Below are 144179 nucleotides of genomic sequence, written 5' to 3' on the forward strand. Positions count from 1 at the left end.
CGCCGGGATCTTCTTTGTTGGCAAGAAGGACGGTTCCCTGAGACCATGTATTGACTACAGAGGTTTGAATCAAATTACAATAAAGAATAAGTACCCACTTCCTCTACTCGCCTCAGCATTCGAACCTGTACAAGGGGCTACTGTTTTCACTAAACTGGACTTAAGGAATGCATATCATCTTCTTAGGATCCGAGATGGAGATGAGTGGAAAACAGCCTTCAAAACCCCCTTGGGTCAATTCGAATATTTGGTGATGCCTTTTGGTTTAACTAACGCTCCAGCCTGTTTTCAAGCCCTCGTGAACGATGTCCTCAGAGACTTTTTAAATGTGTTTGTGTTCGTCTATATTGACGACATACTCATTTACTCTAAGAACCTTTCTGAACATAAAAGACATGTCCGCCTTGTGTTGCAGAGACTACTGGAGAACAAGCTGTTCGTAAAAGCAGAGAAGTGCGAATTTCATCAGCCTTCAGTCACCTTTTTGGGGTTTGTGCTCGAGGGCGGCCAGGTTAAACCATCTGAGGACAAGATAAAAGCCGTGTTAGAATGGCCAGTTCCAGAGAACCGCAAACAGCTACAGAGATTCCTGGGCTTTGCAAACTTTTATCGTCGGTTCATCAGGAACTATAGCCAGACAGCCCTTCCCTTAACCTCTCTGACCTCTGTCAAACGCACTTTTCAATGGACTCCCGAGGCACAATCTGCATTTGAGAAATTGAAATCTTTATTTTCCAGAGCACCAGTGTTAATGCAGCCTGACCCAGCTAAACAGTTTATTCTCGAAGTGGACGCTTCAGATTCTGGTGTTGGTGCGGTCCTATCCCAGAGACTTGACACGGATCAAAAGATCCATCTATGCGCCTTTTTCTCTCGTAGACTTTCATCCGCAGAGCAGAACTACGACGTGGGAGACCGTGAGCTGTTGGCCATCAAATTGGTGCTGGAGGAATGGAGACACTGGCTGGAGGGAGCTGAGCACCCGGTTCTTGTATGGACTGATCACAAGAACCTGGCTTACATCCAGTCAACCAAGCAAGCAAATCCCCGTCAATCCAGGTGGTCCATCTTCTTCTCACGGTTTAATCTCATTATTTCCTACAGACCCGGATCCAAGAATGTCAAACCTGATTCTCTCTCTCGTCTTTACTCCGTCGATCATCCTGAGACACCTGAACCAGTCCTTCCTGCTTCCTGCACTGTAGGAGTGGTTAACTGGGAGATCACTGATCTAATCAACTCCGTCCTGGCTACAGAACCCGATCCAGGTAACGGTCCAGCTAACCGAACCTATGTGCCATCTTCTGTCAGGTCCTGTCTCATCCAATGGATGCATGCAGCCAAGTTTTCCGCCCATCCGGGGGTCAGTAGAACAGTCGCCTTGATCTCAAGACGCTTCTGGTGGCCGACCCTCCATAGAGATGCCAAGGAGTATGTATTGGCTTGCTCCACATGTGCCCGAAATAAACCCTCACATCAACCTCCTTCTGGCCTGCTACAGCCACTTCCGGTTCCCTCGCGTCCATGGTCCCATATAACGATTGACTTCGTCAACGGCCTCCCTGTTTCTCGAGGTATGTCCACAATCCTCACCATCGTTGACCGTTTTTCGAAGTCCTGTCATCTCATCCCTCTTAGGAAACTTCCCACGGCCTTCCAGACAGCCCAGCTCTTAGTTAAACACGTCTTCCGCTTACATGGCATCCCCCAGGAGATCCTCTCGGATCGGGGTCCCCAGTTCATATCCCAGGTTTGGAAGGCATTCTGTTCCGCACTCGGCTGTAAACCCTCTCTGACATCAGGCTATCATCCTCAATCCAACGGACAAACTGAGAGGATGAACCAGCAGCTAGAATCAACCCTTCGTTGCCTCACCTCCAACAATCCCGCCGACTGGAGCCAATATCTTACATGGATCGAATATGCACACAACTCCCTCAAATCGGCTTCCACTGGACAATCTCCCTTTCAGGTCAGTCTCGGTTATCAACCTCCACTTTTTCCCGCAGACGAGACAGAGATTTCGGTCCAGTCAGTCAATCACCACATCAGACGCTGTCAGAAGATTTGGAGAGATACCATCGCAACGCTCAACCGTTCATCTGAGACCAACAAACGCTTCGCTGACTCCAGGAGACGTCCCGCCCCCGAGTACTCAGAGGGCCAAGAGGTATGGCTGTCCACTCGAGACGTTCCCCTCAAGGGAATGTCTCAAACTTTCGCCCAGGTTCATAGGTCCATACAAGATTTCCCGGGTCATCAATCCATCTTCCGTCCGTCTCCAATTGCCTCAGTCTCTCCGGATCCACCCAACCTTCCATGTCTCCCAAGTAAAACCTGTCATCTCGAGTTCTCTGTTTTACTCTTTCTACCGTAAAATCTTTACTGATGACTCAGAATTTAGGCACTGACTATTGATTTATTCTCAGTCATCGAGCAACAACTAATTATTTTGTTTTGGTGGTCTATAAAATGTTTCACTAGTTGGTAGGATCTTTGCTTCAGAGCGTCGTTAAATTCTAATTAATAAAAACTAGGAAGGACCAATGCTTTGATACAAACATGGGGGAAAGTCATGTTATCTCCTGACTTGTCTCTCTCTCTCAATAAGATTCAGCTCTATCCTCCCTGCCAAGCGGTCATAGGATAAATGTTTGTTTTATTAAGTTGTTGAAATAAAAAAGTTTACGCAAGCTAATAGGAACATGTTTTCAGTCCATACAATCTGAATGAGAGTGCAACAATTTGTTTTAGAAGCATTTTTTTTTTTACATATTAAGAAAATGAACAAAATTTCATTTTAAAAGATCAGAATGCAAGACTAAATGAAGTCAGAGTAATAGCAATTGAGGCTATCATCGGAGGCAAATCTTGCCTGAGCCCACTCCAAGGCTCTTCCTGTTAGCTGAGAAAGGATGAAAGTTATCTTTTTATAATCCGTGGAAAAACTGCCTGGAGAGTTCTGAAAAATTAAACGACATTGAAACAAAAATCCTTTGCAATCTTTCATGTTACCAGAAAATCTCTCTGGAAGACTTGGGCGGAACTCGGATGTCGTCACTGCTGATGACCTCGGAGGGGGAACTGGACCCGGAAATGGTTGAAGTGCCGGTGCAGCATTAGCGCTGTTCAAATAGTTAGCAAGGTCTTGGGGAACATGATTTTGAAATTCAATGCGGGTGTTTAACTCACTGAGAGCTTGCACATGCCTATGGATTTGGGCATCCCGCTCCTCCAATATTTGACGGAGATGTTCTGCTGGGCCTTGAATTTGGACGCAGTGTTCTGTCATGATGTGTGCACGAAGAGTGACCCAAATATGCAGAACACCACTAGACGGACACAGGAGTAAAGTTTAACAAGTTTATTTGTTCACAAGCACACTGATTTGCCTGGTTCTGGTTCTGGCCTGGAAACTGGTTCACCGGAGTCTGCGTGAGAGACAGTTCAGTTAGTGTTGCACTTTGGAGCTTGCGATCTTGATTTTTACTGATTGTACCCTGAGGGTTCTTGTAGATAACTTTGAGAGGATCACTGTTCGATCTGGAGAGGAGTTGATCAGCCGAGTCCGCTAGCTGCTTCAGCGTCTTACTTCTAGTTCTGAGCAGACCTTGGCTTTGGGTTTTCCAGCTCTTGGTCCTGAGCTGCATGGAAGTTCACTGAGGTTCTTCAGGTTTGGCTCTGAGGGTCGGCTCGGCAGGTTAGCTCTTCCTGAGCTCCACAGAGGAGAAACTGGTTTCCTGGAAGGACAGAGACAAGGGTTAGAATCCAGGCAGGATTCAAAGTCACAAAGATTCACTGAGAGTCTAGGCTTAGGCGCTGACCAACTGGATCAACACTGCGGCGTTGAGGCAAGGTCTGAAGACAGCTTATGTAGTGGATCCTCTGATGATCTGATGGGCTGCAGCTGTGCAGAAGGCTCACTCAGGAGGATCCACGGCGGACTCTGCTGGAGAAAGGTGGAACTTCTCCAGCTCCCAACATTATCTCCCAAAAACATATTTTTACTCTTTCTACCGTAAAATCTTTACTGATGACTCAGAATTTAGGCACTGACTATTGATTTATTCTCAGTCATCGAGCAACAACTAATTATTTTGTTTTGGTGGTCTATAAAATGTTTTACTAGTTGGTAGGATCTTTGCTTCAGAGCGTCGTTAAATTCTAATTAATAAAAACTAGGAAGGACCAATGCTTTGATACAAACATGGGGGAAAGTCATGTTATCTCCTGACTTGTCTCTCTCTCTCAATAAGATTCAGCTCTATCCTCCCTGCCAAGCGGTCATAGGATAAATGTTTGTTTTATTAAGTTGTTGAAATAAAAAAGTTTACGCAAGCTAATAGGAACATGTTTTCAGTCCATACAATCTGAATGAGAGTGCAACAATTTGTTTTAGAAGCATTTTTTTTTTACATATTAAGAAAATGAACAAAATTTCATTTCAAAAGATCAGAATGCAAGACTAACATCTTGTTTATTCATTTAATGAATAAACAAGATTTTAGTCTTGCATTCTGATCTTTTTCTTTCTAAACAGGATCAACTCAGAAATCCATTCTTAGATGGATCTTCTCCTATCACACCACCTTTGTAAGAAGCACTTTTAGCAATGACAAGTTTGGAATTAACCTTTAACTTTATTTTTTGGACACAGAAAGATTTTAACACCAATCTTACAGAAAGTAGGGCTGGATTCTAAATCAATCCTTGGATTTCATACATGTATTAAAAAAAGAAAAAGTATTATGCTTTCCTAACAGTGTAGGGTTTCTTGTAAACTTTACCACAATAATCATTTTTAAAATCATTACCAATCATGAAACAATAAAAGTTGCTTTATCCAAATTGTGTAAATAATGATCATATGTGTTATGACACTCTTTGTTATTGTATATAATTTCCCGGAGGATACTTTGGGAATGAGAAGTTTGGTATTTTGCTCAGATTCCGAGATGCGTAGAACCGTTTTTAAATTGAAACCATCCATTACTACAATTGACAAAATACAAAACTGTTAGTTAGTATACAACTATTATTATTCAACCTATCACAGCCATAGTCTAATCTGTTAGATTTGCCTAATAAATGAATAACTAATTGGAAAAGCGCTCCCTATTCAGAGACAATACTTGACTAGATCCATATCAGGTAGAAGCTTGTTTTTCACCTTCTTGATTTTCAGAGTGAGAGAACCACAATCGGTTTCATCACAAAACAGTTTCATCAGATTGAAGTACAAACAAAACAAACAGAACAACTGCCAACCCCGCTTGGCAGGGAGGATAGAGCTGAATCTTACTGAGAGAGAGAGACAAGTCAGGAGATAACATGACTTTCCCCCATGTTTGTATCAAAGCATTGGTCCTTCCTAGTTTTTATTAATTAGAATTTAACGACGCTCTGAAGCAAAGATCCTACCAACTAGTGAAACATTTTATAGACCACCAAAACAAAATAATTAGTTGTTGCTCGATGACTGAGAATAAATCAATAGTCAGTGCCTAAATTCTGAGTCATCAGTAAAGATTTTACGCTAGAAAGAGTAAAAATATGTTTTTGGGAGATAATGTTGGGAGCTGGAGAAGTTCTACCTTTCTCCAGCAGAGTCCGCCGTGGATCCTCCTGAGTGAGCCTTCTGCACAGCTGCAGCCCATCAGATCATCAGAGGATCCACTACATAAGCTGTCTTCAGACCTTGCCTCAACGCTGCAGTGTTGATCCAGTTGGTCAGCGCCTAAGCCTAGACTCTCAGTGAATCTTTGTGACTTTGAATCCTGCCTGGATTCTAACCCTTGTCTCTGTCCTTCCAGGAAACCAGTTTCTCCTCTGTGGAGCTCAGGAAGAGCTAACCTGCCGAGCCGACCCTCAGAGCCAAACCTGAAGAACCTCAGTGAACTTCCATGCAGCTCAGGACCAAGAGCTGGAAAACCCAAAGCCAAGGTCTGCTCAGAACTAGAAGTAAGACGCTGAAGCAGCTAGCGGACTCTGCTGATCAACTCCTCTCCAGACCCAACAGTGACCCTCTCAAAGTTATCTACAAGAACCCTCAGGGTACAATCAGTAAAAATCAAGATCGCAAGCTCCAAAGTGCAACACTAACTGAACTGTCTCTCACGCAGACTCCGGTGAACCAGTTTCCAGGCCAGAACCAGAACCAGTCAAATCAGTGTGCTTGTGAACAAATAAACTTGTTAAACTTTACTCCTGTGTCCGTCTAGTGGTGTTCTGCATATTTTGGTCACTCTTCGTGCACCCATCATGACAGATAAGGAATAATGGTTAGATTTAAACAAAAGAACAAACAAAGTGTTTCATTAGTTATACACTTTAACAAATTCTAAATTATTCCTATCTTTTGTCTGACAAGACAACAAAGTTTGACTAAAATTAGAATTTGAAACTGGCCCCGATTCATCAATAGTTCTAGTTGTAATAACTATGGTTTGCCTAATGTTAGCACAAAACATTTTCTTAGGTTTTAGACAAACATTTTTGGGTAATAGGAGAAATGAAAAGGATGATTTTTTTTTTATAGACTAAAGCAGTGGAGAGGTATTTGACTAAACACTTGCATATGGTTTTATGACTGAGTAACTCGAGATGACCGTAGCCTCGTTCTTTTCTAAGCATGAAAAACAGCCACATTACCAGGAAACTAACTGTTCACCTTATAGCTCTGTGTTGCTGGTCCAACCTAAAGGGCTTTGTGAAACAGCTGATTTTCCTGCCCGTGGCTGAATAGCCCAGATTCAGGACCGGTAGGTTTAAGGTGAGCCCAAATTATTTCTATAGTAACTTTCAGTAAAAAGAAAAAGTAAAGTTTAGTACATCAACAAAACAGGAAAAACAAAAATGCAGTCAAACTTAAAGTAATGGTATTTATCCTACAGTTGAATTAACTCGGCCAAGGGCCGATCTAAAGAAAAATAGAGTTTAAACCTTAATTCAAGGCAATGTACATTCCTTGAAATACGGCCTGGATAGTTTCTCCATGTTTAGTCAGGGGGTTTGCAGATCAGTCTGGAGCCTGAAGATGAAGCAAAGTGAATAACCAGTGAGGAGATACGGTGGAGGTGGGGGGTTGGGTTTTATGAGAAACAGCACACAATGTAGGGTAAAAGTTCTTCTCAGAATTATTCTTGTTTATGAAAGGACTCTTAATGGGGGAAAAAAAGGATTTCTCGTAATACTACTGACTATTGATTGTGAGATGTAATTTTACCTAAAGGGCGTAATATCATTCTTTGTAAAATACTGTAAAATTTATCATCTAAAATGTTTACTGATCCGACACAGCTGAAATTCTGATCCTGTAGGTTTTTTGACATGGTTTTATCTTCTGCAGACCGATATAGTTCTGACTAAAGAGTCAGGCAGAGTGGTTATATCATGTTTAAGGGTTTAAAAGAGTACAAACATGATGGTTTCATTGTAAAAAAATAAATAGCCCAACTAATTCAATTAAAAACATTATATTCACATGACTATACTAGTTAGTTATACAAAGAAATGATGGTAGGATCACTAAAAGCGTAGATGTTTAAGACTACTTAGAGGTTGGTTTGAATCTTGTTGCATTCATGATATGGAATCTCTTCATAAAAAAAAAAAAAAAGATAGACAAGCAAAAACATAAAGTAGCAGATCTAAAACAACTAATTTTGATGAGGAAAAAAATAACAGCAGTATAAGCTAAGCAGTTTACATTTTAACCATACAGCGAATGTCACCCTAATCTGCTCCTGAAATGTTTTTGTAAGTTTTTACAGCTTAAATAATAGTGGGTAATGCTTTGTTTTTGTTACATGTTCAGTCAACAGATGTTTGATTTAGACACCATTGGATAATTCTGTAATCGATTACTTCTCCTTTAGATTTGCATCAGTTAAAAAAAAAAAGAAGAAAAACCTATTACCTTCCCTTGTGTAACTCTTATTTCCATGTTATACTTGTAGGTCTCCCATAGAATGAGTCAACAGAGTAATGCCTTTATCTAAAAATTTTATTTTGTGCTTGTTTGTATTGAGAAAAGTTAGGGAAATAAAAAAGTAGCTGTTTATAAAAAGTGGTAGAAAAATAGGTTCTCCGGAAAAGATATAAAAAAAAAAGATAATTTTTTTTCACGGTCAAATGATGAAAACAGAGATACTGATTATCTAAAATGCTAAATACAGTCCGTCATTTCGTAAATAGAAAGATCTTGCAAATTGCTTGATTCATCATGTCATACAGCTACAGTTATGAGCATACAATGTGGTTTTGCCTACATAAGCATTTGTAAACAAGTTCTAGGAGAAACAGTCTGTAATGTGAGTTTTTGCTTGTTTATAATTCACTATCTTTCAAGGCACAAACTTTCCTCCAAGTGTGATATTAATACCAGAATGTTTATTTGATTGTTCTTGTGTTGGGTTACAGGAGTATGGTGGAGACATAGGACAAGGATATTTGAGGATAAGGAGGCAATATTATTGACTTTTATACTGTGAATAACCTAAAATTTATACTGAATAACCTAAAATTTCTACTTAAATGGGATTTTATTAAAGACTTAAATATAAAATATATTTCTTCCAAAATAAAGCAAAGGTTTTAGACAGATTACTTTACTGCAAAATGAGGGTTGTAAACTGCAGATTTGTTTTTTAAAAAATGCAATGAAGTAGCAACTAGCACTTTCTGCTGCCTGCATTTCTTGTAATGACACATAAAGACAGGAACTCACTCTACAACAAAACTGACGGAGAAGCTGGTAGGGTATAGAAAACAGATAACTGGGTGGAAAATATTCAATACTTTAAGTTCTGCTCCTCAAAAACCTGCTTCAAAATGATGACGCTAGATAGAGCAAAAGTTCTAATTGCTAGATGGCTCCATCAAATTTGCACTTAAAATGTCCTCCTGTTTTACAGAATTCGCCATCTGACAAAGGTGCTTTAAAAAAAAAAAAAAAAAAAGATAAACAGGAATAGAAATTTTTTTTTTTAGGTTCTTTTCACATAATAACTAATAAGACAGTAGCTACATTTGGAGGTTGAGATGTGTTAAAAACTGCTTGGTCTTGTCAAACTAAAAATTATAGGCTGAATACTGTATGCAATTACTTTTTTTTAATCTATGCTATTTGAAAACCTTTCAGTAATAAAAGTGAAATTACCATATAGCTGATATATCTGTTAAATCTAAGTTAACAAGGTTCAGGTGCTATTACCTAAAGCGTTTCTCTGATTTCTGCTCAGGAAAGGGTTAACAATTTATCAGTTTGCCACAATATCAAATCTATTATTAGAATTAAAAAAAAATCAAAAATCTAGGGATAGATAAAAAAAACATTAATGATTCAGTAGAGAAATAAATGTTTGAAGAAATCAAGAGATTAATACAAAAAAAATGTTAAAAAAGAGGACAATTTTGTTTTAACAAGATATAGTTTTCCCAATCAGTTGGTTTCAAATTAAGAATATAATCAAACATATGGATAGATAAGCCTTTAGATACGAATATCACTATCCGGTTATTGATACAATTTTAGTAGAGCTGAAAAACCGCTCTGTCAAAGTTGCTCTCTGTGGACAGCAGAGAAAAGCAGAAAATCTTTCCTCAGGCAGCAGAATGCTACAAAACATTTGCAATCCATAGACTGTCATCTATCAGGTTTGTACGATAGATATTCCCATCAATGACTGAATAGTGAAAAGAAAAAAAAAGATTCTGTCTATTTAAAAAACCCAGGCAGTGAATTGAGTGAACAAAAACTAACTTTAAACATATTGTGTTTCAGACGCTTTGTGGCTCAGATCGTGACACTGTGGCTCCACCTTATCAGCTGATCGAATCAGGATTTGCCAAAGACAGATACCGCGACTTTTGAATGTATATAATGCTACGGCTGTTCCCAAATCTAATAAAGATGCTGACACATCCTCTTCCGTATGAAAATAAATCTGATTCAGACCATGGTCAGGAAATCCGCAAAGAGTCTCTCATCTTTTTCTAAGTGGTGTATTTTTTACCCCCTCCCAAGGTCCGAGCCCCTCATGGTGGACACTGTCGCCTTTGTATAGAATGCCCCGGTCAGCCATCATTAAGTCACCCATCTTAAATGTTTCCTGAGTGAGAACAGGTCTATCGAATTAGTTAAAACTGTGGCGTGGTCCGAGCTCCTCATTGGTGCAACCCCTTGGCATCAGGAGACCCTAAGACGGACACTGACGGTTTTGTATAGAATGCCCCGGTCAGGCATCACTAAGTCACCCATCCTTGCTGGAGAAAGGTTGGGTTCACACAGCAGCCTAAAGTGACCCAGATCTTTTCCACTGCAACCTGCGTCTGAGCGAGCACAGAAGCGGCTAGAAACACAACAACCATGGTGGATGATAATGTAGGGGAGCATTTTATTTATTTATTTTTTTCTAACCATCTTAAAAAGATTGTGTTTTTAAGTTTGAGAAAGACTGCTAGATGCGAGCTAAACCTTCCCTCCATATTTACTTCCGTAAACGTGGAGCAAGACAGCTTGTGACGTTATTGAAGTCTCTACTGCGCATGTGGGACGCTTAAACCGTATAAATGGACAAAATTACACATTTGGTTTTTTAATAGACCGATACATATACATGTGCATCATGATTGGTTGTATATATATCTACATATATATATAGATATATATAGATATATATATATATATATCTATATATATATATATATATATCTATATATATATATATAGATATATATATATACATATAGGATTCTAGTCAGTGAGGCAGACGGCCACATAGAAAGGCACAGGGCAGAGTGAGGGGGCCGCAGCCGCTGCAGCTAGGGGGGTTGGTGTTGGGAGCTGGAGAAATACACCTTTTCTCCAGCAGAGTCCGCCCTGGATCCTCCCTGCTGAGCTGCTCTGCACACCTGCAGCTGATGATCTCATCTGGAGGACCTGGACTACTTAAGCTGCCTTCAGACCTTGCCTCGACGCCGCAGTGTCTTAATCAGTTGGTTAGCACTTAAGCCATAGATCCCTAGTGAACCAAGTCTCCTTTGAGTCCAACCTGGATTCTAACCCTTTTTGTCTCTGCTTCCAGGTTTCCTGTTCTTTCTCCTGTGAAGCTCTGGAAGAGCTTAACCTGCCGAGCCAGCCCTCTGAGCCAAACCTGAAGACTGGATTTCCTAGCAGCTCTGGATACCGAGCTGGAAACACAAGCCAAGGTCAAAACAGCCTTTAGAAGTAAGATGCTGAAACAGCTTAAGGACTCTGCCAACCCAAGCTTTCTCCGGACCCAGCAGTTCCGCTCCCAAAGCCTCATCTACGTTCATCAAGGTACAAACCTGAACACAATCAGTCAAGTCTCAACCAAGCCTTCGCTAACCAAACTGTCTTTCTCACAGACGCCAGTGAACCGGTCCCAGCCCAGAACCATTGCATCAGTCTTTATTATATGTGTGAATTTGCCAATAAACTCTGTTAAACTTTCCATCCGTGTCGTCAGTGTTCTGCATATTGGGCCTCCCTGATACCCATCATGACAGTTGGGGGATGGCTGCACTGTGAGTGTGAGTGAGTTGAGATCACAAAGCTGCTCCAGCTGCTGCTGCAGGCAGAGGGCTGAAACGGAGTGCTAACAGTGATTATATAAGAAATCAATACAAATACTTAAAAAATAATAATTTAATCATCATATCCGTTATTAAAATAACAGTTAATTTTTGTATAAATTTTATATAAATTTTATATTAACTTTATATTAATTTTATATTAATTTCATATTAATTGAGGCGGGACTTCCGGCTGTCACTTTGGAATGTGGGCGTGGTTTTCGTGAATTGATGAAAGGTAGGGTATATTCTTTTTTATCATATTTAGTTACTTCAACACAATTGTTTTATGTCCTACCCTGTTAACATGAAGCAATTGTGTTAAACTAAATATGATAAAGTAAATGCAAAAGCAGTTGCATTATTTTTTTAGGGTTGCAAGTAAAAATCATCCAAAACTCAATATTTTAGAAAATCGTACTAGATATTCTTCCAGGATTTTCCTCTATTCATATCCAATAATACTTAAACTCTGAGCATCATGTCAGGGAAAATAGATCAGTGAAATAAAGTTAATATGTGAACTGAGGTTTAGGAGCAAAGACAGGTCTCAACCAGACCTCTAATAACCCTGCATTCTGCTAGAACTCTGCTCATTCACCCACTTCCCTTTGTAACTTTGGACCAACGACGCCCCTGTCCCCTGCTAAGGCAGCTCTTCCTCATTTATTTTCTTCTTACTCTTCTCGTCGTCCTGTTTTATCTTTTGGAGCAAGAACTGGATGTTTTTGCATCTTTACTCAGATTTTTCTTCAGACCATCTTCAAAAAATAAAAACTTTAAAACTCACTTCATAGCAGCAGAGGGAAATCATGAAAAAAAAATCTAATTTGAATAATTACTACAACCACAATGTTTTCGGGACAGAACTGTTTAGATAAACTATATTTGTGTCTGGTTTTTTTTTGTTTCGTTTTCTTAAATATTGCTGATCCCAAATGCCCATTAAAAACTCACAATTGAAAGCCGTCCACCTATTTTTAATGAAAACAAACTGACGTAAAATGTGACATCATTTTGACTTGACATGTTTTACATTTGCATATTTTTCCATTTTATAATTTTGCATTAAAAAAAACAAGTTCAGAAGAAATAAATACTGTACATATATAGACCGATAAATCTGCAGACAGAAAAAGAATTTTAGACTCTTTTTTACATTTAAGGAAGGAGAAATTCAAAGCTTAAATCTGTCAAATGCATATTATACAAGAAGTATTTTCTGTCTCTTAAAAAAAAAAAGTCACACAAGGTTTGTTCTTGCAGTTCAGGAAATTTTGCGCAGCAGTGAAATTAAAATGCTCATTTGAAAGTTTTTTTCCACCCTGGCTCCAGGGCATAGCTTACCAACAAAATTCAATCGCTGTCATCTGATCTTTGACCTCTTGCATCATTAAATAACATTTCCTATTGCCTCCAAGTTAATGAGTAAAATTAACTATTAAGAATTTCTTTCTTTACTTTTAGAATATTAAATAATTCCATCACCTTTATACAAAAAGTACACATAGACAATCTCAGTTTTGCCAGTGCATCTCTGCTAACCTCTCATCAGGTTTAGACCTTGGGTCCAGTAGCAGACCGCTGCGGGTACTAGTATTGCTGATGAGGAAGGTGAAGTAGTATAAAAGCAGCAGCTGATATACACATTATTGCATTATGACATCAACATAGTAGGAAGATGACGGCCATGAGTTCCTTTTCAGACAGTTTGTTGGTGAATCAGCATGGATTTGGCTTTTACATACATGTTCCACATGGACAAAAGGGTGCATAGATAAACACACAATAAGTCCTTCAACCTGTCAGTTCAATACTGGAAGACTGGGATGCTTCAAGTTGTTCAGGAGGAAGAAAACAAGAGAAACATTGATGATTTGAAAACATAACAGAAAACAAGACCACTCCGCTTCAAAAACATTTGCACTAATAATACAGTTTTCTTTTAAAATCTCCTGCTAATATTTTTAGTTCAGTTATACTCTGGTAGTTAAAGATGTGCATCTTTTTATCAACCTGTTTTCAGGGCAAGTAAAGAGAAAGGACACTTAAATTACATCTATAAATCCTGTACATACAAGTTTCTCTGGGGTGAGTTTTTAAAAAAAAAAAATTCAAATGTTTATGAACATAGGCAAAATATGCTTATTTTGTCTCTTAGTCAGATTTTTATAAAACATTAAATATAATGTCAAAGGATATGCAGTTTTATATGGGACACAGCTGGAACTGTTCTATTTCATTGTGTGCATATTTTCTGCTGACGTACTGATAACTCCAGGCAGATACATTCACACCTTCAGTTATTCTGAATTAGGACATTTATGTTCAGCAAACATTCGAGCTAGATCTAATAATAATAGATTTAAGTCCATTTAGTAATTTGGAGATTTTATTATAAAACAAGTCTTACATTTATATTTATTATAAATAAATATAAATTCACAGAGTATCGACTGAAAATTCCCAAAGCTGAAACAGCCTTAAATGTTTAAAATCTAAAATTATTTTAGCCCAAGAGGAATAAGTAAAACTTCAAGCGGTGTGCTAACATATTATGCTATATATATATATATATATATATATATATATATATATATATATATATATATAGTTAATATGCATGGACTTTACCTCATTGAATATTTTAATCTGATTAGATGTGTTCTTGATTAACAATCAAACAGCAAACACCCCTTATAGTTTAAATCAGGTCAAACATCAAGATAAGAACAACAATGAAGTGGGCCGAGTTGAACAAGTTTATCGAATAAGATGAATTAGCTGGGAGTCAATATGAGATGATTAAAATCTTGAAATGGTTATGGGGAAATTTATTACTTGAAGCAAAACAAGGTAAATAAATTCTATTTTATATATATATATATATATATATATATATATATATATATATATATATATATATCTCAATCAATGACACCAAGTTCACTTATAGATTGTTCCATATAATGTCTAACTTTAACCATCTGCTCTGAAATAAAAATGTGGGTCAGTGATACATAGACAGGCTTTAACCAGGAAGTTCAGTTTAAAATTAATCTACTGGATGCAAAAGCAGCAACAAAGACCACAGCTGAAACATCAGACCCATTAAGGTTCTCTGTGGTTTTAAACAAGCTGCAGGCTGATCCGACTGTCAGAACCATGAACCATTCCAAGTCATCTGACAATCAGTTTTCTCCTCAAAAAATAAAAGGTTATTTACTTCGCTTTTTCTGTAAGGTAGGGGTTCCTTCATGAATGGTGTCCAGGTTTTTCAGCACTTTTAGCCTTTATAACATTTGATCCAGTTATGCCTCCAACATCCATGAACAGATACATACACTGCAAAAAAAGATCTAAAAATAAGCAAAAACCTCTGAAATTAAGTGCATTTCCATCATGGAATGAGTATTTTTACTCTTGAAATAAGATTAGATAATATGCACCTGAAATAAGAAAATGCAATTGTTTTTTTTTATTATTTTAATTGCCAATAGTCTTGTTCCATTGGCAAACTGACTTACCTCCTCAATTCAAGAAATTAAACACAGTTGTATTAAACACAGTTGATTTGTCAAATGATGGATTCAGTTTTTGTAAAACTGTTACAGATGCAGACCAGAAAAATCCCGACGGTACCGCTTCGCAGAACATTGAAAAATAGACTTAAGTCATAAACTTCAAACTTCGGTTTCAACAACCTCTACTTTGTAACGATCCAATTTAGGCTAGACCAGATCTCGAAGGATAGATAAAGATCAAATCCAGACAGGAAGGGAAATAAGCCCTTTAGTTCAATGCAGAACCATTGAGTCATTGTGCCACTCCCAGCAGGATGCTGCCCAGGGCAGAGAACCATTTCTGCCCTTATTGAAAACCACCACTACCAGGAGAGACGCCCATCAAAGTATAGATTAGCTTGATTGCTGTTATTTGAAGATGTATGTTACTGGAGGAAAATGACTTTCACTGCTGTTGTAGTTTAAGCTAATATGACACTGGTTGGTTTTATTTGCTCCTCGCCTAACAGAACAGAAGTAAACCATCAGTTTACTTGCATTGCAAAATTAGAAAAGGTTACATCAAGGTTGGCAGAATATCAGAAAAACAAAACGATAATCGTCTTCTTCACTCTTGGTTTTAATAATGTTGGGATGATCAGTGTTAAGAAGCAAACCACCAGCAATGTCTGAGGGATAACAGAAGGACAGCAGTAGTTTTCTTTGTTGCCTTTTTGGTTTGTGACCTCAGTGGGAGGAAGAATAGTTTCTAAGTGGTTGGATTTTTTTTTTTTTATTCCACCTTTGTATAAAAACCTAAAATATGTGGATTATCAAAGTGTTTTCACTGCTTTGACATTTAGATTACTGAATTCTGTGTCTGATTCTTACCTCGATCAATACTGACTTTTGTTTTAAGAACTATAACAAATAAGCTGGGCCGACGGTTCTTTGATAAAAGGTAAAACAATTACAATATCCCCATTTATGAATGTAACTGTATGGATCTTATGGTTTGAATTTTGCCATTTGCCAGAAAACCCATCAAAGTAAATGCTCTATTTAGTATTCATTGATGGAAAATATATATATATATTTTTTTTTTAATGAGAACTCTTATGCCAATCAGCTCCAATTAATTCATAATACAAAAACATTAAATCTGATTTTCTCTACTTCTTTCCCCATTAAATGGACAGTAAACAGGAATGATCTTTTTTTTCTCTTCCAATTTCAACAACCCTTATTGCTTTCTTTAAAATGCTCAGTAGATATTTTTGAATTTTCAATAACTGCATACAGTTTTCCTTCTTCCCAGTACGTCTTTGAGCTTTTCACACTCTGGTTCAGTTCAGTTTCAAGTGAGTGGATTCATCAAAGACACAGCCTCCCCTCTCCATCAGATGGTCTCTGTCCCTGGCAGAAGTAGGACAATGTCATCCGTTCATGTTTCTGAGGGAAGATTTAGTCTGGTGAGCAAGACGAGGCAGCAGTTGAACCTGCAGCAAACAGCGGGGCAGTGGTTGCTAGTTCAACTCCCTGCTGCTTTTGCTGACATCAGTAGGGCGTGAAGAGAATGGATCCTTGGTTGGTTCTGATCGGTCCAGGAGCTGGACGCAGGAAGGAGGCAGTGAAGAGGGACGAGGAAGACGGAGGGCGAGGATGGAGGGAGATGGTTGGGGCGAGGGGTGAGGAGGTGGGTGAGAGAAGAGCAGAGGAGGAAAGAGATGATGGAGGGAGGGAGATGGAAGATGGGAGTGGGGAGGATGGGGAAGGAAAAGGAGAGGAAAGAAAGGAAGATAGGGAAGGCTTCACCAGCTCCTTCTGAGGAAAGAAGGAGAGGAGTGATGAGGTGATGGCAGGAGGAGTCAAAAAGGAAGAGGAAAGCATCAAATTAAGGAGATTAAATAAATAGAAATGGAGAAGCAAAACTCCAAACAGTAAAAATAAAAAAAATGGTCACAAAAGCATAAAAATAGGCAAAAAGGAGAATAACAAAGAAACAAAAAGGACAAAAAAGTATAAAAGAGGAACGCATGACAGGAAATGATTTGATGAAAAGACAAGCAGGTAGAGGAGAAGAGATGAAATGGAAAAACAGAGGAGGAAAATAAAGATTTACAGAGAAAGGAATATTTAAATAAAGGAGCACATCAAATGAGGACAAAAAGTAGAAAATTAGATTCAGTTTATATCTATTTTTCTTGGTGAATAAGATATTTTCAGATGAAGGAAAAGTTGCCAGAGGATACTCACAGTAAGTGAGCTGCGCTGCTGCTTGTTGTAAGGGCTGTATTTGGGTTTGCTGGGTTTTCCTGCCACTCTGTCCTTGTGTCTTCTGCTTGAAATGTGCTGCAAAGTTCCAAACAGCATAATCAGAACATGAAGCTTTACCCAAAGATTAAGTTTTTCATACTCATATATAAAGTACTTATCTATAATCAGCTCTTAGTTTATACAGTAGCTGGATTAAGAATGGAAGTTCTACAAGGACGGTTTGATTGTTTAAAAGGGTTATTTGACTAAAATAGTCATTACAGACGTTAGTGAACTAGGAAGCCATGTGAAATCTTCAGCAAATAATATCCAACGTAAATTATATACACACACAAAAAAAAAAATCAGATCTCCATTTTTTTTTTTTTTTTTTTTTTAAACATATCCAATTAATCTGTTTTATTAATTAAGCTTCATAACAAAAATGACAGGTTTCAAGCATCCTCATCTGGGAGGGGACCTTAATTTAAAATGTATGCTTTTAAACATGCTTGTAAAATAATTTCCCCAACAAACAATGAAAATATAACACTAAATGTTTGCAGCATAGTGAGTGACATCACTGATCAGTGCAAATTTAGGAACCAAAAGTTAAGAACTGATGCCACTGTCAACCATGGTAGCCAAATAATGGATTGGTAAAACCAAAAAATATGATCTTCTCAAAATTAAATCTTCATAAACAAAAATTTCAGTAATTGATTTAAACAAATAATTACCCAGCTTGGCTGTTTTAGTTTTTTTTTTGTCTTGATAATCAGATTCTTAACCATCAGCAGAATTAGACTGACAGGCAATAGCAAATATATAAATAGAGAAAGGAAAGTAAAATCGGACCAAAATGGCAAAACATGAGTAAGATCAGAGGGAGCAACAAAAATCAAGAGTCTAATCATCACATGACTTTGGCCTACCTGTTTGAGCTGTATTTCAGAGTTGACATGAACGTCACAGATCTGGCAGTGGAAGGTCTTGTTCTGCAGGCCTGAGCCCTTCAGGACTGAGCCATTGGCGTTTTTCAGCTTGGCTCCTGGTCGTGGGTAGGCTTTGATTGGGCCTGCACCACTGCGAGCCTCCAGCATTGTTTTGTGCTTTGATCCTTAGAAATAAAAAAACCCCAAAACATTAGGGTAGACTTTACACTGCGAGACAAAAAGAATAGAAGGTCAAAGAATCAAGCCAGGACAAAAGACAGAAAAAAAAAAAAAAGATTTCAAACATGCATGCACTTATTTCCTGGAATTATTTAGAGAAGAAGCTAAACTTTCTTTGAACTGTAACTGAATAAGGAAAAAACATCTTATTTATTTAGGCAGTCATGCTATTCTTGATGCCTCTCGGGCAGCTTATTTTTGGCCCATAACTTGATTGTTCTTTTGCATTCATTTTTATTAGTCATTGTCATGCAATTTATTCATGGTAGGATGTGATAGAAATACCTGCATGAATAAAGATATAAAAAAAATAAAGGTAACACTGAAATAATACATTATAGATCTGAATAAATAAAAATACTTTGTTCTATGTGTTGAATACTTTGCTGAATGTGCTGACAACAAAAATCATTGATGGAAATCCAATTTAACAACAAATGGAGGCCTTGATTTGGAGTCACACACAAAATTAAAGTGGAAAAACACTACAGTACAGCTGATCCAACTTTGATGTAATGTCTTTAAAATAGGTAAAAATGAGGCTCAGTATTGCGTTTGGCCTCCATGTACCTGCAGGACCTCCCTACAACACCTGAGCATGCTCCTGTTGAGGTGTGGATGGTCTCATGAGAAATCTCATCCCAGACCTGGACTTTGTGATTATAATGTGATGAAATGTCAAAAGAGTAAGTAGTTTGGCACATCCCTATGCAATTAAGAGATTCAAATAAGCTTAAAAATGAATGAACACAGATTGTCTGGCACTGTATTCAGAAAGGCCTAGGCAATCCTAAGAGTAGGGCGAAGTTAGGATCGACAGTACAAAGATCTCATTAAAACATGTGCACACAATGCCTTAATGTGTTCAAGCATGGGGGTGATGTGGATAATGAGATATGACCCATTTAACTCACATTTAATCTGTAATGAAACCAAACATGCAAAACTAAAATTAATAACGACACAAAATGCATCTAGTTTCTTTCCTAACCTGCATTATGAGCCTCCAGCTGAGACAGAGAGTTGACGGCAACTTTACAAAGTGAGCAGTACAGCAGCTTTTTTGCCTTCTCCTCCTCAGACTCCACCGACAGAGGAGCTTCCTGGGAGGAGGAGGTCGTCTTTAGAGAAGGAGGTGCAGCGCTGGATGGGGAGGAGATGACTGAAGATGCGGGGCAGGATTTTGAGGAGGAAGAGGATGAGGAAGAAGATGAGAGGCCAGGTGCAGGAAGAGCAGAGGGTGGACTTGATGGTGGAGGCTCACTGCCGACTCTGCTGGCAGAGGGTGAGGAGGAAAGAGGTGAGGTGGAGGAGGGGAGGCAGGATTTAGGAGAAGACAGAGAGTCTCTGGAGCTCGATAGTAGTTCTGCATAGAGAAGGAGAAATAGGAGGAGTGAATCTCATATAAATAGCTGGAGTATTCAGCTTGGAGTTAGTTATCTGAAGATAAATTGAACCTGTGCACTGACTGTTGTTGCAGTTGGAGGAAAGCGGATGGACCGAACCAGCAGGACCACAGCTGTTCCCATTGGTCTCTGGGGTGCCCGACAGCTTAGCTTTGGCCTTGTTCAGCTTCTTAGCATGGCGACTGCCTCTATAATGAGCCTCTGCCTGAGACTGAAGAGAAAAAAAAAAGAACAGAGAGCCAATTTGCTTTCCCTATTTTTTATTATTTCTTTTAATCTCATTGACCTTTGTCACCCTTTTGGATTTATTGATCTCATTACTCATTACACTCATTACTTGTAATTCACATAGAACAAGCAAGCAGAGTGTTTCATAGCAGCACTGTCAGCAAGAAAAAGTTGATCGGCGATCATGCATTTTACTGATCATCATAACATTCTACTACAGTGCAAGACTGCTGATTATAAACAAGAATCCTCAGTTTTCTTTGCTGGAAATACAGAAGATTTCTGCACCTCTACCATCAGTATCAGCCTTGCTGTGGAGGATGAGGCACCATTCTTACATCAGGTTATACCTTTTAGAGCTTAGAGAGGGTTTTCCTGACCTTTTGGTTTTGTAAGTTCTTTTATACTTGTTTAGCAACCAGCATGTATACCCTCATACATCTAGTAGGTAGAAAGCATTGACAAAACCCAACATGACAGGAGGCAAAGGGCCATTTAAAACCCAATGAGACATTTCAAAATATGAGATCCTTGCAACTGATTTACTGTACCTTTTAAAGCTGACAGAATAACTTTAGTCAGATGTATTAAAAGAAAAAACAACCAAAAATACTTGGTCTACAAACAATCTATAAAGTCCAGCCTATGTGCAGTTTAGATTTGTGTGTGCTTCTGACAAGTTCTTGACCGTTTAGAGCATTTAATGTAACAGGAACTTAAAGTGTTCTCTATCTGCTGAAATAGAGCCTAAGCAGCTTTGTAGTGTTTGGATCCAATTATTTATTTGTTAATTTAGCATCAGTTGGGTTCTCTTTTAAAATCAAAAATAATCACACTCAATAAAATTGAATAATTTTCCACATAATCGATTCAGTTTTCTGTGACAAAACATAATTTCCTTTCATCCATGTGACCCAGAATGGCTTCTTAGTAACCTTCCTGAAGGATTTCCATGCATCCAAAAGGAGAAGGGTCCTTGTATGAGATATGAGCAAGTTTTCCTTTATGGGAGAAGTTTTAAACCTCAATCTAATTTCAATAAATCATGTCTTGAAATGATTAACAGCACCTTCACAAAACCATTAAAGTCTGTTGCAAGATGTGACAGCTCAGTCACATGTCATAGCCAATTGGTGTAAGTGTAGAAGAGTGATGAATCTGACTTGAGGTCATATTCTGTGAAATATCCTCATCTTACTGCCTCTGCTGAAACGTCAATGTTCAAAGCCAAGACAAGCAGAGAGGAGCAAGCAGGACATTGAGAGAATCAATAAAAGGGAACTTCTCAAGTATGAATTAAAATATTTTTTATTTTTTAATTCAGTTTGCTAAAAGCCCAAATATCATTTTACAGCTAGAGAACAAAATTCTTTCAATCTCACGGTTATAATAGATAAAAATTAGCTTCGAACATGTCTAGAGAAGAATAATAAAGTATGATATATGGGTATGAATAAAGAAATATTTGATTTTAGTAAAAAAAAAAAACTTTCAAATATTGTGACTGAATGTGAAGCTTTTTAATGGAAACAAAACAAGGAGTACTTTTGCTTTTCACAGAGATCCTCTACATACAAACCTGTGCAAGCAGTGAGCATAAAGGATTTGTGTTCATCCATCATCCGCTCTGTTGGTAACCTTTCTGCCTAAATAGTTAGAAACCAATGAAAACAACAAGCCTGAGAGACAAAGACAAACACGTCGTGTCAAAGTTAACACGGACAGCTTTGATTCAGGAGCCTGGCCAATGATGCGTTCACAGATGGAGAAATGTAGCCTCGTGAGACCATCCTGATCTCGCGTGCTTTCAAGGTTTCACTTGCAGATCAGTCTGGAGACTTTCCGTTAAAGAAAATTTGGAGCCGTTCACCAAACGAACGTCCAATCAGCGTTGGCTTTGAGGCGGGTTGAGGTGTGACGCAACGAGAAGCTCGACAGTTCAGTCTAAAGAACATGGCGGCTTCAGCCGATGGAACTAGCGTTAGCATGGCTATCGAGCAAGTTTTATCGGAATTACAGAGTATTTCTTCACTGAAAGAAGAGCAAAACACTGCTCTGGAGGCTTTTCTCAGAGGAAAAGATGTTGTTGCTCTTCTCCCGACTGGTTTCGACAAGAGTTTGATCAATCAATTGGCTCCTCTTCGTCGTCGCTCTGTTAGGTCATATGCTTCGTTGATCTGATTGGTTTATTTGGCCCGTCTATCACCAACATAGTCCAATCAGCTAACCAGTATTTTCGCCCCTTCCCAACTTCAACGGAAGGTTTCCAGATGGATACGCTGAGCAAATCCATCTGGTGGACTCAGGTTAGGAGAAATGCTGGTTTGTCACAGATTTTTTTATTCTCGTTTGAATTCTGTCAGTAGAAACAATTACTGATGTCTGCACATCATGATAAGTAATTGTTCACTGAATGGTTTTTAACCATAATTTATATGTTGTATCAGCCAAATGCAGGAGAAAGTGTCTGGCTACAGTGGCAATATGAGTAAAGAAATTCTTAAAATAGGAGTATTTAACCTTAACATGAGTTGGTAAATAAGATAATCTAATAGTGGTACGAGTATATTTCCCCTTAAAGATAGACTGCAGTTGTTTTTTTCTTATTTTAAATGTAAATTGTCTTATGCCATTGGTAAAGTGATGCATGTAGTGCTCAATTCAATAAGAAAAGCAAGAATTTAAAGAAACAAAAAATACTTTTATAGATTTCTTAGGTTTTTGCAGCGGGGGAGGATTTAGCTCATCTTAGCTTGAAATTATTATTTTTTAAGCCAACCAGCAAGTTGTCAGAAAGCTAACTGCAGATGTATTTAAATATTTCCAGCAGAGTGAGAGAGAGGTTTGTGCTTTAAAATCTGCTGCTGTGGAGGCAAACCTTTACAGACTAAAGATCTTTTGAAAAGAAAGACTTTTTTATTGTACTACTTTTGTGGTCTTTTAAATAGCATTTGGGGGTTTCCAAAAATAAACAAAAAAGGCTTTTAAATCCCAAGATAAAAGGGCTAGACAATAATAGCATTTGCAAAAGAATCTGGATTCAAGCAGTGCCATTTCCAAATTACAGAGGCACTCAATTTTTTGTAAATGTCACTATACATTTACCAGAGAAAGACACGCATTGCTTTTCACTCCAGCCTTTTAGATGGAGGTAATACACTTGAAGTGGGTTTACTGCTGCACAAAGGGGAAGAGAAAATTACAGCTAGTGCTGAGATCCATTCATGAGAGTTAGAAGAAAGTACTAGTTCAGAAAACAGTCACTCTGGATAAGAGAGCATTGAAGGCCATGAAAACAATCACAAATGTGTCCAATAAGAATGAAATTCATCTCAACAAGCTGGATTAAAAACTTAGGAAAAAAGTTACATTTCTAATTTTAATTAGGCCTCATCTCCAAACATGCACATTTGTATAGAATGTATTTGTTGCATATTTATAGTCAGTGCAGAACAAAATCTAAAAATTACTATTAATATTTGATTTTGGCATAATTGCACAGCCTTAGCAGGGAGGGTGCTAATTTTTTAAGTCAAATTACATCTGTCAGACATTTTCCCTCACCTCTTCAACGGACATGATTCCTTAACATAGGAGCTGACGTTTGAGCCACTGTTTGTCCTTTTGTAATGTGTGGGTAATGGAGGATGCATGATGCCTGATAAGGTGTTTCGATAGCAACATAAATCATTCTTTTGGACTTTTCGTGCTGCCACCTGGATCTCATCCTACTTTTCCATCTCAAGATGAAATACATCTTGAGATGTAAAGAAATACACAAAATATGCTATATGACCAAAATATCTAAGTTTTGATCTCATTTGCCCCCCCTTTCTGTAGGTTACGCCTAACCCCAGGGTGTTGCATTCCTTAAGACACTAGAGGGCACCCAAACACAGATAGTGGAAGGGTTATTAATTCTTTTATAGTGTCCCATGTTTATTTAGTGTGTAAATGTGTAAGCTTACTCAAAAAAGAATCAAGTCTCCCTACAGAGCAGGTTATAATATAACTGAGGGGTAAACAAACCTAACCCATTTGCAATAGGTCTAAGGAATTCAAAGACCACCTTCATATTTCAATAACAGTTTTCACCAACGGTATCCCATGCACCCGAGAAAACACAACGCATCCCTAAATTTAAGCTTCTTTTACTAACCAATGAGGACTTCAGTCTGAATCAGCATTGCAGGTATAGCATGAGAAGCACATTAGGAGAGCAGGCCTTGCAGCAGCTGGAAGAGTTCAGGCGTACCACTCAGTAAGGTTTGCCAGCCCACAGCTCTCACAGCATTATCACCATTATTTTACACCTACAAAATTAGGCACTACTCCTGGAAGCATAAAGCTGCGCCTCAGGTTGTGCTTGGAGGCTTAGACCAAAAAAAAAAAACTTAAACAGTGGACTGATTAATATTGGAGTGTGTTTGCTTGAGCACACATCCGGACTGATGAAGCGGAAAGAAAATCTATTAAACAGTGAGCGGTTCAATCAGAGTGGCAAACATCAAACAAGGAGCCTGGAAATCTAGTTTGGGGTGTATATTTAATACCAACTCAGAAGATGAGATCCTGAAGAAGCCTACTGCATCTTAGAGCTGTTATATTACTAAAAGCTGCATAAGGAGGAATGGTTTACATTTAGTGTTCAATAAGAAAAAACATAAGACTGTAAATATCAAAGAAAAACAAAAAAAAAAACACCAGGATGATAAAGTGTTAATTGTCTGTCACGCATGTTATTTTAATGCCAAAAATGTTTAATTCTATTCACATAAGACCAGGGCATGCCCCCCCCCATAAGTTTTCTTTGTTTCCTACATTGCTTGTCAGAAACTCCAGGCTGCTCCTCTAATAAATAAACAGCCTACTCTTTGGATAGCCAATCAGATGACAGCCATGTCTCAGTAGATTTGCAGTTGTACTGTACTCTGCATTTTTAAAATGACAGGCTGATTAGTGTTGTGTGACAAGTTCAAAGATTGGGAAATGTTGGGATTTTCATAAATTAATTTAAATTCTGAAAATGATTCCTCACATCCTTTCTAATTATCCACCAGAATGTAGATCACTGGATTTGAAAAGATAAGGGAACCACTGAACAAATTGTTCTGTTTTTCGCTGATTTTTTCCAAGTGAATCAGCTCACTATGACTCTACTCGTGACTTTTTGGCATCCCTATTACTCAGCCTTTACTTAGCTTGTTAGAATGAGTTAATGCTCCTTGTTTATTTCCTTTTTAATCACCAGTAATACCTCTATTCATGTTCGCTCATGAATAATGCTACCATCTCGCTGAGAAGTCATGTTTGATCGACATGTTAGTAATGAGGCAGCTCATTAAGGTCTCAGCAGACATAAATAGCAGACTGCTGAGCATCATTTACACAGTGCTGTGTTAATAAAGCGCAGAGGAGTGTAGCTTACACCTGATTATCAAACAAGCAACAATTAACGAGCCTGGAGAAGCGTTCCCCCTACAGAAATGTAGACCTTTCATCATATTTCTAATCATCACCTTCAATTGGTTAAGGGCATGAGAATTTTTCATACAAGGTCAGAATGTATTTAATCCTACTTAAGTTTCCTTCTGCAACAAATATTTTCTCTTTCATTAACATTTTCCTGCATATAGTTGGTGAATTCAATTTAACAGTACTGAATTGCATTCAGAAAAGTTTTTTCTGTTAACACCAGAATTAGCAATATGTTTAGAGATGTATAATGGAACTTGTTCTGAAGGAAAAGAATCCATTGGAAAGTAAAATACATCACCTATTAAAAAAAAAAAAAAAAAGCCCAATTAGCACCCTCAAGTGAACATATTTTGACAACTTTATTCTGGTATTCTGGCTGTGAAATGGAGAGTTCCTCAATAATCCATTTTTGGGTCAGTAGCAAGAACAAGTATTTGTTATGGTGCTGATTTTGCAAAGCATGCAGAAGTCTTTCATTTTTATCACAGGGGGTCTGAAAACTCAGGAACAGAATCCATCTAGAAAAATCACAAGAAAATAGGCAAGCTGCTTGATAAGAAGGCAACAACTGGCATAATTATAAGAAATTGGAAGAAGTTCAAGAGGACTGTCAATCTCCCTTAGTGTCAGGTCTGGACACAGGCTTGCTCTTCCATGCCTGTCTGAGATCCATTAAGATCTGGATAATCGAAAGCAGGAATGGATCATGTGATCAGACAAGAATAGACTTTTTTTATCTAAAATCCAATGGTCAAACAATCCCAAGAACAGCATTCCACCTGGAAACAAAGGTGGAAAAATCAGTTGCCGGGTTTTTTTTTTTTTTTTAACCACAAATCTGACAGCACAACTGCAGGTAAGGGTGAATGGGGCCATTGTTTGGGAGATCTTAGCCAACAACCTCCTCCCCTCAGTAAGTACATTAAAGATAGAGTTATGGGTGGGGGTGGATGGGTCTTCAAGAATGACAAGGACAAGAAATGCTCAGAAAAGGAAACTAAGGAGATGCTCTGGAAGAAGGATCTACAGATTCTGGAGTAGTCTAGCCAATCTCCAAACCTCCAGAACAATTTTCAGAGGAAGCTGCCCAGCTACAGCCTCAAAACCTAAAGGATCTCGGGTTTCATTTATCAAGGATTGTTTGGAATCTGTACAAAAAAAAAAGAAAGAAAAAATAATACATTTATAAAACTGTGCATACTCACTAAAACCAGGCAATTTTCATTTATAGATCACAGCTGTACTTTAATGTCTGCATACAAGGCTGATAATGCTCTGCTCTCCACACACCAACATTACACTATAAATAGTCCATGTAAAACACTTGAATGTCATTCTATATTTAAATGAGCCAGCTTATCAAGGTTTTTGAAAATGGTTACCAATGGCAACTGTAGCCAAGAGAGCCAGAAAATGAAGTTTAACCAAGATGTTTGTTTGCGATTCTGAAAGTGAGATAAATACACTGCTCAAAAAAAAATAGAGAGAACACTCAAAAACACATCCTAGATGTGAATGAAGTATTCTCAGCGAGTACTTCGTTCTGTAAAAAGTTGGATATGCTGACAAACGCCACACAAAACCATCAATGGAAAACAAATGTATTAACCAATGGAGGCCTGGATTTGGAGTCACACACAAAATAAAAGTAGGAAAACACACTACAGGCTGAAAACTGATGTCCCTAAAACAGATGAAAATATGGCTCAGTGTTGTCTGAGGCCTCTGTGTACCTGTATGATGAGATAATGTCACAGATGGGCTTAATTTCTGATGGTAACTGGTTTCAGTTTTCGTCATCTGTGTCGCCAATTTCCCCCTCTCTCTCCAAAATGTTTGTATCAGTATGGATGGGTCAGAGTTGCTGTGAGCTCCTAAACATTTCCAAGGCAGGTTTGTTTATGACAAATCACAACATTTAGAATGTGGCATACATGAGTTTCAGGCCCTGTGTTGTGCATCTGTAAGCTTGATAAATAAGGCCTCCAGAAAAGCTCTGTATAGGAGGTCCAAAATATCTGCTACACTGTGTGCAACCTTAAAGGAAACATGCAATATCTATTTTTTCCTAATTTATCAAAAACTTTTTTCATAAAGTAAAATGCAATCTAATCAGAAAAAAAACTATGATTTTCTGCAATTTCTTTACCTAGATTATGTCACTGAAACCTCTAGAAAGCTTTGATAAATATTAAAGGCTTCCATTTTGCAGTCAAAACCTGCAAAACCTAATTTATAATTTCTTTCATATTTAATGGGAAAAAAACTGTTTATCACCAATTATCTAAGACAATTTTGGTATGCATTAAGACTTAAAAAAAGACACTTTCCTGTATGCTTTTACAGTATTTCTTACTAGATCAGATGACTAAATTACACAAAATTTTAAAACGCACCAATGAGGCAGTCGAGGCTCATTTAGAAAATTCTGCCACAGTCCTGACTGACACCAGAATAATGGAACATTCCACACAATTCCTTAATTAACCCATCGAACTAACTCACTATTGGTGAAAGTAAAGTTTTTAAATCATAATATTGGTCTTTGAAGCACTCTTTACGTAAAGCCAAGTGGTGAATATTTTAACACAAAGATTACTTAATGAAATTAGCCCTTAATGATTATCTTTATCACTACTTTTAAAGAAATACAAATTTGCCTTGCCTATTAATGGGGCTATACACAAACCTTCCTTGCCTTCAACTTAGATCAAACAAATCTGTCAATAATTTGAATGACTCCTTAATTTAAACATTGCCAGTAATTCATGAATGTAGTTTTCAAGATTAGGTATTTTGGATAATCCCAACTCTGCAATAAATCCAACACATTCTTCAGTGTGTGATCAATGAAATGTTTGACACCGTGAATCCCTCGTAGTTCAGATTTAACGTTTCTTTGTTTTAAAACATAAAAAAAACAAAACAGAATTTGAAACAAGCCCAAGATGTTTAACTTTGATCCATTGGCAGAGACTTCACTAAATTATGGCTCTCATATACCTCCATATAACAACAGTGACACAAACTTACATCAGAGTTGAATCTCAGTTGGCAAACACTACAGGAGATGACCTGTTTCTTCTTGGGTACCATGGTAACACCAAATGTGTGATTGATGACAGCCTTCTGCACTGGATCCATCTGCTCAAAACAAACAGGATATAGAGAACAGCAGCTGCAGATGATTATCTGAGCCGTGATGACAGCTTTTTTATCTCAGTCAGACTAGACAGCACACAGCTAAGACAACATGCACACGTTTATGTACCGTGTTAAAGTTTGGAAAGAGTCCGACTGGTGACGGTGTCTCCATGGGAAACGGCAGGAATGGTTTCATCATCACTGAGGGACTGGTGGCGCCAATTAGACCAGGCAATGGCCCGCCCACTGCACCGCTCCCACTTCCTGAAAATAAATTAATAATCTCTTATTTTACTGGTTCAGAAGATCAATATGAATAAGAACAATGTGAAGATGTGTAACAATATCCAATGAATACATTTATTGTCAAGTTAGAATTATAAACGATGATCAAATGTACAAATAAATACCATAAAATACCTTAAACTTTCATGAAATTAGCCCCCCAAAAAACAACATTCTCCGTCAACTTTGTGTTAAAGTTTCACTTTAGTTTCGGTAAGTATTGTCAGGTCTGCTCTGCTTGTGTAGCCTTTTTTTCCTCTTCTTTACTCTCCCTGCACAGATGGTCTTAATTTGGTAATTATCACACCTGTCTGGAAATGGGCCCTGCTTCAGGTTTCACACTACATCGCTCTATGAAGTGTGTCAAAGTGTACGTAAGGGCTTGATTGCTCAGATTACAAGCGTACAAAAGTTGGAGAATTTGGACAGAACAATTTACTCAGTACTTGAGCCTCTGTGTCATAAGTAACAGAGGCCTTAAAAATGTAATGTTTTGTTAAAGTTAGTGCTAAAAGGGATTTTAAAGCTGCAAAAAGAACTTACTTCATACTCACACATGTACAGTATAGTAAAGAGGAATTATTTCAATGATTACTCCTGTAACTCCTTTTATTGGCATGGCACTGGAGCTTGTTTTTGGAGCTTTAAAAAGTACAATTCAAAGGACAGATTTAGCAGTACAACACATGTCTTAAGTGAGGAGAAGGTAGAAGAATATACCAGAACATGGGGGGGTTAGGTGTAGCTGGAGCAAAAAGCAAGGAACGAGAACAAGAAACTGTATTAATGAAATAAATTATTTAAAAATAAGTGTTTACACATGTCGTTATATTTTTTTTTAATAATTTGATATGTTTTTCAATGTTTGATAAAGCAGGAATTATTAATGTCCTTTAAAAAAGGCCTATTTACAGGAATTAATTTGGTATTTTCACATGAAAAAGGACCATATTACCAATTCTAAATTGTGTTTTTCTAGACAGAATGTAGAGCAAATGTGTCAAATCAAAATTGATCATGTAATTGAGACTAGAATAAAAAAAATAGATGGCCAATTTATTATTATTATTTAGACAGATTTATTAAATTATTTTAATTAATTTTATTTTATTCATTTTAATAAATCTGTCTAAGTCTATTTAAGCGAAATATGGAGGAGAATAACAGAACAGATTACAAGGACGGCAGAAGTGCGAATCCTTCTGCCGTCCTTGTAATGTAGGTAGGTGTTACATATGCAGCATATAGTGTGTTGAGGAGAAAGTAGCTAGTAGAGATAAGTAAGCTTCTTCTATCTGTACAGATCCATATTCACAGCTTGTAGAAGCTCTACAGAGAAATCTTTCATAACAACGGGGCGTGGGTGGAAACACGGAGGAAAACTGAATCAGTCCTGACACTGAGTGGGAGGGAAAGGAGGGAATAAATATTAAATTTATTAGATACAATTCTCCTACTTAAGTAAACATATCCGATCCTCTTAAAACATTAAGGTGAAAGAAAAAATATTGTTGCTATTTTTACATTTATAATAACCCTTTAATAAATACATGATTTATAAGTTTTAGTTATAAAAAAGTATGAGGGAAATATGACATATTTCACCTTAAAAAATGATTTTAATCCAATAATAACTTACAAAAAAATAAATGTAGGTAATCTTAGCTGGGTTAAATGCGAACATTATTAAAATTATGGCTCACGGTCTTCTTATGTAACCTTTCAAAATATCAATCCTTTATGAAAACAGGTCAAAAATAAATAATGTTATAAAAGAAATACATGACTGAAATGTAAGAAAAATGCAGAAAACCACAGCCCCACTTATAATACTAATGAAGCAAGAATAATAATCCTAATAAAAATCATTACCATTATAAAATCTGTGACTCCGAATTTCTTCCATGAGTACATCTCACCTTAACAGCTGCTATTTTATCTTAAAAAAACATACAAAGTTAAGTCAATTTCATTACCGTTAATGGCATAAATGAAATGTTAATTATTAATTGCATCTTCTAAATTACAAAATCTAAGTCTCTATACCCTGAAAAGCACTGATATTCTTCTAATGAGATAAACACTCTGAATCGCATGTCAAAAGCAAATCAAGTGCATTCAAAATCATAAAATGTTCCTTTGGGGCATTTATAAAACTAGATCTAGTTTTATAAATGCCCTAGATACTAGATGTAGTTTTATAAATAGATAAATAGTATCTATTTTTTAGATACTAAAAAATAGATACTATAATACCATCAGTTAAATTGTTTAAACAAGAAAGGTCAATTCTAATAATATGTGCAGCCACAGACTCAATGCTTTGCAGACTTTCTGGAATATCCAGTATGAGGTGTGGCCTTTGAGGTTCAATAATAATCAAGCTAAATGGGTTAATTAGTTTTGTTTTATTTATATTTTCCTTCTAAGATGTGTGTTTATATTAAAGATGCATGTATCTGTATTAAATCTGAGAAACCTGCTCCATTCTTAGTCTATTTTCTCCCAGCACATCAGGACGTCAGTGTCTGTTTTTATGAGAATCAGTATCGGCTCCAGAAAAGCATGACTCAACACAATGCTGTAATCAAACACATGCAGCCTGCCACTCACTTCACTCAGCTGGTTGGGTGGATCAGCTGCTATGAGCTGAGATTATTCATGGTGGTAAAAGCAGATTAGCTTCTATTTTTATAGATAATGTTTTGTGCCACCTTTGCTAGACTGCCAAAAAACTAATATCTTTATAGAACTTTGTTAATATCCGAATAGGATGCTGCTTATTTATGGTTAAGCTTACTCATTCATAATGTTTTTTAAAAAGAATGCAGTAAGGTAAGAATTGATTCAACCTGAAGATGTCTAAAAATGCTAAAAAAAACAAAACAAACACCCATCATAAAGTTCTTGCGTTTTTCAACCAAATCATTATCTAAATGTAATTGTTACCATTGGTAATTGTTTACCATTATCTAAAGGTAAATGCATTAACATCTGAAAAATATGTTAATATATCCCACACACACACATATATTTTTAAGCTTCCTGAAAAAAACCTGTTAGATTTCAAGTGTTAAAACTCGCTACTTCTCCACAAAGAGAAGTCCGTTGTGTAGTTAAAGATTTTTTTTTTTTAAACAAATCTTTAAAAGTTTATCGAAATAAACTAGAAACAAGATCTTAAACATCTTTTTCTCAACTTTGCACATCTATAAACTTAAAAAAAAGGTCAAATCTTAGGTCCTGCTAATGATTTCAGAAGTGTTCTTCTCTTAAAGGTATAGTGGAGGATGCTCTTTTTCCAGGTGGATCATCAAAATAAGTGATCCTCCTAATTGTCAATCATTCTGGTGATATGTTTAGGTAAGGCTGTCCTACGTTCTTGTCCCCATTTTCACTTACCACCATAGTGGAAAAATTGCAAACATTCTTTTGGAAACTAAGCTTGTACGAGCGATGCAAACAGCAACTTTTAAACGAGCGTGCACGAGGAGAAATGGGCTTGTACATGCTCTGACACGCGTTTAATAGGCGTTCCCTCTCGGGAGCGTTTACAGGGTTGTGCATGTGCATTTTTTTTTAATGTGGAAAGGACGGGTCTTTTCAAAAAAAAAATTGTAAATACTCCACTATACCTTTACGACACACCTGAATTAGATAACTAAAGTTCAGAAAAAGCATTGTAATCACCAATGGCAACCAGGTGTGCTTAAGCAGGGAGAAATCTAAAATATACAGACACCAGCCTTTGAGGACTGGAGCTGGGAACTCCTGATCTAAAGCATTCTCTTGTACCTTTGTCAATATCCATAAGGTAATTGGCTGGTTTGAAGTGCACTTTCACCTACATTGTCTTCTATGGTTATTCTGTTTTGATTTCCATCAACTCTAATGGGTTCGACACACAGAAAGCGACGTTGTTCCTTCTCCATTAATTTCCCATGGAACTTGTGCAATGAGGCGACAATTGCTTGCCCTCCTCCAGCAAAGCGTCCGTTGAAATTATGCGTGATATCTTGAGCTCACACATGTAGACGTGCACCTACAGGCTTGCATCGCCATGCAAGAGGGTTGAGAAGTGTTCAACTTTTGTTTCTCAATCTGTTGCTTTTAACCAATCAGTAAAGAGTGTTCAATTACAGGAGAGTTAACTACTCTACCACTTACAACATGGAGGAATATGTTTTTGCCATGTATTGCATGATTTCACAGTAACAAAAAAAGTCTCCTGGGTCTTCAATCTTTGCTGCCTTGTCTGACACGCTCTGCTCTAAAAATATCAAAGTCCCTTTTTTTAATCAATAAAATAAGGATTTTGGCAACAAGAGGCATCTGTCACTGTTTTTTGTCTCTCCCAATGCATTAATACTATTACTATCCTCTTAGTCCCAGGTAAAAAAAAAAAAGTTCCCCTCAGCATGATTCTGCTGCAACCATGTTTTTAATGGTGATGGTGCGTTTAGGATAATATGGAATGCTTCATGACATGCACAGCCTTTTCCTTGTACAGTAGGTCACAATGCTAATTATTAGTATTATCTAACCAGAGCACTTTTTTCAACACCTTTACTGTTTCTTTTTCATGGTTAGTGGCGGAGTGCAAACTGGACCTCACCTTTTTTAATCAAGTCCTTCTTGCCTCTGAGTCATAAAGATTAGATTAGTTCAGGACTAATAGTCGTTTTGTGGACAGAACTTTCCTCCTGAGACGTTGATCTCTCTTTGAATGTCTCATCTCTCAAGGTTTTTCTTTTTGCAGATAATGGGTAGATGGGTCCCAAACTTTGGATATTGCGTCATATCAGTATCTCACTTTAAACTTCTCTACAACTTTATCCCTGACTCTTTACTAATTAGGTGATGTTTAAAGTGAACTGGTTAAACTGGATTTTAATTAAGGGTATTAAAAAAGCTGACTACAAACATGTAAAAAAAAAAAGTGTGAGAATCTTTTACGTTAAACTTTACAATAAGCATGAGCTTTTAGTGTGATGAGTAAACAAGTTTAAAGATTATGAATATTTACGCTATAAACTCATCACTGCCCACATTTCAATTAACATTTTATTCTGCCATATTTTCTTGGTCATCATTAAGCTTTAAAAAAATATTTTTTTCCAACTCTCAGCCCCATATTAGTTTTCACTTTTTAATTTAGTTGAAGTATTTACACAGTCAGAATGAATGGCAGGCCAAACGGTTCTAAGAACCCTTCAACATTTATCAGTGACAACTTAAACCTTTTCAAGGACCCCCAAGTACTATTTCTACTTTCTTTAATACCCTTAAGCCTTTAAAACTTCATACCACCAGCAGTTTCCTTGCTGTCACACAACCATAGACACCACATTCCTCAAAGCTAGATTGAATTGTCTGCTTTAAAGTAAAGATTTAAGCACTAAAATACATTTTTACTCCTTTTAACACATTTACTCCTCACTATTACCCCAGCCTGTGTATTATTTCCAGAAAGTGAAGCTAATTTTCATTGGGTGCGAGTGTGATGAATAGCATGGTGACAGAGTCGTCTTAATTCTGTCCTTCTGTCCTCTGCGATCTGGTTACAAACCACATGTACACAGAAAAGAGCACACACTGTGACCCTTCTCCTTTACAGTAAGTCTCTGTTCTAAGAAGCTGCTATAAATACAAACCTATACATCTAACATGTCTTCACTTGGGAACAGGCTGCATGAAAACCAGCCAGCAAAGAAGCAAAGAGCCAGTGTGCCTTTTTTGAAGTCACTGGTGTTTGGCCAGAAGATCTGTTAACAACTGCTTTGTTCTTTCAGAGAACCTCCAAATAGCTCTTATGAATCTAGAGCCAAGCATGTTATACCAAATGGTGGATGTGGCAAAGAGTCAGACAAATATAGAGCTAGCTGATGGGCAAGAAGTACTATCAGAATATCATCAAGACATCTGGCTGCAAGTTAACCAAGCTAGTTCAAAGCATCAAATCAGTCAAAAAGTGGAGATTTATTTGAAAGAAAAAAGTAAAGTCATGAGGAATTTAGGATACCATAGACTATCGTGTGCATTTTTCCTTATACATTTTGGGTATTTTTGCTGCAAACCCTGAAGACCCTAGGCCTCCTAAAGAAGAACAGTCTGCTCTGTCCCTTGTTGAAGACAGCTTCACCTTTCTGTCTCGCATCCAGTCTGTTCTTTAGGTGAACAATAAGGCATTTATACTCCCCCATAACCTCAACTTCTTTTCCCATGATAGATATAACGCTTGGAAACTTCTGTTTTGCAAGAAATATAAAATCTTCTGGGTTTTTTTCCATTGTTTTCACACCATACGCCACAACAAATTTCTCAGCCCTTTGTACACAGCTTCTTCATCATCACTTATACATCCCAAGAAAAATCAAATGATTACAAAACAACAAATTTGGACAAAAGAACCACTTTTCCCAATCAATTATTTAATGTAAACTTAAAAAAAATCAATATGTACAGAATGTTAAGCGTTTAGTTATATTACAAAAAGATAACGAACTTCCAGAAACATCATCTACAGTTTATTGTATTTCCACTCGATCTTGGCTCATGTTGGGTATTCTTAAATAGATATTTCTTATGTAAAGTACAAGTACAAAGGACTCCAAAGTACAAATACTCCCTAAAAGGGGTGAATGAATGCTGTAGAGTCAATGATACAATGCAAGCAAATGTCTTCTGTCGCCATGTGCTCATCGAACAGAAGCGTATCCTGCAAAGTCAAAGACTTGATGCAATCAGCTATTAGAAGATTTTTAACCAATCTGGATGATCAGATTCAACGTGTCTGTAAAGTATGTTCAAATGACATGTGTTGTAATTAGGCGCCTATATAAATAAACTAATTTAAATTTAATTAAAAGTATTACGTAAATGTAACCAGTTACTACCCGTCTCTGGTTATATGCACTGGAAAATTCTAAGACCACGTTCCACACTGTGATTCCCGCTTTATCCAAATGACAGTGGATTTTTTTGAAGCAGGTGTATGATGGTATCTTCGACTCGGTAATAAACAAAATGGAGAGGGTTGTGATAGTTGCTTGTTTACTTAGTGAAACAGACAGGAAAGCAGGAAACAGGAGTCTCTCCAGGAAATTCATAATGTGGGAAGTCAAGGCAAAACACTGATGGTTTCTTGGACTGCATATCTTTCACAATCTCGCCTGAGACAGACAAAAGCCAAAACGTCTTCCTAGTTCAAAAGATAAATTCTCAAGTAGTATTATGACATCAAGTGAATTGTTATTCAGCATTTTGAATGAGCTTTGCGCTGTTTAAACCTTGGATGTGTTCTGTGAGCTCCTGCCCCAGGAAAAGAGAGCAAACACCAAGGTGAGAGCAGAATAGTGGCTTGAGGCGTTCTGACAGAAGATTGTTACAGTTCATGGGTCTAGTAATGGATTTTAAAAAGTCTGGTAAAGGAAATAGTTTGCAATAGGAGAAATTCAAAATAGCTGCCAACATGTAGGGGTCTATGTTTCAAGGGCTGTTCTCACTAAGAGCAAACTGTTAAAAGAAGTCCCCATAAAACGTAGAATTTTACAAAAGAGGAAGCCTTTGCTCTAAAACCACAGAGGGCTGACCTAATTTTGTCAAAAAAAGCTTAGACAAAGATCAGAACTGCTATAATAAAGCTCATCAGAAAAATCAATCTCAAACTAATTTGTTCAGACACCACACAAGAGGACGATGTTTTTGACAATCCAAACACAGCATTCAAGATAATTAAGCTCATATCATCTGTATAGTACATATTTAGAAGTGTCATGGTTTGGGAATGATAAATCAGCCAACTCATCATTAGATATGCACCATGACTTCTACCATGAATCATAGGACACTTGATTAAAAGATGCCCTGTAAAAAAAACCAGAAAGAAATTAAAGCAGGTAAATCTGCAAGGGACTGTTTAGCTAGGAAATATGAACTCCTCAACATAGTCAAAGATCATATCTTTATCAGCTTGTGATGTGTGGTGACATGATATATATTATTTGCACCAGAAAACCAAAGATTTGTGTTATGAGTTGGATTAACCTTAAAATTCAAACCCCTCTGAGTAGCATTCTGCTTTTCAATAAGGAAGTTAAGGATAATAACCCTTCAACAAGCTAAAAATATATCTAAACAATACAACAAACACCCCAAAGAGTAGGAACACTAAATGATGGGCCAATCATGCCAATCTGATTTTTATAAGATAATTTTCGAACTTTTGCTCAAGAAAATGGTTTATGTTTTATTTCAAAATATATATTGCTTATCTAATATGAAAAAGAACCAAACAAAGCTGTAATATCCATCTCCTTCTTTATAGTCACAATTTAATGACTAATAACTAAAATGTATTCGGCTAGCATTGTTTTTTTTTTTTTTGTCTTTTCTGGGTGTGTTTCTGAGAGAAAAACGGCTAAAAGGCCCATATAGATTAGTTAGAAATAGCTGTCTCCTTAAATCATTGAAGAAAGAAGCACACAGAATCCACTCTAAACTTTTCCTTTTCCCAATCATTAATTTTCTATAAAGAAAATAGGACAAAAAGAAAAAACAAATATTCCTCCAGAGGATATTACTTCCTAAAAAAAAACTCTCTGGTAAATAAGAATTTTTAGAATACTAAATCCTTTAGGTGTATGAATAGCAGGTATAATCTCGGCTTAACGTTTTATTCTAAATCTAGTCTCAATTCATCACAGGGCCAACACAGAGGAATGGAAGATAATTCGGAATCCCACATATAAAGGGCACACTGGCTTCCAGGATGACTGAGGAAACCTAAGAGCAAGGAGAAAGTCCACAGACGCTTAGGCAGAACATGCAGACAGCAAAGGACAGCGGTGCTGACAGCTGAGCCACTGTGTTGACTTCATGCCAATATTGTACCTCATTAGTCATTAGTCAATACACATATTTTAGTTTATTTTAATCACAAAATATTCACTTCTAAAGAACTAAAGCACTACTTATCACCCATAGCAACAATAAATTAGATTTAAGGCAGCCAATTAGACGCTTTGCATTTTAACATTGTTTCTGCTACACAACTGGTTGTTAAATGTATTTTAAAAAATGCTGTGGCCTTTACAATGGTCAACTGTATCATACATTTAACTTCCTAGTTAAATATGGTCAGTTTGACTAGCCAAGCTTAAACCCCGCTGCTGGTCACTATATAAAATATATATCCTGTCATTTAACAGTCTGAATAATGGAGATTTAGGTTAAATAATTAAGTGGACAATACTTTTTCTATCTTAGGTCTCTACTTTGCTACAAGCTTCAATTTCCATATCTAAAAACATTTAGTCACAGCAAAGATCAAGTGAAATCATGGGCACTTTGCTGTGCTGTAAAATCAGTCTACATCACCGTTAGTCGCATTAATCTGATCGCAGTTTCCCTCCTGATCTGTCCTTCCTTGACTTCCACAGCTGCTGAGATTTAACGGCCAATAAAGTGATTCAGATCTTTTTCTCTTCAGTACTTTCCAGTGTCCTGCTGGTCAGATAGCAGTTTTCTCTACAGTAATCTGAGGAAACTACTATCTGCCTGATTTATAGTTCAGGCCTCTCTGGCATTAACACCTCTCTGGCTCACACACACACAGACATATTTACACCAACAGTGAGCTGGACTTGGAAGCTCACGTGAAGGAAAATGTCCTGCTGTGTTCTGCTGTACAGCGAGGGGCAGACTGAATCTGACCTAGATGGCTCTGTACAGGGGGTTTTGTTACTAGAAAATGGCTGACATCTCATGCAGCCTCAGGGTACATAAATTAAAATGGGCATACTGAGTTTGTTGCAGGGCATTTAGTTACATTGGTAGTTTTATTGGGTAATCAAAGCATTTTGTGTGTTTTAAACATGCTAAAAAATTTAAAAACAACATGCAAGAAATTAGTTTAATATCAAAATTGATTAAATCAATTTAGCTACTTTACATTTTAGTTATTTAACTATTTTCTAAACCATTACCAACATTTCCTTTATAAACACACTTCAATCAGTCAATCAAACTACTAATACAAATTACTTAAAAGTAGACTAAAAATAAGACAAAAAATTAAAAAAGCCGTAAACAGTAAAACAATAAAAACACTAAAATAAAAAATATAGGCAGTAGATGAAGATGGAGGCAGTTTCAGAACTGGGCTACTAAAAGGCTGATTATACTCTCGCAGCAGTGTGTTGCAGTGAACTTGTCGCAGGTATTATACAAATATTTTGGATTTATGCCCAATTTGGAAGCGTGGTCTGCGCTATGTTATTCCACGCCACAACACAAGGGGGACAATGATTAACTAGCTGTTGGTCTATATACGGCTGTGATAAATTGGTAAGAAAGTGGAAAAACTCGCTCTTCTAGCTGGTCCAACTTCAGAAGTCGTTTTCCACAATGGCGTTCATACAAACAAAACAAGCCGGTAAGGTACAAAACAGGAAATACGCTAATGTAGAGCGGATATAGATTTGACCAATCAGAAGCCTCCTGTCTGTGAGACTGTCTGCGGTCACCTACAATCTTGGTGAGGTGCACGAGAGTGTCTGCGGAAGGGGCGGGGCCATATCTGCGTAAACTGCGACACACAAGCAGACAACCTGGTTTCAGAGCATAAACCAGCCTTAATGCTCCCTGTTAAAAACCAGCGTAGATAAATGTGTATTTCAAAGATTTGATTCAATAAAAAGACAGAAATTTTAACATTCAAAGTCAGCCACAATTTGTACTGTTTTTGTTGCATATAGAGCACAGTGTGCTCCCATTAAACAAGATGAAGCGTATGAGCTTTCCAATGCTTTAAGCATGTGCAAAACTTCCATTGTCAGGGTGTAAAGGTCTCTTATTCCAGAATAGTCAAACTCCAGTCCTCCAGGGTCAATGTCCTGCATATTTTACGTGTGTCTCTGCTTTAACACACTTGAGTCAAATAATCAGGTCATTAACAGGACTTTGCTAAATTTGGCTCGATCCAAATACCTAAGATTGCAGCTCTTACCTCCTGTACATCCCATTACATTTTGTGGGCTCAATGGTAAGAACCCTATCCCTTAAAGGAGGGAGCTTAAGACTACTGTGCAGAATCTAGACAGCCTTTAGCCTTACAGACATCATTACAGCTGAAACTGTCTGCTAAGAAACCCAAAACATATTAAGATGCATATCATCGCATAGCTCAAACACAGTTAATGTCACAAAATAATATATTTCTGTTAAACTGTGAGGAAGGCTGTATCTATACGTTATGTCAAGCAAAGGATTGTGGGCAACCATCAAGGTCTCAGTGGTAGCTTAGAACACTAGGAGGTCTCTATGCTCAATTATTTGGCGCTAGGAGGCATCCTATTTCCTCTTCCAGGCTTCCTCCTTACTGCCAGCACTGTTTGGATGGCTCTTGTTATGGTGACTGTGGATCCACTTCCCGTTGTAGCTGAAGTGTCAGTCTAAATTCAGGCTTTGATTTAGCCTTTGACTACATGCTAAAGAGGTAATGAAGCCATTTGATTGAGGTGTATTTGGAGCAGGGAAAAATGTAGAAGTTGTAGGACGCCGGCCCACAAGTACTTGAGTTGGACACTCCTGCATTATTCCATCATGGGGGTTGCTCTATATCAGAAAAAAAAATGAACAAAACAATTTATATATTAGAATGTGTGCAGGTGCACACAGAAGAAAAAAGAAAATGGGAGGTTGGTTTTGCAGGACACGTCTTAGAAAGCCAGACCTCTTAGGTGTGAGAGCAAGATAGGATATCTTTCCTTAGTTGTTTAATTTGATCTGTTCACCACAGTTATTGTTTGCACACAGTGATTGGTATTTTAGAAAATGGGAATTTATGAGTCCAAATACTGTCTAAGTAAATCAAAGGAATACCCAAAAGGCTCCCCAATCACCATATGGACACTTTTTATGTTTTTGGAAGTTTAATACAATTCTTCTAGGATCCATTCTGGCAAATGCAATTTGACAAACTCAAATTGAAATACAATAATTTGGTAAGACTCAGAGACGATCAATAGCATTATGTGCTAAATAAATATCAAGCACAAGCATTGTAATATGATTTTCTAATACAGTACTATTTTCTGAAACTGTTTTTTTCTTTAGATTATTAAAAAAATGTAAAATAATATTTATACAAATCTCATTTTCAGGAGAATAGTAGCTCATGTTTTGTTCAAAGTAACAGGGTTTTAAGCATCACCATGAATATATCCAACAGAGAGTAAAAAGCAGCATCTGGTGCTGCTAATCAGGCTGTAAAGTGATTTGAACGGATGGAGTTAAAGTGAAACAAACGGAAACACACGCAGATCGGAGCATATGGAGGCTGAGGATGAGGACAGGATCTATGAAGCTGTTGATCTTTACGCTAAATTAAAAGTCCTACCTGGACCTCAAGTCTTTTTGTCTTTATCTTGATACTTCTCTGCTTTGTGGATCTGTTGGATCTACAACATAGCCCTGTAACAGAGCTGTCATACTTTTACAAACCAAAGAACGGGCAAACACACCCACAGTTTACACCCCATGGGTGTGTGTGTGTGTGTGTGTGTGTGTGAGAGAGAGAGAGAGAGAGAGAGAGTGAGTGAGTGAGTGAGTGAGTGAGTGAGTGAGTGAGTGAGTGAGTGAGTGAGTGAGTGAGAGAGAGAGAGAGAGAGAGAGAGAGAGAGAGAGAGAGAGAGAGAGAGAGAGAGAGAGAGAGAGAACATATCAAGTGACTGGAGCAAGAGTGGCATGTGTCATCGCTATCTGAGCCCTGAAACCTTCAACATGTGTTTTTGTGTGTGTGGGTGTGTGCTATTTCCTAATCCCCGCTGCCGTTCTTTTCCTCCAGCAAGAGGAAATTCAATCCCTGGGCAATCGAGAGCTGAGGAAAGAAAAGACAGCCACACTTACAGATTATACCGGAGGATTAAAGATTAAATTACCCTGCCGCAGACGCCGTTGTGCCTTGTGATCAGATCAGAAAGTACCTGCTGGTTCACAGGTTTCCTCTTACAGTGTCTGTGAGTCTGTTGGTGTATTAATATTTTATAACTGGTGTTGTTGGTACCTGCCTCCTTTTTAGAAAAAAAAAACTTAAACATATGTGCTGTTAAATATTTAAATAAAGGCTAATTGGATGCTTTAATTGGACTGATCCTGTCCTGCAGGTTTTACAGGTTTCCCTGCTTTAGCACAGCTGATTCTGATTATTCCAGTTCAGCACAATCCTGTTAATCAGCTATCAATGAAAATCAGCTGTGCTGCAGTAGAGAAACCTCTAAAATCTGCAGGACAGTGGCCCTCGAGGACCGACTTTGGGGATGCCTGGTTTAAGGTGAGGCAGTGGCGGCCGGCCCATAGGGGGCGCTGGGACACCGCCCTCCCTGATAAGAAGAGAGAAACGTAAAATATATTTTTAGAAATTAACTCATAAATGTCAGTTTTACTCTCTAGAGTGTGTACCTATAAGCAAAACAAATTATATAAACTACATTTCCCTATCTACTGTCATTCATTTGTGGATTTCCACAGACAGACTCCTACCGTCTCTGTTCTGGGGGCGCTGATCAGACAGACCCACATTTGCAGAGAATCTGTCAATCATGTACTATTGCTAGGTGAATTTAATGGCCAATCAGCGTCTCAGAACTTTATGGTCTTGGGGCGCTGAAAATACTGCCCTTTAACAGGCTTCTGCACCCATGTGCAGGTGCAGACAATTAGAGGGATGAGGGCGTGCGTAACGAGCGAGATGCAGCTTCCACCGAATTCGGTGAGATCCTTATTTATCTACCCGTTTGCCAGAAGAACATCCCTGTTGTAGGATATGAAAATTTCCTGTCATGGTTATTGTGACTGCGACGAATCCACCTCGTCGCTTAAAACTTTGCGTGCCACACACACATTCCTGTTATACTGTGCTTGTGAGGACCAATCCGCTCGCGCTGAGCCCAGTAGCTCCATTAACTTAAAACACACAAGCTGTTCCTGGTTACCTGCTGGTTTATTGAGGGTGCACACTTAATATTTCAGTGGGGTTAACCATGTGTGTGTGTGTGTGTGTGTGTCCTACGGGGACTTGTCATCTTCAGTCTGGCTGCGTCTTTGCTGGGTTCAAACCCAGTTTGGTGTAATTGAATAAGTCAATGAATCTGTGTAAAAGAATTAAGTTGTAAAAATTATTTGTTTGTTTTTGTACATCAATTGTTTGTGGAGGTAATATATGGACAAAACTGATTTATGAGAAGAAATCAGAAAAAAGAGAGCCCGATGGTAGGGGCTTAAACTATTTAATGAGGGCTGTGGGAAGAAGAGCGGCCATTTCTGTTTTCTGTTTCTTTGTTACATTGCTGGTAACTGGAGGGAGGCTGAGGCCCAGAGGATCTGGTATATGTTTAATTTCTTTTGCACCCTGTTTTGAGTTTTTGAGCACAATAAATCACCAACACTGGTAACCCGACTGAGCCTGGATTCCTGGAGGCCAAAGAACCCCGTCACAGTGACCAAAATCATCACTGTTACTGTCATTATATAGTAAATTAAATCATTACTGTTAAATTGTATGTATTGTGCAATTGTTTATTTGAATTCTTATTCCGGATTAGTTGGAGACATACACTAGGCTATATCAGCCCCACCAAAAATATTTTTCACCAGCCGCCACTGAGGTGAGGAAAATAAATAATTTTGTCATAAATGCCAAGCCTCTACAAGATTACTCTGAGTCCACAGTTGGTGTAAATTAAAACTTTATTATTTAATTTTTCTGTTTTCATGGGTTCCCATATATGAACCAGTTTTTCAACTGGTTTGACCAACTCTCCACTACTCTTCTTCAACGACTGACAACTTCATTTCTCCCAGCTCCAAACCTTCTGTTGGGATCCAGAGGCTTGCCCTCCAGAGGGCGCCGAGGATCCCCTCCTGTTGTATGTTTTTCTGTTGCGACTTGGGTTTCTGTTGGGATCTGGAGATCTGCCACCTGTCTCCAGCAGAGAGCGCTGTGGGTCTCCTGGGCTGGAGCCTTCAGCACACATGAGGATTGTCAGCTCATCAGGAGACCTCCTACATAAGCAGCAGTCAGACCTTCCTTCAACGCCGCAGTGTTGACCAAGTTTGGTTAGCGAACCTGAGCCTCTGTTAATCTTAAGAGAATCTTAGTTGGCTCTAGAGAGAAACTAGATTCTAACCTGCCTCTGTCTTCTTTGCTCACAGAAAACCGACTGAAGTCTGAAGCTCTGGATGAGCTTTACCTGGAAACCTGCCTGCCTGCCCAAGGAAGCCAAACCGAAGACATCAGTCTGGATTCCTCCAACAGCTCTCAAGGAAGAGCTAGGAAACCAAGTCAAGGTCTGAAACTCACGAGTCAGAAGCTAGACGCTGCTGCCGCTGAGCTCCCTGCTGAATCTACAGTCTCTGGATCCCCAACAGCTCTCAAGGAAGAGCTAGGAAACCAAGTCAAGGTCTGAAACTCACGAGTCAGAAGCTAGACACTGCTGCCGCTGAGCTCGCTGCTGAATCTACAGTCTCTGGACCCAACCGGTTCCCCCTCTCTCAAAGGATCTGCCAGAACCTCATCTAGGTACATTCTGAATTAACACACTCGACAAGCCATCTAGCTGCCTGGCTAATCAAACTATCCATCTCTGCAGATATCAGTGATTCCAGTCCCAGACCTGTACCAGAAACAGTTCATAATTACTCTGTGTGTTTTTCAATAAACTCTGTTAAACTTTTACTCAGCTTCCTGTGGTGTTCTGTATGTGGGTTAAGTCTCTTATGCCTATCATGACACCTTCATCCAAGGCACGGCAAGGCAAATTTATTTGTTTTGCACAATTTAGTACAAAAACAATGCAAAGTGCTTTACATGACTAAAATAAAGAAGATAAAACAGAATCAAAGCAAGTAGGAAAAAATAAAAAAAATAAAAAAAATATAATAAAAAATGCAGAAACAAAAAAGAATATTAAAAACAGTTGGACTAAAGAAAATATGTTTTAGTTGAACTGTTTAACTAGAACAGTAGAAGGCAATCCTAAACAAATGTGTTTTTAGTCTTGATTTAAAGGAACTCAGGCTTTCCGCACTTTTACAGTTTTCTGGAAGTCCAACCAGAGAATTCCATTACACAGCTCACCCCGTCACTTGCAATTTTGTCACTTTCAACAACACAGGTCACAGAAAGATCAAGGTGAGAAAAGCTGCAGGTCCAGAAGGCATCAGGTCCAGGCTTCTGAGATGCTGTGATGCCACACACTCCAGTTGACTGTGTGGCATCTTGTGCTACATGTTCCACTTAAGCCTGAGGTTGGGAGAAGTACCACAACTGTGGAAGACATTTTGCGTGGTACCAGTCCCAAGACAAATCATCAAAAGGACCTCAGCACCTACAGGTCAGTAGTGCTGACTTCACACCTGATGAAGACCCTCCATTGGTTGGTCTTACACTATCTACACCCCCTGGTGAAGACTTCATTGGATCCACTGCAGTGTGCCTATCGTCATGGGATTGGGGCATATGATGCCACCATCTTCCTTCTGCACCAAGCTCTGACTCACCTAGAGCAACATGGAAGCACTGAGAGGATCATGTACTTTGATTTCTCCTGTGCTTTCATAACCATCCATCCAGGACTGCTAAGGGACAAGCTGGAGCTGTCAGGAGTGGACCAGCACATGTCAAAGTGGATTCTGAACTACCTCAATGGCCACCAGCAGTATGTGAGGGCACAGGGCTATGTCTCAGATAGGTTGGCTTGCAGTATACGGGGGTCCCACCCTCTACACTGCAGACTTGTCCATCAAGTCCCCACGCTGCCACCTCCAGAAGTTCTCTGACGATTCTGCCATAGTTGGCCTCATTACAGGTGGGTACAACTCCCAGAAGCAGATCCACCCCACTGACACCGGTGAACATTCAGGGAAGGGACATTGGTGATGAGATAGTGGACTCTTATAAATACCTAGATGTTCACCTGAATAACAAACTGGACAGGACTCACAACACTGAGGCTCTGTATAAGAAAGGTCAGAGCAGATTCTTCCTGCTGAGGAGACTGAGGTCTTTTGGAGTGCATGGGGTGCTCCTAAAGACCTTCTATGACTCTGTTGTGGCTTTAGCCGTCTGCTATGGAGCTGTCTGTTGGAGCAGTGACTTAGCAGCTAAGAGAAAACGGCTGGATAAGCTGATCATGATGATCACCTATGTGATTGGATGCCCTTTGTACTCAGTGCAGAGGGTAGGAAACAAAAGGATCCAGAAATTAACATCTCTGTTGGATAATGTTTCCCACCTCATCAGACCATGTGAGTGGAGCAGAGCATGGAGTGAGTGGTGGAGCAGAGCATGGAGCAAGCGGTAAAACAGAGCGGAAGAAATATGGTGGAGCGCAGATCAGTTTTCAATTCAAAGGCTGGAGTGAGAACTTTGCTCTGCTCCAGTTCGCTCCGACTTTATTTAAATACATGTTTGTTTTAAAACCTAGGCCAATGCCTATGCTGTCTGTGCCTATAATCTGCTATATCCATGTTTCAACTTTACCACGGAATCGGCGAGATGAGGATTGAATATTGTGTGATAAAAAGTTGGATAAAATATCATAAAAACATACACTAACTAATCCTAACATTACAGAGTGGGTTTACCTAAAGTGATTCTTGTCGTAAGAGCCTGTTTTCGAAAATGGATTGGATACATACATTACATGCTGTTATCTCATTTGCAATGGGATACGAAGTGACCTTTTTTAATGTACTCTGGTAAAATAAAAGAATAATTGAATAGGAGACACGGGACAACATCAATGGAGCCAGGTGTTACGTTCACAGCTGGGAAACAGTGCGATAATTTAACAGACAGTTACATAAGACAATACACATGTATCGGTCACATCATTAAATCAAACGCCGTGTGTCCCAGGGCCCTGGCATAATTACATGAAGGAAAAATGTCAGAAAATGCCTTCTCCTAAAAATTTAAGCGAGCATGGAGCACTTTGCTCAGGTGGCAGGAAAATTAAGGTGAGTGTGGAGCAGATTTTAAGCAGAATGTTCTGGCGCAACTTTAAGCGGCGGAGCTAATGAGCGAACAATCCCCTGAGTGGGGAACGGAAATTGCACAGCGCTCCGCTCTGTTCACATGCTCTGCCCCCATTCATGAAGCTGTTGCAGAAGTGGAGAGCTCCTTCAGTGACAGACTGCTGCACCCTAAATGCACCAGGGAGCGTTATCACAGATCCTTCCTCCCAGCAGCTGGAAGACTCTATAACTATCACTGCTCCCAACAACCTCAATAAGTTGTTACATTCATCCTGATTTTGCACATGTTCTACCTTAGTCGGTCAAATAACAAGCTGCTGTCATTTTGCACATGTCCATTACAGTAAAAATGTCCATATTGGTCATTTACTCTCCAGGTGCACAGTATTTATATTGTTAAAACACTTTTACAGTACAGTATTTCATTGTTTATTTTTCAAATCTTCACTAATATTTTATTCTTATACACTTTTCAAAGGTCCACATTGTGTGACCATTTTTTCTAGAATTGTTTTGATGCTGTAAACACCAGAATTTCTCCATTATGGGATAATAAAGGGATTTTCTATTCTATTTTATTCTATTCTATATCTTCAGAAATCTGAAAGGGGAGAAGGGGATAAGGCGAGAGTTTATATGTTGTCCCCTTCACCAAGGCCTGGATATTCCTCCTAAAGGTATCTTTCCAGTAAACCTCCAAAGCAAAGCACCCAGCACACATCCTGATTAGATGTCCGGATTGCCCCTAACTGGCTGCTTTTGAAGCAGAACAGCTCCAGTCATAGAGCTTAATCTCCCATTTTTTAAGGCAAAGACCAGCCTCTATGTATGGATTTAATAAACATGCATGTATCAAAGATGCAAGACCCTGATTCACAAAAATTCTCAGAGGCCACTCAGAGAAATACTATTTTATCCTAAAAATTCCAGAAAGGTGTATTTCAAGGTGATTAAGGTTAAGAGAAATTAACGGGGGAGATAGGAACCGATAATCAAATTCATACCTTATTCATAAGAAATGTTTCAAATAATTATGCAATTTAGCAAAATTAAATAGTATTTGAAGGCACGTAATAAACTCCTCATTGTTATTTTGATTTGTTTATTGTTTACTCTCCATGTTAGTCATTATACAACTTCATCTTTTTTTTTTATAATAATGTGTTATTAAAGAGTTTTACTGTGACTACTGGTGTGTTTAATGTGGTTAAAATCAGTGATATAACCAACATGGAATTTTAAAAAAAGTTTAGAAAACTAAAGTGGACAGAGGAACAGTGCTCCATCACAGCTCTGGGAGGATAATAAAGAGGATAAAAGGTAAAGTAGACCCCCAATATTTGAAAACAGACTTTAAGGGCCTTACTGAGCAGATGTTTCTATCAGAACAAGCCCTACCTGCAGCAATCAAAAGCCAGTGAGAAGATGATATCCCACAGGTGGACTTTTAGGTGAGGTATGGATACTGACATTGGCCTGTATAATATAGTAAATGCCCCCATTTTTACATTTATGTATATTCTTTATTACTTTTTCAAATTCTTTAAAACATTTTTTATCATTAAGAGCACTTTACAGTCTGTAATACTGTTCATTTCAATTCACTACATTTTATGGATGATTAATAATGTTATTTTCTAGAATTCATCCATCCTAAACAAAAAAACATAAGCAGTTTTCCTCTAACCTGTCGGACCGCTGAAATTAACCCTCCTCTATGGGGATGATAAATTTTATCTTACAGGTATCTCTGTATAATGATTGTGCGATTTTTAAACAAGTTGGTCATCATGCATTTCACTTGTTAAGCTGTTGATCAGCCAATTAGCTCTCTATTACTGCAATCTTCTCTGCCTAAAACACTCTTAGGTTCATTAAACATCCTTCCCACTACTCCTAACATCTGTTCACTTTAGGAACTCTCTTTTGCTTTAAAAAAGAAAAGAAACTTTCAATTTGAAAGATTTAAGTAATTTTCCTGAGACCTTACTAAGAGTTTTAGGATTCTTTCTGAGTACAGGCCATGTTGTTTTGGTTTTAATCCGTTTTTGCTGATCATAGGGATGAGTTGGAGTAAAGACCAAACCGATATATATAGTGTTTCAGTGTTTTCCACTGCAGCAGAAAGGAGTAGCACACCGGAGCAGTCCTTTTGCAACAGCAGCTAAAGCCCAAATCAGTTTATTTATTTAGCTGCTGCTTCATCCTATCATGAACAAATCAAGACACTGATTCACTAATGACAAGGTACCAGTTTAAAACACGCTCACAAGAGTTAACAGTGCTGACTCTGATCCCAACTGCCTTACATTCAGCTATAAACAGGAATTAGATTTTTTTTTTTTTTACTTCTTCCCCCTCAAATATTATTAATTGTAATTAAATAAAAACTGAAGTAAGATCAAATCTGCTAAAAGTCTTAAATGGCTGCTCAGTGCTTTATGAAATTTGATGTCTGAAATTCACTACATAATTTTTCATTCCTTAAAATGATGATAAACTTTGTAAAAAAAAAAATAATAATGTTAATGATTCATGGACTTCAGCAAAAGAATATCTGGGTGCGATTCAAACTTTATTTCCTCATCCGGATATAAAAATAGATGAAACCTGAGGAGACACAGCTTTGCAAAAAAAGCTAATAAGCCTTTAAGTCTCTGTGTTCTACTTCTGGAAGAGATGGATCATCTCACCGGTGAAGATAGTGCTGCTGTCATACAGTATAAGCTCTTTCAATGGACCAAATTGAACTTGAGACTTGACAAAAATTTTAGTCACTCATCTACCTTTATTGTCAAGAAGAAAGACATTAACAGCTTAATATCTTCCCGTCCTTTAACCTCTATGTAACAAAAAGTTTAAAGTATCACTTCCACCATCCTCCACCTGCTGAAGGTTGCTTTAAAATCAAACCTGGGACTAAATGATGTATCAGTGCACCAATGATCCTGAATGGATGACAGTCAGCCGAGCTACTTTCATCTGCTTCTTAAACGTTCCTTATTCACATAGCAATGGGGTCTTATAGAAAGAGGGGTGGATTTGCTGATAGAGGCATTAGACATCACAGTGCGTTATTATTATGCAGGGAAACACACATTAGCATAATAAGCCTGGGTGTGTGTTTCTAAGTAGGTCAAATTCAGATCCTTCTTTATCCAAAACGAACATAAAGGCACGTACGCACACATACAAACATCCATCCATCCAACCGATCAGGGATATTAAAGCAGACAGGAGCGCTCCTGTGTGAGACACAGTGAGAAACAGTGGAGACAAACAGAAGCAGGACACTGCAGTGGGAAAAAAAATGGAATCTGGAAAACGTAAGCAGTTTTTAAAGATGTTGGACAGAACAAACTTAATGACTGTGCAGTGCTGCGTGAAAGGCAAGAAAACTAATCATTAATTGTATCTATATATAAACAAGCCTCAGTTGTTAATCCATTTAAAAGTGTTTCTGATATAATCTTGCATTTCAAAATTTAAACACTTCTGTTACTACAACCATCATAGCTTAACATTAAAACAATCCAAAATACATTAAAGTCTGCAGCTCCAGAGGCACAGGAGACTCATTGAACATTCCACCATGGGTCTAAGTAAATTTGACTAACAAGAGAAAAAGGACCAACTAATATCTTTGAATAAAGATGTATTAATTAATGTAGGTTTTCCTCTTGTTTTCAATAAATATTTGAAAAAATCCTATAGTTTTTCAAAAATAGAATGTTACTAAAAGCACAATTACTTTTAACTTAGACATAGATATAAACATCTCCTACAGTATATAATATTGAAACGGATGAAGATTGAAAACAAATGAACAAAAATGGCAAAACATTTCCTACAGAAAGTGTTAAAAAATTTGAATCACTCATTGCATTTTGCTATGCTGCAATCACAAACTCCATTGTATTTGATTTCAATGTAATTTGACAGAGCAACACAAATTGATGAATAATTAAGGATAAAGATGGATGGTTTTAAAACTCCTTTAAGCTTGGCATCTTCTCTTGCTCTTCTAAAGAAAAACATCATACAAACATGACAGTGCCATGACCATGTGTCACATTGAGGATGGTGGGTTCTCAGTGATGTGCACCGCTGGTTTTCTGCTATAACATTTTACAGCCAAAGAATTTAAATATGGTTCCATCTGACCAGATCACCTTCTTTCCCCTACGCTACTTATGTTAAACTTAAAGATGGACATCTTTTATTAATCTTTCAAAAAGGGCTTCTTGGTCTTACTCCAACATTAAGACCGGATTTGCGGTTTTGCAGAACTAAGCTGTAGCTGCTTCCCAAGATTGTTCTTGGCTATACTGGCTGCTTCTCTTATCAATCCTCTGCTTGCCTGGTTGTTAGTTTAGGTGGATGACTATGACTTGCAAGGCATGCTGTTGTGTCATGAGTTAATGAGGAATTCTGTGACATGTTCAAGCTTTAAAGTTTGTTTTATATTTCTATCTCCAAGTGTTCTTTATGTGTATGTGCATATTATATGTGCTTCTTGAGCCAGTGTGTCAACAAAATGTTATCATGGTTACAAATGGACATTAGAGATGCTTGATTCTTATAACATTACTCAACTAAAAGCTTCTCACATCTTTGATCCTGACTCTGTTATATGCATTCGTCTTCTTGATGGTGCTTTTTTCAAGTTCTCTGATCAGCATAATTTATGTTACAGACAGGTAGACTTTAATTACAGATTAGCTGACTTTTAAAGACAATAGGTCACATTGGATTTAATCCAAGGCTGCAAAGGGGGCCAGTTACATTTATAGTATGAATGTATAGATGGCCCTGGGGTGCAAACGCTGTGCAAATACATGAACTCACAAAAAAAAATCAAAAACCCAAAATGAGAGAAACACACAAAAGACATCAAAGATATTCGTTGTGAAGGAAAAATGCTGCAACCACTGAAAATAGAGAGGTGCGAAGTGCAAATTAACTTCAAATAGAAAACCTGCTGCAAACACATAAATGATCCTAACACACAAATCACACACAAAATGCTGCAACAAGCAAAAACAACTTTCAGTGAGGAAGAGCTGCAAAGCATAACATAAATGCTCCACACCACTAGTGGGAGGCAATCATTAAATCATTTTGGACCAGACCCTTCATTAAGACATGAACCAGATGCTCAGAGTGATAAAGTATTAAAGAAAGAGTAAAATGAAAACTTTCTTAGTTCCAAATGTCCTCTGGTCAGCATACCATTCATGTTTTAGCGAGACACCCGGTCCATAAACATTAATGTTTACGGTCTAATACAATGTGTTGATACTCGTCTCCCCCTAGTGGTCTGAAGTACCTCCGTTATGCTGAGTTAGTTTGCAGCTTCTCCTAACTTGACATTGTTTTTGCTACTTTGAACATCTTTCTTTTGTACCTGTTTTTTTTTTTTCTTTTAATGTAATAGCCTTGTTTTGGGTTGCTAGTGAAATGTTTGAGTTCTTTATTATTGTGTTTGTTTGCAAATAAAATTTTTGTTTTTGCACTACTTTTTGAATTTGCTGTAAGCTCTTGTATTTATGGAGTGTTTATGTCTCTCAGCCACCAGAGGAATATCTCATTAGAACCAATGTAAAATAGCTATCAATTAGAAAAATGCATATGTTGTTTATTGCACTTCAGTAGAAGATGACGTGACTTATTATTTTGCATGTCTAGTAATCATTGTGCGAAATCTAGATGAAAGCAAATGTTCTTAAATTTAATGTTTTATCTTTGGCAATAAGCACCAAGTATTTAAGGATAAAAGACCCTATTTAGCTCCCTCCAAAGGTTCTCTCTCAAGTCAGGATTCTTCTTGGGGCACTTCGAAATGTTATTATCTGCAGTCAGAAGAACATCTTGGTAAAAATGAAACATTTTACCCACAATTTCTCCCTAGATTTCCGTAATTTTAAGCTTTTTATAATATATGAGACATCTAAATAATGTTCTCGTGATGCAGTCTTGATCTGTGTCCTGTTCTTTGCTCAATGATAAATAACATCCATTTATATTAAAAAAACAGAACAAACAGCTGTTTCGATGAGGTATAAGGCCTTTGTGACAGTGACAAACTGTTCCAATTGCCACAGGCTAGATGTTATTTATCATTTCTTGACAAGAGATGGGGAGTCTGAAACCTATAAACATATTTTATCATAGAACCCTGTGTGTATATATATGTTTTCAAAAATTAATCAAGTTGTCTTAGGTTACAAAGATCTAAAAAGGAGAATCCTACTTAACCGCTTGCTGATGCCAACCTTTGCATTTTTCCAAGTTTAACACTCTTATATTGTAGAACCACTCTCAGTCAAAGGAATCAAAGTTCAAATTTAATATAGTTTATCATAAGTCATAAGTGTTAAACATGTCTTTACACTCCGGCATTGTGATACAAATATCCAGAGATGGCAAAAGTACTCACTTTCCGTACTTGAGCAAAAGTACAGATACTTGTGTTAAAAAATACTCTGGTAAAAGTGGAAGTACTGATTAAACTTCTTTACTCAAGTAAAAGTAACAAAGTACAGGCTTGTAAATTTACTCAAAGTATAAAAGTAAAAGTAGAAACCACTTTTTTCATGCCGTTGCCTACATTTTAAATGGATGTCTGCCAATAGGACTAGATCTCTGTTGTGTTCATTTTCAATCATCTCGTCGTCCATACTACTATGCTAACGCCACCAAGCTGCAATGATTTGCCGCCAATGAATACCGCCGAATCTGTCGATTCATCTTGTAGTGGTGCGTCAAATGCAACATAGATTCCCATCCAATTAGATTGAATTTGGTGTTGATGACGTGAAAAATAATAACGGTAAAAGTAACAAATTTTTTAAAATGTAAGGAGTAGAAAGTACAGATATTTGTGTAAAAATGTAAGAAGTAGAATTAAAAAGTCACCATAAAAATAAGTAGTAAAGTAAAGTAAAAATATCAGAAAAATCTACTTGAGTACAGTAACGAAGCATTTGTACTTTGTTACTTCCCATCTCTGCAAATATCAGAGTGGTGTTAATGCAACCGAAACAAAGAATAGAGTGATTAAAGTAATCTTTCCTCCAGAGAAGGAAACTATGGTCTATTTAAAAGGCAGGCTGAATTAATACAAGTCAAGCAAACAGTCTGTTCCCTAGAACTGATGTTATCTACATAAAACAAACCTTCTTAAAACTGCAGGCAGGTGAATTTATAATTTTACAGAATTTGCTTCAGACAGAATGAGTAATTCCCACACAATTAATAAAAAGATTGCAGAAATACAAATTAAATATAACATGCAAATAGTGTGGGCTGTGCAGTGGGTAGCACTGCTGCCACTGAGCACCTGCCTTGCAGTAAGAAGGTTCTGGGTTCGATTCCCGGCCCGGGGTCTTTCTGCATGGATTTAGTACGTTCTCCCTTTGAATGTGTGGGTTCTCTCCGGGTACTTCTGCTTCCTCCCACAGTCCAAAAACATGACTGTTAGGTTAATTGGCTTCTCTAAATTGTCCTTAGGTGTGAGTGTGTGCATGAATGGTTGTTCGCCCTGTTTGTCTGTGTTGCCCTCGGACAGACATGCGACCTGTCCAGGGTGAACCCCGCCTCTCGCCCGTAGACAGCTGGAGATAGGCACCAGCACCCATCGTGACCCCAGCTGGGATAAAGTGGATGGATGATGGATGGATGTAAACAGTGCTGCAAAATTAGATATAACAAAATTATATCTGGTTATACATACGGTTGTGTGTCATTTTAATATTTTTTGAGGGGAAATGAAGGCCTTTTTTAGAAACAGTTGTACCTAAAAATGAGAAATGAGAGACAGCTGGGAAGATCTAAAACACTAAGCTGTTGAAGAATGAATATAAGGGATATGTCTGTCTGGATTCAGCAAAGTAGTCCCGATTAAAGTATTTTTTATGTTGACACCATGAAAGGTGAAGGAACAGGAGGTAGGAGCTACAATTTGCCCAATTCAGAATCAGCTAGGTTCTCCACACTCCCGATACAGAGTGCTGCCTGATTATTTGACACAGGTGAATAAAAGCAGAAAAAAGGTGTAGAACATTGGACGCCGAAGATTGGAATTGAACATCTTTACTATGATCGCAATGAAAACAAAATGAAAAACCCAAACTTTTGCAAAAAAATAAAATAAAGAAAAACAAGTTGAGCAATGACAGTTTAGATATGATGAATATTAAAAGGTATTTTTCTTTTAAATTCAAATCTAGCTCTCAGTGACAACTGCTGTCTAAAAATAATTCAATTCTCTGAAGAGAGTTTGCAAGAACACATTTTGGTGATCCAGATTCCACTGGCGCACATGATGCAGCCAATCAGGGGCACCATTGGTTGCGCCAGGTGTGCTTACGATAGAAAGCAATGGGTAGAATCTCTAAAAAATTGTACTTAAGGAAGAGTAAGACTACTTCTTCATATATTTATTGAGGTAAAAGTAAAGAGTGGCCTTTAAAGAAATTACTCAACTAAGAGTAAAAAAAAGCATTTGGTTAAAAACACTACTCAATTACTGAGTAACAGATCTACTTACTACCCATGATCATAACAACTAATTTAATATTTCTTGAGTTACTTACTAAATCAATAGTTACAGTCCTCATAATAGATTAAATTACTGCTTACTGTTTACTGTATTTTCACTCAACCCTCCAAATACATGAGATGGAAAATAACATTCGACAAATAAGCCTTGAGTACAAAATGAAGAAAGTGTCTCTCAGTGGGGAATATTTGTTTAGAACAAGCTTGTTTTGTGTCATGATCTTGGTGCTAATGACTGATCTGATCACTCATTTCATTCACCTGCTTATCCATGCCCAGTTCTCATTACCGTTCATCTGATCCACCTGCTTTATCCTCTACTTAACCAGCCTTCAACCAGTCAACAGTGCCAGATTATTCTAGCCTTTGGTGAGGGCTCTCTAATGTATCTGAGGGTTTCTGATTACCTGATCCTGACCTGTTCTGCCTCTGGACCTCTGAGCCTGCTCCGTTCTGATCCGTTAACCTGACCTGTCTTTGGACTCCTGCCGGATTTCTGCCTGTGAACTGAACCTGGAACTGATTCCTGACATCGCTCTTGAATTCCCTTCAGTACCTCTGCAGAGCTCTAAACTTCAGTACCTCTACGGAGTATCTGACTCTAAATACTGAGCACTTCTTGAACACTGGCTTTGGTTTCACCCCTCTGCTCTGTTCTGATCTCCTGCCTGTCCTCCGACCTTTGACACATCAGCGTCTGGATCTCTCTGGGCGGCTCCCGCCATGTCTCGATGGCAGTCAACAGGCTGGAACCAACCTCATCCTCTTGGCACGGACTGAACTATAAGACCAGGTTAGTGACTCACACGTTCATTATCCTCTGCCCATATAGACGTGGTCACTAACCTGTGGTCTCCTCCTGCAGAGGTTCCTGTCTTAGACGCCGTTGTTGTTCACTTCACTGCCTTTAATAAACGTCTTGATAAATCTAACTGTCTGCCCGCCTTAAATACTGGGTCCCATTGTTCTGAGCCATCACAATAGATGGATTAGCCAGAAAGCTTACTCAAGTAAGAGTAGTGATACTATCATATTTTTACTCAAGTAAAAAGTACAACACTGTAAAACCACTCCTAAAAGTAAAAAAAAAAAAAAAAACACATTTTCATTGTTGAGAGGACACAATTTACATCTTTTTATGGCTGTGACAGGAAACCGATTATTGCTTTACGCCAATAGAACAACAAAGGAGCAAGCAGATTTTAGCAGCAGCAGATAGTCCACAAGTGTTATGTTAAAGGGCAATTGGCTGAAATTTGGTTACAACAGGAGCAGAAAGCCTGCACTCTTAATCAGGCAGGTTGTTCAATACCCTTAATGGTCTGCAAAGGACCAGCAGACTACAGAGGCCTCTGTTTTTACAGTACAGTACTGTACATCATAAACTCTAAAGGCTTCTACATCTCCAAGACAAAAAAAATAAAAAAAAATCTAACTAAATGTAACTGTATTGAATGGTAAAGAAAATACTCTCTTTCTGTGAAGTGGTATTTAAATTTCTGCTAAATGTCTTTCTGACCCCCATTTTGAAGTTAGACAAGAGTAGATTTTCTTTCTTTTATCACATTTGTTGTACATTGTTTTTTTGCTTTTTGTTAAAGAAATGAGTCAGACTTTTCCTCTCACTTTTATATAATATATGTGAACAATCCATAAAAGGTTTTAAAATTGTTGAGGATAGCCATGAAACAATCATTATTAAAGAATGATTTTATTTTAGCACCAGAACAGTAGAAATCTTACCTCAAAACTCCACAAGTTTGTCGCTTTGAGTTCACAATAATCTTGCGACATTTAAGCTAAATAAAACATAGCTGATATTTATCTAATGCACATCCAGCTGTGATCCATTGGACACAGCTGCCACAAATTAAATAAAATTAAACAGGAAATGGGACAAGGGAGTTCTCTGTGTTTGTTTTGGTGTGTCCCATGAATGCACATGTTGCACTGCGAGGATGAGCAGCAGTGTGTGAGTAATCACAGCAGTCATGCTACCCATAATCAGAGGAATTTCACAGAGACACTAAGGATGTGAGCTGCAGATTCTAGACCAAATACAGACCCTTTTCATCTAAAAGTTAAAGGGAAATACTCTAAAGGAGGGTATGACTGTAGAAATCCCATGGCATTTCTTTTTGGTGTTGCCATTACTGGAAATTCTTCCTTCTTTGAGCGAGTCCCAATTCCAGGTCAAGCATGCATAGCAGGATCATCATAGGGAGTGAGAAAGTGAAGCCTGGAATACTGCACAGTGTCTGCAGCATTTGAGAAAAGCATTTTATTTTCCATTTTGGAACTTAAAATTCAACCCGTATTGAACATATTAAAGCTGCACCAACAACATAATAAATATCGAAACAAATTATTTTAATTACAGATAAATATATATGAACAGACTCTACACAATAATCATAGTTCTGTTACTTTAACCCACTATATATGAATCATTTATATAGGAGAAGAGCTAAAAAAAAATTTATAAACCAGATGTGCTTTTAATGTAAAATCTGATAACGTGACATTGCCATTTAGGTTGCTGTCAGAAGCAGTTTTCTTCACCTGTCACGGCATCTTTTCTTCAAACAGCCGACTGGGAAACATTGCAGATATTCTAGCTTTGTGGGTGGTGTGTGGGTCTAAAATTTAAGCCTAACTTAAAAAAAACTTGCAAACTGAAAAAAGTACATAAAAAAATCATCAATAGAACATAAAGAACCTGATATGATGTTCTGTGCAAACCTTGAATCACTATAATCAACTAGTTATAAAAGTCTATACTGGTACCAGAACCACAACAGATCCAACAAGTGAGTTAATTTAATCACTAAACAACTCACTTGTTTAGTCTACGACCTCAGTTCAAGGCTCACATTATGGTTTTGGCTGCTGAGGCTTGTAATTGTTAACATTCTCTAAATGCAACACTGACAAATTGCACTCACCACCTGTCTACACACAGGGTGAAAGAAATACCCAAACCAGACAGGAAAAATAATGAATGTGAAGCACACAGAGAAAATAAACCCATGGAGGATTTCCTACCTCGACTCTGGAAACTACTCCACATCACGGACAGTAAGACAGCTGTCTCACCTTCTCCACCACCTCCACCTCCACCTTTTTTGCTCTTTCATCTGCTCCCACGGTAACTAAAACCCATGGAGGAGAGAACCCAAAACAAATTGCCGAGGCTCGTTGTCTGACTATTCAAGCATGAATATATAGACGCGTGTGGGAGGGTAGAGTAGGGTGAGCGACGGACAGCCACAGAGAGACAGTACAAGTCTACAGTGGGAGCGAATTACTGAGGTAATGCTATCCAGGGTGAGCAGTGATGACACCCCCTCCGTCTCAATGAAAATCTATTTCTCCCTCCCTCTTTGTCGGTGCAGCTCAATCACTCTCCTGCTTCATGGCTTTATAGTTTAAAAAGTCAACTCTTACCTTTTTCAGTGATTTCTATCATATTTAGGTTCTATCAACAAATTATCAATGATACAAAAAGAAAGTCTGGTAACTCGTACTATCCAAGTTTTCTTAAAGATAGTGATAACCATGAGAAGGGAGGATCTTCTGCAGCAACAGTTCCTAATGTTCCAAGTTGTATGAATAATTCTTCCTTGTAAAACCTCCAGATGTTCTATATGAGTTCATAGAACATGGTAGCATTGCTTTATTACCTTATTGAGCTTTTCTATAGTGTAACACACCCCAAAATCAACTTATTTTTTGAAGAGGAAATCGTAACTAATGTGCCAAAACATGTTATTTTATTCATAGTGTGAAAAATTGTTTAATTTTTTCAATATTTGCAGTCTAAGTGCTGTACTCTTAGGGCTGAAAGGAGGTTATTACAGTTTAAGTTTCCTATTGGTGGTTATTTCATCATAGCCCTGCATTTGAGTATAAAAGCCTCTCAGTCAGACACTCAGTACTTGAGTTGAGGGGGGATGAGGGGGGATGGCATCGTCCTTCTTAAAAAAATCATCCCCCCTTCTTAAATGACCACCCCCCATTCCATCCCTGTGACATTTTATTTTTAAATATGTAAAATTTCTACTATATATTAACAGTAATGGCAATAATAGCACCATTTCAACATTTGGCGGGCTGTGGGATTATAAGTAGCCTGAGCAAAATAAATAAAATCAAAGACGTGTCCTACCATGACTATGAAGCTGATCCCAGTGGGAAATTTATCCTCTGCATTTGTCCCTAACTATGTAGGGGCAGTGATATCCATGCCAGTCCAGGGACTAACTACAGTTCTACAGTAAGGTGCCTTGGTCAAGGTCAATGACTGGCGTACCTGACACATGTAACAAACATACCATGCATATTGCTTTAGGTTAATAGACTGTATTAATTAGGCTATGTATGCTTCCAAAAAAAACAAAAAACAATTCGACAATTCCCCTTCTTTTTTTTTTACAACCAGACTACTGCAGACACTAAACCCCTTAAAGAATAATCCTGTCCTCCACTGTCTAAGCAGTCCCGGCTTCAGGGTTCACGAAGTCAGCGCCCATAAGACCATGGCCCAATGGTCAAATGGCCCAAAAGATCCTGCACCTCACAAGATCTAACTGTGGTTTATGACAAGTATCCAACTACCGGAGTCCCCCAACTTTTCCTGTTGACTCCTCAAGTTTCTTCTGGTTGTCCTGTTTTGTGGTATGTTTCAGATCCTTAAAACATTGCTTAAAGTGCTATCAAACCACTGATCTAAGAATTAAGTTTTGAAAACATGATTGAGGGAAAGAAATTATGAGGGGAAAAGATGGCTATCCAATATCTCTTACCCCCTAAACAATGAAAGACATGGTAAAAACCAACAAATGTGCAGATTTAGCCTTAAAGCTTACTTCCATCTGTATTTCTAGCTAGTTAATGATACTTTAGGAAGGGGAGAGAGTTAAGAAGTCTTGCAAAAAGACTTTCCCAGGAGTGGATCTTAAGAGTTGCATAGGATCTTCATTGGGGGCATTAGCCCAAAACCAAAAAGTTAAATTTTTTATTAACTGTATTATATCTAAGTACTTTAAAACCTAGTAAATACAGGGCATTTACAAGTTGTCTGCAATGGCTGGGCTTGATTAAAAGTAAACACATGACTCAAAAGAGACTCAAAACAAAAATGCTTACAATAGTTTTACTTTGTTTTTATATATTTGTAGGTACAGTATAAGGTTGAAGAGAAAAAACAGGGTTTAGGATTAATGAAAAATATGTTTTCATCTCCCTAATATTTTTTTTATTTTTGTGTATGTGCAGAGACTATAAATCTAATTTCATTTTTTTAGGGGGGTATGTCATTTCCACCTATTGGGTTTACAAATGCTTAGAGTGGGTTCCTTTAAAAATAATGCCTAAAGCATTTTAACTTAAACTGTAGCTCAGGTGAATGTCCCTCACTACTCTGATAATGCTCATTGAAGTAAACATCTACCATGTATCTTGTTAGACATAACTAGCTGTATTTACCTGTAAGTTACAACAAGATCATAAGGAGTACAAAAATCCTAATCGTAATTTGCATATTAGAAAATTCCAAACCTAAGGTCAGTCCTTAGGTTAAAGGAATATCTTTTAGCATCCACACAGATCTCTAAATGTCTTCTTTAATGAAATCTGTAGCTAATTAGAAAACACTGGAGGTCAGAAAGTCCAGCTATACTAATAAATTACACCAACAATCCACAGGTGGACTTGTGGGTGTGCTTCTGATTGACCAGAAGTACTAGAACATATGGTGATGACTCCATGGCCCCACCATCTTCTTAGGATTTTCCTCCCACCAAAAAAAGCTCATGCTCATGGTTTTACCCCTGGTATAAAAGGACCCACAGCTTGTGTTACATCAGTTCACATAACTAACAACACATCCATCTTCTCCCACTCCATCCATCAGGTCAGAGTGGGGCATCTCCTGCAGTCTATGGGTGAACAGAAGGGCAAACCCTGGACAGGTCACAGTCCATCTCAGGGCAATAAAGAGACATATAACCATACACACATACACACCTAAGGACAAATTAAAGAAAAAAAATTAACCTAACAGTCATGTTTTTGGACTAAGGGTGGAAGCCGGAGTACCCAGAGAAAATCCACATATATATGGGGAGAAAATGCAACCTCCATGCAGAAAGACCCTGGACCTGGGTTCAAACCAAGGACCTTGTTTAGTTTTGAACAGACCTTTGGTTTTGGTTGGTGATTTCTGTTTTTCCATAATTTTTTGCTGAATGAGAAACTTTACAGAAAAATTATTATACTTTGAATGTTAATCCATGTCTTTGGTGATCTCCAGGTTGTGTTGTTGGAACTTTCTTGGAGGGATTTTGGTAGCTTAGCCACCCCGTGAAGGATTACCAGTTTGGTAATTCAATAAGGGGGATTCTGATTTGTTCTAGTAACTGCAAAGTTCAGATTCACCACTTAACTTTCTACTGAATTTAGTGTTACACATTGCAGATCTGACACCACATGTTGGACACATATATAAACCATGAAAGTATCACACGTCTCAGGACCCGAGAATGGAGCTGGGCTGAAGATGGTACATGAAGTATACTTCTTATATGACCAGCGAATCGCTAAGGCTCATGCTGATCATACCAGACCTCTCCTTGGTGTAGTAGTAATCAGAATTCTTGCTGTGTCTTAGTTAGCATTAGACCAAGTATGACATGTGCTTTGGTCTAGAATGTGAGTCAGGTGGGCCAAGTAAACTGTCATCCAGGTCCTTCCTCTGAGCCTGCTGTCATCGCCATATGGCCCTTATGAGTATGAAAATCCTTCGGTGAGGTCTATTCATACACTACTGAATACATCATCCAAAGACTGCACATCAACACCTGCTCAATCTCTGCATCTCTCACACACACAGAGAAAAACACACACAGCTGTGATACATCTCTATTAATATCTGTCCAGTTCACAGCTTATTATGAACAGAGAATGAACATAACAACAAAGTGACCTTTATTAGCCAAGGAGAGCTAATTAATGCATGCTTGTTCAAACACACACAGGCTTTCATAGAGAAAGAAAATGTGAGCAGACTCCTTACAGTATAAAAAAGCTAAAAACATTAGCCTCCAGTCAGAAGCTCTAAGATTTTCTGGTAAAGGGCATGAAGTTATGACAAAGGGCAAGAAAAAAAGGAATAGAAATAAAAATAACAGGCAGAGAGGGCTGGTGAAATGAGAAAATGACAGAAGCTGTGTCACTGTTAACATTATTGGTCTCATGTAAGAGAGGCTTTTTATTTGAGCTGGGCATGAGGATCATGGGAATTCACTTTTCTCATTACTGACAATCTGTGAGTGTATAAGTGTGTGCACTCAAGCCTGTTTGTGGTGTCTCTACTGCCTCCTAGTGGTTACACTGAAGTAAATAAATGTTTAGAGAAAACATCATTACAGTCCCCCACCCCATTACCCTCCAAGGCTTAGTATGAATTACCCTCTCATGCTTAATCCAGCTTTATTTACTGTGTTCATAAATTGTGCCTTTGGATAGTCAACAGCTTGGGGTTGTTTATTCCTCGTGTGACATGTGAGCACTTTTTAGATATAAACGACCTTACAGAGGTCATGTGGACATGCAATTTCATTTAACAACTATTCTCAAAAATGTCTATAACCTTTAATTTTTTTTCTTTTTTCATTTACTTATTTCCTACCAGACCTCAATATGTGCTCGCATATTAAGGCAGATTTCATTTTTGCAGGAGAAAAGTAAAAAGGAAGAACTGTCATTGCAAATTATAACTAAGTTTATTTGCATTTTGTGAATGTTTCAAGAACTCACGTTCATGATGATTTTTATGCTAGACTCAGAGATTGAATGGCAATCCATAATATATTTTAATTACTTTTCTAAAAAAGAATGAACTGTCATTTTTTATCAAGACTTTATGTATTTTGTATATAACCTCACTGTTATTCCTAACTACCAGATACATTCAGTCCTAATCATAGTTGCATCCTGTGGTGCTGTTGCAGTAATTAATTTGTTGTAATAATTATTTTATCAGATTCATTTATCAGCACCAGCAGTTTGTTGATCAATAATAGCTCACTGTTTTTATATCTAGAGGAATAAAAACAATTTAGTGAGCTAGAACAGGATGGAAAGTTTGACTTAACATTACAATTTATGACAATGAACTTTTTAGATGCAGTATGTCCTGAATCCAGTAGAGTGTAGCTGTAAACAAGATCAGAATCTAAAGGATTACAGTATGCCAACAATTTTCTAAAGCAGAATGATCATGTGGGGCAGTGTTATTTTGTGAGGCACATTCTATGCAACCCAATTCTATGTCCTTACTCCCTTTTACCTGATTTTTTTGTTTTTTTTCCTAAGATTCATTATGTTATACTGTAGAGTTAACACCTTTAATGGTTTTAATTGTAAGTAAAAGAAGCACTGTATTTGGTTTTTAGGATACAGAAAAAATATGGCTTTGGGCTGTCCATCAAACATAGTGCAAGTGAAAACATGGCTGAATCCCAAACCGCTCCCTGACCACTAACAGAATCAGCATCACGTTTATTGTGATGTAGGTTTGCACTTACAAGAAAATTGACTTGGTGTTTATGGTGCAGACAAAGTAGATATATATTCAAAATAAAACAGAATCTATAGCTATATACAACATAAAACATACAATATACTAGTTTATGCAATATATAGTATATAGCTATATAGGGCCAAATATATACACGGTAGACTGTGTGTTAATGTAACGCAGAATGTCTGGAGATGCTCCGTTAGTGTAGCTTGTAGCTCCTGAACGGTTTGAGGGAGAGAGGCTGTGTCAGTGTCACTGGGATCCCTGGGCCTTGTTGATAAGGCTGGTAGCGGATGGGAAGAAACTGTTCTTGTGGCATGAGGTTGTGGTCCTGATGGACCACAGCCTATTGAAAGAGGGAAGTGACTGAAATAGTTTGTTTCTGGGGTGTGAGGGATCAGCCAAAATCTTCCCTGCACGCCTCAGAGTCCTGGAGGCGTACAGATCCTGAAGAGATGGAAGATTGCAGCCAATCACCTTCTCTGCAGAGTGGAAGACATGCTGAAATCTGCCCTTGTCCTTGGCGGAGGCACCAGCGTACCAGATGATGATGGAGGAGGTGAGGATGGACTCAATGAAGGAGGAGTAGAAGTGCACCATTATTGTCCTTGACAGGTGGAATTTTTTCAGCCTCTGCAGGAAGTACACCCTCTCCTAGGCTTTCTTGGTGAGAGAGTTGATGTCCAGCTCCCACTTTAGGTCCTGTGAGATGATAGTTCCCAGGAGGCGGAAAGACTCCACAGTGTCAACTATGGAGTCACAGAGGCTGATGGGGTTGAGTTCATCCTGAAGTTCACAACCATCTCCACCGTTTTTAGAATGCTGAGCTCCATGTTGTTCTCCCTGCAACAGGTCGCCAGATGGTCAACCTCCAACCTCTAGGCAGGTTTTTGTGTCACCTTGTTAAATATCAGAGCTCTGTATGTCTCAGAGCACAGTACTTTATTTCGAGACTGAGACTGATTTTCTACTTTCGGCTACTTTAGATCGCTAATGAAATATAAAATAATAGCAAATATAGGTAATAATATGTTGGGACTCTAGAAGAGCTCTGATTCTTAAGAAACGGAAGCAGTACAGTTTGTCCGACTGATGTTGACATATGCTGACATTATAAGAAAGAGCAGGGCCCCCCGGCAGATCTGGTACCTACAGCTGCACTCACGCAGACTCGCTGTTTAAGGGCTTAATGGTTCACTCACCCTACCCATGACACTTCAAGAGGCGGACCCTCCAAGAGAACGTGCAAACAGAGGACTAAGACTAGGTTTAGTGTTTGTGATTCAGCCAATATCTCAAACAACAAGGCACTTGAACAGAACATTCCCATTTGTCTGAACAACTCTTTGACATGTAGTTTGTAAACTTTAACTGAGGGTCGTTTCAGCTCTGTCATTCCAGCTCTGTTGGGGGGAAGTCCTAGGCTTCCCCCCACAGAGCTGAAGGAGGTGTCTGCGGAGAGGGAAGTCTGGGAGTCTCTGCTTAGTCTGCTGCCCCCGCGACCCGGTTCCGGATAAAGCGGGAGACGACGAGTATGAGTACGAGTACGAGTTTCTATTTACCTGTTAAATAAAAGTATACACTAGTTAAGATGTTAAGTATGTGTTTATTAAAGGTTACCCCTCTTTACACAAATTGAGAACTTTGCATTAACTCATCTAAATCATTTCAGAATTTTTTTTTAAGTATAAAATTATTATTTTAATCTTTGGATTTTTCTATTCAATTAGAATTTGAAAAATCTTGATCAATCATTTCTGCTATATTGCCCATGCCTATGCTACACATCCAATGCAGAATTAGCCAAAATTGGAAAATGGTTATTTATTGGAAATAAATAGTTATAAATAAACTAAACCTAAACAGAAATTACATTCAGCTGAAGGGTTAAAATGACTGAAAAAAGAAAAAAATAATCAGTAGTAAATCATTGTGTCAGATGTGAAAAGTATTGATTGCGGAAATCAGGGGGTAACGGCCCACAGCTAAAGCATGGGTCTGTGCGTTTACAGTGATGTCATACAGTATGACCTCACTGCTGATAGGCTGCCTAGCCAGGTCTTTGTCAAACACGCACGCATGCATACACTCATAGCCACAAGGGAAAAACACTCCGACTGGCCTGGAGAAGCACTGAGTTAAGGCCAAAGAGCTTTTGGTGGCAGTGAGTGTCTCATAATGGGCAAAAAGAAAGGAAAGGATACACTCATTCAGTCTCTGTGTGTGTGCAGAGAGAGATTTAATCTTTAATCAGAGTTATTGTAGCCTGCACAATGATATGGATTACAGTATGTAATTACAGCTGCTGCACACACACTAACTAGGTGTGTGTATGTGTGTCTCAGAGTGTGATTTTCTCAGCTTTCTTCCTGTATCCTGTCTGCAACTATTATCCGACATAAAGAAATATCATTGAAGGAATATTTTTTGGGACTGCTAAGGTTGTCAATCAACCTTTTAAATTTTGATCAATATTGTGTGAAGCTGTAACTCAAACAGATTAAAAAGATGTCATGATAGATATGTATTGAGATTAACACATTAGCGGGCTAATGAAGAAATTAGCGAAATGTGGCAGAAATGTCAGTGCAGTATCAGAGCAGAGATGTGTCCCAGTTTAATGACCTGCTGCTGCCTGCTCTACTTTTACTTCTTTACATCTCAGTATGTTCTTACTCTGATGACCTGCAATCTGACTCAGAGGGACTGCGTCTGACTTTCTGATGATGCTCTGAAGCTCTTCCAATCACATCTAACTATAGAACAGAAGATGGCTGAGGAAAAGTGATGTGGTTTAGCTATATCTCTTCTGCCAGAGGATGATCAGAGTGGTTATTTCTTCAGAATGTGAATGTGTAAAAAAATCGAGGTTTCAGTAATTCTGGAAAACTTAAAAGGGTCCAAATAGACTTTTATTCTGCATTCGCATTATTTGACAATTTCAGTATTGAACTGTACTTCTGCTTTTTCTTTAGAATTTACCTTGCGATATTATTACTGATGGGTTCACGGACTTCATTTGGGGGGGGGTGTTACAGGGGAGATGCCCCGTGCACTTTTTAAATGTCAGTTTTTGTCCTCTGCACCTTTTACTGTCCAAAGAACAATGTCACGCTACAATACAGAGGTAATCGTCGAGCACTTGGACCAAGCCGAAAACTGCAGCTCAAGCTGACCCCGGAAACCTGGAAGGAAAAATATACAAACTATCTTTTTTATAAATCCAAGCTCATAATAATTGTAAAACTAGGTGTTTTTAATCTACATGGATTGCTGCACCCCAAATTGTCCAATTGTTCATGTCATGCATTCATATAATTTGTCAGGATCAGGATAGGAAAGATCCAAGAGAAAGTGGAGGAAAGCAACACAGAAGATCCACTAGAAAACAAGCTGACCTTATACAGTAGTTACATTAAAAAATACTTGTGTCCCCCCCACTTCTGAAACGAAAATTTCGACCCTGGATGGGTTGTTAGATACTATGAAAAATACAAAAAAAAGGTAAGATGGTAATAATCCATCTAAGTACTAGAGGTTGACAATAAAGGTAACTGCATCTTTTAATATGAACGGCCATTCGGTTTTATGAACTCTGGAGTTATGCATTTGGTTTTTGACACATATTCATGGCAGAATTGTTTACTATCTTGTGTAACTGAAAATCGAAGTGGCAGCATTTGAAAGATGCTTCAGTGGCCATAAAGAACTATGCTTCTGTGACACAAAAAAGGTCAAACAAAATGCATTTAAAAAAGGCAAGATGACATTAACAGTAACATTTGTGTTTTTCTTATAGAAATTGTCCTGCCTCACCATAGTAACAAGTAGTAGTACTACTAGTAGTACTAGTAGTACCATAGTATCTTAATTAATTATAGGCCAATGGCTAAAAATAGTAATCCATTTTATGTTTGAGTGTCCTGTCCGGTTTGGGGTTCCATACATATCCATATGAATGGCCTGGACAAAAATGTTGATACTTCTAGAAAAGACTGAAAATAATCCAATTAAAGTGACTGGTTAAATCAAGGTGTTTCTACTCATAAGCCACACAAGCGTCTAAAATCTTGTAAATAGTCAGTGGGCATATATATACATAATTGAAGCATATAAAGAAAAGACCACTGACCCTACTGTGAAACATGTAGGAGGCTTTGTTAGGTTTTGGGGCTGCTTTGCTTCATGTGGAACGGGGTATCTTCACTATCTGCAGAGAACATGGAAATCTCAAGAATATTAAGTGCTTCCAGAGAGAAATATGCTGTCCCGTGTCAGAAAGTCTGGTCTCAGTTGCAGGTCATTGGTGTTGCAACAGGATAATGACTAAAAACATACAGCTAAAAAAGCCAATAATGGCTAAGAGGAAAATATTGGACTAGTCTAAAGTGACCCTCCATGATCCCTGGCTTAAATCCTATGGAGCACCTTTCGTAGAAGATGAAACATGCCATCTAGAAAAGGTACCCTTCAACCCTGAGACAACTGGAGCAGTTTGCTCATGATTAGTGGGAACAAAATACTTGTTGAAAGGTGCAGAAGTCTCATTAACAATTACAGGAATAGTTTGATTGCAGGGATTACCTAAAAATGTTCACTTTAAATTTAAGGGTACCATCATTTTTGTCCAGGCCTGTTAAATGAATTATTTATTAAATCCATTGTTTTATCGAAAAGTCATGTCTGATTTCCATTTGTTCATTTTCATAGTATTTTTATACAGTAGATTGTTATTTTTGCCAGATTTACCTTGGGCTTTTCTTTCAATAAATAAGGGGCACCAACATTTTTGTCCATGTGTGTACATCCTCTGACTTTTCCAAGTTGGCAGCAGCTGTTAGCTAGAATCCAATGTCATGTTCACCCAGTAGCCATAATCCTTAATTTTGCCTTTGCTCACCATCAAAAGCTGGATGCCTTTAAAAGAAACACTAAGAAAAAAACAAAATTTCAGCAGCTTGCAGATCCCCTTTAGCAGCACTCACTGTAGCAGTTGTTTTCATTATGGTGTTTAACTCAACTCAACTTTACTCACTGGGGTTTACAGATCTTTATAATTTTCCTGCCTGTTTGGATTTTGTATGGACCGTTACATAATTATCTTCTTTTCAGACCATTTTGATGCATAACCGGTGATGTGACAGAGAATGCTGCCCTTACAACAGCCCAACTGATGTGATTCCAATTGTTAGATTACTCCATCCAACTGGAAATGCAAGCCATTTCAAACTGAGCTCTGAAAAACACAGGAAAGTTTATCCGGCTCTCGGCAGACAGAGGAAGAATAATAAGGGACCCAAAATCATGTGGGCTGGGATTGAAAAAGTTGTATCTGACGGTTTTTGCAAATTGAAAGTGGGTAAGCGATTCAAGTAAATGAACAAGATGGTATTAATCTGAAGTATGTTTTTATCACGTATATCATAGTGTGTATGAATATTTTTAGCCCATGCCAGCACACTGCTTTGGATGCAGTTTATTAAGCAAAGCATATTTTTCTGAGCTAAACACAAACTTTTACTGCCCAATAAGTGGATTTGCTTGTGTGTTCGTACCAGCAAACAACGGATAGCTTTAATGATGACTATTGTATGCGGCTGCTCATAGGGTAAGCAGACCTTCTTTAACTTTTTTTTAAACTTGTTTTCAGTTTTTGAAAATAATTAACTGTGCACACCCTTTAAATGCTTTGGGTTAAATGTATCTGAATTACATGTTCCCCATTCACAGCATTTAGCTGTTTTTTTCCTCAGTGTTTAAATGAAATCCCCATGTCCGCTATGTGTGAGTAACGGAAAAACCTGATAATCCGTCCTAGGTAAAATGGTTCCTGCTCCTGTAGGTGAGGGGTGTTGGACCTCAGGAAAGGCCTCGCTGTTGATTGGTCAGTTGCTAGAAAGCCTCCAGGATTGATTGACAGATGGTGTCATGTGAATAAGGACCTAGCATTGGCTACAGAAGGATTTTGTCACATCTGACACTATCAACCTTGTCTACCTCGATGACTCAGATGACACTAGTTTTAAGGTTTAACTGAATCCTTATGATCTCGGACAAGCTTTTTTTTTTTATACCCTTGCAAGTCCTAAAGATGCTTTATATTTCTGAAATTAGCTGTAGATTAATAAAAAACAAAAAGCAACTCTCGCCCGTACTGATCAGCTCTCTAAAACTTGTGTCTAAATTTCCAAACATAGTGCCCTGTGTTATGGCCAAACACCTCTACTTTGGTCTATTCTATCAAAAGAATATTTTCCCCCCTGAACTTTCCCTACAGTTCACGCTCCTTTGGTCTCTATTTTCTCTTGCAGAACTATAAACTTTACAGTTTTGCAGAAACCTTTTAGAATCTGATATCTGTCTTTTCGGGTAATTTGCTGAAACAAAGTCTTTTCTCTTTGGCATTTTAATGATAGACATGGAAACTCTAGTCTGGATTATTTTTACAGCAGAGTAGCTTTTATCCTACCTGCAGCTGTGTTGGAAGCACTGAGGATCCGATTCAGTCCAGTCGTCTGAGATAGTCCTGCAGGCTTAGTGTTCAATCCTGTGGCCTGAGGAACTGACCTGGTGTGAGCTCCTGCTGGAATCAAAGACAATTCGATCTGCTAAAGCTCACAAAAAGCTGACAAAATCAGGCTTCTGCTGAAGCTAAAGTTGCTACTGATACTAAAGCTGAAAATAACATTCCCTCGTGGAGATTACACTGAGACTCCTTAATTCGGTCTTCAGCATTAATGCACCTGCTGCCTGCTGCTGTGCCTCTCCAGCTTGGAGCTGTCTCACTCTCCGGAGGTGTGACCTGCCGTTGTAGTGCAGCTGGGCCTGAGCAGTCGAGGTCAGCTGCAGGTTACATACCTCACACAAGGAGAACGCCCCATGCTGACCTGGAGGAAACAGCAGGGGTGATTCTTGATTAGGGAGACACCGAAAAATGTAACATATTACTAATCCTGGATAATAACAATCACCTGGGGATGAGGTCTGCTGGATGGGATGACTGAGGGTTGAAGGTGTGGGTGCATCCATTAGATCCTGGCCCATCCCACCAAAGGCAAAGATCTGCCCACTCTCCAGGAGCAGAGACGGGCTGAGTGGAGTCTTCATCCCTAAGGAAAAACATCACAAAGATGTATTATAACACTACAGATGTGTTTGGTATTCAGTTCGAAATGGATGGGCTTAGATCTTGAGAGCACCATCAGGATGGAGACACTACATAACACTAAAATGGGCCACTCTTTAGGGGAGAATGGACAGCTAATCTGCAAAAAGACGGACAAGAATGAAGGCTGAATGACACTGGATGCAATACATCCTCAAAGGGAGAGTGATGAAGTAATGAGTAAGAGGACAGAGGAAGGGTGACATATGTGGATATATGCCTATGTGGGTAATTGTGTGTAGGTCAGTCTGTGACTGTGTCCATCTGTTGTCCCATCAGCTTTGCCAAGTCACATGGCCACTGACAAGATGCACAAATATACCTCCCCCATTCACTTAAAGGGTAAAATTCAAATTTTGAATCATATTACAGAAAAACATTTAAAAACAGTTTGGAGAAATAGGATGTGTGTGTTTTTTTTGTGTGTTTTTTTTACATCGTTTGGGTTCTGTTGGTCCTTGAAGTTTTCTTTTTTTTTATTTCTTTTTTTTTATTTAAGGATCATCACAATCAGTACATACAACAAACTCACAGTAGAAACTACATTATTAAAAAAGACAATAAAAACAAACAAAAAGAAATGCTTAGTGTCTCCTCATCTTCAACATGATGGTTGTGTTTTAATCTATGCTTATAAAAACTCATCTGCTAGAATGATCCATAATCATGAAGATCTGTTTTCTGAGATTCTTTTTTTAAGGTAAACATACAATTAAATACAGTATATACAATCTACTTGATAAACTACAAACAAGACTATCAAGATTACCTCACTGTAAAAGAGAATCAGTTCTACTTTAACATGCTTGTATTGGTCAGTCAGTGCCATTTTCACTAATTTTCCACTGCAATATAATAATAGCTTTCAGCAGATGGTATTTTCTCCCTTAACATTTCAGTGTTCATATTACGCTATCTCAGAATCCAAGCAGATCTGCTGAGGCTGCATTTTGCCTTAATGAACATGAATAAGTTTGAAATAGATGTCATCGTCAACAGCATGAATTCTGGAGCAAGTTACAAGTTGGGTTGAATATTTGCTTTGCTAATTGGTCTGTGGGAGTTTTAGAACCCAAAGAGTAAAATGCTGCAGGAAATCATCAAGATCAAGCCTAAGGATAGGTGCAGTGTCTCAGATAGCATGGCTAATAGAGGCCTTTAAGCTGTAAAGAAGTTCTGGAAACAGTTTTTTTTTCTGAATTTGCAAGAAATTTGAGCTTACCGTTTGTCAAGTTTGTCAAGTTTGTCAATTGTTAGAATAACTGTTAGCTGTTTGTTTCTGATACTTTAATTATGTGATAATTGATCAAATAATGTTGATGCAAGTGACATCTAGAATTGATTTGTATGATAGTTAGGTGCAGGAAAGTGCAGTTTCAGCCTTTGTTGAAACAGCAGAATACGTATATCTAAGGAGAAATACAATTATTTTTCCTTTATATAACACCCAGCAAACATTCAGACTATTCAGCAGTTTTGTTAGCTCAGTGAAAGCAAAATGAAAAGAAGTAGCTCACAAGAAAACTCCCAGATTCCAACATTCAAGGACAATTGACTCCCTGTGGAAATGTCCATGTTTCAATTATGGTTACAAATCATGTTCCAGGAAACCACCATATTCAAAGAGGAGTATATAACATATAAAAAAAAAAAACCCAGACAAATCATTGAAGAAGTCCACAAGGTTAGAAAAGAATAGCTGAGTATGCACAGGGGGAACTATCACACTCCCCACCGGAGAATTGTGTTGTGCATGATGTGGATGAGTAAAATATAACAGGCTTGTCAATTCAATTCAATTCAGTTTATTTATATAGCGCCAAATTCACAACACATGTCATCTCAAGGCACTTTACAGTTCAACCAGATCATACAGTCAAATTGATACAAAGTTTTCTATCTAAGGAAAACCAGTTGATTGCATTGACTCATTGACTCAAATACAATCCCCCACACTAAGCATGCTTGTAGCGACAGTGGAGAGGAAAAACTCCCTTTTAACAGGAAGAAACCTCCAGCAGAACCAGGCTCAGTGTGAGCGGCCATCTGCCGAGGCCGACTGGGGTTCAAGGAGACAGAAGCAGAGATACAAAAAGCAGCTGTAAAAGGCGGCCCCGTCCAGGAAACACACAGCCAGGCAGACGAGCTCCAAGGCAGCTCCCATGCCAGAGGACGAAGAGAGCACATCCACTCAGTCACGGTCAGAGAAACAGGACCACACTGGAAAACAGGCCGATCTCCAACATCTATTAACAAGGGTGTTGATAGAAGCAGCACAGCTGATGTTTTTTTCCAGGATGACGTCACAGCCAAACAGGAACAGACTGCTTGTCAGGAAGAAGAGAGGGATTTCCAAACATGAAGTCAGGTAAAGCCCTTCTAGGGACATCTGATACACAACGGTTTTCACAAACACACGATGGGAATGCATTCATTTTCTGGAGAGATTTCTGCAGCCTTTACTCCTGACGTCTTAACATTATTTCCTGGATTGTTGTGTTAAAAAGAAAATATATCAATTTGCTGCCACAGCAGAGGTAGCATGTTCTGCCTCCTCTCCAAACAAAACACATTACCAACTCCAGTTGGAGAGCTCATATCCTGCAGTCTTTGGATACATCCCCTGCTCCGACATACCTGATTCTAATGGCTGAAAAAACTGCTCAGCATGTCATCAGGTTCTGTGCCAGCCTGGTAATGAATCAGTCATCTGATCCAGATGTCTTAGATCAGGGAGGCATCTAAAAGCTGTTGGATAGAGACTCTTAAGGACTTGAACGGGTTGTCCCTCAGTTTTTATTCCCTTAGTAGCCCCTTCCTCTCCTCCTTTGGATAATAGGTGAAAAATAGTGCACTGTAAACTACACAAATGGTTTTTTTGCTCATATTTTATGCAGATAGCAATGCAACTTAAAGACTCTGGCTGCTCACCAGAGTCCGAGGATTTAATGTTTGATCTGTAACTGGATGACTAAAATCAAAAATGAAATATTTTTTCAGTCAGTGAACACATCACACTTGATTGCATACTAGGACATTTTAAGATAGAAGGCCTTAAACATTGCTTCCCCTTGCTACTTTCCTTTTAGGGAGAAGCACAGTATGTGGAAGAGGCTCCTAGAGCATAACCTTTTTTTTTTTTTTTTTTGTCCCAAACCAAGTCCAACCAAAGTCTCCAAAGCATTTTTCTCATCAAATGCATGCAATCTACTCTTCCAATGCCTTTAAAGTTAGTCATTAGTTCTAAATTAACACATGAACTTTAACTTTTGAAATCTTCATTAAAAAAAACATTATTCAATCTGTGTCTGATTCAAAAAGTAGTTTAAGTTGCTTTCTAATTTTTAAACTGATATAGCACAATATCTACCACATTAGAAATGCAACTCCGCGCTCATGTTCCAAAAAAAAAAAAAAATGCCCCACAGCAGAGTCATCAGGATGATTTTTCACTTTTACCTATTAGGAATATTTAACGGCACACTCAATTCTACATGCATTAAAAAAAATTTAAAAAAATAAATAAATAAAAAATTAACTGAACCTCTCTGTTGACAAATGCAAACACCAAATAGTTTAAAGCATGCCAAAAATTACAACACAGTGGCCAATTTCCAATAAGAGAAAGCCAAGAAATCAGCAAATGCCTGTCCAAATCTCAAACCCCCATCTCTCTGTCTTACAGGTGTCCCAAAATGCAGTTTGAAATCAGAGAGGGTGAACATATTACAGGAAAGATGTTTTGTTTTATTTTCCTCTGCGTGTTATTGAACATGATAGTTTTTGAAATGTTTTTAATTGGAGACTTTACAGAAAAAATAACAGTTATTAATGCCAACTATGTAAGTCCTCCATCCATCCATCCATCCATTTATTTTCTGATAGTCCTTGTCAGGTTCACGGTGGAGCCAATGCCTATCTACGGCAATCTATGGGCGAGAGTCGGGGAGCACACTGGACAGGTCGCCATTCTATCGCAGGACCATGCAGACACACACTCACACCTAAGCACAATTTAGAGAAGCCAATTAACCTAACAGTCATGATTATGGACTGTGGGAGTAAGAGCTACCCACTTCACCACCATGCAGCCTTAATTCAGCAAGTATTGATGCTAAATATAAATATATGCAAATAAAAATGCTAATCTTAAAAACTCAGGTCTTTGCCGTTTAACTGCAGATCAGTGTAACATTGACAGATCCCTTTTAGGAATTTAAAATGTACCATATTGCCTTTATATAAATAATTAGTGATTTATCAAATATAACTAAATGCTCCTACATAGTTGTCATTTTTTATTCTCTATAATAGTTAAGTAAAGCTGTTCTACTTTGAAGTGATCTTGTGAATATATGTATTTGTTGTGAAATGTTGTATTGCTTCATTATGAAATGTCAAAAAAATTACAATAGAATAAGAGAAATGTAATGATTAGCTTTCTAATTACATATTTTACTGTAGCGTTAAATTCAGACACTGCAGTTAAAAAATACAAATCATAAAAAAAGTCATAAAAAAAATCAAAAACATAAAGAAATAAATATAAAAAGAATATATACACATTAAAAAATGCAGAAAACAAAATAATTGAGACTGACAGCCATTTATGTTTTGTCTAGTCTTCGGAAATAACTTTTCAATCTTTCATTGTTGAAAGTAGTTAATCTATAAACAAAGAAGAATAAAAGGTATCCAAATGTGTAATCAGCAGATTAAAACTTTTGGAAACTGGTATTCAAAAACTCTCTTGAATTCTCTGATCAATTAATTTTCATGTCTTTAAGGAAACACATAAGAATAAAGTAATTAAAACTTTTTTTTAAAAGATCAAAAACTAAATCTTTAGGTTTAAATCAATCGAATCACAATTGAAATATAAATTATGTAAAACCTAACACTGATTAAAATGCTAAATGACAATTTTAGAAGGCCGATAACACCATGCTTATAACCTAATTAAATCAAAATTATATAGAATCATAAAACAAAAAAAAGTGTTTAGTCAGGAAACATTCTGCTTAGCTCACATCTTTAGTTATTTTGTGTTGTATCTCGTTTGTATTTCAGGTGGTCATTAGGATTCAGCGTTCTGCAGATTCTGGTTAATCTGACACTGTGATGAATTAGCTACACTCATACTGTTACCTGTAGAAATAAACACGGACATACACAGACTGTCACAGAGCCAGCTGATGCTGACATCAGCCTCAGCAGAGGAAGGATTAAATATATCTGCTGTACTGAGCAGGGAATTACTCACATACACACACGGACACACAGCCGCAGAGGTAAATACAGGAACAGAAACACTCCGCTGCACATGACATACTGGTAAGATTCCAACAAAGACTTATGGTGAAGAGAGCATTTAAGATTAAAATAAAGTGAAATGTGTGCATTTACCTTTGCCTTCGGTCTCGTATGTGAGTCTAATACAGGCTGACCAGGCAGTCAGTAATCAGGCAGGCCAGCTGTGGGTTATAATCCCCCCCCCAGAAACCCACACATAAACACACACGCACATACACAGCCGTCAAGCAACAATGTAATTCCTGCCTGTAGAGGGAAAAGAGGAGTTTTTTTTTCTCCAGTGAAGCCTCTCAATGACAGCTTCAAAGAAGCAGCAGGATGAGTTTTAGCCTCATCTCAGTTTCTTTCATGTAACGGTTAAATGGAGTTCATCATCTCTGTCCCGGCGATGATCCCAGGCCACCCTTTGACGACTAAATCCAGACGGGGAAGAACTGGGATCAGGAGCTCTATGACTGTGTCAAAGCTGACGCCTACCCATTTTAGTAAAAAACTTACATGATGCAAATTCTTTAACTTTTCATTATAAACATTGATGAGAAGGAGTCCTGGACGGTACTCTAGAAACGTGGAGTAAAATACCTAAATTAGAGCTGCGTTCCTCTAAAATTTAACACTTCCTACTGTATGTAGAATGTGTCTGCAAATAAAGTCTCATTTGCTTCTAAATACATCTACAAACAGATGTTTTAGAAGCCAAAAGGACAAAGACAACTCTGATAATCAGGTTTAAAGCTCAGAATCTTGGTTTATCCATTAATTCTTTATAGTCTGCCAGATTAAGAAAGCATATAGATTGCAGGCTGTATATTTAACAGGCCTCCCCTTACAAATTGTACATTATCTAGCATTTTAAGATAGTTTACAGATTCTACCACATCATAGATCATTTTCTGGCAATTTAAACTGAATGTGAAAACAAACCAAATAATGAATTTGAGTGCCTGTTCTTTGATCCTTAGGGTTTGATATGGTGCTCTGCTGCTTGGACAGCCTTAGCTTGCCTAAAAAAGCTTTAATCACTGTTTTATAGTGTGTTTTTTTTTATAATTCCTCTTGAAGTGCTTTTGTTGGGTCAGACACTGATGTTGGACATAAGGACATATGAGCAGGCCTCAATCTGCATTTGTCTCTCATCCATTTGTTTATGGACATCACTTTGCTTTTATATTATGCACAGCTATGTTGGAACAGCAAAAGACATCCCCATTTAGCTTAAATGTTTTGGTACGCTAAACTAAAATGTTTGGTTCAATGGAACTACTGTAACAAACCCAAATAAAAAATACTGCTCCTGTCAAAATCCCTTTGGTGTAATGATCACAGCCCTGATAGCTGATCTATTTGCTCACTTCCCTCACCTGCCATACCCTGCCTGCTCACTAATTATCATTCATCTTATCCACCTGCTCCTTCTGCTTTATATACGGTTCAGCCCAGCTATCGGGGCTAGATCATCGTATGCTGTTTGTCTGTTCGTTTGCGTTTTTTTCCCCCATAGTTCAAGTTTTCGTTCTCAGAGGCCAGGGGTTTGAGAGTGTTTTTAGTGTTTTCTCATTTTTTTGTGATCGTGTCCTGGCTCTTCTCTCCTGAGTGTGCCATGTTCCTGTTTTGTCTCAGTGGGAAAGCTAGTTTAAAGCTCTGTATTTCTAACTCTTATCCACCAAGTGTACCAGTATCCTGTTTTGGCTTATTAAAAGGAGGCAGTTTAAAGTTCCATAGTTTTCCTGGTGTCATGTCATGCTTCTAACTTCCAACTGCTGATTCTACCTGTCTGCATCCGAACTTGTCTGCCTGAACTCTCTGTTGGAATCTCTAAACCCTGAACCTGTCTGAACCCACTGTGGATTCCTAGAACCATGGATCTGTCTGTTACTGTCCACCCCGCCTTCCCCCGCAGCCGCTGCGTATCCGCAGATCCACATCCGCGTTTCCGTTTCTGTTTGTTACTCTTCTGTTTTATTTTCATTAAACGTTTTGAAACTTCCCACTTTCTGTCTCGCCTCAAAACTGGGTCCTACATTCTGTGTTCTTGACAGTTGGTTGGTTCTCCAAACAGTTCTAAGGGAACTTTCTCCTCTTGTACTTGTTAACTTCCTGTCAAATAGTTGTCTTTTTTTTTTTTTTACCTTTATTCAAAATTATTTAGGGAGTAAAATTGTACAACTGACATGGAGATGAAAAGGGAGGTGAGAAAGAAAGAGGGAATAAGAATTAAGGGGTGGGAGAAAGAGATAGAGACAGGAAAGCATGCACAAAAAGAGAAAATAAAACAAATCCCAACAGCACTTCTAATGTATCAATGTATACAAATTTGTCCCTATTGCATTACTTATGTAAAAAAAGGGAGGTGGATTTTTGCTAAAGAATAAATATACATTTTTTTCGCCAATATCAATACCTGAAGAGAATATTGCTTTTAAATTTCCTGATATATATATATATATATATATATATATATATATATATATATATATATATATTATGAACTTTTAGACACCATGCAGCAAATTACAACACTGCTGACATTACTTATCTGATAAATGTACTATTACCAGTAATAGTAATTCCTGTTACTATTACTGATACTAATCCTGAGCTTTATCTCTATCACTTTCATTTGCCCAAACTAACACCACATGGCCAGTCTCCTTCCCCTCCAAAACACACACACAACTGGTAACAAGATGGAAATAAATGTGCATCCCAAATTTTCTCTATGCAAATTTGGTTAGAGAAAAATAGGAAACATTAAAACTTATCTACCAACCTGGTCACATTCACTGTAGTGTCCTTGAAGTAGGTGACTTCAGACTAAAATCCTTTTATAGGTAGAAGGTTGACTTTTATGGTATGTGCCACAAAGTTCTGCATAGTAACAAACAATTCAATAGCTTTTCCAATTAAAAAATAAAATTAAAAGCTTTCTGTTTAGGTAACACATTTGGAATCCAAAGAACAGAAAGAAAAAAGCACTTCTCCTTGTTAGATCTCTTATCTTTTCCTATAGTGTCTTTATGTTAGAGGAGTGGGCAATCAGGACCTCAGCCAATAGGCTGGATGCTCTGGATCCTGCTGGTGTTAAAGATAAAAGGACAGAGGGCAATAATGTATGGCCAGTTCCCTGAAAGAGACTGCTGTCCACAAAAACACACACACTCGCTCACCCGCCCGCGACGTGCACACATTTCAACCTGAGGGAACGACAGGACAAAGAAACTAATGGAAATGTGACAAGACAGAGAGGGGTCTGAGAGTGGCTCTCTCTCTCCCTGAGGCCTGGAGCTGGTAATAACAGTGACCAAAGACAAACGCACGCACACACACATATACACACATTGCAAGACATCCTCACCCCTACATACACCCACTGAGAAGAGCAGGGCAAACAGCAGAGGAGATGCTGGAGCAGTCTGAGACACAGTCTGATGTCTATTCCTGCAGGATTCTGCGATGGAAAGTAGCTGAAAATGAAATTCTTTTACACCTAAGTAATTTAACCTTTTTGGAAATAACTATAATCTTGTTTTGCATGTGAAAATAATACGCCTTATTTTCTGATCTAGCCCCGATTTAAGAAGCACCTAAGAAATAGAAATAAAGGGCATTAGAAATAAATTTAAAAAATTCCAGGTGAACATTTCCCATTACCTTATAAGATAACCATCAGAGAAACGAATCAATAGCTTAATATCCAACCAACCATTCACTTCCATGTCAGCATTCACAGCTGTTCATGACCTTCAGTATGTTACATAAGGTTATATCTGAGCACAATATTTCATACAGCATCTCACCTAAATAAAAACTGGAGCAGCTCTGACCTGAAACTATAGGAGTAAGAAATGCATTTATGGAGTCTTTTCAGAAAAATAATCACTTGTAAGGGTAGATTTTATTAAAAAGCAAAAAACAAAAACGCTGCCACCCTTTAGAAAAAGACAAACAACCAGTGTGTGGGTCAAGCTCACGTTCTGGCTGGGCTGATTCCTAAGAACCTGCAGGAGGCTGAAACCTGAAGACGCTTTGAGGACACATATAGGGATCTCCATTCAGATAATTATGCCTCTTCACTCCTCCAGATAATGATACAGGAAATGAGGCTGAGTGTTTATATGCATGAGGAGTTAGGTTTTTAACCTCGTGGAAGCAACAGTAATTTATTCACATTCAAATAAAATAAAAACTACCAATAGGATATTTGAGTAATTCATCAATAAACTGCTGTTTGTATCCAAATAGTATATTTAAAATATATTTTTAAAAAGCTTTTCATTCAACTTAAAAATTTGAAACTTTTTAATCCCTAAGTTTAAGTTTATCTCAAGTGTTATAAAAACAACAAAGTTATTTAGTTTACACATCTAATATTAAATTGTTGAGATGAAGTGAGAAACTGGCTGATGAGAAGGTAGTTTTAGCTTGATCTGTAAGTAACCACCAGCTGGTTGGGAAACAGAGATCTGGGCCCATCTTCACAAAGATACACAGGCTCCCTTCAGAGAGCTCCTGTCTAGGTTTGGTTGTGGTTTTTGAGTGTCCAAATGCAGAGGCAGACATGAGTTTCTTGAAGATTTAATTGAATGATCACAAACAACTGAGGCAGGAATCCAAAAAATGCAACTTAAAATGTAACACAAACCAGAACCATGGAGACATCAGGGGAAAAGAGCACATGGAGTCAGGGAAAGGCGAGGAGAGATGAGGTAAGACCAGGAACTGCACAAGGAAAGTATTTATGGGAGACTGAACAAAGAGAGAACTAACGAGCAGATTGGGAGCAGGTGTGAAGAGAAGAGTCTAGAAAGGAGCTAGGGAAAAGGAGACAAACACAAGAGGGTATCAAATAAAAACCGAAGAACTCAAATATATCCAGAAAACACAACAAAATAGAAATTAAACCAATAAAACTAGAAAACATGGAGCAAAGTAAAACTGAATACTCAAAAGAAAACATAACAGAACCAAGACGAGACAGCTCCAAACTTAGCTTTAGGATTTCTGGCAATGAGTTTTAGCTTAAGAGGGACTCAGTAAGTTGGTGAAATTATCATAAAATGGAGAGAAAGCGATCTAGTTTAGCGAACTGGAAAGAGGACATTCACCTACTTTTGGTACAGCTCATGGAGGAGCATAGTGCAGCCCTGGAAGATCGATTTGGTTCCAACCTCATGGTGCAAACAAAGCGTCACATTTAGGAGTGCAATGTAAGAGACACAAAAGCCTGAAAGGAGACAGTAGCACTCAAGCACAGTTCTTGTTGAAAGTGGAGTGTTGCACACAGGGGCGGATTTAGGAAATTTGGGGCCCTAGGCAAAGACAGGCAGGGGGCCCCCTGAGAAGAAAACCCATAAAACAGACCCATTCTACAGATAGAGAAATGTTAATAGAATAGACATCCATTATTTGTTCTAGGTTTTGTCCCTCTCTTCTTGTCCCTTTTTCCTCTCTATTTATCAGCGTTCTGATGGCATTTTAGCCAAAGGATTTTTATCAAAAACATAATTAATGTGCACAAATAAGGATTAGTTGTATTAACCATACATGGAAACAGAGTTTTATGGGGCCCCCAGGAACTTGGGGCCCTAGGCACCTGCCTAGTATTGCCTAATGGTAAATCCCCCCCCTGGTTGCAAATGAACATTTATAAATATACAGTATATATTAATTTAGAGCTCCAATTGTTTTCTAAATGCTTATTATCGAAAGCATTTTAAAGTATTTTAATAAATTTTTTATAGTATTTTCTGTATATTTCCTTGGATCATCTGTAGTTGTTCATTATAACTACCATTATTAATTTTTCCTTCTTAAAATCTTCCACTAGAGGTGCCCTTTTAAACAACTATTCTGCTTCAAATATTTTATTTCCCCCTATGAGGATGATCATGTTTATATCTATACTTAATTGTATGATTGCTATAGAAGCTTGGATTCCATTTACTTGATACCTCAATGAGGTCGACCTCAATCATAATCCTTACATGAATAAAGTGGTAGCACCTTATTTATTCATTGTTATTTATTTTATGGAGATGATCTCTATTCCGCCTAAGAATTCCGGTCAGCAAGAAATAATCAATAGATCATTATCTATATCTAAAACTAACACGTTGGCTGTGATTTAATGAATTTTGCGTTCAGTAAAAACATAATAATAACATAAAAGTCATATTTTTTTCGTCCCAGTCAATGAGTCTGGGAAGGCCATTTTGGCCTAAATATAGTAACACCTTGCTCCTGACATCTTCAGGCAGTGACGTCACGGTGTGGTAAGACCAGTGCCATTCTCCCCGCTTTACAAGCAAAATCAATGGGAACTACTAGACACACCTGCAATCAACAGCAATTATTTAAGACTTCGAGAGGACTTCACCATTGAAATTCATGAAAGCTATAGTTAAAGTGCCAATGCCCACGTGTATGGCAGTTGGATGTTGCGATGCATTTGATATAAGTGAAAAAAATGAGTTATTTCACCTTTCCGATTCATGATTCACAACTTTGTCATTGGATTGCCAACTTGAAGAGGGAGGATTTGCAATTGTAACCTCTGGCCAGAGAAAAAACGCGTAATATGCAGCCAACATTTTGAAGAAGAATGTTATCAAGATGAATTCGATAATAGCGTGTTGTGACAAACACCAGATACAGCATTGGGACTTGCTCAACAGCCGATATCTCAGTGTGATGTCACAAACCGGTAGGTGGCATTAGTGTTCTCTGACAAACATGGATGTCTCCAGTAAAGCACATTCAAATGAAAATTACTCTTAATTAAAAACACTTATCATTTATTGAACAGTATGTAATAATTTCATATCTAAAGTTTTTTCAGAAGTTTGAATTCTAAATATGACCAAACTTCTCGTTTAACAGCGTTTCTCCTTTGGAGCTTTCTTAATTCCTAAGGTGCTTTGAGAATAACTTTTATTTTACTAAAGAGAAATTATAAAAATTACATCACTGGGAGCTACTGAGTCTTTTTCTATCAATTGAAAACTTACAAGATAAAATTTTATGTTAGCCATTTTCAGTCAGAGGAAGCTAATTTAAAGGGATTAACTTTATTGCGTCATACTTATCTAGTGAATATTTACATTGCTTTAGAAAATCTTTCTCATTTAAAAATAAAAAAATAACCACAAACTTAGCAACCTTTTCTTGTTCTTTGTGAGACTTTGGTTGAGCATGTTTTTTTAGTGAGTATTGCTGTGCTGCCATGGGCTGCATCCTAAAACACTCACAGGTGGCCCAGTTCTACTGCAGCAGTCTCATCAAGCTGCAGTTAGAGTTGCTCTTCACCGTCACTACTGCATAGCCAGACTGCAAAAGTACCACTGTTTGAGATAGGTAAAAGTACATTTAACTTTGCTTTCAGCTAATTTCTGGCTGTACTTACCTACAGTAAGATGCATACTGGAAGTCGTAGTTAAAATATAAATCAATACCGGTAATCTACAATTCATTTGTAGGTCTAAACATATTTCAGTATCAAACTTTAAACTTTTAGTCCATCTTAAATAGTATTAACACTCTCCTGAAAATATGCAAATGTGCCTTTTAAGCGACCTTAGGCATAAAGCCTTGTAGCATTTTCCTGTAGCTTTTTTCCTTACCTAACAGCTAACAGTAAGGCTGAACCTATTCATACATGTTAGATTCTTTTAAACTTCTGTTCTTTTTTCTTTCTTTTTTTTGTGCAATGTGCAAAACTTTGGTTTTCTGTTGTTACTGTAACGTTCTACTTATTCCAGGCAACAAAAATATTTAATATCAAACTTGTTAAATGCTAAAATAACCTATCTTTAGTATCTCAATTTAGAGATCTTGTCAGTGGCTAATTCTTTTTACTGGAAATGTTTGTTTTTAGATAGTAAATCCCTGTTTTGGCTGTTCTCTACATGCAGTGTCTCATTCCATTTGCTTCTAGTAAAAATAGTTAATAACAGCTAAAGGGCAACTCTGTGGAAAAAGCACCTGAAATTTTATTCAATCAGCATTAGTAGGTTAAAGCCTTACAAAAACCTGAAAGTATATATAAAAAAAACGAATTAACCTAAAGGTCTAATTGGTTCATTTCTTAACAATGCCAATCAATTTAAGGATGCTAATCCATTTAAGTAACAGATGAAAACGAATCATCTGTTGGGTATTTTTGATATTTAGGTTTTTCAAGGACACAGCAAAGCTTCAATCAGTAAGATGAAATAGAAGACACAAGCAGGGCGAGAAAATATCCGTGTCAGCAAAATGAAAAGCTCCAAGTCAGAAAGGTGGAAAGACGAGTCTGCAGACAGTCTAAGATCCTGTGTGTTGGTTGGCTGGTTGTTATAGAAACTCTAGCTAGTAAAAAGATGACCTAAACAGTTTAGTTTCCATCAGATGGGATTATGGTAACAGACGCTCAGATCCTGGAGACCTTTCCTATTTTATTTTACCGCAGCCTTTCGTCTGTCTCCATCCTTGATGGCTGTTTTTGTCGCTGTTATATTTCCATCTCTTTAATTAATGTCAATAAAAAATACCTGTCATATTGTGATTTCTTTTTGACAGTGCTGCAATCTACAACCATCTGTATGAATGCATTTCACACATGAGAGTTTTGATGGACAGCATGAGAAATGTAATAGAGGAAAGATGTTTAGACAGCAGCTTATCGGGGCCAGTACCATGGATGCAGGAAAAAAGATTTTTTTTAAATCCTTAAAAAAAACATGTAGAGCACAAAATAAGTAAAGTATTAAACTGTGATCAGAACTGGTTTCTATTAGCTAAGAAAAAAAAATCAGGTATTTTGAGGATCTGGAATGTATGTCATGATGTTCATACAATTTTTAATATTTTATTTCAGCTATTTTAACATCTAGTTTCGAAATGTAATGGCAAAAACTCAAAAACAGCTTTGAATCATATATACGGTAGAGTTTAAGTGAAAAGAAAATTCCTTGTGTCAATTTCTTGACACAAAGTTTAATAGTTAGTATCTACTTCAATTTTATGGCATGCTATTTTGCTCATTTACATTAAAATCATGTCTCAGTTGCGACCTAGTTTCATATATATGTAAAATAAATGTTCCTAAACACCCTGATCAACTTTAATAAGTATAATGTTTCTACATTGGTTAGTGGTGCTTATAACATGGACAGAGATTTCTTTAAAAGACATTTCTTTAAAAGTTGGATTATCTTTTCTATTGGACAAATACTGCAAAACATTATGAACTAATCTAACGCTTTTTTTTAAATGCAGCTTTACCAGAAGCATCAGCATTTTTGCAGGTGATGCAGAAATCTCATCATTCAAGTATATTGTTAATTTACCCTGATAGGTCTACATCTTGATAGAACCTTTGAAAGCCTTAAAATATTGCAGGTGTTTCGAAATTTGAAGCTGATCCAGTTTCCTCTTATTTGTGGATTTGCTCCCCCAACATTTTCTAGTTGTGCATTTTGTTTTATGAGTTCTAGGCATGAATCTCTAAAAAAAGAAAAGAAAATCAAAGGACTGCATTTTGTAAAACTTCTACCCAACATGTATCACAGAATTCCCAACACATTTGCCACTGTACTCCAGTGTACATGGTTGTTTCTAATAAAGCATATTAATTAGATTGCTTAGCAAAATTCAGGAGATCATATTCAGATTAAGAGAGGTGGTCTAGTGTGCTGTTTCTATCTTAATGTCTCACATACAATAGAAGATGTAACATGGTTTAAACACAGGGTAACACTGTGATGCACACTGGGCTTGTTCTGTCCAACCTTCACTTCAGGACACTGTGACTTAAGTTCTTTCTTTAAATAGCTGCTCTGCTCCATTGCAAAGGGACTGTTGCTGCTCAAGGTGAAGTGCCGATGCTCTTTTAAATTCCAGGACTGCACTGTTCACAAAGGCACCTCAGACCCAAGGGGCCCTCAGCACCGACAGCCAAAAGCTTTGCTTCACTTGATGTGCAAGGAAACTAAAGGCTGTGCAACAAAAAACAATTCACCTGTTGGAACATTTATAGCAGTGATGAGGACAGGGGCACTTTTACCATCATAATGTAATGTCAAATAGATTTTTGTGTTTACAACGCAACATTTTAAGTAGATTTTCATTACTTTTCACATAATGCATAAACAGCTCTTTGCATTAAAATTATGTAAATAAGAAAATTAAAATTCTGTATCTTTTATAATATTTCTTTTTTTCAAAATGTCTGCCATTTACTTCGATTTCTGTAATGATTCTGACCAGTTTGTCTGCACTGCCACCATCTGCTTCTGATCATCTCAGTGCTGCAGCAATTTGGATATTTGCTTCCAACTGTGTCTCCCCTGCCTGCATCCTAATCATGTCTCATTCACTACATTTGTTTACCTGGCTCTATATGCAGCTCTCTGGCTGACAAACGGTGCCAGATTATCGAAAGCCTTGTGTGAGTGTGTGTCCGGCATTCTTTCCTTGCCTGCCTCCCTGTTCTCAATCTCGATTCTTTCCCCTGCATAACCTCGCATCTGTAACCAGAATCTGCATTCCCATGTTCAACTTTATTTGTGTCCCCCAGCTAACATTTTAAGCCTTACTCTCGGATCATGTCACTGATTTCTGCTTCCACAGCTTTGACTCAGTTCCTTTCTCCTGATTTCCAATAAGCCAACCTCCCAGGTAAGTTGACCCAAACATCCTTTTCTGTGTGTTCTGATTGTGGCTGTGTTTTATCAAACCATAAAGTCAAAAGAAAGGAGTTCCATTCCTTGTCTGTCAGTCCCACAGAGACGTCAACCTCCTGTAACCAGCCTGTTATACTAAGGGGCCGAGGTTCAGCCACCCTGCTCCCTGACAGAGTCTGAGAAGGTTTGTAGCTTCATTATTAAACTTCACCTTGCATACAAATCCCTGCTCATCCACAAACCTATATCAGTCCCTTACAAGGTTCCTAATCTGATTGAGACTTTCTGTCGTCATACAAACTCCTATTTCAATAAATAAACACTAATATATATATATATATATATATATATATATATATATATATATATATATATATATATATATATATATATATATATATATATATATATATATATATATATATATATACATAACATATACTGTATGTTTCTACCTAGCAATAATAAACAATAAAGGTGTGGTCTAGAACTTTTTTTTTTACTTTTGATATTGGTTGAGAGAATTGCAGCAATAATGGCAGAAGAAGTAGAAATACGTCCAATTATGTGTGTTCCTGAAATAGAAAATGTAGTACGTAGTGCCTACTTCACAAATTTTGCAAGTAAGAATTATGTTTAAGCATGAATTCCATAAAGTGAATCATAGGGTTAGTAATCCAGCAGGAAATGTCCCTTCAGTTTGCTTGTCATTTATCAAATATAATTAACTCACCATGCTGTATCCAAGCATCAATCTACATTGTGTTCCAAATCAACAAATTATGACAGTAACAATTGACATTCTGAATATGCATGGGCTGTTTTTCCAAGGAGGAGTAGAAATGTCATTGTGCTAGACAGTGGTAAAATGTTTCCTTATCTTATGTTGTGATATGAATAGCTTTTTTCTGTCTGTTTCTACCTTATGGAAGATGTTCACACTGCTGCAGTAATAAGAACTCCAATCTGCAGCAGTTAATGTCCCATGCATTTCTTGCTATTTCAAGTTAGGGATTAAGAATAATGATCGCTTGTTAGAGAAAATCAGGAAAAATGTATCGTTATGCAGTTGTTGAAGTTATTTATTGAGAACTTCTGCTGGCAAAAAAAATAATTGTTTAAATTTTACATTTCTCTTATAAAGTACACACTGCAAAATAGTCTTCAAGAAAAGAACAGAAAAAAGAAATACTTTTGTGCATTCAGGGGATGTTATATAAAACAATAAAAAACAGATGCTTCCATCACATCATCTTGCCCCTAGAAATTGAAAGAATGACAGGTTGCAGCAGTTGAAAGGCACATTCATCCGTCCGTGTTTGGGCCTCAAAGTAATCTTATTGTTGTTTTAATTTCTCCGATTGTTCTCCAATCTGTTCTCTTCATTTGCTCAACTTAGAGATCATACATGCCATCTATGTGCAGTGCTGTTATAAATTTTGGCTGCCTTTGACATGTGCAATGTAAATCCACATTGGTCTTAACTTAAATAAGGTAGTCTTTACCACTTTTGCATATGTATGCACAAACTCTTATTAGATTAACTGCAAAGGGCCCAAAGATTGCACATGCAATTTTTTGGCTTGCATCAGCAATTTAGAGCTCCCTGCATGGGATCTTATAGATTAGACCTAATGCATTCATTAGTCTTAAAGTATGGTTTTGTAGCTGTTTCTTATCTTTGCTTGTGTATAAATAATCAGTGGCAAGAGGTTTAAGTGAAACCTGCACTGTTATACCTATGAGTCCTAAAGCAAGGCACTCACAGCTTCATATTGGCTAACTAATATAAGGGTTTGCAGGATTCTTAGCATGAGGGAGTGATGTAGTCATTACAGGATCTGTGTGGGACCAGTTGGCTTGTCACACGAAGCAAACCTCACCTGAGATGGAGAGGTATTAGTATGCTGATGAAGGTTCTCAGTCATCCAGGTCATAGTCATAGTCTATGAGAGGTATTAGTGTTTTACACACATGCTCTCTTGCATTACACACTGGACAGGTCTTTTGTAAGGTTGCAAAGACAGAAGAGTTCACTGGACTTCAGCCGAGGAAAGAATCCTCTATATTGGCTTACTATAAAATACAACAGTGTGAATAAGATGCCAAACTCTAGTGATTTAGTTTAACCAGTCAGAACATATAGCAAGATTGAAAATCAGCTTGTAAAGACTCACCATCTTAGTCTATAAAAAGCAGAAAAAAACTGTTGCTGTATATGTATAATCAATATATTTAACTGAAAACAATTTAGGTTTGAGTATATTTATTTAAATGCAGCTTCTTTATCTAAATCGATATGTTTTGTATTTATATATTGAAATCACAATTAAAGGCATAGTGGATGATTTTTTAGAGTTTTTTAAAAGACCCGCCCTCTCCACTGAAAAAAAAATTGCACATGCATAACCCTGTACCTGCTCCAGAGAGCGAAAGTATATTACACGCATGCAAGAGCGTGCACAAGCCCATTTCTCCTCGTGCACGCTCTGTTTAAAGTTGCTGTTTGCATCGCTTATGCAAGCCTACGTTACAAAAGAAGATTTGCAATTTATCAATTATGTCAGACTCACCACCGGTAAGTAAAAATAGGGAAGAGCACGTAAAAATATCACCAGAATGATTGACAATTAGTAGGACCACTTTTTTAGATGATCCACCCAGAAAAAGAACATCCTCCACTATACCTTTAAAGAAGCTGAACATGCTGATAAAGATGGCTGCCTTTGTCCTGTGAAGCTCCTCTAGATCTGCAGAAGATGATTATTTTCAAAAATGAAGAATATTACAGTTAACCCTGAGCATCCCCAGTGTTAAAATATCTAACCTTCCCTTCTTGCTCTATTGTATTAGGAGAAACAATAATTTGCCCATCCCCCACATATTACTGTGCACTGATCAGTGCGATGCCTGAATAGAGGCTAATTTTTCTACCTACTGCAAGAATCAAAGGCTTGGATCTTGGGGAAAAAGTTTACTTCTGAAAACATGAACAATCATGATATAGAACCTACAGAAGTGCTTTTTTTAAACCACAATATAAAGGATATGAGCAAGAAGCCAACACTATATACATAAGCCAATAAATCTAGCATGTTTGTTCTGTAGTCTTGGTTTAGTCTTTATATCAATATCTAAATAATCATAGATAAGGGTCATAGTAATTTCGTAGCATTCAAAAGTCATAATGTTTATATATAGATATATTGCAGCACATTAAATATTTTTTGTTTTACTGTTCAAAATTAAAAAAGGAAATTAGATCAAATTGTAAATTTTTGTCTTAAAGGTTTTTTGGTAACACTGCAATAGAGCACACACTTGGTTTTTACTCAATATATATGACAACACAGGGATCTATTTCAATCTAAGTAACAACTAACAAAAGTAAACTGAAATTTTCAGGAGTCTATAATCAAAAAAACACAAAAAAAAAAAAAAAAATTATCACCTTAATTTAAAAATCTATACGTCGTACTTTTCCTGCCGAAACAGGATAGAAATAGACCAGATGTTTCACTGTTACCGCCTGTCAGAGATTAACACACGCAACATACTACATTTAGGTTATCCAGCAGGCTGTGTAGGATTTTGTAGGACATGATTGGTCAAGCCAGAAGGAGATTGGGGGATTGGGATTACAAACCGCAGATAAATGTCTCTTAGTATCTGCGTGTGTGAGTTTTAGCTCAACCGGTATAATCTGTGCTCCGATATTAGAGATTACCACTCAAACACATCAGAGTGCCTGTGGTCTGATTTACCCTCACTAACCTGGTGGATGTTTCCTCATTAAACATCTCTGACCTTAAAATACCTGGGATGGCATAAGGAAGATGAGCACTACAAGACAAGGAAACTAAACACTAAGCATCGTATTATATTCAATACTGACTGGTGTTAATAAAAGTAAAAATCAGGTAATCCACCCAAAAAAGAAAAAGAAGATCTTCACAATTTATAAGTTAACTCGCCTACATAGTAGCCAGACTAATATTTATTTATTCAGGTAAAGACAAAACATAAAGTCCTGATAATAATATTTAAAAATACATGTGATTTAAAATCTTTTTTCTTTCTATAGTTCATGAAAATACTTGATATAGAGTAGGTAAAGAGACATTGTGTAAGTTTTTATTGGAAAATATCTTTAAAATAGCCTTTTTTTATCCTATATGATGAAAGCATTGTTTGATTTGACTGACATCTCAGTAGTTCGGCGCCGACGCATCTATAAGCATGTAGCCTACTTTCCTGAAATTACTAGTGATGTTATGAGATGAGCCGAGGCTTCGAGGCGTGTGTCAATTAATGGAGGGGGCGTTTCCCCGAAGCGCGAGGCATGATTCATTTAGAAGAGGGGCCAAAATTGATGACGTCTGAGGACTCGCTACCGTGATACCATGTGACCACTGCGGGAAGTGGTTCAGGAAGCGCAAGAATTTTGACAGGCATTTAAACAGCTTTAGGATTCATTCAAGATGTGGGAGTTTTTGTAGAGTTGCTGTCAGTTGGATAGAGTTTGGATAGATTCTAAGAATAGATTTGTTGGAAAAACAACCAATCTAGTTGGTAAAAACTATGTTGGTTATAAGAAGCAATGTAATGATCAAAATTTGAGCAAGCCACCGGACACACTGTAACGTCAGTGTTGAGTAGTATTTTTTCCATTGATATGTTATCCACATAAGTCATCTGTAAAACACAGACTCCCTCTCCTGAGGTTGATGGTTCAAGACATACCTTAGGCTTTTGAAAGATGCGATGATACGTAATTATTTTGGCTAATGACACTAATTTGCATTGGTTTGCCCTCGTAAAAACGCTGCCAAATTAGGTCAGTTTAGCCAAAAGATTGGTTGAACAATACTTCCAACCAGATTAAAACCAAAAAATGTGGAAAAACTAATACCGGTATGTTTGAATGAAAATGACCAACACCTTTGATTTTTGCTCATCATTGCCCAATTTGCACAAACACTTTCACTGTCTGCTTGAGTTTATTTCACTAAAATGGCAGAAAAACTGTGCACCTTAAATGCTTGTTTTAAGACATTTTACACTTAAAAAAAACGAACAAAATATTTTATTATACACACCAACCATTAACAATTTCAAAGGAACTTAAAAGGGGGGAAAAAAAGAAAAACAATTGCAAAAAAAAATAACAAATTTTATTACAAACTGTAGTTCTGCACTCCACCAGTAGGTAGTGACATGTTCACTTGAAGCTTCATGAACTGTGGGGATAGTTAAAGCAATTCGGCCAAACGCTTCAATGCCTCATGAGGCTTCATCTCACCATCGCTAGAAATTACTGACCTAGCAAATAATCGAAGGGTGTTACAGCCTCTGGCCTTTTAAGACTATGTAGGCTTGTTTTGTTATGCAGGTTCAGCTGTGACAGAACAACTTTCCTTGTCGGTTGCCTGAAGGCTGCAGAGGAGCAGTGATCTCATTGAGCCAGCAGAGGATTGTGAAGCCAATCAGACATTGATGAGGCCCACCTGCCCCATATAAAAGGCTCCTGAGATCATTCAATTGGGGGACAGCTAGTAGGAAGAGGTTTTGTTACGCTGTTCCCCCACCTTTGGTGTTCATAACTGCTTTGGGCAATTTGAACTGTTTGCTCTCACTTGTTCTCTATGTTGTTTGAATCTGCTTTAAGTGGACTTTGTAGAAGCTAGAACCTTGTCTTTGGGAGGTTTGGTGCTCCCTTTTTCTTTTCTTTTGTGTTGTTTTGAAATTACTTTAGAATGACCTGTTTGGACATGTTGTAATTTACTTTGCACTTAACCATTCTTGGATTTGTTGTCCACTTTTCTTTTGTTTTAATTGGGTTAAGTTGTGTTTTGTTTTCTTTTGTGAAACTTTCTTTTGTAGTAAATCATTTTATATTTTATTAACTTAACTCAAACACTGACTGTAACCACATCAGGTGAAAAAAGTAGAAAAATTAAAAAACAAGCGGAAACTACATGAACGAGCAGAAGAGTCCTGTAGTTCTGCTTTTTGGCCATAAGTGGCAGTATCATTAGAAAACTGTATAATGCCTCTTTAAACAAATAGGTACAAAAGAGGCAAAAAGGTGAAAAAAAGGTACAGAAGCTGGAGCGGTTGTTTCCTTCCAATATTTTTTCTTGCTGGTGTTCTCGAGAAAACGGGTTAATTTTCTCATTATCTAAAGATAACGAAAGCCATTTTATTGAGATAAGGAGATGATTGGTGTGTGTTAAAATTTCAATACCACAACAGCGGGCGAGGATTTATAAGTCATGGCAGCCTATGTGTAACTCTGTAAATAATCCCGTGTTTAACCTTTAGGTGACGAGACAACGTTGTTGATTTGATCATTGGCTTTCCCTTTTCATTCATTAGCAATTAGACCTGTGCGGTGTTCTGTCACCGGTTGTTTTCTGAGAAGCCCCCGTGTTATGCCTGTAATGCGAATAAGATGCATTTACCTCAAAAATTAGTCTAGATTAAAGATTTTCATTAAAAAACAGTCCGATTGGTTTCTATTGTATTCCATGCAATCCAATCATCCACCACGACCTGACAATGAGTGAAAAGAAAAAGGAAACTAAAAAATGTATTATTTGCGCACATGCAGTACCGCGGCCGCACAACTACGGGCACCGCAGGCATGGATGGACTGGGAATCCAGGGCTGTTGGCCAGCCTCATTCATTACTCATACAGGTTAATCATCTCGTTATCTCAAGAAATCAATAACAGTTTTCTCATGATAAGGGGATAGTTATCTCATCATCTCGAGAAAACAATTAATGAAATAACCGTGATAATGAGATAGTTATGTCGTTATCCCAAGACGACAAAGATAAAAAGAAATCGAATACGGCCGCTCTCAGCTTTCGTATAAACGTACCTCATTTATATAGCACTTTTAGAGTCGTGCTCACACAGTCAAGGATCTTTACACTACAGTTAAAGTCATCCATTCCCAGTTTCTAATGTAAAAACATTCATATGACAAACAGATCAGTGATCAATTTTCGATTAGATGCCTTACAAACAGAAAGGAGGAAGACTGAATCCAATCCAGATTTTTCAAATTGTACAACGTAAAAATTGTATTGTGTGTGTAAACAGACCTAGAGGTGTTTGTTTATGGTGCCACACATGAAGTTGATGACATTTTCTTTTACAGCAGTATTATTCCATTTCTTTAACCTTGTTTCCCTTTTCATTTTGTGAATCAGCCTCTATATCTCCTTGATGTAAATCCCTTTAGCCACTGTCTCTAGCTTTGTGGTTGTCTCAGCGATGCAACTTACTTAGCATATTTTGTGTTTAATACAGTATGCTCAGATGATGCTTGGCTGAGGTGAGCTATTTAGAGATAATACAGGAGATTAGAACAGCTTGTCTTATTGCTCTATGAAGCTTCCTGTTGCAGCCCTTTACCACTAACAGTCCTCTGAACACATTTATTAAATGCTTAAATTATGTAAAACATTTGACTCCAGGGGTCCCCTCAACCACTGTGTCTTTGGACCTGACACTGATGTGGGGTGACAATCATCTCTAGCTACATGCAGGGACTTTGGCAGCTGAAGCAGAGAACTTTTGGTATGGAGAGTGTTTCCTAAAAACAAATCAAATTCTGCCGATTTGCATATCCTAATTTTATCATTTTGGTTTTATGATGGAATACTCTGTGCAGAAATTCCCAATCATTATAGCTACATCCCAAAAAAAAGACACCTCTTTCACATGTCACTTTAAACAAAAAATCCATAACATGTGATTTTCAGCTTGTACTGCTAATAGCAGTTAGCCACCTCAACAATAATTCATTAACTCGACTTTCAACTTCCAAATAAATGCTTCCAACTTTCCTGTGGCATTTTTTCCCTGCTCAAAGATCATTATTATATTAAACTTTTTAATCAAATTTGTTAAACAAAAGGCAAAAGGAAATTAAATTAGCCCTTAGAAAAAGAAAGCGTGTTTGCACAGTGTTGCATACCGGTAGATCTGGCACCTCTGACATCAGACACAATATGAGAATATGTTAGTGATCACAGCCAAAGGTTGGGTGCAACCTGGACACACTGTTAGTCCATCACAGGGTGGCATGGCAGCATGTACCACACTGTCTCTGTGCACTGATCAGCCGTCTGAGCAGGAACAGTAAGGGAATTAAAGCCACAGCCAGAAAACATTAACATAGACCGAAAGAAGAGAGGATGTCTATGACATCACTTCCTTCTCAACATGCTGACTCATCAAACATTCAATAGCTGTTCCACTCAACTAATGGAAGAAGAAATGTGAGACAAACACAGAAACACACACAATGGTGCAGAGAGTCTCCTAATTAAGGTATTTCAGGACACAAAGTGAAGCTTCAAGCTGACAGAGTGACATCATAGAGGACGGCATGTTGACAGCGAAGGCGTGTCTCACTTCTATTAGATGACCAGCATCACCTTGACATTTAAAAGACTGACGTGTTTGACTTGATTAACTTTACTGTCCTTCTGCTGACGCCAGGAACTTGTGCATCTTCCTGATTGACCCAAAGTTGTGTCTACAGAGCCAATTTCCTTGTAGAACAAACCACCATTTTGAAGGGTTTTTTTTTAGCAGTCTTGCAGAATTTACTGTTTTTATTGCCTTTGTCTATCAAGAAATTTTTACTTTTTCTTTATCTTTGTTTGCACAGCACATCCTGATAATTGTTACCGGACTTCAGGTCTTGAACACACTACTGCTGTAATTTTTGGATTTAAAAAATCTCCCTGATTTGAAAAAAATAAAATAAAAAGAATATCCATCCATTTACTGTAATATTACAGAGTATACAAAGCTTATAGCAAAAAATAAATAAGGATCCCAATCATACCCATAAAACACACTCTTTAAAATGCATGAATGCATAAAAGTATTGTGGCTCTGTGTGACTACTTGGTACATCACACTCTAGTATGGTGGGCTGCAAGATCATTGCCACCCAAAATCTCTATTTGTAAAGTTTGCAATGTTGTGCTAGTGCTGATTATGTAAAGAAACCTTTGCTTTGGTAAACATTTGTTAAAATACTGTTTCCTTAATGTTTTCTAGGTTAACTTACCATTTAACGTAACAGTTATGTTTCAGGACTAAGGGATTTAGTTGGAGGACCCAGAGATAACCGTTGCCAAAACAAGGAGAGAACATGAAAACTATGCAGAAAGACCCCACCCAGACCAGGAGTCAAACCCAGAGCCTTCTTGCTATAAGGCAACAGTGCTACAAACTGCTCCACTATGCTGACCATAAAAAATTATATTTTAACAACTGCTGAAAGCAATGAAATAAGTGCATAAACATCTCTGCAAAAACAGCCGCCATTATTAAATATTTAGAAAAATATCATCAATATTTTCAGCCTCTTGCACATTTCTTTGCACTCTAAATCCATGTAGCATAATTTTACCTAAAACATTTTTACCTGTTTACCTCCCTTTGCATCCTGCTGACAGCACCCTTCTTTTTTCTTTCATTACATCAGTTTCAAACCTTTTTTATTGCTTTGACTGCAGATGTGAGCAAGAGTACATATATAGCCTGGGTCACAATGAGATTTTGTTGGTCTTACACTCTTGAAATAAATGCTGCGATAAACAAAAAACTATAACACAATCTAGCTGGATCTATCTAAATAAAGAAAAGCTACAAGTAGCAATCTAAATAAAAAATCTGTTCTTTACAGTTAGGATAGTAATTTCTACATATTTATTGTTTAATATTTTTCTACATAAATATGCATAAAAAATGTCTGGCATTTTTCTCATGAAGAGCAACTTTTTCACTTGCTGCTATTGTCTTAATTATGAATTGAGGATGAATAGACATAAAGGCTGAAAAAATGGTATTTTCTTGTCTTTGCATTTTGAATAAAAGATATGCAACCCCTACTAATACTGTTGCTCTAAGGAAACAGGTAACCATAGATACCCGAATAACATTTTCTAGAAATTCTGTTCAACTTAAAAAGCGTAGAATATAAATTAAAGCTTGCATCTTTAATTATTTGTGCAGCATGAAGTTACTACAGAGCAATAGGAATTGAAGGTCAAAATTTGAAATAAAATGTATTTTGCACCAGAGCAGATACATTCTCATTCACATTAGATGCTTTGATGTGCACGCCAGATATCTTCTTTTTTGCACCAGTTACATTTTCCAGTTCATTTCTATGTATAATTTGGGTTGTTGTTGGATTGTAGTCAATCACTGTATGCTGTTTTGCATGCTAGACAACATTATGCTGTTTCAGTATAAAGGTTAAAACTAATTTATGATGCTGTTGTCTATGTCAGTAAGGTGCAGTTGAAAACATGTGTTGCACATGAGAAAGTATCTGTTGTGAAAGTAAAAAATAAATTCTGTAATTTCCCTTTAGATGCTCTTCAGTTACTGCAATAAAACAAATATTTAATTCAATAGGTTTCACAAATCGTTAGGTAAAAAAAGTAAATTGAAGGTGCTATATGTACTTATTTTTTATTTGGTTGCATCATGAGTTGCATCTAAAAATAAATGTGTTATTTGGTGTGAGGTTATTGAAACGCCAACTTAAACAATGTCACTGTAGTCATTCACTTCCTCAAGGCTGTTATTCAATTTCTAATTTGCAGTTATGATTTAATGTGACATTTTATTTATTTTTTTGGTCACAGCCACAGGTTAGCCCTTCCACTGGAACATTGGCAGGGAACTCCTTAGGGATGTGGATGTCAGGATAGGGTCACGCTGGATAGGCCTCTCCAACCACATCCCACAGATGCTCGCTCATATATTCATCTGGTAATTTTTGGATGCCACACCAAACCTAGGGCTCTATGCGCTGTCACAGGGGAGCAGTGGGAATTCTGGCATGAATGGTGCCCTGGGTAAGCCTCTGTTTCCTCCTGTGACCCTCAACACAACAAAACACAAACCCTCTCCCTCATTTAATCCCATTCTGTACACTGTTTTTAACATCTCACTTATCAAATGCACCAGGGTCTAAAAACAATTGATCTCATAATAATAGTGAGTGGGTTTTTATTTAACAAAAACTCTGGCTTATGCTGTTTTATATTCTTGTTTTCCCTTTATTAAATAATACTTCATTATCTAATAACTGTATTCTGTAGGTACCTCATATTTCTGAAATGAAAACGCATGTTATCCTCTCAAATATCTCAAATCGTAAAAAAAAAAAAAAAAAAAATAATAACTGAATAATTCTGGAACTTAAATAGTATTTATAGTGCTTTACATATATTGCTCTATATCAGTATCTACTATATTTAAAAATATCCCTTTGAGTTTCCTTTTAGTTTTTTCTTCTCTCATGAGACAAATCAGATCCATTCTTTGCTTGTCAGGTTAATAATAGAATTGAGTGTAACCTAACTGTTAACCCATCATATAGTTCATTTAGCCCTTCATACACACACTACCTTTCTTTAAGATCATAACTGATCGAAACATCTCACTAACAACCAACACAAAGCAAGTAGATATAACCAATAAGGTCAAGAGTCGTTTTACCATTTGAACTTTACAAAGTAAATTTAATACATACGGTTAGAAACCTAGGGTTGAGCATCGCAGCACCTTTTTTTCGTCTGTTTGTTTTCTTTTTTGTTTTAGCCAGCAGAGTAGGCAGGTCACCCATCCCATATGTTGTCTGTTATGAACACAAACACCAGAAGATCCCATGGGAATTTAGCCTCAGCTGCTCAATGATAAAATGGGAGATTTGCTCGTCATTTTCCCATTTAGATGGCTGAAAACATGGTCTGACAGGTGAAAGTCCTCACAGGTTCCAGGAACCTCCCAGGTATTGTTTCATTGTACAGGAGTGTGTGTTGTTATGACCTTCACAACCTTAGTGTGTGTAATACCTCAGAGATGCGAGTCGTGCAAACACTTCATCACTGCTGTCCTATTTACACACACACAGAGACACTGGCTCACACTAACTGATAACTTCTACTTTGACAACTTTACCCTCTATAAAAAAAAATGCAAAGCTTGTTTTGTGTCTAATTATGTTATTCATAATAATCATGCAATCACATTTCATTATTGTCAGCTATTCGTCTTTCACACATGACAGCCAATTAATTTAAAAAAATCCTCAGACAACATGGTGAGGAAGCGGAGACACACACACTTGCACACATACAGGTAGCTTCATAAATCACAGCAGACAGAATGGGAGTAATAAAGTGGCTCGCTGTTAGCACTATGTACTGTAGGCACTAGCACACTACTTTCTGCACGTAGTGCAAAGAACTATGTGTAACTACTATTGTGACATAAAACTGCCTTTGAAGGGAAACAAGTTGTTTCACAAAAAGTTTAGGTGCAGAATCACCAGCCTGGAGTCTAGATAAGTGTCTAAATACAATTTGGAAACTAGTTTTGATGGGGCATGAGCTTTTCAGCATCAACATTTGTACAATATTCACACTGTAAGTAACCTTTAGAGTCACAATGGAAGATCTGTGAAATTAATTTCAATGCAAAAATGCTTTATTAGTCCCAGATAAAATTTAAACGCTGTTATAAGTTATATTATATAATTTCTTTTAACAATGCTGGTGGCTGTAGGTAGGAAGGATTTCCTTCAGCTGTCTTAGCGTGCATCTGGCGAAGCGTTTGACTAAATATACCGTTGATGTACAAAAGTCTGATGAAAGCGATGCTCAGGGTTAACTGTAATGTTCTTCGTTTTTGAAAATAATCATCTTTAGCAGATCTAGAGGAGCTTCACAGGACAAAGCCAGCTATATTTATCAGCATGTTGAGCTTCTTTAACGGTATAGTGGAGGATGTTCTTTTTCTGAGTGGATCATCAAAATAAGTGGTCCTCCTAATTGTCAATCACTCTGGTGATATGTTTCTGCGGCTGCCCACTTTTGGGTGTATATGTGTGGCAAGCTACGTTTTCAGCCAGTTATTGAAGCTCACCTTTCTGACAGCTGCTCTTTGAAAATGGCAGAGGGTTGTAAACGAAAAAGTGTCAACAAAGTTTATGAGAAAAGGAGAAAGGCCTCAGAAGAGAGAAACAAGACCACAGGGTTTTTGGGAGTCGGGCTTCCCACTGATGCCTTGGTTGCGAAGTTTCTATTCCACATATAAAGTTGTTCCCTGTCGGGAGCAGGTACAGGGTTGTGCATGTGCATTTTTTGCTTCAAGTGCATAACACCTGGTTCAAACGACGCAGTTTCAAAATTGTCGACTCATATTCATGACCTTAGAGACTCCATATGATGATGAAACATTGCAGATAAAACAGCCTTGGCCTTATCGTTTTTGGTATAAAACCAAACAGCAAGAATAACATAATCTCAGAAAACCTCTTGAGATCAAAATATGGTTTCAGAGTGAATAAACACGGCCAGTAAGGAGGAAGCTATAGCAAGAGCTTGTGAAATAAATATAACAGTGAAAAAAGAACTTTACTTTCAACACTATGCTATGTTGAGTTGTTTTGGTTTTCTTTTCAATAAGCTTGTTTATCCTTAAGGAAACACCAAGCACTGGGATCTTGGGCTTAGACAGTCCATCATGTTTAATATCCCAGATTGGAGGTCTAAGTAATGGCAAGCAGGTGCAAGCAAATTAGATCACTCTTTACATACCTCACACAGCTAGAATATCGCTTATGATTATCTTTAGAGCCCTCAAGATAATCTGGGTGTGCTTAATATTTTTTGAAGGGGAGATCTGGTCAAAAATCTGCATAATTGTCTCATGATTAACCATCTGAACCAGCCATAAGCTTCCTAAAGATATACAATCTTCTTTGTCCCTTCAGCTGAGTTGTGTTTCTCTAATAGCTATGCTAAACACCATCTTTACCAGAACAGTGAGGTGCTTCCACGGTTACCCTGGATCACCAGTGATTTGAAGGAACTACTTAACAAGAAACAAATAGCCTTCAAGGAGGGAAATGGATAATTATTGCTGAGTAAATAGTATGTAATTGTACAGTGCTTTATCAAGCTCAAAGGCCACATATTGCTTTTCACTACATCCAGTCATTCACCCATCCACACATTAATGCATTGATGGTGACAAGCTAATTTGTAGCCATAGCTATCCTGGGACTGACATAAGTCACACAGCTTGTACATCTGCTCCACTGAGCCCTCTGATCACCAGCAACAGGCAAGGTTAGATACATTTCTTGCATAAGGACACAATGACAGAGACAGATGGAGCAAGGGCTCCATTTGCCACAACCTCCCCCTGTATACAGAAGCTACTTAAAGTCATGTTAGGAGACAGCAAGGGGGCAATCAACTAGAAGCTGGAGAGTAATATCCAGTAGGACAGCATCAGAGATGCCTTGTAAGAGATCAAGATCAAAGGCTTTAAGTGGAGGATCAAACAGGTGAAAGTCTGGTCAAAGCCAATGAACTAATCACATTATTAAATACCTTCATGTGCTCACCATCCTTCTCTCTGACCCACAGTTCAATACATCTCACCATCCTTTGAACAAAAGCTTCCCTCTCATATTTCAGTTGTTTCATCTTCCACCTCTGCCACCTTATCAAGAAAACAACCATATATAAGAACCCACTGCATTTTTCTTATGGCCATAGTTGCCATTGTACACCTGCTTTAACAGACCCACTGTCAGGTAGACAGCAGTGTTAGGGTTGCATTATGGTTTCTCCTGTGCATTTGACACAATCCAGCCCGATTTGCTTTGTCGGAAACTCAAAAAGACTAAGGTATATGTCTCGAAAGCTGTCGAGATCAAAGGCTACCTAACAAATAGATTGTGGTTTGAGAGACTGAAAAATCAAGTGGTGGTCGGCAGCACAGGAGCACCACAGGGTACAGTTCTTTCACCAATTCTTTTTACTCTGTACACCTTTGAGTTCCAGTACAAGAAAGAGTCCCTAGATCAGTACTTGGATAACACAAACTGCTCAACAAGCTAATAAAGAAGGATTACTCTGGTCTTGGAACTTCTCAAGAATCTAAGCATCCCCAGAATGTCGAACAACAACAGTCTTCAGTCAGAAGCTTCTTCCTGCCTTCAACCATTTACATCTAAAAGATACCCCCATGAGGGTTACAACATTTAATTCCCCTTGGGGATTAAGAGTATTTTTGAATTGAATTGAATAGTAAGCCCACAGATAAGTGCTATGTTTCTGATTGCTATTCTAAACCAAAAACTAAGCCCTTTGCTTCTGATTGTTTTACTTAGCTTACTGCTAAGCCACATGTTTTGAATGCATTTTGCAAAGCCATAAACAAAGGTCATGTTTGTAAAACCAACGCAAAATTAAGTTAACAGCTAAGCCCCATATTTCTGATTGCACTCCTGTGTCGAAGATAAAGAACAAAAGACCGCAGCTGTGTGAAATGTTACTTTTAAATAAAAACAGATGTTAATTATTTGCGCCAACAGAACAAGAGCAAAGTTGTTAGCTGCTCATGACACCTGCCTGCTGCTGTTTGGCCACACATACGCAAACACACAAATAAGGATATTAGAAAAGAAATGACAGTTTGTGTGTGTGTTTTTTCATGTTTGTGTGTGTATTCTCCCTGCAGGTTTCCAAACTGATCTGCCCTGACGTAACAACATGCTGCTTCTCAATCTGCCCACTGTTGGAGTCCTGGCACACAACAACACACATGCAGACATTGTGTGTAGAGATGCTGTCATAATCTATAAATAGGTAAAAATTGATTAATGTGGAGGCGAAAAAAAGCAAGTGTGTTGCAGGAGGACGACTCCACCTTTTACTGCAAGTATATTACTCTGAATTCTGATTTAAACCTTTACATGCAGTCTGTCAGTTAAAAAAGACCTTTAGGTTGGTACAGTCTAATACCAGGTTATTTTTTTAACATTTGAGTATTATTGTCTGCAAGTGACTGAATGCTGTCCATCATCAGGTTGGGATGCCATAAAAATAATGCCATCTTGCTAAGCTTTACCATTGACCTACAGCTCAGTGGCAGATTTATTTATTTATCCAACAGCCATTTGTTTTCTAAATCCCATGAACAGGTTTATCTGCAGTATTAAAAGCAGGAACAGAGTGTTTATCCAGCCAGCCGCAGCCCTATCTTAAAACAACAATGGCTCAGAAAGGGCACCCCTTTATATTATTTCTAAAACAATTTGATCTACATCAAATTGTATCTTTATAAAATTGTCTTAAATAACAAAACAATTAAGCAAGTTATTGGACTAAAGTAAACAGTCACAGCAACTCTATATGCTTGCTGTTTATTAAACTTCATCTGCCTGAGTAGGTTTGCATCATGTTTTTGTGCTCTAATAGCACGAATGTAACCGAACAGGTGCTCAGTGGTAAGTATAGTGAAAAAATGTATATAATTTTAGATAAGGGCAATATGGTACAGTCTCATTACAAATACTAAGCAAAGAAAGCCATTTTATTTCTATAGTCCCTCATAATTAAGTTAAAACAGCAACTTGACAGAATATTATTCAAGCCCTTTCTCTGCAATACCTTGAAGCCTGGCCACAGATGCCTTTTAACTATCAAGTGTATGCCAAATGCCCTAATGTAAATAGGGTAATAAAGCTGATTGGGATTAATTACCACTAATTTATCTCTGAGCTGAAAGTGGATATATTATCACTGCTGAAATGTTTCTAATGTTTCTGAGGTAGAGCCATAAACAAGACTCAATGATGTGACACAGTGGAGACATAGTGTGTAACCAGTCGTCCTGATGATTTAATAAAAGTAGGCAATCAGCTTAAGAATCACATTTCTGCAAGTAAACTCAGCTTTTATTTAGGCCAGTTGTCCCCTGATCTCGGTTCTGCATTGGGCTGAAATCCTGCATGTTTTAAATATGTCTTTGCTAGAGCATAGTGTATGTAGGACATGTCCTCAAGTTTTGAAGAGACCTGGAACTGATCCATGCAGTCAAATCCAGTGTGTCGAATAAGGGAAACATTTGAAACGCAAAGCCCTCAAGGACTAAACTTAGACAACATGTTCCCTCCATCCCTGCTGGATAACTTTACTGCACAATAAAGAGCATCTTGACCCAATGGATTTAGAGTGTGGCATGAGGGAAGAACTACAGAGAGTTATCGAGACTATCCCATGTAACCCTTGCTCCTGATTCTGTCTAAAGTTTGATTTGAGCGGTCTCATCCATTGGCATTACAGCTTAATGAATTGACTACTGAACAATGTTGACACTAATATTAACACAGACTGTTTATCTAAAAAAAACTTTACTATATCTGAAATTAGCAGTTTTTCCTATATTATACTCAGTCTGATGTAAGAAAATCATCACAAGCAGTAGGCCATCTTCTTCTTATTTTTTTGTATCATAACCCCTGAATCAGCCAACTGGAGATAAGACAAAAAACACAAAGTTTTGAAATAATCATTTCAAAACAGTACTGTGTAAACATGTGAAACAACAACTATGGGCATTAGACTTGTGACTTTCAGGTTTGGCACCCCTTAAACCAATGCTGCATATTCATAAATTTAAACAGCCTTCCTCCATCCTTTGAAATCTAATAGCGGACCATTTTGGAACAGCTGATTGAGAAGTCATCGCTGTGGGCTTAACACATGGAAGGCGGCGTCAATACCTCTTTATTATTTTCCTATAAAATCTGTACAATGAGTTTACAATCACTTGCCAGTGAAGAGCACAAGAAGGTTAAAAAAAAATCTTTTCGTTGTCACGCATCCCAAATTAAGTCAGTGAGAGATTCACTGACTGATCCTAAAGTAGAGTTTGTTACATGACTTCCAACATGTCCAGCCTCCCTATGATTTACTTAATTTCAGTAATATTGCCACTCTTTATCGTTGCTGATTTATTTGGCATGGACTGGGTTAGGGGAGTGCTGGCCTAGTGGTTAGAGCAGTGCACTTGGCCTCTGAGAAGGCTGCAAGCACCCAGTTCAATCCCCACAGCCTCAACTCTGGGTCCCTGAGCAAGACCCTTAACCCCACACTGCTCCCCTGACTGCACACAATGGCAGCCCACTGCTCCCCAAGAGGATGAGTTAAATGAAGTGAGTGAATTTTCCCATTTGGGACAAAAAAGGGATTTAGATTTAGATGATTGCTATTAAAATGTCAGAAATTCTACAATTTCATAACTAATCGTATTTCTTGGAGACAACTGACATGAGAGCGCAATTTGCAACCCCTTTGGTAGCTGTTGTCCGCCATTGGTTGGGTTTCAAAGCAGTGTTGATGAAAATTCATCTGTTTATTTTTTTATCGCTGGAGAAAAATACATTTGTAAAGGCAAGGCAACATTCGCCCTCTAGATTAAATCTTACAGCAGAGAAGCAAATGTCTTATCAGGTAAGTAAGCTGTTTGTTTTGGTGCCTGACAACAACTTTTAGCTAATTTATCTCTCATGTTTAAGGGGTGCTAAGACTGCTGTAAAGGGCTATTCAAGGTCACAGGACCTATTTAAACACAGAAAGACCAAGACTGATCTAAAACATTTCAAAATGACACCACTTGTGATAGATGATATATGATAGATAGGTAACAAATAACTAGGCTTGCAGAGAGGGTAATCAGGGCTGACCTTCCATCCGTCCAGTACTTGTACTGGTATCTGGTAAGCAGCTTACATATTTGCAGATCCCACACATTCTAGACAAAAACTGTTTTGACTTTCACCTTCAAATTAGAGCAAAAAAGCAATAACTATGAAAAAACTGATTAACATAAATAACTCCTCACAGGCTAAGAAGTCACTCTACTATTAAATAAAATAAGCATAATATTACCCTGATCATTCCTTACTTCTTTTCTTTATATAAAGTATATGAAAAGTGCTGTACACACATATATACGTAATGGCTTTGAGGACATGAAAACAAGACAAATTCCCTGTTTGTACACTTAGCCAATAAAAGCTCATTCTGATTCTTATCTTTTTGGATCCTGGTTAACTTTTACTGTTCATCTTTGAACTGAAACAATTAATCATATTAATTGTGATTAATCGATAATTTAAATAATCATAAGTAATGAAGTAATCGATTAATCGCTTACAGGAGTATAAAGATTCTAAAACAATATGTCAATATGTCCTATTCGGAATTCCTCAAGTGGAAAAGCTTTAGTTTAATAAATAATAAAAAATCTTCTTTATTAATCAATTAGCCAAAAAAAATAATCGACAGATTGGAAAGATTTTGTTCTCCTTTCTCGTTTTTGTTCTCTTTTGTTCTCTAGAAACAAGCATCTCGGCTTCTAAAACTTTGCCTTTTTTAGAAAGTATCGTCTGATGGATCATACTGTTTTTTAATTAAAAGAATCAATAAATTATTATTTCTAACACACCATTGACCCTTAGGCATGTTCCAACCCAAGATTGTAAGTGCTTCTCTCCTGTCAATGCAACACAAGACTTCTACTTTAATCAAGGTGAAAATTGAAAAAATTAGAAAGGGGGAGGCCTGACACAAACTGTGAGAGGGTCCAAACATCCAATCAAAGAGCAACAGCACAGCAGGAAAAAGAATGAAGCACTGAAGGCAGTGTGGAGTGATGAAGGGAACAAAAGGAAAGGTAAGAAGGGTAAAAAGGACATAGTGATTGATGCACAGTTTATTCCACATGGATGAAAAAGAGTAAAACTGTAGAAGAAAAGAGGTTGAGGTACAGGGAAGAGGGAATAATGAGGAAAGGAAAGGAAAGGAAAGGAAAGGAAAGTTTTTATTTTTTCGAGGTCACAGACCAGTAACACATTCATGTGCTTGTCTATTCGACCCACAGTTTTTCTGACATAAAGATGTTGTTCATTTTCACCTAAGCGTCACTATGACAGAAGCTTGTTAGTGTATGTTTACGTGGGAGGGGATTTCAGTATGTAACTTTTCATGATAATTAATCACATCTAAATTTTAACATTTTCTGAGTCTCATGTTTGAATAACAAACCAAAGTATTTTATTTGTAGTTAGCTTTCAATTTTTTTTCCAAGTTTGCCTCTATAACAGAATATAATATCTTTAGTATGTGTTGGTACGTTAGATGTATAAGAAAGAATAAAGAAGGAATATATTGAAGTTTAAGTGTTTTAGTTACATTAAACTTTTATTTGAAGAGATCTAGTCTATATTTCTTTTAAAAAAATCTTCAAATATAAAATAAATCAATATTTTGTGCAAAAACTTTAGTCATTTTTCTAAAGTCATGAAACCACATTCCTTTTATTTTATCTAAAAACTTTATTTTCACTCCCCAAAGACTGTGAAAAAAGAACAAAATCTTTCCAAATAAAATAAACCGAGGACACTTATTCACTCATAAGTTAACATTCATCTTATTTTCTAACTTCAGCAGCACACACAAAATAACCACACTGCTCTAGCGAGAGAAATTAATCCAATTTAATCAAACATGTTACAAAAACAAAACCAAAAAAAATTTCTTCTGCAGGGTATTTTATCAGAGAAACTTTATATCCCAAATGAAATTCATCTTGGTTACAGACTCTGGCTGCTGCATAGTCCAAACCATGGCTCTTACTTTATACTCACACAAAAACACAACTATAATAACTCCATTAAAATAATGTTTCTATAATAAATCCATTATAAGAAAACTGAATACATGAAAAAAGCATGACCATTTAGTTACGATTACCTACTACCAAAATATCCTGTTAGATACTGTTTGATACTATAAGACGTCGACCTAAAGAAGGAGACTGATACTCTGAAAAAAGAAGATTTTCTGAGCATGCCTTGTTTCATATGGAGTAAAGGTAGTAAAGAATTTTTTTATTAAATTAAAGGAAAAAAAAGTGATTTGAAAGAGGAAAATAATTTTGAAAGTAAAATAAATAAAGTAAAGTAAAGTAAAATTTTTCACACTGCTACAAAAAAAAGTACAGTGGGCGCTGGTTGGAAATGGACACTTCACTCACGCTCCCCGTGTTTCACAAATTGCGTGAAACACGCAATGTTATGTTATTTGAGACTGCTGAAAAGGATTTGAGAGACAGTATCTTTTCATGGAATAAATATATAAGTTGACATTTGGAAAATGATTTCCGAGGGGAAATCGCTCTCTCAAAGTTAGAATGTTTAATTTTACCCTCAAAATTATTTTCCACTTTCAGATTGTGTTTTTCTTTTTTATTTAATAAAAATACTAAAATAACTCTTCAGCTTCATTGATAATGGTCAGAATTAAGGGATGCTGCTTGACTTCCATTAACTTATTAAACCTTATGCCAAGATTGTAAATATGCTATATTATCAGTGGGTTACTGTAATGATTTTATTTTACTTTTTGCTAAAGAACAACTTTGGATAGCGTTTATGCCAGAACAAACTCTTAAATTAAGGAGTTTGACATAATTATTCAAATAGACAATATTTTATGCTTATAATATTTCTAGCATTCATTGTGTTTTCTGAATCCAATAAAATGTAAATAAAATCCACAGTAGGTTTACTGGTCCTTACACAGCAGTATCTTCACCGCCCAACCATAAGGCGCCTAAAGACCTTCCACCATTTCTGCTGAAGTTCTTGTAAGCAAAGAATGTCCAGCTGCTACTGCTATCATTTATGTTATTTTAATAACGTAAATATGTCATCTAATGTTTTGTAATTTTGCATATGTCCATGTATTAAAATGGCTAGGGTCTTGAGTCAAATGATGCATTCCAAAAACAAAAATACACATGCACAACCATGTTCCCACTCCTGAGAGGGAATGCGTGTGAGAGCGTGCACAAGCTAATTTCTCCTCGTGCACGCTCTTTTTAAAAGTTGCTGTTTGCATCCCTTATACAAGCTTACTTTACAAAAGAAGATAGATGATTTTTTCCACTATGTCAGACTCACCTACCGGTAAGTGAAAATGGGGACAAACACGTAGGACATTTATGTAGCTATATCACCAGAATGATTGACAATTAGAAGGACCATTTATTTAGATGATCCACCCGGAAAAAAAAAAACATCCTCCACTATACCTTCAATTATTGCTTCTGCAGTCCCCCCAAAAATGAATTATCCACACTAGAAAACAGCAGACGTTCCCATTCAGTAATTCTTAAAAAAAAAAAAAACAGTAAAAAATAATAATTGTAATAATAAAGCTTTGCTGCTGTTTTCTTCTACTTCTGACCTGATCTTTGTTTTCTTCATCTGCTGTGTTTGGCGCCACACTCTGATTGAGTTTATAACATCCCCTGATAGAGCTGACAGGCACACACACCATCAGTAATGCTTTAACCATCAAGACATAAAGTCAAGGTTTGCGTCTCTATTGTTCAAAACTTCTATTATTTTGTTATGTTAAGCTGAAACAAAACCACTAAAGACTGATCTTTCATTTGCTTTACTCTTTGAGACTGCCCTTCCAACAGTGTGGGCTGAACTTGAAATATGTACCCCCCAATGCACAAGTGACAAGATGAGTGTTTTGACCTTATTCCTCCTTCTTTTCTTGATAAGTAATTTTGAAAAAATTCAAAAGGGTATAATAATGTTGATGTGGCTTCCTCCCCCAATCCAACAACCTGCATGTCTGCCTCTCCAAAATTGGAGGTCAGTTAACAAAACATTGAACTCTCAGAGGTCCTTTGTTTCAAGTGTTTATGGGTATGACTCTGAGTGCTTGTTTCTGTATTTCTCTGTGAAAGACAACACACCCTGAACAGGTTGACCAGGGTGCCTCACCTTTAACCTATTAACTGCTGCAGATAGACACAGCCCTACTTCAATAAGGCGGATATTAAAGACATTGGGATGGATAAACAGGACCAGTCTTTCCTTAACCATATTTATTCTTCTATTCTTCTGTTATAGGCTCCTTTTCAAACAGATATTAGACCTTTTAACCAATTATGGGTTGAAAACCTAATCCTGTTATGTTTGCAGGATCAAACCCAACCCAAAAGTCTTGCTGCTTTAGAAATGACTATTTGCTCATAGGAGGGATACAATTATAGACATACAACTCTATAATAACAAGGATTTTTTTTCTACCCAAAAATTTTAAGTTGTTAAAAAAAAATGACCTATGCATTTAAATGGATCTATTAATGTATGCTTTTTGTCACATTTTTATAGTAACATTTCATGTAACTTTTAATGTAGGCTTCAGTCTACATCTTATGCTTATGATTTCTGTGACAAGAAACTAAAATCAGCAGATATACTAAATAAACACATGCAAAAGCCCAGCAAAAATGTAAAAAGTCGAGCTTGATTTTTGTTTATGACAAAACAAACCAGCATAATAATAAGGCAGTATCATACTGTGGGCTATAAAGCATCGCTGCAGGTGATCAACCCTTATTATAACCTTCAACTAATCCAAAAAGAAAGAAGAGAAAGGGGTGGAGAAAAAGACGCGCTGTTTAAGCGAAAAGAAGGAGCAAGGTGTCTTACCGGAGGAAGGAGAGGTGATGGATGGATGAAGAAAGTACAGTCCTGTTGGTCTGAAGCGCCAAACTGCGCGCTCGGCTGCCCGATCAGTCACTTCTGATCGACTCTGACTCGATCAGCGCCTCCAGCCTGTAGGATCCTCAGCTGATGAGCCATCAGTCAGTCAGTCCGCCATCCCTCACGTATCCGGACACTCTGGGAGTCTGTTGGAGCCGAGGACTGCCGTGCGCTCTGCGCCGCACAGAGAGCAGCGTGGGCGCACTGCGCATGTCTGCCCTCCAGCCTTTACTAACTCGCTCAACAAACAGAAACAATTAAATATAGAATAATCAGAGTCAAGATACACACAGTTAAAGCCTCACGAACGTAAAGCTGATCAGTAGGGAAGGAAAAATCCATTTATTTATGCTGTGTGAACTAGAAGCCCTCTGTTTATTGCAAGGGCGTAGGTTTGATTTGAACTTTGGTAGGGACACTATTGGTCTGGTGTCATTGGTGCTGCAATATGCGTGCCCTTTTTTATGCTCGATGTGAGCATCCGTACTGATAAGAGGAATTCATTGTTAAAAGAGAAAAGCAACATTTTGCTACATTAATAAAAAATGTTATAAGCTCTACACTCATTAGATGCTGTTTATCAATGTTTGAAGCATCACCGGCTCTGAAGAATGTGGAATTAGGACTGTTTTCCACTTTGAAAACGGTTTGATTTGAACGACTAAGAGAGAAGGTAAATACAGTATTTTCTTTTGAAGATATAGAATTGTGCAGAGTTAAACCCCACTCTAATATTTGTAGCCTACCTACTATGCTCTCTCTGTATCAAGCAAAATAATACATTCATTAAAATATTAACCTCACTATAAAAGTTGAACATCTGGGCTGTAGTTATTCTGTGTAGCCCATTTCATGTATTTCATCTGGGGCTGAAAAAAAATGAATCATATTGATTATTTCAATAATCATCAACTAATTTAGTAGGTGATTCATCATTAACTGGAGTATAGAGAGACTTTAAAACATACAGTAATATAAATGTAAAATGTGTGTGGGAAACCACAGAGCAACCCACTTAGATAACTTATATCAAAATTGTAAAAATAAAAACAAAAAAATGAAAACAGTAATATCAACTAAATATCGGTAAAAAAGGAAACCCTCACATTTTCTTTCTTAATTGGCTGTTGCTAAGAATCAGAAATGTTGATGCTTACAGCCTTTATTTGCCCATTTTTCCAGCAGTCTTCAGAACTCCTGGCTGAATCAGAATATTTCGTTTTATAAAAAAAAAAAAAAAGGGTTTTGTTTTTTAGTGTACATGATATTCATTTTTTTTTATCGGGACTAGTTTTGTAGCCTAATATTAATTGTAGTAACCGCTGCATTCTAGTGTGAATAAATGTTCAACGTTGTGCTCCAAGCACACGCGGACTAGAAAACAGCCAATCAGAGGGAGAGAAGGCGGAACCTAAGGCAGAACAACCAATGAGAGTGGAGTTAAACAGCGCAGCACAGTTCCATGCGCTGCTGCGTGTAAGGGACAGGAGAGACCAGGCAGAGGAGCTGCGAGAGGAAAATAAGCCACTGCTGCAAGAACTACTGCTGTAAATTATAAACATGTTGCTCACATCCAATTATTGGTAGGGACAATTAGGACGGTTCAAAATTTTGGTAGGGACATGTCCCTATGGTCCCTATGCAAACATACGCCCATGGTTTATTGTAGAAACTGTAAATACTGGCATCAGTTAGCCTTCCACTGTGGTTCTTAACCATGGGCGGTTCTAGACAGGGGCCAACGGGGGCAAGTGCCCCTGTAACTCACCTGGCCCCTGTACTGAAAAAAATAATACTTAAAGAAATTCTTATGATGATCTGTGCTGGAACAGACATGGTTACTGATAGCTCCTTTGGATCTATTTTCCTTTTTTTCTTTACGAATTCTGTTTTACTTATAATTTTAAAAAACAATAAGGTGATAGCTTAAGTGGGATTGAGATAGGATCCCAGTTTTTATCTCCTAAATGTTTTTTTTTTTTTTTTTCAAAACTAATAGCTTTAATTTTTACGGGTTCATTTTTTTTTAGTTCTAATTCAGATTTTATAGAAAACCGTAATTTTATTTAAATTAAGTCAAAAATATTTGACATTTCTAAATTCTGAATGAATATTGACCTTACAAGACACAGAATTTCAATAAGATAGCTGCATTTTCATGCAGCTATCTTACCCTTTCCCTGTTTTTTTTTATTATTATTATTATTATTATTTCATGCTTTTCTGTGCCCCCATGAAAACACTCTGGCCCCCTCCTGGCCCCCTGGTACAATTGGTGTAGAACCACCACTGTTCTTACCCTGTCTTTGTTGTTTACTGTCAGCTCAGTTGTCCATAAGGTCCGGAGGAAGTATCATAATGAGGGATCTCTCCTAGTTCCTAAGTGGGTTTGCTGTTGGTCTCTGTGCCATTTCACTTAGACTGACCCTGATGTTATAAAGCCTGATGTGTAATCAGGCTTTATATGAGAATACAGAAGTAAATCTGCAGCTGCTGAAGCACTTAGTGGAAACAATAACCCTTGAACATCCCCATAAAGGCTCAGACCAGCTTCTGAACATTCGTTATAACTGAAAAATAAAATTATAGAATTAAGAGACAACACAAAATATCATTGCAAAAATATTGGATTTAATAGCAATATACTGTACAACCTCAGTTGTATGGCTTTTTTTGGTAAAATCTCGTTTTGTGTTTGGTTTGAGGTGAAATGCTAATCTGAATACAGAAAAAAAATTAGTCATATTAAAAGTGTAAAACTTCCTACAAAGGGACACAAAAGAAGAACTAATAAGAACATAACAGGAACTGCTAAACAGGAGGCTTAGAGTATAGTTTAAAAATAAAGTGATGCTATAAAAGTGAGCAAACTTTTTTTTTAAAGAATAATTAAGATTTTGACCTTTCTTTTTCTATCTTTACTCCTTTTATCACTAAACATGAAAGAAGTAAATGGAAACCCAGAGGTAAAACTTTAATCACTTTGACACAATCTGCAGAAAACATTTTTCACTTAAACATCGGTCGACCATCAGACCCAAAAGCTGTGAATGCTTGATGATATGATACTAATGCATAATCTATTGAAAGTATCCCTTACAGTAGAAAGCTCCCATTTCTCTGTAATAACAAGGAATCAGATAAATAAATGTGACTGAACATATGAGTGACAAGGTCATGCTTTAGAGGACATGTTTTTTGTTTTTGTTTTTGTTAGTTTTTTTGGTAAAGACTAAAATCCTGAAAGGGATTATTAATCTCCTGAATATTAAGTTTAGGATTTTGTAAAGAAAAACTTTCAGAGGAAAGACTTTTGCTTTGTAGAATACAGTAGTGTAAAATACAAGTGTCACTGTGGTGTGGATAACGCTTTGTAGTCTCAATGGTTTTGGTCATGAAATGTTTGGAACTTTAATTGAAATATAAGAGGAAGCAACTATTTGCAATAACCACCAATAATCAATTATCAAAATACTTGTCAAGTAATTTTAGTATCTGAACAATCATGAACTGGAGCATACCTTAAAACCTGTTCTCTAAAGAAAGAACAGCCCACTCAGAGCAGTTATTAAGCTAAAACTATAAAAACAAATGTATCCACTCGGCAGGATATACTGATACAGGAGATAAAAAACAAAATTTTTATCTGCAAATATACTCTACTCAAGAGGCATTTATGAGCATTGAGATTGTTCCTTTTTTACATTGTGCTCCAACACACACACACACACACACACGTACACACACATTTTTAAATGTAATGCATTTAAAATGTGCACAAAATTTTAGTTTTTTTCAAGTGTAAATATGTATTTATTAAGGTATGTTTATTAACTAAAGCCATCTGTTTTATTAATACTTTAAACAAAAATAATTGCTAGATGAATGTATTACTAAACTATTGATAGCTATTGATAACTTAGAAGCATTAGTACAAAACACTTCTTAGTTCATTTATCTGTGAAGATTACCCTGGTTTGTACAGGCAGGCCAACCGGATGATAGGAATAATTATTCATTACTTTAATAAATTCATGAGCAGCACAGTTATTATCATAAATCCTGATTTACCTCTGTATCTAAGGCCTTTGACATAGATTCTCGAAAATAGAAGTAAAATCATTTTTTATTTATGTTTTAGCTCTGTCTCAGTGACTGACGCGAACACAATTAGTCCAAGTGGATTCTGCTTAATCTGGATCACAGAGATAAAAATATGACGGAGTCGTCTGTAAAACTGAATCCATCAGTCCTCAAAAAACAGTCATTTTGAAATAAATTAGTCTGCCATCATTTTACATCGTGTTAGAACTGGTCATATACAACAGAAAAGGAGGATAATCCCACTTCAAGGTCATTTGGCTTGATGGATAAAGCAGAGTCTTCTACTGGACAACCTACAATCTTAGAACAACTGCTTGAACTTTACGTTGTTTTTTTAGATGATGGTTTTGTATTAACTATATGCATCTGAGAAGAAATATTTCACGTGTACTGTCCAGTCAAAAAAAAAAATAATCTGCATATGTGCTGCTCCAACCCTGATCTGTCTGGCAGGGCTGTACTCCTGCACGCATCAACACCATTTCTGGTTCTCAAAGGAAAAACATAATTTGCAAATGTGTGTGGAATGACTACTAATGAGAGAGCATGCCAGGTTTTACATATGGCTTCAATTCACCCATAACTCATCGAACATGGGCTTTTTAAGAGAAGGCAGTATATATTGAATACATTATCGATCAAAAATACTATAGATAAATAGTTTGGTTTGAGCTCTCTGGATTTTAAGGTGGATGGTTTTAGGATTTCTCTGTTATTTCTGTGTAAACAGAGCACAGATTCCTCAGTTTTCAGTAGCCGTAAGAAAGCTGGATGGCGGACAGGCTCAACATATCACACTTAGGTGCTTAGAAAATAGTTTTCCTCATTTTTGTGCGTTTAAGATACATCTCTGCTTCAACACAACTGAGTCAAACATTCATCTCATTAGCAGGACTCTGGAGATCCAATGCATACTGAGGTGGTTATTCAGCCTTTATTTCATGTGTGTAGAGGCAGAGTCACATCTAAAAGAGGACAGCAATGAAGGAACCATGTTATAGAAGTCTTCTCTTTATTACAACAAGTTCATAATCCTCTTTCAGCTGTTCTTTGACATTTTTTTTCTTCCTAAACAAAAGCATAACATATACTAGCCTTCATTTGTTTGTATGTGTAAGTAAAGAACGGCTTTAAGTGATATAATTTTGGTGAGGGGGCTGTCTGATTACACGATCACCAAAATAGAAGTAGTATTTGTTATGCTTCGTACCTTACGCAACAAATTTGGCAGACTGGAGTTTGGGGGGGGGGGGGGGGGGGGGGGGGGGTTTAGAACAGGTTTAATCACATCAGAATTACTTACTTATGTGCATAAAGCTGTTATTTACTGAGTGATTTACCATTCTGGCCTGCAGAAGATTACCAATGCAATTAAAGGGTTTATTTTTCCTTACTCTGGCTTCAAAGTTAGTCACAGACTGACTTAGTAGGTATATTTAATTAAAATCTTAACTACATATGCAGTCTGGTAATATTTCTCATTCTGCAGCTTCACAGCACAAAATCTGACTCTAGTAACTCAAACTGTGTATAAATCCATGCCTTAAAATCTTAAGGTGTATGACACAGATAAGAAAGTTTCCAGCTGTTTTAGGGCTTTGCTTGATTTACTTATTTATAACTGCAGGTTTTTTCAGTTGTAGTTGGAAAAAACAAAACAAGAAGTTTAGAAACAAGCTGGAGGAAAAGGGAAGTAAAGTCAGAAAGTGCTGGAAGACAAGCTTCCTGTTGATTTTGCCCTTTAGTGTGATTTGTTTTTGGCAGAGAATGTTGATACATACGGTGAATTTGGCTCTGAGCATTTGGTGCCTCAGGTGCTTTATAAAAAAAAAAAAAAAGGTAGGACTCTATTTCACATTATCTGAAATAAAAATAGAAAAAACTAGACAAACAGTGCTGTAAAAAGTATATGCCGCCTTGCAGGTTTTGGTTGCTTTCTTGTCACATTTTCATATTTTAGAATATCAAAAAAAAAAAAAAAAAAAAAAAAAAACAGATAGAAAAATTGTTTTAAAATAATTATTTAAAAAATGTAAAAAAAAAAAAAAAAGAATGCCTTTGACAAAGATGCCCTCTGTAAATACTGAATGTAATATACAAATCCCAATTTTATGTCTGTTTTTGTTTTGTTTATCAAAACAAAAAACTGAACAATAATTGCCCCATTGTTGAGGTATATGTTAAACTGATTCATTTCAATTTTGGGGGTGAGTTTAGTTTCCAAAGCCCTACCCAGACCTGCTAACCACCCACTTAGATAGAGCTGGTCTGGCAACATGAAGTACGCAAAATATCTAAAAAAAAATAACTTCAAAAATGCTTCTACACCTGTTCAATAACAAGAGCAGATGACAAACAAAGCCACTTATTTTAGTCTTGAAAGGACCACAAAAGCATTTCTAAGGTTTGTTTTCCAATAAAGCCTTACTAAGAACCAGTGAGGAAAAAAATGGAACAGTAGAAAACCTTGCTGGGAAGGCTCAGATGTCCAAACTCACGCCAAGGGTGAAACTAATTTTCGAGAGATCACAGAAAAGGAAAAAAAACAAAAGACCTTAGTTAAGGTCAGTGTTCACCAATAACAACCATACTCTTTAAATACCTTTCTGTTCCATCTGGTCTAAAATTAACTAAGCATTTCAGAAAAAGAACAAAACATATGCAGTTAAGTATGGTGTTGGTGGTTTTATGCCCTGGGGTTCCTTTGTTCTGTTCAAAGTCACACAAATAAGTTTTCATAGAATAATCATCCCAAGGTACTTTGCAATTCAACCAGATTATACACTCAGATTGGTTAAAAGTTTTCTGTCAAAGGAAAACCAGCTGATTGCATTGACTCACTGACTCAAGGCAATCCCTCACACTAAACATGCTTGTAGCAACAGTGGAGAGGAAAAACTCCCTTTTAACAGGAAGAAACCTCCAGCAGAACCAGGCTGTGTGAGCGGCCATGTGCCGAGGGTGACTGGGGTTCAAGAAGACAGAAACAGAGATACAAAAAGAAGCAGAGATAAAAAAAAAAAGGCAACTGTCAATCAGCTCCACAGGAGGCCCCATCCCAGAAACAAACAGCCAGGCAGAGGAGCCCCCAGCCACCTCCCATGTCAGAGGATGAAAGAGAGCACATCCAGTTAGTTACAGTCAGAGAAACAGGACTACACTGAAAACAGGCCAAGCTCCAACATCTATAAACAACGAGTTTGAGTGTCTAGCAGGACTAGAAACACACCCTTAAAAAACAGAAAATGACCATCGTGGATTGGTCTAATTAGAGCCCAGACTTTCTGTGCCATTATCTCAAACCATCCCATTTCTCAGAAACCCTTCAATGTGTCTTAATTAAACACTGTATTTTAAGAGTGGTCCAAATTGTCTCCACGTTCACATAATTAAATATTAAAGGCTTCCAGATCGATCTGACTGCATCAAGCTCCAGCTGCTCAGCCTTCTGTTAATATAAGCATCTCTTATGAGTCCCTTGACTGTTCTACTCTATCATATGCAGCTTGTTCTAGAATGAATACAGGTGCTGGTCATAAAATTAGAATATCATGAAAAAGTAGATTGATTTCAGTAATTCCATTTAAAAAGTGAAACTTGTATATTATATTCATACATTACATACAAACTCATATATTTCAGATGTTTATTTTGTTTAATTTTGATGATTACAAATGACAACAAATGAAAATCTCAAATTCATCATATCAGAAAATTAGAATATTACTGAAGACCAATAAAAACAAAGGATTTATAGAAATGTTGGCCAACTGAAAAGTATGAACATGAAAAGTATGAGCATGTACAGCACTCAGTATTTAGTTGGGCCTCCTTTGGCCTGTATTACTGCAGCAATGCGGCGTGGCATGGAGTCGATCAGTCTGTGGCACTGCTCAGGTGTTATGATAGCCCAGGTTGCTCTAAAAGTGGCTTTTAGCTCTTCTGAATTGTTGGGTCTGGTGTATTGCATCTTCTTCTTCACAATACCCCATAGATTTTCTATGGGGTTAAGGTCAGGAGAGTTTGCTGGCCAATTAAGAACAGGGATACCATGGTCCTTCAACCAGGTACTGGTAGCTTTGGCACTGTGTGCAGGTGCCAAGTCCTGTTGGAAAATGAAATCTGCATCTCCAAAAAGTTGGTCAGCTGCAGGAAGCATGAAGTGCTCTAAAACTTCCTGGTATGTGGCTGCGTTGACCCTGGACCTCAGAAAACACAATGGACCAACACCAGCAGATGACATGGCACCCCAAACCATCACTGACTGTGGAAACTTTACACTGGACTTCAATCAACGTGGATGAAGTGCCTCTCTTCTTTTCCTCCAGACTCTGGGACCTTGATTTCCAAAGGAAATGCAAAATTTACTTTCATCAGAGAACATGACTTTGGACCACTCACCAGCAGTCCAGTCCTGTTTCTCTTTAGCCCAGGCAAGACGCTTCTGACGCTGTCTGTGGTTCAAGAGTGGCTTGACACAAGGAATGCGACAGCAGAAACCCATGTCTTTCATACGTCTGTATGTGGTGGTTCTTGAAGCACTCACTCCAGCTGCAGTCCACTCTTTGTGAATCTCCTCCACATTTTTGAATGGTTTTTGTTTCACAATCCTCTCCAGGGTGCGGTTATCTCTCTTGCTTGTACACTTTTTTCGACCACATCTTTTCCTTCCCTTCGCCTCTCTATTAATGTGCTTGGACACTGAGCTCTGTGAACAGCCAGCCTCTTTAGCGATGACCTTTTGTGTCTTGCCCTCCTTGTGCAAGGTGTCGATGGTCGTCTTTTGGACAACTGTCAAGTCAGCAGTCTTCCCCATGATTGTGTAGCCTATAGAACTAGACTGAAAGACCATTTAAAGGCTTTTGCAGGTGGTTTGAGTTAATTAGCTGATTAGAGTGTGGCACCAGGGGCCATCAATTTTGAACCTTTTCACAATATTCTAATTTTCTGATATGATGAATTTGAGATTTTCATTTGTTGTCATTTGTAATCATCAAAATTAAACAAAATAAACATCTGAAATATATGAGTTTGTATGTAATGTATGAATATAATATACAAGTTTCACTTTTTAAATGGAATTACTGAAATCAATCTACTTTTTCATGATATTCTAATTTTATGACCAACACCTGTATATGGATAATAAAAGAAAAAAAAAAAGCTGAAGCAGTATAAAATAACCTCTACTTTTGAATCTGGAATTTTCCATTGAAAGGAGTCGTCTACCTGTCCTACTATGGATATAAAAAGAGTGAACAAACCAGTTAGGGTCAGAGCAGTGTAAGGTGAATGAATCAGGTCATGAAAACTAATATGGAGACATCTTCTTTCAATGTAACATTTATCAATTTTGCTTGAAATTTGTCATGTTAGGGGGAAATCATAAAACACATTTTGACTGAATATCATCATTCAGCCTCCTACAACAAGTAGCATCCATGTATGACCTTAGATATACAGAACTGTTAACTGAACCAAATTATAGCTACAATTGAAAGCATTTCTTCCGTCAGGCTTTCAGTTCACTTCAAGCCTAATTTTCATGATTTGGTCTGGTCTCACCGTAGCCATTAGCCTTTAAAAAACATACAACTTATTATGGCAAAAGTATTATTCTGGATGTCTTGAAATGTATTCCGATTTCATCTACCTTGGCTGAAATTATGTTTCTGTCAGGTTTAAGGTTTAAGCGATCTGACCCACATGCAGAGAACCACTCAGAGACCAAGGGAAAAAGTTTAACAGGTTTATTAAATGTAGATGAATAACAGAAGTTGGATCTGGAACTCAGTGGGCTGGTGAACCGGAACTGGAAAGTGTGAAGGGGAGATCACAGTGATCAGTTCAGGGACCGTAGGAAATTTGACTGAGGCTTGGATATTACTAGAGAGGGACTCACGTTTGAGGGGGCTCTTGTCAATCCTTGAATCCAGCTTGTGGGGGTTAATCCAGAGAAGAGGGAACTGGTTGGAGGGCGGACAGATAGACAAGCGTTGGACTCAGAGGAGTAAAGGAGTGGACTGTTACTTGGATTTCCAATGAGGACTTGAACGGATCATGTGGAGATTTTCCCTCCTCAGTGTATACTCAGTTAATCCTTCCAGGGGGAGAAGGTCCAGGTATCCAGTTACTCAGGAAGGCTTCCCAAAACTGTCAAACACTGTGGCCTTGATGTAGTGACAGCCTACTGCTCAAATACTCCTACAGTAATGATCCAACGAGTTGCAGGTGTGCAGGGAGGCCCAACGAGGACAGGGCACCACCTGGTGGTGGAGAAAGAAAAACACACAAACAGCCCACACAAACTGGATTCCTAACAGTTTAATGCTGATGAATAGAATAGAATAGAATTTATTGTGCCACTATGAGAAAGTTCAGGTATAGCAGCAGCAAAGTGAAAAGCAAATGGATTTGTACAGATGCACACGAAGAATTAAAAACTCTGCAATGAGGGCAAATTTACATTATAAGAAAAATTATTCTGTACAGTGATTAAAAAATAGTATAGTCAGATTAAAGGAAAGACGAGAGAAACTGTGTTAGGTGATATAAAATTTACAAAATGTGCATGTGTATTAGTGCATAGAAGACAACATTTATAACAAATTAATAACTGAAGAAGAAGCAGGAAAGATGAACTTGTTGGGAGCAGTGATAGTTATCAAGTCTAGCAGCTGCTGTAGGGAGGGATCTGCTCTAAAGCACTAAAGGAGGTCTTCAGTTTTCCAACAGCTCTTATAAATAGGGCAGGATACCTTTCCAAAGATTGATGTTTTATTTGCCAAAGCAACCCCACAGCATGATGCTGCCACCACCAAGCTTAAACCTTTGCTATAATGTTTTTTTGGAGACGTATAAGCTTGTGTATTTAATAAAAGCGTCTTTTTTCATTATTATAAATAAAAATGTATATATCATATATACATATATATTGGTGCCAATATTCTACATCACATCCTTCAACTGTATTTTGGGATTATTTTAATAAGGCCTGGGTGTAGAACTTAAGAGTTGTGGCACAGGATACAAAGGCTTGTCTGACAACTGAAGGGTTGCTAGTTTAAATCCCAGCTCAGTTCATCTCATTGTAATTTTAGGCAAGAAACTTCACTATTGTGTTGTGTGTTTTGACAGTGTTAGATAAATCTACTCTGATACGTGTTGAATCACAACTGTCAGGAACGTTGTTCAAACTTTGTCGCAGTTGTATTTTAATTACATCTAGTGTGGACCAATATAGACTCTGTTAAAAATGTTAAATTTAACTATTTAAGAGTTGAATTAATACTTCAAAACTTGCTGTGAATTTGTTGAAGATAACCGGTGCTTGCAAGCAATTCCAGTTGCTACTTCAGGTGTGCTGACTGACTTAACAGGAGCCTCTAAGATGAGTTGGATGATAATTAATACCTTTTTTTCACACAGATAAGGTATATCCTCTGAATAATGACAATACAAGATTGTCTCTTTTTATCCTTGATCCATGCATCTTCTGCTGCCTGTCAGTCAGGATCAGTAGTGTCGAAAGTACACACTTTTGTTACTTATGTAGAAGTATAGATACTGCAGTTTAAAAACACTCTGGTAAAAGTTGAAGTATCAACTTGACCTCTTTATTCAAGTAAAAGTGAAAAAGTATGTGCTTCAAAAACGACTGTATTTAAAGTATAAAGTAATCTTAAAAAAAAAAAAAAACAGCCAGATGCCACTATATGAATTGAAAGCTCAATTTTTCGACTATTTCGGAAAATTTCTTTGAGATAGGGCCGAGGATGAGGGAGGTCTTGTTGGTCTCCCTCTCCATCTCCCGATACACCCCCGCCTGTGTCCGACCTTTCAGACATTTCAACATCTTTTTCTGAATCCGACATGGCATAGATAATTCACGTTTGAACACCTGCTTGCTTCTGATGATTTCCTTTAGCTAACCAATGAGTGTTTGCGTTATATGACTCATCCAATTACACTAGTTTTCACTAGATGTTGACGGAGCCAATGATCTGCATTGGATGGCGCTCATGACGTGAAATCAATATTTACAAACATTAAACCGAAGCCAAGAGTAACGAGTAACGTTTGTTTTAAAAATGTAAGGAATAGAAAGTACAGATAACTGTGTGAAAATGTAATGAGTAGAGGTCAGAACTAGGAAGAAAAATAAGTAATGGAGTAAAGTATAGATACCTAAAAAGTGTATTTAAGTGCAGTAACGAAGTATTTGTACTTTGTTACTTGACACCTCTGGTCAGGCTAACAGGTTAACTGTATCAGCGGTCCAGGGGTAAAACCTGGACAAGTCGCTGGTCCACTTCAGGACTACAATGTCTTTTGTAGTCCTTTCTTTGTTAAGCATTTCGAATGAATGAAAAATAAAAATTATCCAAAAAAAAAAAAAAAAAAAGGGTAAAAACTGGGTTTATATTGGTGTCATTGTTTGCACAATTCAAAAATTTTTTGTTTTGTTTTTTTCATTGTACAGGTTATCTCTTTTTTTTTTTGTCTGCAAATGTATTCCTGGTTATCTGTAGTGATCTGATAGAGTTACATTTTCAGCTAATCCAGACCATAATATAACTGATACAGTTTTATTCTAAAATCTAATCTAACTCTAATCATTTGTACAAGGATTTTAGTTTTAGTTCCGTTTTTTCACATTGTTTCCGTGTAACTAAAACTTGATGCGTGGTAGCAATAGATGATTTCAGATTAGTGATTAGGATTATAACACTTTTAACTGGCAGTCCACACCCAGCCCTTTCCTTGTCTTCATGCAGTATCTCTATCAGTGCAGGGCCTCCGTATAGTTTCCCAGAATGCCTCTCAGGTCCCGGTGGATACGTTCCCTTATTTGCTGTAGAGCAGCAAATCCACCCCATCCCTCTGTTCCTTTGGACCTGCAGCCAATCACAGCACAGCTTGGAAATGACCCAGTTGCACACGCCACACTCTGGCTCCCCTCCTGCTCTCACCTTGAGCATCAAGGTTGGACAAGGATATATGTGAGAGAGACTTTAACAACTGGAGGAAACTCCTGTGAAACCAGAAACAAAGATAAAGACAATTATTTCATCTTGGTTTGTGTTTCGGTTCTGCCCACTCTAATGATAGAACCTCGTTTTCACTGTTTTGTGCTCAAATTGAGCCCGTGAGACAGATTTTTGGGGCAAATAATGGAAGCCTGAATCTGAAAAACACTATAATTTATTTTCTTCTCATTTATTCAATTCCACTGTTGATGCTGACAGGCAATCATCGGACATCTGCTCTGATTTAACAGAAAATATGACAAACAACCTGTCAAAATCTGTTTTCTCTGACAGCTGCTGTAAAGGAGGAATGTTCCTCTAATGAGGAATGTGCTGATTTAGAGCGAGTCTGAAACTACGCATCAAATGAATTAATTATATTCTGAACAATGAGGACTTGACGTGTGTAGCTCCAGCCCACAGGTGATACAGGCATGAAACCACTTCAGAGAAAAGCTGCAGTGTTTGAGGGAATGATTTTTTTTATTCTCTGGCTCAGATCCACTACTTTCTGTCTATTTGGTCATAATATGGTGGATTTTTCATTGTGATGGTTTGCTGCACTGCGGAGGGGAAGCCTAAGCACCAAGTTATCTCCCAGTTTTACTCATTGACCCGTTTTGTAAGGACAGTAGGCACACATAATTGGACCCCAGCTGTGCAGATTGTAAGCATTTAGAATCCACAGTTGGTAAAAAGATATGTATAAAGTAGCACAATCAGCATAAAAAATAAAATGAACCACATGCTTAATAATGTATTAATAAAAAAAATGAATAAAGCCAGGAGAGTCCCAAATAAGGCTAGAATAAACTGAAAAAGCTTTGGTTAAATCATTAATAGTTCAGAGGAAACACTTTCTTTTATATCCCTTATTTAACCGTTTATGCGGGACTAAGTGAAATACTTTGAAAATCAACATTTCAAGCAAATAGTGTTATAGGATTGCAGCACAAGAACTTATTACCTTTGTAACATAAAAAAAATATGGATATTTTGATGCCAAAAATGAATGTCAATGTAATAACAAGAAACGCTAACCCGGCCAAATATATTAAGAAAAATAACAAAAGTGATTCTATAAGAAATTCATGAAAAACACTCTGAGTGAAAGAAACACTTTTTCTTTGGTCCAGCATTACCTTGGAGGCATTAATGCCGATACTGGCACATACATTTTTTTAGCTTATAAACCTAAATATAATTGTTAACTAGGCTTATTAGCTTTTTAAGTTTACTTTTTAACTTTTCAATTAGCTTTTTACCTTTTTTTCTTGACTCAACTTTTTTTTCCAACTTAATTTACAGTGGGTAATATATCATTCAAGGGCTCATCTAATTGGTCAAATTGCAAAATAAGATGTAGAGCCATGTAGCAGCATCTTTGCTGAATGACTGGATATAGATCTTGTGCTTCTAGACCTCACCGAGGGACAGGGACCCGATTTGAACGGGGATCAAAAACAGTAACTTGCCCTATAAAGGGTTAAAGTATTGGAGCCACAATTTCCATAGATTTTTTTCAGTAATTGTATGATATGAGTTTTAATAAAATGAAAACAGGGTTTAACATGGAATTGTTTTGCTGTAGAGCACATCCAAACACACAGCTGCAATATTTATCAGTCGCTGCTCAATGTTCCAGAAAACCTGTTTCCTTATTTCTCCACATCTCTGATCAGTCAGTTGTTGCTTGGTGTTCATCTTTGCTTTCTGTTCACCAATATTGTCAGCAAAACAACCTGGAACTTTAAATAAATTACATGCAGATGTCTTTAGCTAATTAGACTACTGTCAAAGGAAGCTGGTTGCGCTGAACTTTAATTAAGAATATCACAGTAAAAGGTGGCAAAAAAAGCAATTTTCAGATTTTTATTGGGAAAAAAATATTGATAACCATATGTATCCTTTATCATTTTGTACTTCGTCTTTTACATAAAAACCCAATGCAAAACAATATACCAGCACAAATTCTATACATCAACACGAGCAGGTAAGCAAACAGTCTGTAACTTCACTGGGTACTTTCAACCATTTAATGAAAACAATGCATCAGTGCTGGAGTCTTTGTCATTTGCTCATCTGCAGCCCCTGGGTGTCGTCTCTTCATTCGTTGACCTGTTCCGCTGCGGTATGCAACAAACACCTCCATGTGTCCAGTGTGTTATAAGTACTCTGTTGCTTCACAGCGGCTCGGTCTTTGATCAACTTGTATAAAATAGCTCTTTTGACAATGAAGCAAACCCTTTATTCAGCTATGGTGGCTTTGAAGCTGGAGCTCAGACGCAGCTAAAACATCCCGGGGCCAAACTGCTCAGTGTGAACAGATGTGGACATAATGCTGCTGACTGCAGGGGACTTTCCTCACACGCAGCAATTTGGAGGAAACCGCTGTTACTTTTGTTAAAAGCTTCAACATATAAAAATGATCAGTTTACAAAAGTGGAGTTAGTTGAAAATATCGATGTTGATGGATTATTTAGGTCAAGGCCATCGATTGCAGAAACAAGTGCTGGCAGCTCTGGACTGAATATGTTAAACTCACTAAGTCGGTGTGACTGCAGCTCTAACAGTATAAAGTTCTCTGAAAGTAAAAGTCAAAGGAAAAAAAAACAATCAAAAACATCTACAACAACTTTAATGGTTTTGTATTTATCCTGATTTTATAAACAACAAAAATCAACAATAGAAAAATCACTTAAGGGGAAAGAGGATGACGGGTCCGAGTTTAGGACAAAGGAATCGGGACGGGGTAAAGAAGGACGACAGAAGAGAGGGATGGAAGTTTCCCTCGTCTGTCAGTCATCAGTCCATCATAGTTTCATCTCCTCCTCCTCTCCTCTCTCTCTCTGTTCCTGTCTCTGTTCTCTTTATTCCTCTCTCTATCCCTCTCCCTCTCTCTCTTCTCCTCATGCTCTCTCTCCCTCCCTCGCTCCCTGTCTCTATGTCTCCCTCTGTCCCTTTCACCTGCATCATCTCTTTGTCTGTCCATTTTCTGTCTCCTGCCATCCTCCTGCAGCTCCTCTTCCTCGGGTCTTTCTTCGCGCCTACGTCCCCGGGTGTCCTCACGTGTGCGTTGGTCCAAGTCACGTTCACGCTCCCTTCTGTCCCTCTTTGCCTGCTTGTCCACGTTGTTCTCTTCTTTATCTTTCCTGCCTCCCTTTTGCTTCTTGTCCAGTTTCACCTTCTTCTTCTTGCTCTTTTCTTTCTTCTTTTTCTCTTCACCGCGTACCTTTCTCTTCTTATGTTTGTTGTCAGAATCTGGAAGACATAAATAGAAATAAAACAGAGTAATTAATTTTACCAACTGCATTTAAGGCTGTCCTTTTATTCTAAGAACATACTCTGATGTGTTTGACTTGTTGCATTACACACGTTATAACAGAACAAAGCACAATTGAGCAGGTTTTATTTCTACAATCAAGCAGCAGCAGACTCTCAAACCATCCGCATCTCTTAGAATCAGCTCTAAAAGTTTCCCTGTAGTCAGTTTAACCCAAAGGCTTTTTTAATGTGTTCTGCAGTGAAGCAGGAAGAAAACTAATGATTCGTAAAACAAGTTTACAGCATTTTTTCCAACAGGAATGGAGAGGGGAAACAAAAAAGCCAAGAATACAGATGATGCTCTCTAGACACCAGTTTGGCAAATTCTACCTGAAATTAAAACATAAAGGGTTATATTAGTCGAATATTACTTCAATAATAAATAAATCTGTTTGACAGAATAATGTTCTACTATAAGAATGAATGAATTTATTTAAAGATTAACAGTTCCAGGCAACGTTTAACACCATATGAAAAGGTAAAACTCGTAGAGATCCCATAGTTTAAGGATTCAGCTTTCTTCTATTTAAAGAACCTTGAAAATCCTGAAAACATTACACCTTTTATCACATCACAACCTCGACTCTTGTTTTTCAAGCTGGACTTTAATGAGACATATTAACACAAATAAACATAACAAGAGTTAAAGGAAAACTAAAATTTTTACCATTAAAAAAAACAGTATCACAGCCTCCATCTGTATTCATATCTAACAACTGAATTAGTCTTGTTTCTGTTTCATTCTGTGATCAGCGTCATTGTCTCTGCGGTGTATTCCCGCTGCACAACTCGGTCACAGTCATGTTTCTCCATGCAGATAATATTTTGTTTTTTATTAAAACAAACCCTATAATAGGATTTCATAATCTTAATCTATCTAAACCTCTGCTGAGTTCATATTGCTACTTAGTTAGCGATGTTCTCTAACGGGTCTCAGAGGCCTTTGTAGGACAGCAAGATTAATACCGACAATAAATTATGCACAATTATTAAATTATGGACTCTATTTATTTGGGGACATTCTAAGTTGAACGGTACAAGAGGGTAAATGCGAATGCATGACAAGTTAAATTTTTTCTTCTGAAAAATTAGTAAAAATGCAACCGCCCCGCAAATGTACTAGAAACAAAAGCATAAAAAAAAAAAAATAACAACAAGATTCAGCCTGGTGTACCTGAGCTGCTGCTGCTGGAGGAGGAGGAGTCAGAATCTGAAGAGTCAGAATCTGATTCGCTGGAGGAATCAGAGGACGAAGAGTCTGAAGATGAGGAAGAGGAGGAGGACGACGAGTCGGATGATTCAACTTCCTGGTTTTGAGTCATGATCATCTTTGGTGCGTTCTTCAGGTGTTCCCTCAACTCGTCGCTGTTTGAACAATGATGTCAAACATGATGTTGAATAAATAATGATACCAGATGAAGTGAAGCCTCAGACATGGAGCACCTGACCTCTGTGTTTGTGGAAAATAAAGTAGAGAACTTACGTCAAGCCTCCCAGTCCTATGGAGGTGAAGAAGTTGATGGCAAAGCGAGTGTTTCTGGGATTGTCACGAGGAAATAGACCTTCGAAGAAACTCTGCAGGGATCTGCAATAAAACCAACAGATTAGCAATTACTCAAATGAGAACCATAATAATGTTCGCTTTATATAGATGTTTATTAAAATTAATGAGAGAATATTGAGGTGGTCTTTAATTGTTTAATACATTATTCTTAATTTGTGTCTTGCTACTCAGAAACTGTCCTTAAATGTGAAGTACTACAGCTTTGTTTGATGTGTTTATCTCTGATAATAGAAACCAGGTTCCTCTGAAGTGTGTGCCTGTTTTTTCGTACGGGTCTTTAAGCCGCTGGTTGAGTTTTGGGAGGCCCATGTAGGCACAGAGCTCCTGGAAAAGGATTTTGACAAAAATCCTGCTAGATGATGTTGTAGTTTCTTCACTCATTCGGATGCACTCCAACACCTGATCAACAAACAACGAGAGCAGAGAGGGGAAAAAAAGGAAATGATTGGTTCACCCTCGATTTGGACTTGATTGTGCTGATCAGTGTTTAAACTGGACTGTGTATCCCTTACGCTCCACGGCACAGAGTCTGTGTAGAGCAGATGAGCAAACAGTCGGGCCACGTTCCTCAGCTTGTTGGTCTCCAGCCGATGGATTGTATCATACTGCTCAGAAAATATGGCCTCAAAGCTCTCCATGTACTCCTTTTTCAGCAGACAAAATCTCTGAACAAATAAAAACACAAAAACAGCTTAAAAATGCCTCAATGTTTAAGCTTTCATGTAAACCGAGTAGCAGGTTATCTTGGAGCAATATTACCTCAGCGGTATTCACCAATATAGAAACAAAGTTCCAGGATAGAAATCTGAACCTGACCAGGACCCTAGTACAGAGATCATACTTTAAAAGCCCTTCAAAAAGGGTTCTATAAATTTACAAAAGGAAGGGCAGAGCTAAGCATTTTCAAATTCTACATTTATATAATCAGGTCAAGTCAGTTAAGAAAAAATAGACTAAGATTTTATGTAACATTTCTCGTTTTATTTAATATCTTCAAATTTTTGCAACTTTCTTCCACCTTTTTTTGAAGTGATAGCATGTTAACTATGTCATAAAGGCTAGTCTTAATATCTAACGGTAATATACAATCTATTAGCATAGCGGACTCATCTAAGCTGCAGTTAGCCAACATGCTTTTAACAGCATGTTAGTAACAATTTCATACTAGTTAATGGTAGAATTAGACTGTGTCCGAATGCCCGCCCTAATCACTATATAGGGCACTAGATAGTGGTTAAGACATTTTAGATGAGTGTCCGAACGTCTAGTGGAGGAAAAAGTAGTGGACTCGAAATCCCCCACAATGCACTTTGAAAAGTTCTGATCATCCATGGCCACTAGAGGAGCACATATATCCCGGAATGCTTTGCAAAGCATTATGGGATTCGTTGTCACAGAGGCCCGCTGTGGCTGTAGGCTGTCGCCAACCAACAGTGGTGGCAAATAGAGATGGCGAAGGCATCATGTAGGGAGGCGGAGTTACGAGCCTGAGAAGTATTGATCCTCTGTTCAAATGGTCAGTTAACGGTGATCACTATAAAGTCCACTGTATAGTCCCCACTGTATAGAGTGACTGAGGGATTTAGAAGTTAGAGTGGATGTTTGGACAGAGGCTATTATTTAAAATTTTCAAAACATCACTTTTCCTTTTTAGGAAACATGCTAATATTAGCCTGTGGTATTAAATTAACTTATTTTGTCTAATCAGATGTTAAATTTAAAAGAACTAATATCAACCTTTTAAATTTCAGTCAGGCTAATTTTAGCTTTTTGCATATATTTTCCCAGTACTATAGTTATTTTTGTTCCATTCTTATGCTTCTTCAAGCTAAGCTGTACACATAAAACTCATTTTCAACAGATTTTATCTTCTGTTTTCCACTTTTCTGCTATTCTCTCTCATGACTATATTTCTGATTCTGATATGCTAAAAGAAAAAGCGGATCCTTCACCTTCCAAAGTTTTTTCTGCTTTCATCTCAGCTTCCTGTGACTTTCTATCCATGATATTAATTAAAGCTTTTAAATGTGTCAGTCCGTGTCTCTAACACAATTTTCCACCAAGATTATTTTCATCGCTTCATATTCTTTAAAAGTGTTTCTGCTTCAGTTCTAATCATTGTCCACATTTCTGTGCATTTAGTCAACATCAATGTTAAAAAATGGCTCTCTGCATTTTCCCCACATTGAGGATAAATGCTAATCTTCATAGTTGGCAATGCAAGTTTAATTTAAAATCAAAAGCCTTATGCAATACAAAGTAGCAAGCTTCTTAACCAATCCTAAAAAAAGCAACCAAGTGCATAAGACTTTAAATATGTCAAATCATAGTGTGGTGGTCGAGTGTCTCACCCCAGCAAGTAGGCCGAAGAACTTCTCATAGGTCCTCTGCTGAGCACAGCAGTCCAGGATCATATTGCACAGCTCTTTCTGCTCATAGAAACACAATAAAAAAAATATTTAATGCAATTTAGTCATTTTCATCCAATTAAAAAATATATACATACAGTTTACATCACAAGAATATATTTTTTTTAAATTATACTGGTTATGAAATTTAAGCAAAACATTTCAAAGACTGTAATTGCTATGTTACTATAGGGGGACATTAAGGTCTTGCTATGGGACCACAACCTTAAAATATACTTCTTCTAATATAATAAACAAACACAAAGTGAAATACAATGACTTTAATCTTTAACTTAAGTCCTCACTAGTTATTGAAGTCGAAATTAAAGATATAAATACGTCTGGAGGAACTAAAAGCAACATATTGGTGTTTAAGGTGAGGGATGCTTTTTGTATAAATTTGTTAAATCATCAAATAATAAAGTTACTATCACTAAAATGCATTGGAATCTACCGGGTTGATCGGAATAAAGTTTGACTACAATGTCTGAAAATCTAATTTCTTGTAAATGAATGTTATATAAAAAGAAAAGGAATTAAATTAGTTAGCTTAAAACAACAAAGCCTAGAGTTAATGTAGTGATGTCAGCTTGACAAAGCAGTTATGCTGTAATTTTCACCAGAGTATTAACCGGCTGTCTGGCTGTGATGTAGATCTACGTTAATAGCCTTCTCATCAGCAACATCTGTCCCACACTGAGAAATGGGAGTCCAACTTTTGGCAGCTATAACTAAGTGTTGCTGCAAGTAAAGCAGCAGCTTTCGTTTTTGCTGAACTGAAGAAGGTAGTTAAATATGTAATTATATCTCTGTTGAGCCCTGCAGTGAGCCAGGCAACGTGGCTTAACAGAAGCCGGGCTTTAGCACACGTCAGGCGAGGAGTCATCAGCTGCCTATTTGTGGCGAGTTGGTTAAAGGAAGAGACACTTATTTTTCTAGACTTTGATGTGAAAGTTTCAATAAACAGCAGGATTCTCTGCAGTAAACACTTGAGCAAGCACTGAGGTGTGAGCCTTCAGCAGAGGAAAGGCGTGTCACTGAACAAAGATCTCCGAAAGCGTGCGTCGCAGCTGTTGTGAGAGATTCAGTCATGAAGAGTGACAGGGCTGTCGGCTCCGACCTCTCAAACACGCAGCGTTTATGTCTAAGTGCTTGTGAAGAAAGTCCCTGCCAAGCATGGCAGGTGTTTGCTCTTTGTTCAAGGACATTCTGCGTAAAGCAAGTCTGAAATAGTGAAGATGCATCTGAAGGGCAGGGGGGGGGGGGGTGTTGGAGAAGAAAAATATATTGCATAACATTTCTAACAGAAATAACGTAACAGAAACTTTGGGGTTTGAAACATAAAAAAATATTAGTCATTGCAGGTGAGTTTTGGAGCCAAAAAGTATTTAAAAACCAAACAGAAGAAAGCAACGATGTAATTAAGGAACATTTTTTCTACTTTGCCGAATGATAATAAATAACAATTAAAATTATTTGTATTAATAGCCTGGAATACCTGTCAGAGGTAAACAGAACAAAATTTTTTTTTTAGTTAGTGAGTAAACATCTTCCAAAAAGCTGTTACAAGCCTTCAATTCACCAAACGGCTCTCACCAACCAAAGTACATCCAGACAAAGGATGGTAGCCGTAGCCTTGTACTTTCCTTTTATGAAATAAACACCTTTATCTGCCTAGCTATTATATATAATCTGCCTCCAGCCTTCTCAGTTTCCCTTCTTTCATTTTATTTTAGACCGTTAAGCTGCGTCTCTGTAAACTATATGGTTAAAATTGAGATGGTATTCAATTGTAATGTAATGCAAACTTATAAGCGTAAAATAGTATTTGCACTAATGGAAAATTGGTCTAACTGGTCAGGCTATTGCATTAACACTAAGCACATTGCGAACACACTCAACTTGTAACCAGTTCTAATTCTTTCATCTTAAGATGTGATTTATTTCTAATTCTGAGGAAATAGTTGCCAAGGCTATACCCGCCAAATAAAACGCACGTGTTTAAGGTGATAGCTCAGTCACACGAATAAATATGTTTCAAACTTATGCTCTTTCATCCAACATGTGCTCTAACAGATCCACAATCTTCTAACTGATCCCTTGCTGAAGCCACACTGTCCATCAGAAGATCAGACGGACCACAGGGTGTCGACAGCCTTTGTTCTTGATGTTTAGGTGGCTTTTTTAAGTTTTACATATACAAACCTGCTCTCATTTTAAAAGTGCATGCAGAAAAGTCTCCTAAAAGGATTACTTTTCAAGATGAACGCTTTTTGAATTTGACATACAGCTGCTGACCTTAGGCAGTTTGCACTGGATGAACTGAAGACCATTTATGGAGGAGCAGTGGTCTATAACTAGTAACTATGGAAACATGTTTTAACCTTTTACAACACTTAACAAAACCTGACAGTGTAGAAACGTGTAGAAAGATACTGCACCATTAACACACACACAGATCTGTCCTCACAATCACAGAGTCACGCATAGCTGACCTGCACCTGTCTGAGTATAAAGCTCATAATTACTAATACACACGTGACCTGGAGGACCACACACACACACAGAGGAAGCCTTTAAGCAGCTGACAAAAGGGATGTCACTATAAGTTTCCAAGGAGCACATGAAAACTTTAAGACTGGTTTAAGATTGGTTTAAACATCTGGTCTAAAAGAGTTGAGACTTAGCTAAATGAACCACAGGATAGTATAGAGTATAATGGAATAAACGTATTAAGAATTAATACTAAATACCAACTAAAAAAAAAACTCTTTGTTTCAACAAATAAATATAGAAACCATCTTGTCTGCATAATAAATCAGAAAGGACACATTTATGGTGTAATGAGTGAAGCTACAGAGATAATATAATTTTAAGACATTTTTAACACAAAATTTAATAAAGTCTATATCTAATTTTGAAATAAAGACTAAGAACATATTTAAATATGATGGAAAATCATTATAGTTTATGCTCTCGAATCTCAGAATTCAAAAACCTTAAAGCCTTAAATAACAGGCTATGCTGGTGTTAAAAGAATGTCAAATAATGAATCGAAACTTTGAGATGATGTCATGATGTGGGATATTTAGCAGATCAACCTTTTGAGAGGAAGGTGAAATCAAAGCTCAAACAAATAAAGCCCATCCCTTATCCTCAGATTAATCCTCACTAGTTGAAAACTAAAGTGCACAATGCTAAGTACGTATTCTGAAAACTTAGTAAGGTGAAACAGCGAGAGTTTGACATGATTAGTAAACTTTAGAGAAAATTATGTCAAACAATGAAAAGCCAAAATGTAAGCAATATGAAACCAATTTCAGTTTCAACTCTAGAATGTTTAGCTCCTGTATAAAACCATTTTAAAACATAGGAATAATAAATGCATAATTAATATTAATTAGGCATAACGTGGATGGATTAATGGCTAATTTACCCCCACAGCATGGCATGAAGTTCAACACTGGCCTAATAATTAGCCAAAGGATGTATTTGGCATGTAGTCTAATTTCCTGTTTGTCACAAGCCACGCGGAAGTTATAGAAACCATGTAGAAGATAGCATTTTGCAATTTTATGGATATCGTTAAAAAACGTGTTAAAAAAAAAAAGGGGAAAAAAGCCGTTCACATCAACCTTAAAACGCCACTGCTATGGTGAAACAAGGTGGTGGCAACATCATGCGGTGGTCCATCAGTGGTAGGAAAAGTCAAAATTCAGTGGATGGAGAAATGCAGGGTTATCTAGAGAAAAAGCTGCTAAAGGCTACAAAACATTTGGTTAAAAGTAATGACTTAGTTATACTGAATACAGAAACCAGCCACAACTATTAGCTTCTGTTTGTTTATACCATTGGAAGTCATACATCAGTGATCTTCTACATTGCACTTAGTTACTGCAATGTTTGTCCAGCACATCAAATCTATTTGATGTGATATTTGTGAGAAGCACTTTATGTGGGTTATGCTAGTAATTAGGTCCCTTTTCTCACCATAATAATATGGAATACAGAAAAAAGAAAGAACAAAGATAAATGGCAAAGCCAGAGACTCACCCTTGACATTTTCCTCTATGTGGATTGAGCATTAAACTCTCAGATATCCAGTCTATGATGCCTATGACCCTGATGCTGCTGTATGCCAACAAACTATCACCACAGTTTTTTACTTCTACTCTTTAGTTGTTTTCATATCCAGCAGTGAGAGACTGTGACAGAGGAAACAAATCAGGTAGGTGTGTGTTGTTGTGTTTGTGGACTCACAGTTTGGCTATCAGGAAATTCCATCTTGATCAGCTTGTGGGCGCATTCCTCAAAGTCCAAGCTGAAAAATAATTTCATTAAATTAATTTATATAGTGAAAAATACCACCTCAAGGCACTTTACAAATATATATATACATACACACATATATATACCGCACACCTATACATGATGAGCCAAATGTTTCAAATCTAAAAAAACATTTAAACTCTTTATCAGTAAAACCATGTAGCACAGGCTAAAATTTCTTTGGCCATATTATGTGGATATCATTTCTATGCCATTAAAAAGCAACAACACTCCGAAAATCACTCCACCACCAGATTTCTTAAATTAAAACTGGCCCTCCCAATAACAGCCTCACTCTCTCAAAGCCTTAAATAACAATCCAACTCAATCAAATATAGTAGGAGCTGTAAGTAACAGCCAACACCCAGAGACATAACTGAGTCACCATCTGTGCCAATGTGGATTTCTAAAGCACCGTGTTGTTTCTGTGTGAGAGTGTGCAGGAGTACCTGGACTGAATAGCAAGATAAATGGTTCGTCTGAAAGCAACAAGGTTGACCTCTGTCTTGTCAAAGATGGTAACCTTCTCATCTGAGAGGGAAGCAGAGAGAGGGGAGAGTTTTTAGTGATGTAGACGACGCGGCTTAAATTATTGCCAAACATTTCCTCCCTCAATATTCAGCTGAATACAAGCAAAAAAAAACACTTTAGGGACATAAGTTAACATCCTAAATGATGATGTTAAATCACAGCAGCACTTGAACAGAACCTTACAACCTTAAATACTGAATATTGCAGAATGTAACAGATTCTAGTTTCTCTTAATCTCTGCCCTGCCAATCTGGATTATGACCGACTTTAAATTTCTGCTGAGATTTGAAAATTTGTTGTCATGAACTTTGTTTTAGTTTTCCAAAAGTGAAAAAAACAAAAAGCAAAAAAAAAAAATAATAATAATAATCTAATCTAAAGGCTTCTCTAGGGGGCCCTTAACAGATGTAGACGTTTTATACCAAAGGACTATAAAGCTGTATCAAAAATGTTTTTAATTGATGCATCCATTAGTCCTCATTTGGCTCTTATTACAAAAATAAAAAGCTATGAAAGCATTTGCTATAAATTGATATGTTTGCAGACCAGAAAAACTATAAGCTTGCAATTTGGTAGTCAGCATTTTCAGGATCTAAACTTTTGATCACCAATGAAGGCAGATAGACCAGACAGTACCACTTGATTTTACTGTTAAAAGCTTCAAAAAGTTTATTTTCGTTATTGTTAGTCAGGCCTGAAACCCTTGGGGAATATCATATGCTTAAATAAAATATTAAGAACCAATGTGTTTAAGAATAACAGACAAAAAAGGAGCAAAATCTTATTTTTTTTATTTGGGTTAAAGTATCTTTGATTTGAATTTTGTCCTTAATTTGTCAAAAAAAAACACAAAAAAAACAGAATTTAAATAAGTTAGCAAACATTTCCATAGTTAATAGGTTTATAAAGCTAGCTGAGTCTAAAAATACAGGATTTTTAAATCAAAATACAAAACAAATGATACTAAAAAGGTTACAAAGACCCTCACTAACATGGTTTTCATAGTATGTGGTAAAAATGAGCATAATGACCCTTTATTGAAATCATCAGAGACTTTAATCTATCAGTCTTACCTTCTCCCCCTTCCTCGTTCTCCTCTTCCTCCTCCTCGTCTTCGTCGCTGCCATCTCCCTCCTCTCCTGAATCGCTGCTGCCCTCGTCTAGGATATCTGATAGAAGGTGACAGCTGATTGGTCAAACTGTGAGAGAGGAAATAACTGAACTAAACCTCAAAATGAAGGCCTTTCTAACCTCTCTTAATGGTTTTGTATTTCTCCTCGTTCTCCAGGAAGTCTGGGTCCATCTTGAAAACGTCTACAAGGACACAAACACTGATTAAAGCGGACCCAAAACATATATATATATATATATATATATATATATTGTTAATTGTGCTCCTTTTTCTGCATCTTACTGAGAATATCCTCTGGGTTATACTCGTCATCCAGAGGCAGCATGTGGGTGAACTGGTCCTCTTCGTCCACCAGGTCCAGGCCGTCAGGGATGACAGGGTGATCTTTAAAACCATCCTTCCTGATGGCAAACATCACCTCAATCATGTACTGGATCCTTTTGTCGATGGTCGACTCATGGAGGATGTTCCTGAGACGCTCAAATATGGCTGCAAAGAGAGAAGGAATTTTTTTTTTTAGATATTCCGTACATTTCAAATGCAGAAATAAAATGAACATTTTCAAATTAAAAGAACAAGTTTTAGATCAAATCTGCCCTTTCAATAATAAGTGTACGTTAGAGTTCACAAATATGTTTCGTTTTTTCCCCACCCTTTAATTTCCTTTTATAGCTTTTTTTTTTTATAAACAAAAAAGGTCTGCAATATTTTCTAATAATTTCTAAAATCCAATTAAATTAGATGCTATGCAAAGACCTGATCTCTCTATAAATGTAACACTGAATTCCTAAGCAAAGCAACTTGGAACATAAATACATTTCTTCCTTTACATAGATTGTTTTCGTGTAACTAAACTGGGATGGCTAAAGATGCAGACATAAAAGTCAAATGATGGAATAAAATAGATAAAAATGTTCATTCATATTCTGGGGAGATCTTATCTGTGGGTATATCTGGGTGCTTACCTCAGATATTTACTATTACCACTGGTCTGATCAGGTCTGGACAGACCGTAGGAGAACAGAAACTGTTGAAAGGGTGTCAATCGAACAAAGAGCAGCCATTTTGACTCGGTTGAGTAAGAAAAATAATATTTCAAAAATAAATGGTAGAGTACTAAAGTTATAAAATTCACTTCATTAGATTGCAACCCACATACAATTTAACCAGCAGGAGGCTAAAGAGGTTAATTTACTAGAAAGATAAGCAGACAGACTAATGAGGCATGAACATTTTTTGGATTTGTATGAAATATTTCTTCAGCTTCAAGCCTTTAAAATAAATAAATTACAAAAACTTAAAACTAGAAGGAAGGAGAACCAAAAGCGATAAGAAAGGAAAAAGCAAGAAAGGAGGGAGATAGGACATAAGGAAGGAAGAAAAGCATTATATGAAAAATAGGGAATAATGACAGTTAAAGACACAAGCATTGGAGGTAAAAAGGACACCAAGGAAGAAGGATGCTTATCCATTTGATCAGATCACATTATGTTAAAGTGAGTGATGATGCCCACCATTGATTCCTCGAGGTGAGACCTCGGTCAGTTTGAGTCCGCACTCCTTCAGGAAAGAGATGGCCACCTCCACGCTGTCGTCGGTCGGACGCTCCAGCAGCAGAGTGAGCATTTCCAAACATAAAACCTCATGGGCCTAAAGAGGGAACGAAGTCAGAGAAGCAGGAAGACCATGAACAGAGATAAACAACCTCACTGTATGCAACTCCACCGAGTTACAATAGAGGAATGAGAAAGCAGAACCTACCACATTTTGGTTGATGAGATGAGCCACAAACTTCGAAGCTGTCAGGCATTGTTGCTGCAAAAGAAGGTTTTAATGAACAAAAGGTAATAAAAACAACAACCTTTTAGACACATTTAGTGTCACAGTGAGGATAAAACTGTTCCACTGCCCAATTAACTGCCTCAACCAAAGTGAACATATTGCACAAACTTCAACAGGTTAGGTTGAAAAGCTCCCCCTACTGCCAATTACTGCTCTTATTTAGCTCCAGACCCATCTCCACTCAGTGCTTTGGACTCAAAAGGCTTCAATCTGTTCACACTGGAAAACTTCTACCTCAGGGAATTTGGGTGCATCCATTACACTAAAATTGCTCATTCATTCGAAAGCTACTAACAATTAATGACTGACTAACATTTCTAACCATTATACTTCGACTGCATATTGATGATAAATGTTAAACAATTTAAAGTTACTTTGAACCCAAAATTAAGCTCCTAAAAAAACTGAATGTTCCACAAAAAGAAATAAATACAAAATTTTAAGATTGAAATATCACATAACAGCTCGTTAATTCACAGGCTATTAAGTATGCTAAATTAAAACCCAACTGGTTACCAAACACATTTTTTGACCTCAGAGAAGATTAAAAAGAGACGTAGGAGTGCAGTTAAGTGGTGACTACACATGCTGTGACTGGCTTTTAGTCACCTTGAGGTTGCGGCGGTAGCTCCTCCTGAAGTTTAGAATGAGGCGCTTAAGGATCAGCTCTCCAATCTGTGGGAACTTTGAGTTGATGATGGCCACCACAGCAGCATAGACATGAGTAAAGATGGGGGAAGCTGCCTGTGCCTGGAGCACTGACCGAGCCAGGAGACCCCTAACAGGAAGACAGAGGAGTGGTCAAGTTACAAGAGCAAACCTCTTCCTGCATGTGATTCCAGTAAAGGCTGTTTTATATTGTTTAAGAAACATTTAAAAGGTTAATAAGTAAATCAGAATGTGAATTAGCGCACTTATTGTCGTTGTGTATCTGAAGTAAACGTTTACCTTCCTCTGACGATGTTTTCCTGCAGCAGCTCCTGGATGATGTTTACAATGTTGGACACATTGACCTTGTTGATCAGACCATTGATGGACTTCTTCAGAGCCTCCCAACTCATCCTCTGATAGGCCAGGCTGTAAAAAAGACAACATCAGCAGTCTTAAACTCCACTTATGAACATACATTTTACATTTAATGCAACGCACTTGACTGTTCAACCAAGCAATGTTTAGACTGAGATAATACATGTATCTGTGTGTTATTTAAATGTAGAGAGTCAGGATCATAATAATCATACCCTTCAGATTCGATTCACCAAACAACCTAACAAAAATATTGGGTTGAATGACGTCTATGGGACTCTGTAGACCAGCGGTCCCCAACCTTTTTTGCACCACGGACCGCTATATGTCAGACAATATTCTCATGGACCGGCCGGGGGGAGGGGTTTGTACGATCAATTAAATTTATACGACTGGCATAAAATCAAATACAAACAGCATAAAAATAAAACAACAACCCGGTCCCATCGAGGCGTAATTGGAGAAAATGACAGATGAAGTGTGCTCCTGGTGTCCAGTCTGCTCCGTAGCTTTGTTTTGGTCGCTGTAACCGCAGAAAATCCCGCTTCACAAAGATAGGATGTTATAGAAAGGATGAGTCTTGAACTGAATTAACCTGCGTCAAGAGGCACAGATGCACCGACTGATGTAATTGGGAGAGAATGCCGCAATTTTTTATATTTTTCAAAATAAAACATCACTCAGACTCTGATCGTCGATAAATTATATATATATATATATGTATATATATATATACTTTTTTCTGTGCGGCCCTGTGTCAGTGGTTGGGGACCGCTGCTGTAGACTGCAAAGCCTCCAAGTGTTCAATCAAAGCAGATCGGCGGTCTATTTTGATTGGACCTTTGCAGAAATTCAACAGTAATAAAAAGAGCCAGACAGGAAGTAAGACAAGGCATCCATTTTTCTTCTACCCCTTTTCTGACTGCAGAATTTAAGCACCGTTTACAATTCTGGCTTTTATTTCCTGATGAGGATTACCAGTAACATACTCTCATATGAATACTCAAACCTAGAGGTGAAGAAAAAAAATAGATTTGAGCTCAAATTGCGTTTCTAACATTTAAAGATTCGGAATCGATTCTCATTTTCTTTAAAAACGATTTTTTTTTTGTGGGTGCGGATGTGCCTGATCAGGCACTGTAGTGTTTGGTCAAACTAATGAGCAGCATGAGCTATGCACATGCATGCAAGCGTTAGCCTAGCAGGCTACAGCGTGGTGTGTAGTGTTGTGTGCGCTACTGTGTTTGTTGCCGCTAAAGTATGGATGACGAAGAAAAAGAAATTCAACCGCCTCTGCGGTCTTTAAAAGCAACCATTTGGAAACATTTTGGATTTTACTTTCAACCCGGCCCGGGTAAGAAAGGGTAAGAAAATTTACCGTATTTTCACGACTATAAGGCGCACTTAAACGTCTTTTTTTTCCCTCAAAATGTGCGGTGCGCCCTATGGTGCGGTGCGCCTTATGTGTGTTGTAACTGCGACTTTTGAGACCACCTCATTGAGGAGATGATGAAAGAGTGGCTGAATGTAAGGAGACCAGGTGTTTTTTTCCACTCATCACCATCGCTGTTAATATGTAACTCCATGCGTGCCCATCTCACAGCTGATGTGAAAAACATGGGGAAACAAATTAACCCTGCGCTCGCTGTTCAACCGCTCGACATCGGTGTGAACCGGACCCAGCAGGTGCAGCAGAAGCAGCGAGTTTACATGCAAAGTCAATGGTTGACGCGCGTATAGGCGCAGCAAAAGGTCCTGCAGCGCGTTTTGAGCTGCAGGTGCAGCGCGTCGGGAGCGTGCCGCCAACGCGCTGCTGCTGCTCGAGATGGAAAAATTGAAGTTTTGCTGCTGGACGCGCCGCATCAACCAATCAGAGAAGCTGATCTGGGAGCTGACAGCGAGACAGACACAGCGCTCTGATGACATATGATATTAACGCAAATGAAACGGGCTGGGGAGATGATGAAAGGCAGGTGTATGTGAGGAGACCAGGTGCTTTTTTCCACGCATCACCATCGCTGCGTGCCCATCTCACAGCCGATGTGAAAAAAAAAGATGAATCAAATGAACGCTGTGCTCGCCGTTATCCCGGGGGGTCTGACAAAGGAACTTCAACCGCTCGACATCAGTGTAAAGCAGCCGTTCAAAGTAAGGCTGTGAGCGGCGTGGGAGCGATGGATGACAGACGGAGAGCACAGTTTCAGGATAAGTGGAAGGCAGCGCCGGGCAAGTTACGCCACCGTTTGCGGATGGATTGTAGATGCTTGGACTAACGTGTCTGCTGGCTCTGTTGTTCAAGCTTTCGCAAAAGCCGGCATTATTTCTGAGGAGCGAAAGTGACTGACAGCGAAGAATGGGAAATTGGCATGTCTGATTTAGCGCAGCTGTTTAATTCAGAAACAGAGGATGATGACTTTGATGGGTTTGATTAATACTTTGTAATAAATACATGAATAAAGCACAAACATACTCAGTTTTGCTCCCGCTCTATTTTTCAACCTGAAAACTTAATTCAACAGCAGCCTCTGGTCTCCTCCTCCTCTTCAGCGCGGTGGCTGGCAGGTGTTTTTTCATCTAAATAATCTAAATCTTGCAGCTATATTTGCTGTGATCAGTGGGAATAAAGTAGTTTTAATATGTTTTTAAGTGAGAAAGGCCACCTGAAAACTTCATAATTGCAGTCAGTTCATCCAGATTATCTATTTCTGTCGGAGGCGCTCAGACCCCCACATACCAGCGGTACACCGACAGTAAATCCCTTCAACAGCAGCCTCACACGGCGGCTGGCAGGTGTTTTTCATCTAAATAATTTACAGTGCAGGCACCAGGATACCGGCAATAAAAGCGAACATATTCCGTCGGCAGGTTTCAGGATTTTAAGTTAATTTAGGAGTAATCACAGCGCTGTGTCATCTGCGATGTGTCTGTCTCATGGCCAGCTCCCAGGTTTGATTAATTTGTAATAAATACATGAATAAAGCACAGTCATACTCAGTTTTGGGCCCGCTGTATTTTTAAAATACGCAGTAGAGCTATTTAAAGGTAGTAGAGGACATGTACCTGTATATAAAAAATGCGCCCTATAGTCCGGTGCGCCTTATGTGTGTGTTAAATACAGAAATGGGACACATAACTGAGACTGCGCCTTTTAGTACGGTGCGCCTTATGGTCGTGAAAATACGGTACCTTTCGGTGTTTACATTATTGCAATAGGTAAATAAAACATTTAAAATGATAAATTCTTTATAAATGTACTCTTCTTTCATGCCAGCAGACTGGAATAGATCCTGAGAATTGTTTTGAATCGTAAATTAATCCTTTCTGAATTGAATCGTATGGATTTAAAAGAATCGGGAAAAAATCTAATCGTGATCCCAAATCGAATTGTGGGAATCCCAAAGATTCACAGCCCTACTCAAAGCAGCCCATCTCTTGGTTTGCACTGAGTGGTTGAAGCCTATATGTTTCGGATCGGAGCCTGTAGAGTCGGTCACAGGTGTTGCGTTTTGAGTGTAAAACAAATTTCCAAAAGACAATCAGTAAATGGGTTTGTAGTTTATAAGACTAAACTATAATCTAACACTGCTGTAATCTTCCTGCATCAACAAAGAGATTAAGTAGGATCTAACCTGCTCTTGTCAGTGATTTGCTGCTGCATCATGCGCAGTTTGGCAGGAGGGATGTAAGCGCCACCAGTCCTCGTCAGGATTGGGTCCAATTCCTCTTTTTTCTTCTTGACAGGGGGCTCTTCAGCTGCATCTGGCTCCTTCTTCGCTGTAGGGGAGGCAGAGCGGTCCCGCCTCCTGAACTCTGAATCCTCGTCTCTGTTGCCTCGTCGATCAAAACGTCTATCCCTATCATCACGTCGATCATGATAGCGATCCCTACAACAAAGATAATAGAATTAGGATTAGGTTATTTCTATAGGCATTAATACAAACTGTATTCATTAAATACCTGTCCAATGGAAGGTCTCTTTAATGGAGGTCTATCAAAACGTGTCACT

General features: G+C 37.6%; 2 protein-coding genes across 6 annotated transcripts in view; both read right to left on the bottom strand.

Annotated features, from left to right (window-relative positions):
• Window positions 1-15148: 15148 nt before the first annotated feature.
• On the bottom strand, window positions 15149-111159 carry znf385b (zinc finger protein 385B). Of its 5 annotated transcripts, none has more exons than XM_038297471.1 (11): window positions 110831-111159; window positions 71230-71367; window positions 71002-71145; window positions 70728-70841; window positions 28916-29052; window positions 28678-28788; window positions 19990-20149; window positions 19524-19898; window positions 18293-18477; window positions 17358-17453; window positions 15149-16922 (listed from the first exon to the last, which is right to left on the bottom strand). In XM_038297471.1, the coding sequence occupies exons 2-11, from the start codon at window positions 71363-71365 to the stop codon at window positions 16659-16661; spliced, it is 1722 nt and encodes a 573-aa protein (XP_038153399.1). In that variant the 5' UTR covers window positions 71366-71367; window positions 110831-111159; the 3' UTR covers window positions 15149-16658. The 5 variants fall into 5 exon arrangements, with proteins under 5 accessions (XP_038153399.1, XP_038153398.1, XP_038153395.1 ...); XM_038297470.1 differs by having other exon boundaries at window positions 15149-16925; window positions 70728-70838; window positions 110831-111156; XM_038297467.1 differs by having other exon boundaries at window positions 15149-16925; window positions 110831-111156.
• Window positions 111160-125875: 14716 nt separating this feature from the next.
• Window positions 125876-144179, bottom strand: part of cwc22 (CWC22 spliceosome associated protein homolog) — a 31538-nt gene continuing 13234 nt past the window's right edge. Inside the window, exons 5-20 of the mRNA XM_038297451.1 lie at window positions 143803-144057; window positions 140096-140224; window positions 139757-139925; window positions 139067-139120; window positions 138820-138955; window positions 137588-137794; window positions 137425-137487; window positions 137247-137342; window positions 136092-136173; window positions 135574-135634; window positions 131257-131334; window positions 129418-129570; window positions 129177-129304; window positions 128825-128926; window positions 128516-128706; window positions 125876-127278 (exon numbers count right to left, since the gene is read on the bottom strand). Coding sequence (XP_038153379.1) covers window positions 126839-127278; window positions 128516-128706; window positions 128825-128926; window positions 129177-129304; window positions 129418-129570; window positions 131257-131334; window positions 135574-135634; window positions 136092-136173; window positions 137247-137342; window positions 137425-137487; window positions 137588-137794; window positions 138820-138955; window positions 139067-139120; window positions 139757-139925; window positions 140096-140224; window positions 143803-144057 — 2344 coding nt within the window. The 3' untranslated portion in view covers window positions 125876-126838. The remainder of the gene's footprint in view (window positions 127279-128515; window positions 128707-128824; window positions 128927-129176; window positions 129305-129417; window positions 129571-131256; window positions 131335-135573; window positions 135635-136091; window positions 136174-137246; window positions 137343-137424; window positions 137488-137587; window positions 137795-138819; window positions 138956-139066; window positions 139121-139756; window positions 139926-140095; window positions 140225-143802; window positions 144058-144179) is intronic.

Source organism: Cyprinodon tularosa, unplaced genomic scaffold (genome assembly GCF_016077235.1).
Source record: "Cyprinodon tularosa strain WSP-4 unplaced genomic scaffold, ASM1607723v1 ctg388, whole genome shotgun sequence".
Lineage (NCBI taxonomy): Eukaryota > Metazoa > Chordata > Actinopteri > Cyprinodontiformes > Cyprinodontidae > Cyprinodon > Cyprinodon tularosa.

Excerpts from the sequence above, each read along its gene's own strand:
- znf385b (XM_038297467.1), bottom strand. The coding sequence starts at position 71,365 with ATGAAGACTCCACTCAGCCCGTCTCTGCTCCTGGAGAGTGGGCAGATC. Across the intron at positions 19,899-19,989 it reads CAACAACAGTCAGTGCACAG|AACTACTATCGAGCTCCAGA; the intron begins GTTCAATTTATC and ends TTCTCTATGCAG. Across the intron at positions 16,926-17,357 it reads AGCAGCGCAGCTCACTTACT|AAGGAGCTGGTGAAGCCTTC; the intron begins GTGAGTATCCTC and ends TTCTTTCCTCAG.